The following is a 141,162-nucleotide window of genomic DNA, read 5'->3' as shown; positions in this document are numbered from 1 at the left end:
TTCGCGTGCTAACATTAAATCCTCACGGTTAGATGTAAAAGAAAATTCACTATTATAACTAATTTAACGCCTAACAATTATAGATATGGAAATAAATATGATCAACACATATTCTCAAAATTTTTAAATATATAATGGATCCGGATATTTAGGATTCCAAAAAAAAAATTGGATCATCTGAAAATTCAAAAATACCTGAAAACCGAAATAAGTACCTAAAATTACTCAAATACTAAATCCCCCTCTAAACATTTATTCGAAATATGACTAAGTGACCAAAAAATACACTTAAAATTTTGTCCGAATAACCAAAATATATTTTTAAATTTGAAATTTTCTTCAAACCCGAAACTATACCTAAAACCAAACCCCAAACTTTAAACAATATTCATAATACAGAAAACATATTCGAAATATCAAAATATACCTAATATATGCAAATTATTTTAGGTATTTTGGGTATCCAGTTGGGTCTCGAGCGACCCATACTCGAACCGAGAAATGATCCAGATTCGAACAGTGATCCACGGGTCCAAAAAAGTATCCAATATGTATTTTACCTGGACCCGGATATGAACGAAACATGTACTTTCAGATCAATTTTGGTTTGATTTGGTTTCTCGGGTCCAGATAATATGCCAGACCTGAAAATAGTTATATAAGAGTGTACATACAAAAATATTAAGTAAAATAATTCATAAATTATATAGTTTTTAAACATACTAAATTTTTCAATATAATACAACTTTGTAATATAAATATATATCAATTTCAAAATACTTATCCATATTAAACTTTGTTTATATTTCAAAAAAAAAACGTGATCTTTCCAAGTGCGGATCAATATCTAGTTACAATTAAAGAAATATATTCCTAACATCTACTTAACACTAATTATATACTGAGTATATTTGAATAATATAAAACACATTAATCAGTTGTTTCATTTCAAATCTTAACCAAAAAGAAAATCGGCATATCTTTATACAAGGTGTATATTATAATTATACCATAAGACCATCTCCAATGGGGGTTCTTCCCATTGGAACTCTTAAAAATATATTATGTATATATCTATGTATGTATATATTATATATGTATAAGTATTTATGGGGTTCATAATTTTTGTGGAACTCCATGCACAAAAATTCTTAAACTCCATTTTAAGAACTTTTGTGTATGGGGTTCACAAAAATTAGGAACCTCACAAATACTTATACATATATAATATATACATACATAGATATATACATAATACATTTTTAAGAGTTTCAATGGGAAGAACCTCCAATGGTGCTCTAATATCTAACCAAACATAACATAATCTAATTGTTCAAAAACAACAAAAGTTTCCACCAAAAATTATAAAATATCAGTGAATCATGAACTCTTAATTTAAACACAATTCTAAATATTCTTATTTACTCAACAAACAACGAAATATTACATCAACATGTATAAAATACATTTAAATAATGAAATTTTAAATTGAAAACATAAAACATGAATATAAAAAAAACAAAATTCCGCACATAGCACGAGTTAGAATCTAGTGTAATATTTAAATCATTATATAGTATTAAGTGTGTTTCTTCAGAATCTACAGTTATTAGGACTTGAGCTAAGTGGATCTCTTGGCTATCTACTAAGCAACCTCAAATCTCTCCCAACTTTGTGAGAATCCCCTATCTAATAATAACCTTTTTATTATTTAAAAGGAAATTAAAAAAGAACAGTTTGGGTTATTGGTTCTGGTGATAGTACAGTGATCTTAGTAAAAACAATCTCAAAGGAAATATACCTTATCAACTCCCACCCAACATTGCCGGTCTGTAAGTTCTGTTTTATTTCAATTGCTTGATACCCAAGAAATGGATAGTAATATGAACGTTAATACATAGACTTTTCTGAAACTCAAATGAAACATCTCGAAAGCATGTGATTTAAAATTTGTAATTATATCTGCTTTTATTTAGGGTTTATGAGGCTTATTAACTTATATCTGAAATGCAGTAATCTTGGACAGAACAAGCTCGATGGAGAACTTTCAGATATGTTTCAGAAACTGTCCAAACTCAGAAACTCTGTAGGTACAATTCCTTTAGTTATATTTTCCAACACAAAATGTTTACATAAATCATCAAAAACTTGAGAACTTACAAATATAAATGACAGGGATTTACATTTAATAAACTCTCTGGAAATTACCTCCGAGTTTTGCTAATCTCACAAGCCTCGAGAAACTGTACGCAGGAGAAAAAAAATCTTGTTTTAGGGTTTCTTATTTTATTTCTCAAATGCTAAGTTGATTGTGTGTTTCTCCCTGTGATTATACAAGACATGTGCAGGAGAATCGATTCACTGGCGACATAAACGTACTCAGGAACCTTGCCATTGATGACTTGTGAGAATGAAAGAAACTCACATTGTTTTTTTTTAAAATCCCAAAATTTAATAACATTCGTTGTCTTCTTACGTGTGATTAAAGGAACGTCGAAGACAACCAGTTTTAAAGGATGGATACCTAATGAACTTACAGAAATAGACAGTTCACTTCAAGTTAAATAGGTGACGTGCTACAGAATTTCAACATGGAAACATAACCTGTTTCACTCTTGTTTTGAAATTGATTCTGTTAAAAGGACTGGAGGCAACGACTGGTTGACAGAAACGGCTCCGCCACCACCACCGGGTGTTAAATACGGTCGTATAGATTCAGATTATGAGAATTTGAAAGGGATTGGATCAAAGGGACTAAAGCATTCAGTGTCATTGATGTCTTTCAACGATACTGAATTTGCCAACAAGCTCAACTCAAAACTAACCACTTCGACTACGGATTTCGAGCTCTCTGATGTGCAAACCGCAACATCCAACACCTCGAAAGTTACTCGGTGAAGGTTCAATAGTACGTTTACAGAGCCAAATATCCAGATGGACGTGTAAGTCTCTCACCTACCGTGTTTCACAAGTAACAAGAGAATCACACCCATTTAACATTTTTTTTTAATTCAGACTTTGGCGGTTAAGTAGACAGATTCAACATTATTTGATTCGGGTAAATCAGAAGGAATAACTCCAACGGTGATGAGCGTCTCAAAGATTCGGCATCAGAACATAGCAGAGCTCGTAGGTTATTGCTCAGAGCAAGGTCACATGTTAGTGTATTAGTACTTCAGGAACGGCTCACTACACGAGTTCCTTCATTTGTCAGATTGTTTCAGTAAACCTTTGACTTGGAACCCAAGAGTCAAAATTGCCTTGGGAACCGCTCGAGCCGTCGAGTACGTTCTTAAGTGCAAAAACAAACAAACGCATGTTTACCTTCTTTGATGCATCAGAACATAAAGTCTTCTAACATTATGCTAGACGCAGAACTCAACCCTCGTCGTCTCTCAGATTACGGCCTCTCCCAATTCTATCTCGTGAGTCATTAGATTAATTCTCTTTAAAAATATTTTATAAGTTGTTGAAGCGCTTGTAAGAATGGTTCAACGGTCAAGTATGAAACTTAAATATGATTTTTCATCATCGTATCGAGCCCACGACGAGTATCATTTCTAGAGAAGAAAAATAAAAGTAGCCAAAGACGAGAGATGTTTATAAATCTGATAAACACAAAAGGCGAAATAATTAATTATTTCACAAAAAAAGTTGTTTTCTTGAAAAAGCTAGAGTGAGAAAGAGAAAGGCGATTGAACAGCGATCTTCCGATCTGTAAATACCGGCTTTGCATGTCATTGTTAAAGCGACGGTATTCACGATCGATTGTTATTTTCCAGTAAAGCTATCAAGTTTCTTCTTCTCCAAAAGTGGTGCGGTTCTTTTAGGAGAAGGGTTAAGATTTTTTCACATGTGTTTGTCTGTGATCGAAGAGCATCGAATTCCCAGCAATCAATCGATTTCCAAAGATGTCAGCAGCTATGGACAAGGCGCTTATGGCCATGTCACTAGAAGAAGAGGAGGAAGACACTCCCTTTGTTATGCCGGATCTCCCTGAGTACAGATCAACGGAGCGAAACAAGAGGAGTTTAATCGGCAGGCTATTTAATCCTGCATGTCAGAAGATGCCCAAGCTCATCTTAGAAATGCCGAGAAAGTGGCAAAAACAGGGAAGGGTTCGTGGTTTGGCTCTGTCAAAGGAGCGATTCCAATTCATCTTTGATCATGAGCATGATCTTATTGAGGTCCTGGAGAAGGGAGTCCATACCCACAACGAATGGCCCATTGCAATAGAAAGGTGGTCGGAAAATCCCCCTCCTGACTCGCTTCAGTTTGTTCCCATTTGGATACAAATTAGAAATATACCACCGATTTACTACAATGAGCTCGCCATTGCAGCCCTGGGTGATATCGTGGGTCATGTGACGGAAGTAGCGTTTGACCCCACCAAACATCATTGTCAGGAGTTCGTACGAGTAAAGGTGATTTGATGTTTCGAAGCCGCTGCGCAAAGAGAAGATTATTGACATCTCGAAGACGGAAAAGGAAAAAAATTTCTTTCACTATGAAAGGATTCAAAAGCGATGTTACACTTGTCAGAGGATGACACATGATAAGGCTGTCTGCCCTCTTCAAGTCCAACGTCGTCAAGCTGAAGCTTTGTTGAGAAGATCAGGCCTTGTTGTCCCTAAAAAGAAAACTCAGCTGGTCTTGCAAGAAGAGGATCCTCTCTATGGTGTTCTGGAGGAAAGTCAAGTCGGTATCAATCCAAATACAGGACGACCCAGAATAGCTGAGGAGGTTCTAGAGGGGATGAGGCAATATCTACTCTTGGCCACTGATGAAGACCGGAAAATTAGGGAAGAAAGGGTGAAGTGCTCTGTTCGGGAAGCAGCAAAGGATCCGGTCTTACAGAAGTTGGCGTTGAGTTTGGAACCGATCCCTTCCGTAACGCGGGACCTTCTGAAGGGTAAAGGTCTAGTGTTTGATTACGAAGCTGAAAAAGGAACAGAACAGTGTAAGGATGACAGACCACAAGCGCCAAAACTTCTGGCTGCCTCGATGAAAGCTCATCAAGGTATGTCCTGGCGTCCTAAGCCGAAGCCTTTGATGACAGGCTCCTTATCAGAGGCGAAATCAACAAGCTCCTCCAATTCCCATGGTAGTTCAACGGGTTGCAGACTGGATTCAGTGGAGTCTAGTCTTCCCGGAACTACTTCGATTAATCTCAGAACTCGAAAGAGACCGGGTAAAAACAAACGTAAGACCAAAGTCCCACCAGCAATCGAAGACGACATCCAACTATCATTGAAGGATGGAGTGCTTATTGGTTGCATTGAGAAGAGGAAAGCTATGGATCAGATGGACAGAGTCTCCAAAGCTGCAAGCAAAGAACTGAAGAGGTTGTCCCGCATGAGGGACGGCCCACCGCGTAATGAGTCTACTCTCTTGGAATTGTCGAGGACTGGGACGGTCCCAGGACTTGACAATCCCTCGACTCATGGAAATACGTAAAAAATATTTCCCTGAGTTGCTTTTTTTAATGGAAACTATGCATCCGAGGAATGATCTTGTAGATATTCAAGTTTGGTTAGGCTACAACTCTGTACATACAGTTAATCCGGTGGGTAAAAGTGGAGGCTTGGCGGTTTTTTGGAAGTCCTCCAGTATTGTAAATATTCTCTCTTCTAATAAGAACTTAGTTGACCTCAGTGTACAGTTTGGGGATAAGCAGTTCTTTGTTTCCTGTGTATATGGCGATCTGAATGAAGGCAATAGGCGTTGGTTGTGGGAGAAATTATCACGTATTGGAATCAACAGGCAAGGCTCTTGGTGCATGCTTGGGGACTTCAACGCGGTTTGTAGTAACAGTGAAAAACTAGGAGGTCCTGCTCGTAGTGATTCTGTATTTGCAGATTTCAACTCTATGCTTAATATCTGTAAAATGAAAGAACCTCCTAGCTTTGGGGACCCTTTTACATGGAGTGGCAAAAGACGGAAGCTTTGGATTCATTGTAAATTGGATAGATGTTTTGGCAACAAGGATTGGTTCTCTATTTTCCCGGATGCTTCTCAGGTGTTCTTGGAAAAAAGAGGTTCTGATCACAGGCCGGTGTTGGTGAACTTGATCAAGTCCAATGAGCAGAGGAAAGGAAGATTTCGCTTTGATAAAACTCTGTTGAGAATTCCTAATATCAAAAATGTGGTTAGTACAGCTTGGCGAGGAAGCAGACGTAATTGTGATAACCCGCCCTTAGGGGTAAAATGGTCGAGATCGACAAAGTTGGAGTTTTGAGCCAAGCTTTTGGGAATCAAAGGATGAGGAGAAATGTTAAGTTTTGATCATTTCAAACTTAACATGGTTCAGAGAAAATAGAAGATTGGTCGAGCATCAATTGATGATCGAACCGCGGGCGATACGGACCAACCGAGAAGTTTCAAAGTACGGCGTGGTCGAAGAATTGATCGTGAGTGAACTAGGAGTCAGATAAGCTGCTCTACCATTTTTAGAAGTGACTTGGATTGATCAGACGGTCGTTTTGGAAGCATCACATTTTTGGAAGCACGACGGGATAGAAGCTCGACGTTTTCGAAGCCTGACGTGACTTAGCCACTAAGTTTTCCCCGAAACTTCGTATGAGCGGAATATTATTTCAGAGACATTATAAGTCGGAAGCAGGACGGAAATCAAGCAGGACGGGAAGCAAGCATGACGGGAAGCAAGCACGACGGGAAAACCCGAAGTCGGCCGAAAACCCTAATTTCGGTATCGTGGATTTTCGAGGAAGCCGGAGGCTCATGAGATATTTTTCTTCAAGTTCAGAATCCTTATGGAGTCTATTAATAATATTCAGAGCATCAGAACAGGAGCGGAAAAATATTCAAGATTGATCGCGGGTCGAAAATTCACCAGAAGGACCGAAACCGCACAAATGAACCGAGAAGCTCGAGGTGTCTCAATTCAAGTGATCAGGACGTGATGTCTATCCCCTAATCAGCTGAGTGTCAAGGCAAGCTCGAGGTGTCGCCGTGCATGAAGCCAAGACATGCAGCTTGACACACAGAAGCACGAGGTGCCGCGCAACCTCCGATCGAAGCATGCAGATCGACATGTGGTCACTGTGTGTCGCCGTGCATGTGATCCAGCCATCCTGAGAGACATCTGGTCGTCCAGGCAGGAGAGAGGTGTCATCCTGCATGAGTTTGATCCATGCTGACCGCCATGTGGAGCACGAGGTGCCGCGACGCATGCAACCGGAAGCATGCGAGACGACACACTGGCACTTGGGTGGTGAAACCTTACTGGTTGGTGTATACTATAAATACCCCACGACCCCTTGCCATTTCATTCATCCAGACCTTTCAAAATCAGTCTCAAACGTTGCTAGAGAGAGAGAGAGAGAAAGTAGAAAAAGAAAGCAAGAGGTTCCGATCTTTTTCGAGCATTTTAGAGAGTTTTCGAGATCAGTTTCTCTACTGATTTCGAGTGAGTGCCTTGGGAAGGCTCTGTCCAAATCAATTCGTCCAAGTCAGTCATATTCTCTGGTGATCAAGTGGAGGTGCTGTCCAAGGTTAGTTCAGATCTAGTGGTTCAGTTCAGTCGAAGTTCCGAAGCTCGATACTCTGCCAAAAGTCCGAAGAAATAGTCCAGCAGCTAGGGGAGGTTCTGCTCGAGTTGAGTTCTGTCCAGACCAGTACCAGGAGAGGTTCTGTCCAAGTCAAGATCAGTCCAGTCCAGTCCATTCAAGATGTGAAGGTTGGGTTTTGGCTAAGTCCTCTCCGATCAACCAGCTGCTTATCGGCAAAGAACACTGTGAGTTATAGTCAATTGTTTGCTAAGCTGTTTTCATGCAGGTTCCCGTTATTTGGAGGTTGGATCATGGCAGGAGGCCAGGTCTAAACTAAGTAACGGTTTGATTAGTTTATAGTTGATATTGATTGGTTGATAGCATGCCTAGTTATTGCTTGAGAATCGTAGTAGCATGCTAATGGTTAGGTTGATTGGTTAGTTAGCGATTGCTGAATGCTTAGATATTATCGTTAGGTTGTTAGATTGCTTGCTTGCTTGATTGTTGTTTGAGGTTAGTCATCTCTTGGTAAGGGAGTGACTAACCGGTTGATTTGATTATTGTTGATATTGTTATTTAGTTTATTATATGTTACTACTCGGGGTCCTAAGTCATATAGGCTGGACTCCTGGTACTATTGGTATGATGTTGAGTTGTGTTGATAGCTTGCCTGATCAGCAATGCTACGCGGCAAGGAAAGTTACGTAAGCATGTCCCTACGCGGCTTGGCAGAGAGGTTGCATAAAGCATGCTCTGTACGGGGAGGTTGCTAGAAAGCATGCTCCGTCATGTGGTATCCTTTGTGGGTATTACATGTTAGTTTGCGGCAAGGAAGGTTGCTAGAGTATGTCCCTACGCGGCTGGGCAGAGAGGTTGCATAAAGCATGCTCTGTACGGAGAGGTTGCTAGAAAGCATGCTTCGTCGTGTGACACCTTATCGGGGTTACATGTCAGTTTCATTGGATGTTCTAGCTCGCGTGCCTTTGTGGCTGTGAGTTAGGTGTTCCGTGGTTGAGAAAGTGAGAAGTACGGTTGTGTTATTAAGTATAGCCATAGTGAGGCATATATTTATTATTATGCTAATGGTGGATTATATTCCGCTGTTTATCTTATTTATGTTAGTCTCGAGTGATGATTATTATTGTGCTTGTGGTTGATTGATTTGCTTGCAGGTTTCCTGTTACTTGAAGTTAGATCCTGGCAGTAGGCCAAGTCTAACTTAGTAACCGGTTTATTAGATAGTAGTTGTGATTGTTGTTTGCTGTGTATTGTTTAGTGTAGGCCTGATGTTGGCATGTATGTGTCTGAAGGATTGCTTGTGAAGGGTGGTGGATATTACAGCTATGTGGTATCATTGGTTGGCCGATCATGTTCTTGTCTGATTGTTGGTCGACCGATTGATGATGCTTGTATAGTCTAGATGTCTAACACTACACGAGTATTGAACTCAGGCGTATACATGGTTAACTAGGGGATTATAGCTCACTGAGTAACATTAGGTTACTCATCCCTCTCCGTTGTCCTTTTTGCAGGTTTCTTTAGTAGGACGATCGGATAGCTTGGTGCTGGACGTTAGGACCGCCGGTGTAGATTTTCATGCCTTTTGTAAATGGTACCTTGTGGTTTGTGTTTAGTTGACTCGATTTGGCATTAGGCCGGGCGCCAGTCTTGAATTGTTTTGCTGTACGAATATTTCATTGAATCAATAAAGTAATTGTTTTATATGCGCTTCATGAGTACTCTGATATTTGACTAGTCCGGTCTAACACAACGTTAGGTCGTTGTACGGGTTGAAAAGCCTTAGGCCTCGATCTAACGGAAACCGTTAACTCTCGATACGGGTTGCAAAGCCTTATGTCTTGAGTTAGCGGGACGAGTTAGTGGATGAACTGGTCTAAGTCGTGGAGTAAATTTTGTGACTCTGACCGGATCGTCCCTAGCCCGTCACGTAGCGCTTCCGGACCACGGTGTTGGGTTGGACGGTCAGTCATGTTCTTGTTTGATTGTTGGCTGGCCGAATGGCCTTTCATCTCCAACCCTTGGCGTTGGTCGCTCCGTCGGTCATGTTCTTGTTTGATTGTTGGCCGGTGGTTCGACTTATGTCTAGGACGGTTCGGGGGTGTTACAGTGGTGGTATCAGAGCATGGTTACGTCCATGCTTCCAGAACTCATGATTTAATCGGTTTTCAAATATTTTATCGAGTCAAATGAGTCACAAAAGGCATTAGGGAAACCGGTCACGTCCAGCGATAGGATTTATTGTTTTAAGAATTAGGATTAGATAGTGGAGTCTAGAATTGCTAGGTTGCTTGCTAGCATTGCGGTTAGGTTGTGGTTAGTGTTTGTTGGGTTAGTTGTTGACTAACTTGTGTGTGAGTGTTCTTTAAGTTGCAGCTTGTAAGTGCGTTCGTTGATCGGCACTTTAATGGTGAAAACCTTAAAGTGAAAGGAGTTCAAGGCCAAAAACCCAAAGCCAAAGAGATAGAGTGAAGATGGTTCAGAGGACTGGACATTGGTAATGGACTGGACAGATGGAGAGAACCGAGACTTCGTTGGAAAAAGACTTCAGCAGTATCTGGGTAAAGGAAGATCGAAAAAAGGATTGAGTAATCAGGAGCAAGAATGATCTATCCGAAGGAAAGGATAGTATCATGGGAAATCAGTGCTATGGCAGAGGCAAAGCAAGATGACGATTCAGTGATCATTCAACTAAGGAGATATGAAGACGATTGTGAAGGACACTCAAGAAACTTTGGTGGACAGAGTATAGCGATATGGAGATTTCATTATGAAAGAAACATCAAGATAGAGCAAGTTCAGAACCAGAAGTCTGGGTGGGAACCAAAGAAACTGAAAGGGAGATTCCAAGGGCAAACCGATGAGAAGCACATCAAGTAATCAAGACCGCGAGACGAAGTGATCCAAGGAGAAATTCTCATTAAGGGAGAGCATGTTGTGAAGCTGAGCAGTTACACATCTAAGAATTCGAGGACGAATTCTATTAAGGGGGGGAGAATGTGATAACCCGCCCTTAGGGGTAAAATGGTCGAGATCGACAAAGTTGGAGTTTTGAGCCAAGCTTTTGGGAATCAAAGGATGAGGAGAAATGTTAAGTTTTGATCATTTCAAACTTAACATGGTTCAGAGAAAATAGAAGATTGGTCGAGCATCAATTGATGATCGAACCGCGGGCGATACGGACCAACCGAGAAGTTTCAAAGTACGGCGTGGTCGAAGAATTGATCGTGAGTGAACTAGGAGTCAGATAAGCTGCTCTACCATTTTTAGAAGTGACTTGGATTGATCAGACGGTCGTTTTGGAAGCATCACATTTTTGGAAGCACGACGGGATAGAAGCTCGACGTTTTCGAAGCCTGACGTGACTTAGCCACTAAGTTTTCCCCGAAACTTCGTATGAGCGGAATATTATTTCAGAGACATTATAAGTCGGAAGCAGGACGGAAATCAAGCAGGACGGGAAGCAAGCATGACGGGAAGCAAGCACGACGGGAAAACCCGAAGTCGGCCGAAAACCCTAATTTCGGTATCGTGGATTTTCGAGGAAGCCGGAGGCTCATGAGATATTTTTCTTCAAGTTCAGAATCCTTATGGAGTCTATTAATAATATTCAGAGCATCAGAACAGGAGCGGAAAAATATTCAAGATTGATCGCGGGTCGAAAATTCACCAGAAGGACCGAAACCGCACAAATGAACCGAGAAGCTCGAGGTGTCTCAATTCAAGTGATCAGGACGTGATGTCTATCCCCTAATCAGCTGAGTGTCAAGGCAAGCTCGAGGTGTCGCCGTGCATGAAGCCAAGACATGCAGCTTGACACACAGAAGCACGAGGTGCCGCGCAACCTCCGATCGAAGCATGCAGATCGACATGTGGTCACTGTGTGTCGCCGTGCATGTGATCCAGCCATCCTGAGAGACATCTGGTCGTCCAGGCAGGAGAGAGGTGTCATCCTGCATGAGTTTGATCCATGCTGACCGCCATGTGGAGCACGAGGTGCCGCGACGCATGCAACCGGAAGCATGCGAGACGACACACTGGCACTTGGGTGGTGAAACCTTACTGGTTGGTGTATACTATAAATACCCCACGACCCCTTGCCATTTCATTCATCCAGACCTTTCAAAATCAGTCTCAAACGTTGCTAGAGAGAGAGAGAGAGAAAGTAGAAAAAGAAAGCAAGAGGTTCCGATCTTTTTCGAGCATTTTAGAGAGTTTTCGAGATCAGTTTCTCTACTGATTTCGAGTGAGTGCCTTGGGAAGGCTCTGTCCAAATCAATTCGTCCAAGTCAGTCATATTCTCTGGTGATCAAGTGGAGGTGCTGTCCAAGGTTAGTTCAGATCTAGTGGTTCAGTTCAGTCGAAGTTCCGAAGCTCGATACTCTGCCAAAAGTCCGAAGAAATAGTCCAGCAGCTAGGGGAGGTTCTGCTCGAGTTGAGTTCTGTCCAGACCAGTACCAGGAGAGGTTCTGTCCAAGTCAAGATCAGTCCAGTCCAGTCCATTCAAGATGTGAAGGTTGGGTTTTGGCTAAGTCCTCTCCGATCAACCAGCTGCTTATCGGCAAAGAACACTGTGAGTTATAGTCAATTGTTTGCTAAGCTGTTTTCATGCAGGTTCCCGTTATTTGGAGGTTGGATCATGGCAGGAGGCCAGGTCTAAACTAAGTAACGGTTTGATTAGTTTATAGTTGATATTGATTGGTTGATAGCATGCCTAGTTATTGCTTGAGAATCGTAGTAGCATGCTAATGGTTAGGTTGATTGGTTAGTTAGCGATTGCTGAATGCTTAGATATTATCGTTAGGTTGTTAGATTGCTTGCTTGCTTGATTGTTGTTTGAGGTTAGTCATCTCTTGGTAAGGGAGTGACTAACCGGTTGATTTGATTATTGTTGATATTGTTATTTAGTTTATTATATGTTACTACTCGGGGTCCTAAGTCATATAGGCTGGACTCCTGGTACTATTGGTATGATGTTGAGTTGTGTTGATAGCTTGCCTGATCAGCAATGCTACGCGGCAAGGAAAGTTACGTAAGCATGTCCCTACGCGGCTTGGCAGAGAGGTTGCATAAAGCATGCTCTGTACGGGGAGGTTGCTAGAAAGCATGCTCCGTCATGTGGTATCCTTTGTGGGTATTACATGTTAGTTTGCGGCAAGGAAGGTTGCTAGAGTATGTCCCTACGCGGCTGGGCAGAGAGGTTGCATAAAGCATGCTCTGTACGGAGAGGTTGCTAGAAAGCATGCTTCGTCGTGTGACACCTTATCGGGGTTACATGTCAGTTTCATTGGATGTTCTAGCTCGCGTGCCTTTGTGGCTGTGAGTTAGGTGTTCCGTGGTTGAGAAAGTGAGAAGTACGGTTGTGTTATTAAGTATAGCCATAGTGAGGCATATATTTATTATTATGCTAATGGTGGATTATATTCCGCTGTTTATCTTATTTATGTTAGTCTCGAGTGATGATTATTATTGTGCTTGTGGTTGATTGATTTGCTTGCAGGTTTCCTGTTACTTGAAGTTAGATCCTGGCAGTAGGCCAAGTCTAACTTAGTAACCGGTTTATTAGATAGTAGTTGTGATTGTTGTTTGCTGTGTATTGTTTAGTGTAGGCCTGATGTTGGCATGTATGTGTCTGAAGGATTGCTTGTGAAGGGTGGTGGATATTACAGCTATGTGGTATCATTGGTTGGCCGATCATGTTCTTGTCTGATTGTTGGTCGACCGATTGATGATGCTTGTATAGTCTAGATGTCTAACACTACACGAGTATTGAACTCAGGCGTATACATGGTTAACTAGGGGATTATAGCTCACTGAGTAACATTAGATTACTCATCCCTCTCCGTTGTCCTTTTTGCAGGTTTCTTTAGTAGGACGATCGGATAGCTTGGTGCTGGACGTTAGGACCGCCGGTGTAGATTTTCATGCCTTTTGTAAATGGTACCTTGTGGTTTGTGTTTAGTTGACTCGATTTGGCATTAGGCCGGGCGCCAGTCTTGAATTGTTTTGCTGTACGAATATTTCATTGAATCAATAAAGTAATTGTTTTATATGCGCTTCATGAGTACTCTGATATTTGACTAGTCCGGTCTAACACAACGTTAGGTCGTTGTACGGGTTGAAAAGCCTTAGGCCTCGATCTAACGGAAACCGTTAACTCTCGATACGGGTTGCAAAGCCTTATGTCTTGAGTTAGCGGGACGAGTTAGTGGATGAACTGGTCTAAGTCGTGGAGTAAATTTTGTGACTCTGACCGGATCGTCCCTAGCCCGTCACGTAGCGCTTCCGGACCACGGTGTTGGGTTGGACGGTCAGTCATGTTCTTGTTTGATTGTTGGCTGGCCGAATGGCCTTTCATCTCCAACCCTTGGCGTTGGTCGCTCCGTCGGTCATGTTCTTGTTTGATTGTTGGCCGGTGGTTCGACTTATGTCTAGGACGGTTCGGGGGTGTTACAGTAATGGTGGCGATAAAGTGATGAAGCGTATCAGAAGATGTCGCCAAGACCTTTGTAAGTGGAAGAAAAACTTCAATCTTAATGCCAAGGAAAAGATTGTGCTTCTCCAAAATCAATTGGAAACTGAAGAATCCAATGAGTTTCCTAGCAGTGAACGGGTTCGGGCCCTCAAGAAGTGCTCCTCAAAGCGGTAGCTATGGCATTCCCAGTCTACGCAATGAGCTGTTTCAAATTGCCAAAAACAACCATATCGAATCTCACCAGTGCTATGGCTGACTTTTGGTGGCATACGGTGGAACACAAGAGGAAGATCCATTGGATGAGATGGGATAAGCTGTGCCTACCCCGTGAACTAGGTGGCCTGGGGTTCAAAAATCTGCAATGCTTCAATCAAGCATTACTGGCGAAGCAATGTTGGAGAATTCTGCAATCTCCAAACTCCTTGCTTGCTAGACTGTTGAAAAGCAGATATTTTGACTCAAGTTCTTTCCTTGAAGCAAAGATGGGCTCGCGACCGTCTTATGGCTGGAGGAGCCTTATGTTTGGAAGAGATTTACTCATGACAGGTCTGAGGAAAGAACTTGGGAATGGTAAATCCTTGAATGTTTGGACAGATCCATGGTGTGATTTTGGTGGAAGAAGGAACCCCTGGATGAAGAATCTGATCATTGATCTAGAGCTAAAGGTTAGTGATCTTATCGATCAAGAGACGGGTGCCTGGAAAAAAGCTTTGCTGGAGGAGAACTTCTTCCCAGCAGATGTGGCAATCATCCTAAGGAAGACACCGGTGGTAGCAGTTGATGACTTTTGGTGTTGGAAACATACTAAAAGTGGTGCTTATACGGTGCGATCGGGTAACTGGTTAGCTGTGCAGGACCTGTTATCAGAGGAGTTTCAGGAAGCCAGGATGCAACCATCCATCAATGGCCTTAAAGAAGCGGCTTGGAATGCTCTCACTACCCCCAAGATCAAAACGTTCATGTGGAGAGCTATATCAAGCATCCTACCGGTGGCAAATGAACTTCAGCATCGTGGCATGAAGGTTGACCCGGTTTGCCAACACTGTGGAATATATTTGGAAACCCCAAACCATGTGCTGTTCACGTGTGATGTGGCTCGACAAGTGTGGGCTTTGTCCAATTTCCCATCACCAATGAATGGCTTCCATGCTGATTCCATCTTTGTGAACTTCCACTATCTTTTCCAAATGAGCAAGAATATAAGAATTCCTAAGGAAATCTGGAAGGGCTATCCTTGGATACTTTGGTTCCTCTGGAAGAATCGAAACAAATTCTTGTTTGAAGGTTCAGAATTCAGAGCGGAAGATATCGTGGGTAAGGCCTATGATGAGGCTGCAGTATGGGAGGAAGCGCAAAAGCTAGACCAAGAGGGAGATAAACGAGAGACTCAACCTGCTAGACCTCAGGTTAAATCGTGGAGTAAACCGGAGAGGTTTTGGTTGAAATGCAATTATGGATATTCTTGGTCTCAACAGAGCAAAAGGCTTGGTGCGGCCTGGATTGTGAGAAACTACAAGGGTGATTCGCTGCTGCATAGTAGAAGAACATTTGTGAATGTTAGTGATCTGCAGGAAGTGCAGCGACTGGTTCTTTACTGGTCCCTTGAATTGATGGTTTCACATGGCATTGGCAAGGTTATTTTTGCAGGGGAGGATGCGACTTTACTGAAAGCATTACAACGTCCAAGAGCTTGGCCTTCCTTCCTATCAATGTACCATTCGGTTAAACCTCTGTTGGATTCTTTTAGAGGTTGGAAGTGTGTGATTGAATCTCGTTCCTCAAATAGAAGTGCCTTTGCAATAGCAAAGAGTGCCCATCAACCACAATGGGGACAATCGTATGTCTCTGGGGGTGCGCCGGATTGGTTGGGCAATCTCTTGTTGGCTGATAAAGGCTAAGTCTATTTGTTGTAGTAATCTGTAGTGATCAGGTGGTGATTTTTTGGTTAGTGATTTTAGGTGTTCTTTGTTTAGATTTTTTGGGATGAATCTGCTCTTTTTGTATATGCTCAGCAGTAAGTTATATATGCTCAGCAGTAGGTTGTTATTCTCCATCCTTTTGGATGTCTTAATACAATTTTCTCTCTTGAAGAAAAAAAAATTAACTATTTCACAAAATATTTTTTTGTTTACTTTTTTTCATAAACATGCATCTGAATACTTTAACATTTGTAGTGTTACAATTTGTTATTTTGTTCAAATGGATACTTTTTGAGTGGATACTTAACATACATCTGAATACCCCTTTTGTTTTGTCTTAAATATCATGTGAACATTTATTTAGGAAGCTGTAGATGTGGTTGATGAGTTAAGAAACGCAGCTTTACGATACTCAGCAAGTGCCCATAATGGGAAAGTGTTTCTGTAGGTAGCATAGTGTATCAAGCAATTCTTCATGAACACTCCTACTATCTCCTGCAAAATGCCATAACCATAAAATTATTCCAAATCTATAAACATAGATCATTTGAATCCAAAGAGGATGGTCTAACCTGTTGAGGGAAATCTCCATCTTCCATTTGCGAATTGATGATAAGCTTTGCGGCACGGTGAAGAGGTATTGGATCTCTCTCGGCCTAGTAAATAGAGGAAAGTTATTGATATGAAATTTTTTAAATACAAAATGAAATATTTTGAACCTGTCCAGCGTGAATGAGAGCCAGCATTGCCCAAGCTGTTTGCACAAGGTTGGTTTGTTTCCCTTCTGATGGTATGTATCTCTATCACACACACACACATGTTAAAACGATCAGCCCTTGTACGATAACTAACGTGAAATTCATGCAAGTACAAAGTACCTCTTCAGGACATGACAGATAGCTTTCACCCCAACCTCCATCATCTTTTTGTGTCCTGAGTAAGAACTCAACACCTTTACGCATAGCAAGACTATTTTCATATGTTTTACCAGCAGCTGCTAGGCCGCCTAGTGCAAACCATGTGGCGTAAATGAAACAAACACCCCAATTCCCATACCTATATCATGAATACAATATTAGGTTAGGGTTCTCTTGAACCATAATTCTTTACCATTTACGAATTGTTTTTAAAGTAACATACCATGAACCATCTGGCTTTTGTTCGTTTTCTAGGAATTGCACCGCTTTCTCGATGGACCTGCTTATCTCTTTTGTCCTGTGGTCTGGATAGAGTTGCTGGAAAATAACCAAAGCTTGTATAACAGACGAGGTGCACTCCACATACTCACGCTCGGCCACGAGATTAGCAAGAAATTCTGTGGGGTTGAGAAACTGAAACACCATTTACAAAGGTTTAATTTCCAAATTCCCAAAAAAAAAGTTTCAAACACCCTTGTGTGTTTCAAGCTCTTACTTCAATCCATTCATATGCACGGATAGGTTCCCATGCAGTCACACCTCCTTTCTCACTCTAAATTTAAATGAAGTCTTAGCTGCAAACTTAATAAGAGCCAGTAATCTTTTAGGACATTAGTCTTACAGATGTAAACTTACCTGAAAAGATAGCAAGAGATTAACAGAATCATATATCTGCTCGGGATCTATTTGCTGGCCAACAACCTCAGATGGCACGGTGGAGAGCAGCAGGCAGCACTACAAAACCAAAGAAGTACTTTGAGGCATAACTCTCTTGGAAGCCCAGTAAAACTTGTTATGCATCAGTGACTGGATTGGTTACCTTTAAAGCTTCAGCCGTACAATCTGAAACTTGCCATCCATGATCTCGATCAGATAAAGTCCATGCTCCTTTGGATATGTGGCGGTACATGCTCTTAAAGTCACCACACGGGTTTTCTCTAACCTGTATAAATTCTCTGATTTAGAAAAACACATTCAACTCTTATTTATAGAAATTCGAGCTACACTAATTATAATTATTAAACCTGAGATTTCTTAATATAATCATGTCCTTTCTTCAGTACATTGCCAGTTTCATCAAAAAGATCACTCGCAAGTATAGCTTGAACCGCAAACCCTGTATCCCAAAGTTGACTTCCAAAGCTCTGCATAAATTTATAATGTCAAAGACATTTCTATTGCTAGACAGAATATACAAAAAGAATCTGATTTTCACTCCTTTAGTCACCTGCATTTTCATTCCGTCTTCAGCGACCCACATGTAATCCGGAATTCTAGCAAGATGCTTCTTAAAGTAGTCTCCATCAGGGTCATCAATCCAACATGCAAGCATGCACAATACCTACAAAATAAAATAAAAAAAGGTTCAACTTAGTATCCATTCATACGTTATTAAGAGAGTGATATGCCTGATTTGTAGAAGGGGTCATTCACTAATTTACCTTCTCAACACATCCGATGGTGATATAACGGCTATTCTCATCTTCGTAATGTATGTGTTTCATAGCCAGCCGGCAAGCTTTTTCCCTCACAAGTTTGTTTAACGGCCAACGGGTAAGGAACGGCTCCACAAAGACGTAAAGAGCGTCCCAAACCAAATCTTGAACCAAAGGATGGGGAAAATACATGTCCTCCTGCGAGAAGAAGGAATAAAAATGTTTATGTTAACAATGACATAAAAAAAAAAATTGAAGATTAAAAACGGTCAAGCATACCTGTGCGTATAGACGCCGGGTTTTGTTCCAGTTGATAGTTTCGTAAGGTTGCAAAAGGAGTTCATCACGCAGTTGTTGAATAAGAGGTGTTATTGGACCAACAAACCTCTTTCCATATAGATACGACATTGGCATGTAAACCATCCGGCAATAGCACAAAGTTTTCGCTGTATTATATTTTGCGACATCAACACAAACATTTAAAAAAAAATGGATTTTAAGCTGATAAATTACTAAAATTTTGAAAATAGAAAACAAACCTAAGTGTATGGGAAGAAACGAAGGTAGCAACCATATCTCAGGAGGCATCGGATTGGTTCCAGACCAGTCATAGATTCCAAGAATCTACATATACCAAAATAAAAAAAAAATCAAACCCTGCAACATCTCTCGGGCATATGGTGTACAAGATTTTACCGATAGCCATATCTTTCCCCAAGAAGGAATATAAGTGACACCACCACGGTCAAGAATCCATTGTCTTGCCCGTTTACACGCGTTATCTCCTCCTCCATTGGGACCTTCTCCAAGAATACGCAAGCAAATGTAATTCAGCGCGGTGCAGAACATAATGCTCTTGCTCTCAATATGTAATCCCCATCCACCATCTTCGTTCTGAGAAGCAACAAATTATCAACATTAGCTCCTGTGGAAGATGATCACTAATCCAAACCGCTGCTTAGTGAAAGTACCTTACCTGATGACAATAGACATGACGAAGCATCTCCTTGCGATGCTCTTCATCGAATACCTTCTCGAGGTGTCCTGTGATATACAAACAAAACACCTGCAGCAGGATAATTTCCTCCGTTTCAATCGATTCCTCTTTTGTATCCAATAGAGAACCCTAATTCTAGCCCTAATATTTGTTCGCCGATAGACATAATCGGTAGGAATCGAAAGGAGGAAGGAACAGAGAAGAAACATACCAGCGGAGGGAGGAAGAAGAGAGGTCCGGTGATTTCTCCAGGCCAGTGACCGTCGGAGGCTTGCAGAGCCGAGAAGAACGAGAGTCCTCTACGTAACGCATCCGTTGCTTTCTCGTGAGTTATGGCTTCGTCGCCGTCGATCTTCACCGGCGGGATCACTTGCTCGAATCTCGCCTCTTTCAAAAACTGTGAGTTCAATCAACTCAAACACGGTATGAGTAATGGCAACTTGGCCCATTATCTTTTAGGGCCTAAACACGGTATAAGAAATAGCAATATTGGCCCACTGTCACTGGCTTTTTTTCCATTAGACCAAAGCTATAATAAGTAGGGAGCATTTTCCAAAGGGCAATTCTCCAAGATATAAAGTTTTAGAGAGGAAAATGATCAACATGTTTAATTTAAAAAGTAAAAAGACATCTCTATCTTAGATATATAAATACAAATAAATATATAAAAAATAGAAAAATAAAAAAAAATTATACTTTCAGATTATATATTTTCAAATTCGAAATCTTTTATAAATCCTTTTTTTGAAACTTTTTTTCCTGAATTTTCTTCTTTCAAATTTTCTTTTGAAATTCGAAAAATACTTTTTCAAACTATTTTAAAAATATTATTTCAAATTTTAATATTTATTTTATATTTTATAAAATTTTAGACCTAATCTCAAATCTCCACTCTTTAACTCTATACCCTAAGACATAAATTAGTTAATCCAAAAGATATAAGTCTATATTTACCTCTTTAATGAGATATTTTGGCCATTTTAATTCTTCGAATCTATATTTGTGACAAAAAAAAAACATTTTTAGTGCTATTTTGGGTATTTTCAAAAAATAATCGGTAACAAAACAACAGAACAAATTGGTTGAATATTGTACATTTTTATATACTAGGTGATTCTCATGTGCTCATGCACGGATAAGCATTTATAATATAAATAAATTATAATACTTTTTAAAAAAAAATATTTTAGTTTTATAATTAAATTGGTTTATAATATACATGTAGGAAAATAAGTAAAAATATATTTTGATTATTTAATGTTATTATCTTAATTAAAAATATGACAATGGTTTTAAAAGTTGGATAGGTTTAGTTATTGTACGTAAACTAAAATTTATATTTTCATTCTGAACTAAATCATAATTTCTTGTTTTTATATTTGAATAATTTTGTTAATTGTATTTAGTTAAAATTCTTTTACATATATATATTTATAAATTTATATATAATATATAATTTTATATATTTAATTTAGAAAACAAATATAAAAATTGAAGTGTTTCTTGGTTTGAGGTTGTACAACTGATAACCAATAAGTTTTAAAAATATATGGATCTGAATATTTATAAAATTAAGTTAATTTTATGTTCTTATATATAGATTTTAAGTCATTTTGTAGTTTACATGTATAACAACTAAAAATAAAACAATACTATAGTATTGACTCAATTAAACTTCTGATTTGGAGTATTAGAATTTAGATCAGTTTGATATGTTTAATGATCAATGATCAATTTCATGATCATTTAATATATTAATTATATTTCACGTGAAATTAGCTCATTTGTATATATATATATATATATATAATATTTTTTGTGAAATTTTATTTTTGAATTCACGTAATATATAGTCTGTAATTAAAAATTTTAAAGATATTTTCATTTTTTATATTTATATGATTTGTGATAAAATAATAAAAACGAAATTAAAATTGAAAATATGTTAAGAAAAAAGGAAATATAACAAAAACTCTTAATATTGGCATATATGAATAATATTTATAATTTATTAATTAACCATTCTTAAAATTAATGTGAGAGCGCCACATAGTAAACTGACTTCTCAAATAATATTATCTATACTATTAAAAATGAGTTTTAATAAATCTGCTTATAAAATTGTTTGGACTTTTTCATTAGACTTAAATTTATTGGTCATATTTATATGTTTGAAACAGTATTACCTCGATTATTACTCCTTCTCTAACAATACAATAGTAATAATTAATGTTGTTACCAAAGGTAGAGAGAATTAACTATGCATCCGTCGATAGTATTTATTGTACTTTCCATTTTATGTGATACAGTTCTTCTGAAAATCAATTTTCTTTCTCATCATAGTAATTGCTAATCAATTATGTTATACACTATATTTCTTACTCAAAATCTACTATCAATAATTAAAATGAATCTATCTTATTAAAACAAAAACATTCTGTTGGATCTAACATTTGTTTTGTAAGTTTTTAAATTAAATACATCTTTATACTTTATAGTTAAACATATATTAAATCACTAATGTTCCTTTCTTTATACTACTATCCATGTTCCCAAACAATATACTTATTTCTTTATACTACTATCAACATTTCCAAACAATATACTTATTTTTTTATACTACTATCAATGTTTCCAAACAATATATTTTTTATACTACTATCAATTTTCCAAATAATACAATAATTAATCTTAATTATTTTATATCTATCATTTTCTCTTTAAATTTTTGTAGGAACGTCATAATTTCATAAATTACAAAATAGTAAACTTTAAAATTTCGATTATAAGATTACAAATTATGAAACTATTACAATTTAAATCCAATTAGATTATATATCGGTCATCCATCAGTTCAATCGGTTAGTCTCGGGTTTTAGTGATTTTTTAATATGAATATTTTAGAAACATAAATTGAATTGTCAGATCTCCGAATTAACCGGTATAATCACAATCGGGTTGAATTTAAAAATACTGATTTAAATGCAAAAATATTTTAAATACATACTCTTTAAAAATTACCAAAATATTTGTTAAATTATTAGTGAAATTTTTCATCGTAAAATATTCCGCGCTTCAAAAGCGCGGGTCAAAATCTAGTTAGCATTATATCATTGAACATATTTTACTATGTCATCTTACATTATATAGTTTTAATTATTTAAAAAATCAAATTTGATATAAACATTTTTGTAAATCATATGTTAAACAATATATATATATATATATATATATATATATATATATATATATTAGAGAAGTTCCCTTAGATAGCAATTTTTAGTTTATTTTCACAAAATGGTCTTCCAAAGAGGAAATTGACCAAAACAGATTTTATTTTAGGGTAAATATGCATTTATAACATTTATGTTAACAAATCTAAGATTTAAGGTTTAGAGTTAAGGGGTAAGTTTAAGGGCGGGTTTCAAATTTCAAAAAATAAAAAATCAAAATCAAAATTTTCAAAATAAAAAATGGTTATTTTGTCATGTTATTTTAATATTTTATTTTTTAGGTCTATTTTGTGACAAAAATTTTAAAAAGGCTATTCGAGATAGGGATGGGCACTTCAGTTATTTTATCGGTCCGGTTCGGGTTCGGTTCGGTTTGGTTTATCGGTTCTAGAAATTTTTAAGTTGAAGTAAACCATACTTAGTTTGGTTCGGTTCGGTTTCGCTTTGGTTTGTGTTTCGGTTCGGTTTAATCAAATTTTCTTAGTTTAGATCTTTTAAGAGAAATCATGTTTTGAAACATCAACGCATGGTCGTGAAATCATCATGTTGGTGAAAATAAAAAATAAATTATGTGAACTAAATCTAATATAGAACTAAATCAATAATTTTTTTGTGTTTAAACGTAAAACCAGACATAAAACCAAAAATTAAAATGTAATCTACTTATTTTAGATTATTATCTTTGAACCTAATATAAATACTATAGGCAATAGAAGTGGCACTTCAGTTATTTTATGGATTCGGTTTAGGCTCGGTTTGGTTTGATTAATTTGGTTCTAGAATTTTTTTAACCGAAGTAAACCATAACTAGTTTGGTTCGGTTTTGACTCGGTTTGGTTCGGTTGGACTCGGTTCGGTTTGTTTTTTTTGCCCACTCCTAATTCGAGAGAATTGTCCTATATATTACGTTAACTTAATTTTTATAAAAAGTATTATAATAAAAAATTAAGAAACTTTAAAAACTATTAAAAACCCTACACATATGTTCCATTGAATTAGCTTAAAGAATCTACCAAGTAAATCTTAAACCATATCAATTTAACAAATGTAATTCTTATAAAGTATCACAAAATACAACGAATGAATAGGTTTTGGGTATTCGGGTCGGTTCCTTTCTATATGAGTTATTTTTAAAGGAAACTAAATTTTAAAAAATATAAAAATTGAATATTCTTATATTTTCACATTATTTTTAAAAACCAAGATATAGTATATATTGTTACAAAATATTTTTAACAAAAAGAGTACAATGTAGATATGCTATTTATGAACTTTGTCATCTTACACTGTATAGTTCCATATTTAATACAAACACTAGCAAACCATATCTAAAAGAAAACTTTATATATTTTGCGCTAAATTGTTTTATAAAAGTGTTTAAAATAATTTTTATTAAATATAGGCTTAAAAACTATTAAAATACCTTATAAATCTATACTATTAAATTAACCAAAATCTACTTAGTAAGTATTAAGTCTCACGAGTTCAACAATTATAATCTTATAAAATGCACATAAATATAATATGGGAAAGTAGGTCCTGGCATCGGGTCTTCTGGTTGGGTACAGATATGTTCCTTTTGGATTTAGGTTTTTCGGATTCTAACCATTTAGACATAATTAAGTATTTAAAAATTTCTGGTATAGATTCGGGTTAACTATTTTCGGATCCGGATCCATAATCAAATACCTGTAAAATAAATAATTTTTTGGTATGTAACAGCCCAAATTGATTTGGTTATTTTAGGACTCGAAATACCTAAAAACCTAAAATATTAAAACATAAAAATACACAAAACACAAACAAATACCTGAAAAATATTCAAATACTCAAAATAACCCAAAACGTTACCATAAATCTGACTTGATGAACTGAAAATACCCAAAAAAAATCCTAATACCCAATATTTTATTTTATTTTTTATAAAAAAAATTACCTGAAACTTGAAACTATAATCGGAAACCTGAATTTGAAAATTACAAAAATATTCATAATAACAAAAACACATTTCAGATATCAAAAATATATATGAAATACCAAATATACACATACTTTGGATACTGATCGGGTGCCGGGTAGGACCTCAAGTCAAACAGAAACCACAGGTTGAAAAAAAGAAATAAAATATGTACTTTGGCATTGACCCGGACCAAACCACATCTATATTTTTGGGTTGAATTTGGTTAGGTTTTTCGGGTTCGATAAAATGTTCAAACTTAAAAAGAATTATATAAGAGTGTACATACATAATCTTATATAAACTAATTCGTAAATTATATAATTTTAAACAAATGTCCTTCAATGTAATGATTTTATAACATAATAATGTACACCAATTCCAAATACTAATTCACAAACTTTGTTTATAATCTAATGGAGAATCCGTGCTTTTGAAACGTGGATCAAAATCTAGTAGTGACATTATAAGAAAAATAGTTTCCTTTTCTTTGTCAAAAATAATGTTTCCTTTTATGTGCAATACTACGATGCATCGGGTGACTTTGAAAATAATTCTATTTGAGACACAAATCCACATTCTCTATGATCATGTGGATGTGGTGGTGCCTCAAACCCAAAAAAGGAAAGAAAAAAATTTGGACAAAGGTGAATAAGTGATTGTGACGAAAAGGTAGGTAAGAAAATTATATCGATAGTCAAATTAGGGAACTCAGTGACGCTTCCGGTTGAATTTCAAAAGATCCCTCCTAAGTGTGGAGCTTGTGGAGAATACGGTCACCTTCGTTTGAGATGTCTACAACCTTTAAAGAAGACTGTTCAGGAGACAACCGACTTCCCAGCTTTCACTGGTGTAATAACTCATGCTCCAGCACCGGTGTTAGAGCCTGAGCCTGCGTTAGTCCCTTCTTCTCCCAAAGTCGCTCACTCTCTCTAGTCTGAAGCTCCTTTGCTACCTCCTATCCCAAAGCCTCCAGGACCAGCTCTCACGTCTCCGGAACTTAGCTCCCAAGGTAGGCGGACGATTGGAAGAACTAAAAGTTTACCTCTTATTTTGTCCTTGGAGGTGGATGGGTCTTCTTCTGGTTGGAAAGAAGTGGGGAAAAAACCAGAGGTTGCAAAAGGTAAGGACATCTCTCCTCAAGCTTCCGGGAATGGTACAATCTCCAACACTAAGCTCGCGGAGGAAGAGGAGTTAATCTCAGCTGCTCAGTGCATTCTTCGGAAAAGGCTAGATGCAATTGATTCCAAGGCTCCTGGTACTTCTACTGCCAATTCTAGGAAGCACCAAAGAAGAAAGATCCGACAGGAAATGTATGCGCTGTCAAGTTGTTCTGAAAATGACGACCGTTCTACTTCTTCTGCTTCTGTTTCTAAGCGTAAAGCAAGCAATTTTGGATCAGCTTTCGGTGGGCAAAGGCGTTCGCGCCCTGCTCATTCTAAGGAAGCTTAGTGCCCAGCACTGCCCCTTTTGAACTCTAAATGAAGAGTTTTTTTTGAAATGTTCGGGGATTAAACGGAAGAGACAGACAATCTTCAGTTATTGATTGGATTCGGCGTAACCAACCTCTTTTAGGTGGTTTTTTGGAAACACATGTGCAGCAGGAAAATCTACTTGGCGTTATGAATTCAGTGGTTCCCGGATGGCGTTTTGAAGGGAATCATTCTCCTGAAGCTGATAACGGTCGCATTGTGGTGTTGTGGGATCCTATTTTATCAGTTATAATATTTTTCTCTTCTCCTCAACTGGTCTTATGTGGTGTCTTCAATCCTCAAACCAGACAGTCTTATACGGTAGCTTTCATATATGCTCGTAATCTCAGAGAAGAAAGACTCGAGTTATGGGAGAAGATAAAAGAATTGGCTCAAACTAGAACACTCAGTAATTCTCCTTGGATTCTTCTCGGTGATTTCAATCAGGTATTATCTGCTGATGAGGTTTTCTCTAGTACTCCAACAGAGTTATGTGAGCAAGGAATTCAAGATTTTTCAGACTGTTTGGAGGAGACTGGGATTTTTGATCTAGCTTACAGAGGTTGTTTGTTCACGTGGTACAATAAGAGCGTCACGAATCCGAAGTCCAGGAAGTTAGATAGAGCATTAGTGAATGAGGCCTGGGTGGAAACGTATCCCGATTCCTATGCTTTCTTTGACTCCCCCGGCTCGTCTGATCATACACCATGCCTCATCCACTTAGCAAATCAGCTATCTCCGAGAAAGTGTCGGTTTGTGTATTTTGATATGTTTTCAACGCACCCGGAGTTTTAGCGGTTATTGAAAGAGGCGTGGACGGTTGCAATTCCTATCAGTTCTCCCATGAGTGCTCTATACCAGAAGCTTCGTGCTGCCAAGAGTTGTTGCAAAGCGCTCAATCGCAGCAGTTTCAGCAACATCCAACTCAGATCAAAAGAAGCTCGTCAGACTTTGGATCAGATCCAAGTAAGAGCTTTAACTGATCCATCACAGCAGTTATTCGAAGAGGAGGCAGAAGCTAGGAAATCTTGGATGTTCTTCGCTGCTGCTGAAGAGTCTTTCTTGCACCAGAAATCTCGAGTAAGATGGCTCACTGTTGGTGATTCAAATACGGGAGTGTTCCACAAGGCGGTCAGGGCTAATTTATCCAAAAATGTCATCCATTATTTGTTGGATCCAATGGGTAACAAGATCTACGACTCTGTCACCTTGAAAGCTATGACCTCTCACTTCTATGAAGCTCTCCTTGGCATAGCAAACGACTCTATTACACCATTCTCAGTAGAAGAAATCAGAGACATTCATCCCTTTCGTTGTCCTGACTTGCTCGCTGCGCAGCTGGTGTCTCTTCCGACTGAGACATAAATCAGAGAAACAATTTTTGCTCTTCCAAAAAACAAAGCTCCTGACCCTGATGGTTTTTCTGTGGAGTTCTTTGTTTCTTCTTGGGACTTGGTGGGCGGTGATCTAGTCTCAGCGGTTCGTGACTTTTTCGTTAATCCTTGCTTGTCCAGGCAGGTCAACGCAACTGTCATTGCTCTTCTACCGAAGGTAACAGGTGCAGCCAACCTCTCAGATTTCCGCCCCATTTTTTTGTGCAACACAGTGTACAAGGTTATTGCGAAAATTATTGGTGTTCGCCTCAAAAAGCTCACTCCTCTTGTAGTTCAACGTAATCAGGTCGGGTTCATCAAAGGAAGACTGTTGTGTGAAAATGTCCTATTAGCTTCAGAGCTGGTCTCGGATTTCAACACTCCGGGGAACACTACTAGAGGCTGTCTGCAGATAGATATTACAAAAGCCTATGATAATGTCGATTGGTCGTTCCTCCTGAATGTCTTGAAGGCCTTTAACCTGCCGGAAGTGTTCATTGGGTGGATTCAAGCCTGTATTACCTCGCCACACTATTCTGTCGCTTTCAATGGGGAGCTTGTTGGGTTTTTCCCCGGGAAAAAGGGTCTTCGTCAAGGTGACCCTATCTCGTCCTCCCTCTTTGTTATAGCAATGGATATTTTGTCCAAGAACCTGGACACTGCTGCTCAGAGTCGTCTTTTCAATCCGCATCGTAAGTGCCGGTATCCCTTGATTACTCATCTTTGTTTTGCGGACGACATACTTATATTCTTTGATGGCAATGCAGACTCAGTAGCCGCTATTATCAGTGTCCTCAACTCGTTTTATATGGGATCTGGGCTTGGTTTAAACTTAAAGACTGGTCTATTTCGTGATGGTAGGAATCACCAGGTTACTAAGGAGATAGCTGAAAGATTTGGTGTTTCCCCGGGAAATCTACATGTCCGGTATTTGGGTGTTCCGTTGATGCCCAATAGGCTTGGAAAGGCAGACTATCAACCATTGGTCGACAGGGTGAGGAAAAAGATAACTTCTTGGACTATACGAAACCTATCCTTTGCAGGAAGATTAACGCTGCTTCAATCGGTGTTATATGGCATGTTTAATTTCTGGGCATCAATTTATCAGCTTCCTAAGGGATGCATTAATGCTATAGAGAGGTTGTGCAATGCTTTTCTTTGGAGTGGAGGTCCAGACTCAGCTAGAGGAGCAAAAGTTTCATGGGAGTCCGTCTGCACCCCTAAATCCGCGGGTGGTCTCGGTCTGCGAAGATTGGAAGCTTCTAATGTGGTTTTCGGTTTGAAGCTTATCTGGTTACTATTTGCAGTAACTGGATCTCTCTGGGTAGCTTGGATCAAGGAGCACATTATAGCGGATGGGGATTTTTGGACAGCAAACTATGACCATTCGGGTTCGTCAAATTGGAGACAGTTGATGAAGTTGAGGTCTATTGCTCGTCCCTTTGTCTTTTGTCAGATTCAGTCAGGCTCTCAAGCTTTATTCTGGCATGACAATTGGTCCGGTTTGGGTCCACTGATTCATCTTTCGGGAGCCAACGGTCCGCGTGTCTTAGGCATTTCAATTACAGCTCGTGTTTCAGAAGCTATTTCGGGTGATTCTTGGCTCTTACCGAGGGGATGACATAGGATTACTCAGCTCATTCGAGCCTCTCTGCCCGTTCCTCCACCAGCTCTGCTACCGGATGTTCCTGACGTTTTCCTCTGGCGAAATAGCCCAGCCTCGGAGCCTGGTCAATTTGTCGCCTCGAAAACTTGGGAAACTCTTTATCCAGCAGCTGTGTATGTTCTTTGGCACAAGACAATTTGGTTTAAAACCAGAATCCCTAAACATGCTTTCTTGTCATGGGTGGCGATCCTCAACAGATTACCAACGAAAGATAGGTTGCAGCAGTGGGGTTTGAATATTTCTCCAACATGTCTGCTTTGTGATGTCTCAGATGAGAGCCGTGATCACATCTTCTTTGCTTGTCCTTATTCCCAAGAAGTCTGGACTACATTCTTCACAGCTCCGGTTTTTTCTCCTCCATCTGGTTTCGAGGCCATTATAGCTTGGTTACCTTCTGCAGCAGGTAATCCTCAGCTCAAAGATATATGTTGCCTCCTTGTTCAAGCTATATTATATCTGCTGTGGAGAGAGAGGAATCTCAGATTGCATACATCAACAAGTAAGCCATCTTTTACTCTGGTCAGAGAGGTTAAGGTTCTTATGAAAGCAAAGTTGCTTGGATTGGATCGGTTAAAGAGCTCCTCTATAGTTCGGATTTTGCAGCAGTCTTCAACACGTCCGGCAACATATCTTTATCTCTGGTTTCACCATTTCGACCGTTAGCACTATGGATTATCATCAGCGCCAAGTTTATCATCTCTGCTTCACATGTGTTTCTTAATATTTCATAGCCTCCTTTCATTTTGTCTTCTCGTTTATTAAGCTGTTTCAACTTTGTATTCAAAACAGTATTCCACTTGGGGAAGAATAAAGAAAAAAAATAATTAAAAAAAAAAAGTTATGTCGATATGTATTACAACCTATTAAGATTTCGGAGTACCTTTTTTTCATGGTAAACATATAATTATAAAGTTGAGAAAAGTATAAACTTACTTGCATTCGCCAGAAGAGATCACTGCAGCCTTTAACACGAGAGCGGTTGACCAAGAAATTCCGCCGAGCTTCTTCCACGGCGGCTCGTTCCTCCGGTGTGCCGGCTTTGGGATCGAACTCCCATGTTTGACGTCCAACAAAGTTGTTGGTGCTGGTCAAGTAAGGGTCTTTCCCATTTCCCTCTCCTATTTTTAACTTCCACATAACGACTATGATCCTGTGTATACGTACACGTCCATATAGATATACTCACTCAGTTCAGAATTTCATTCAAACAATCGTATGATGCCTTGTTCAAAAAAAAATCATATGATGCTATATAGGGTGCGTAGTGTGTATAAACATATATACACTTTTTAGTTTTTACAAACATGTTACTATAGCACTATATATATATTTACATGCACATGTATTAAACATAATATACATATGTTTCATATATATGAATGTGAAGAACATGCACATATATATTTGTAGATAATGTCATTTAAATCTCTGTATTGAAAGAGCCCTCGCGTATCTAAATAGAGAAGATGAGAGAGATGAGAGAGATTACTTGTGATGGGGTTTGCCTTTACGGTCGATTATTAGATTGGAGTTTGGACGAGGTTCATGTGCGTATGTTTATATAGGTAGTCAATGTCGACGCACTCACTAATAGTTTAATATGGGATTGTTAGTTATAGAATTCATTAGTTACTTTATTAATTAATCTTAGTATTTGTTTCCTATCACAAAATATTAAATAACAATAGGTCATTACCATAATTCATAACACAGAGGCTCTGATTGGTAATTTCTGGCATAAATGGGAGTAATATAAAAAGTGGAAATGAGCAGAAAAGAATAAATGGAACAGAGAGGAAAAAGAAAAAAAATGTTGTTGCGCTCACTATGTCTGGCGAAACGTTGAGTGTGTGTTTTTCACTTTTGAAACAGTAATAAAAGTAAATGGGAGGAAATGTCTTTCCACTTGATTGGTAATTTTTAGGAGTAACTTGGAGTAATAATGTTTTCACCATTATGCTTTGCGCCAGAAGTGCTATACAGTCACACCCAGAGAGGATACAAGGTCAGGATACATTTGTGGAATACAATGTCACCAAGTTACAAACCCTTGTGGACTTCGTAACCAATCATTCACTGTAAATCATTTAGCTCCCAGAAAAAAATCAAAACTCACATACTCCCAAAAATCACATTTAATAAATGGAATGACCCACCTGTTTAGGTCATGCACGTCAACATATAAAGGATGTGAAACAAGATTTATGGAATTGGGTATCGTCTTCTTTATATAAAAATTTTAAAGAACCAATCTAAAATTGTAGAGATGGTTATAAAGAATATGATTGAAATTTATTATGTTAATTATAAATTTAATTAATTATACTCACTAATATCACTAATACATACTATTTGTCATTTAAATGGAGTAATAGACGCAAAATTCTCAACCACAGAACAGATATCTATGTAGTGGTTCTGTGGATACATGGTTAGTATAAGCCAAACAAATCAACATAGTTCTGTAAATATTGAAAAAGAGATGAAACTTCCACTGTTTTCGTTCTTAGGATCCACCAACAATTATAACCATGTTCCTTTGGCTATCGCGCGACTTACGACATGCGACCAGTCGCAAGTTGTAGGCTGTTGTTCTTTTTGATGTCGCGTAATATGCAACCTGCAATTTGTCGCAAATCATGGATAGTTGTTCATTTTGATGTCGCGCGATTGATCGCACGACCACTCGAAGGTCTGATTCAAGTCACCCGAAAAACATAGACTAAAAGTTAAGAAAATTTTGATTGTACGACTGGTCACATGTCACGCGACACATAAACGAACATAATTTTAGTTGGGGGTCGCAGGTTTAGTCGCAGGTCACAAGTTGCAGGTCGCGTGATACGTAAACAAATATAATTTTAGTTCCTAGACGCGACACGTAAATGAACAGGGCGGGCCTATATCTATATCAAATAATTCATAATTCATAAATAAAAAATCATAAATCGGATTAAAAGTTGATATAAGATACATGAGCATTTATATAATTTCTTCAGTAGACCATAATCCAAAATTTAATATCATATGCCAAAACACACAAATTATACATCACACATTTCTAAAACCAAATATCAAATTTTCTTAGAAGAAAAATCATAATCGAAAATTTCCAATCTATACTATTAAAGCAGAATCTCTAATAGGATTCTGCCCTTAGTTTTCAAGGATAATTACAATACCATGCCATTATATATTTTCTATAAAAAATCATTTATTTAAGGAAATATTCTAACTATATCACCTACTTAAATGCAAAATATTCTCCCATGATTCTTTAGTATTGATCAACATAATGTTTTGTCATATTTTCACGAGTTAGAAACGTTTTTGTCGATATATTAATGTACCATGCACAAAAAAAATTAGTTTAATATATTTCGGTTCACTAAATGTAGATGAATATTTTTGCATTATTATAAAATTATTATACATGATTAAAAACTATACGTATTTGTAGTATATAGACATCATTCATATACAATTTGATAAGCTGAAACTATGGAAGCATAATTTAACATTTTTAAGAATATATTTTTCTATTCTTATATTACATGGTAGTTACTAATAAAAAAATAAATTAGATATACAAATTAAATAAAAATTATGTATAAAACTTACAAAATTAGAAAATGTATATAAAATTATAAGTTTCATTAAATACTATCGATTCACCTAAAACCAATGTTTTTAAACCCAATCCGGACACTAAATCGGATGACTTTCCAGGTTCCCGGGTCATCGGATTGAACGCGGGTGAACCACAAGTAAATAAATAGATAAATTTTATTATATAGTGATATATTAGCTATGAAAATAAATATATAGAAACGTAAATTAAGTATTTTCTAATATTTTATAAAACATAAAATAATATTTTAGATATGTATATATTTTCTGTTTAAAAACCATTTAGAAAATATTTAACTTTAGTTTCTTTTTTTTATTTGACATAAAAATATCAAAAATAGTTTAGATTATTTTTTAAAAATTGTAACAAGTTAAGATTTATGAAATTTAACAAAAAGTATCAAGACTTAAAAATTTATATATATATATATATATATATATATATATGTCTAATGTGAATAATAAAATTAAACTTCAAATCCAAAATCTACCAAAAGTAAAACATTATTAATAAATTGTCAATAAAAAAACTAAAAAACCTAATTTATTAATTAAAAATTATACAGAATAGATTTAAAAAAATATTTTTAAAAGTAATTAAAAACCGAAAAAGTAAAATTGTCTATTGGTTCAACCAGTGGTTCAACCGGTAACCGTGTTTTAGGTTTTAGCAGTTTTTAGCGGGTTTTATTGGTTTTTAAATTTTGGCTTTTTATTAAATCTGAACCAGATATATCATGGATCATCGGGTTTACCGGTTCAACCGTGGGTCTGGGTCGGGTTTCAAAACACCGATAATGAGATAAACTGAGTTTTTTAGATCAAGAGTTTTTGGAAACTTAAAAGACAGATCAATTTTTAGTCGGTTGATATTAAACTGATTGGTGGGCCTGAGATATTTTAACAAATATTTATACTCCCTCTGTTTAAATATAATTTGTTTATTTCAATATATTAATAATTTTTATTATATTAGGTAATTTTATTGGATATAATGTAATCAATCAAATAATATATATATATATATATTTATTGTTGGTTTAAATACATCAAATAAATACACCTAATTTATTTTTCAAATACAACTTTTTACAAACAAAAAAATAACTTTCTTAATATTTGTGCATTCAACTAAAACTATTTACATTAAAACACAGGAGTAGTAGATTGTAAGTAAAAAAGAACTGAGACAATTTCGTTAAAAATTTGGATCTGAAGAAAATATATACAAATGCTTACAAAACCTAAAATGAGTCTTTATTTCATTATATTTACATAGGATCATATTTCTGTTTAAACCTTTATATATATAATTGTTTTGCATAGTAATTTTAACAAATATTGTTTGCTCAAAAAATATATTCAATCGTTTCGAAAAAAAATTAATTAGCTCGAAATCATTGGATATGTCAAAAAATACCAAAGTAGCCACATCTACACACATGATATAAACAATTACTTATTAATTAGATTGGAATAATTGGATATGTCTAAGAATTGATAATTTACTAAAAAAACACAATGCTAATAACTGACTATGATTAGAATATTAATAATTAAAATGTTCTATTAAATAATTTAAAATATGCATAACATAACTTTCATTCCATTACCTAGAAAAAAATTGTTCGAAATATTTAAATTTATTCGAGTTACTCGATATTGTATCCAACAAAATCCTAAATGTGATTTTCATCTGAATTATCCAAAATTAGCCAAAAATAGAAACGAATTGAACCCAAATTTTATCAAGTTCCTAATGTTGTTATCCGAACCGAACCAAAAACCAAAATAATCAAACTGAAACTAAACCCAAATTCATAAATAACTAAACGGATCATATATTTCTTGAACCATATAGACGAAATCACAACCAAATTGGCATAAATCGAGAAAAAACTTGAAACTGAACCGAAAATCGAACACTAATGACTAAACATATTAGTAAACTGAAGGGTTAGTAAAATTTTCAATAGAAAATAGTCCCGCGCTTTTAAAGCGCGGGTCAAAATCTAGTAACTCTTATTCCCTTGTCATCAAACGAAACCAAATATTTTGAAAAGCTAAAAACTCATAAGTACTTATAAATGGAGATTTTATTTAATCAAAATATAAATTTATATGATAACATTGATCATCACCCTACCTTTCGATAATTGGAAGCAACTAAAAACTAGAAAAGAGATAAAAATTACTTTCCCTTTAATAGTATGATAAAGTAAAAGAAATGAATTGAGTGTCTTATTATTTAGGGCATCTCCAACTCAACTTCATTTTTTACTCTAAAATGGAGTGAAAGTGAATATGGAGTAACAAATGCTCCAACCCAACTCTATATCTCACTCCATTTTGAAGTTTATTCTATAAATGGAGTAATCTATTTTTTGTTTGTTCATGACTCTATTATAGAGTGAAAAATGGAGTAGGGTTAGAATAATTTTACTTCATATTCACTTTTTCTATATTTTGGAGGAAAAATGGAGTTTTACGATTACAAATATTTTATGTATAAACAAAATAATATCAATCTGGAGTTATAAGAAAGGATTACAAGATGTAATAAACAAAAATACAGTATTAGTTTCTATTGATATCTTGATTGACATTGCTAAGTAAACAAACACTTTTTTGAACGACATTATGTTGTTGATTTTGCGGGAGAATGTAGAAAGTGGAGACAACTCAAATAAATGAACTTCGTCGTTGATTTTTTGTTACTGTTGTTTTAACGTACGACTCACGATTATTGGAACCTTTTTGGCTAGATGCAGTTAGAAGATAAAAACAGTTGTTCTTATAAAAAGAAGAAATTATACGTGTTTTAGGACTTGTTTTCATGTACCATGCGTTAAAAATTGTACTTTCGTTTTGATTCAAAAGACAATATGATACTGCATGTGCAGTTTCAAAAAAATATATATATATATATAATACTGCATGTGTACTTTTATTTCGTTGGTCTCATCGACCATGTGGTTAAACTTGGTCGAGGAATCGAGGTAGTAATTTAATCATTAGTTGGTTTTCAACCATATGTATATAAATCCCAACGGTTAATACACATTTCACGATTACAAAAATTGTTTTGAAAACTTAGTTTGAACTTCTTTATAACAAAATCTAATACAAATATCAAATGCGGACTCTTAGCATGGAAGAGATTGTGAAAGTAAGGTCATGAACTTCCGATTCAAAATAAAAATCTAATACAAGTACATTGTATAATTTCAAGCAAACCAAAAAAGTACATTGTATAAACATGCATCAATCAGCATTTAATCACGACTGTTGGCAGGTCTAACCATAACGCTACGTGTACTGTGCTAGATGTGGAGTAATGGATAGATGTCATCATCTTAGGTCGTTGATATGAGAGGACATGGTTCGCCTACATAATGTGGTGCCGCACATGATCGTTAGGCTCTTAATGTAGTTACTTGAAAAATCACGAGTCGTGACAAAAAAAGAAGAAGACAAAATCATGAGTAGCGAGAGTGAAAGAGAACTACCTTAATTTGCCTTGCCACTCTGGCAAATCAAACGCTTACACACGGCAACATGTATAATGGGTCCCATGAAAAGAGCTTTGATCTATACCAGTCCATGGTCCTTGATGTGACTCGTATGTAGTAAGAAGCATGTCGAAACTCATTATATATTTTTCTTTGGCTCATCGACTCTATTTTTTTTTGTTTTAAAATAGAATTTTATTGCAATAGCATCTAAATATATTATAGAATATTCTGCTTTTAAAATAAAAATACAATTGACCATGAGAGGTGGTGTGCCACCGATGGTCTCTAGCTCGAGCTCTTTGTACGGCATTTTATATGTCATCGACATATTAAATGTGTTTAAAGTGACTGTTTAACTCTTTAAATGATACAAACAGAAATCTCTGCAATTGGTGTAAATGTTTTAGCTACACCATATAAATAATTCAAATTTTTGAAAATTTGAAGTTTTGGTTCAAAACCTTAATATTTATGATATCCCTTATATATTAATCGAGCATCATTACAACCTTTGAGTCACATGTTATCACCAGAATAATTTTCAGAATCTTAAAAAATATGTTGTTCCATCTAAATATATATTATATTTTTTATTAAATTAATCATAAAATTAATTAAAAAGTGTACAATTACTATTTTCTTTTCTTTTTTTAGATAAAAGTTACAGAATTACCGAATATGATTGATATATATATAATTAATGTTTTTAATAACAAAGATTTGATAACAATTTGTATTTCCTCCATCATTTTTAAAATTTTTATATTATTAAAATAAATTAAACAATCTAATTAACTATAAAATTAAAATTTTAGATTTTTCGTAAATGTTATATTTTGAATTTAAAAAACAACTATAAATTACTAAAACTGTTAAAATTTTTATTTGTTAAAAAAATATGATCAGTGGTTTAACATTTTTATTTAACAAAATACACATGATCTAAAAACCATATGAGTAAACAATCTCATTTAATAGATATTTAAAATAATATATATATAAACTACATACCATATAAGAATACATAAATATTTTAATTTCAAAATTTGCAATGAATTTTCAAGAAAAATTATAAAGTATAAACTTATTAAAATTCCCACATTAAAATTTTTGTCATCAATGATTTTTTTTTAAATGTTATAAAAAGAGACGAATGATCATAAAACCGTGATTATAAAGTCTCATTTAATAAATAACTATATTAAAATATACTATATATCTATGTTAGTATCATTTAAATTTAATTATATACAAAATAGATAAATATGATTATTTAGATTTATATATCATAAAATGATAATAAATAAAAAAGAGTGATTTTATTTAATAATTAATGTTTTTCAATTATTCAATATATTTGTTATTACATAATGTAAAAGAACGTAAAATAAGTAATAGTATATAAAATAATTTGTATATACAACATGTATTTTGCATAATATTCGGCATGCATATATTTGCCAACTATTATTAAAATGAAAAAATGTATAATAGAGTTTATAATCACCAAATATAATTATTTTTATAAATTCATTCCGTACATGGCGCAAGTTATCACTTATCCCTTATATATTAATTAAGGGGCACTACAACCTTTGAGTGTAGACACGTGTCATCATTAGAATAATTTTTAGAATCCCTAGAAAAATATGTTGGTCTATCTAAATATATATTATATTTTTCATTAAATTAATCATAAACATAATTAAATGTGTACAATTACTATTTTTTTCCTTAAATAAAAACTATATATATATATATATATATATATATATATATATGACAATTTGATGATTTTGATAACAAAGATTTGATAACAATTTGTACCTCCTCCATCATTTTTTAATTATATATTATTAAAATAAATTAAACAATCAAATTAACTATAAAATTAAAATTTTAGAATTTTTTTTTGTTTTTATATTTTGAATTAAAAACAACTATAAATTATTAAAACTGTTAAAGTTCTTATGTTAAAAAAATTATGATTAATGGTTTAACATTTTTATTTAACAAAATACACAAGATCTTAAAACCATATGAGCAAAAAATCTCATTTAATAGATATTTAAAATTATATATATATATACACCATATAAGATTACATAGATATTTTAATTTATAAATTTGCAATGAATTTTCAAGAACATTTATAAAGTATAAACTTATTAAAATTCCACACTAAAATTTTTGTTGTCAATGATTTAAAAAATTTGTTAAAAAGATATAATAATCATAAAACCGTGATTATAAATTTTCATTTAATAGATATTCATATTAAAATATACTATATATAAATGTTAGTATCATTTAAATTTAATTTTATTCAAAATAGATAAATATGATTATTTAGATTTACATATTATAAAATGATAGTAAATAAACAAGAGTGGTTTGTCTGATTTATGTGTTTACATCAATTTAGTTATGTATTTAATAATTAAATGTTTTTCAATTATTTAATATATTTATTATTATATAATATAAAAGACATGGTATACAAAATAAATTGTAATACAACATGTATTTTGCATAATATTCGACATCTTCACCAAACGTAATTATTTTTATAAATTCATTATGTAAGATGACGTAGGTTATCATCTAGTTACATATGAAACTACATAATAACCATCAAACACATAGATGATACCCCTCATGTTGCAATATTTCAATTGAATTTGCGTTACTTTTTTTATAAAGCATTCATAAATCACGTTATTTTATTTTGTATTTAATTACAAATAATACCCCTCATGTTGCAACATTTCAATTGAATTTGAATTACTTTTTTATAAAGCATTCATAAATCACGTTATTTTATTTTATATTAAATTCCAAATATTCATAATATACTATTAAATTCCAAATATACTTTTACAAAAAAAAATTAAATTCCAAATATTTTAAAACCGACAATGGGCCTAAATACCATATTCACGAATAAATAACACAAAATTGTGGTCGAATGGTTGCTTGACACGTGAGTATCAACAGGGATAATCTCTTTCACAAAAATCCATCTAGAGGCTAGTGTGCTATCTTCAAATCTAGAGTAATTTCAAAAAGTAGATATGTATTTAAAGCCCTCGTTATTAAATTTTCTATTCAACATATTAAATTTAGTTGCAGATGTAATATAATTAACTGTAAATTATTGATCATTAAACCATAGAAAAAGTATATCCCAAATTGATCGGTAATTTTATTTTTCATAAATATGTATATAACTGTATCCAAAGGTCATGTTCCCAACCGAACATTTGAAATCCACCATTTAATTATTACAAAGTTACAACGATACTTATCCTAGGGCTTTAAATACATATCTACTTTTTGAAATTACTCTAGATTTCAAGATAGCACACTAGTCTCTAGATGGATTTTGTGAAAGAGATAGATTCCCTTCTTACTGATACTGACGTGTCAAGCAACAATTCAACCACAATTTTATGTTATTTATTGGTGAAAATGGTATTTAGGCCCACTGTCGGTTTACAATATTTGGAATCTAATAAAAAATAAAAAAAATTCTAATAAATATAATTTAATCTCTAAAGATTCAAATTTGAAAATAATACTTTAGATATTGGCTGAAAACTAATACAGATTATCGATTTTTATTTTAAAATAGGTCTTACAATTTCTATATAGTCTTTTACAGAGGGTTTAATCTCTCTATCTGTTTTTCTATGTTAATAACAATAAAAAACTCTAAAAAACTAAAAAAAAACACCTTATGGTTTCAGGACCGAACATATATAATCCTTACTAGCTTTTGACCCGCACGCCCGTGCGGGTGTATTTTTGTTTAAATATATAGTTTACATATTTTAATACTATAAATATATAAATTTTCCATATTACATATATTAATATGTAGCATGTCGACACATAACATTTTATTGTATTTAAATTTAATATATTATATTTTTTATATATCTTCTAAATTATTTTTATTTTTATTTTTATATATATTCTATCGTCTGATTCGATCAGCTTTGGAAAAATCGCACTTAATGCTCGGATTGGCTATCACACTGTTAGAATGCCGACCCTTCCGACTAATCATTTGTTACAGTCCATCTTGTTAACTACCTAAGCCAAATCTCAAATCCAGATTAACCAAACATTGATAATTTAGTTTCCAAGAGAAATTTCGAAATTATTATAGTTGAGTAAATAACCAAATTATTTTTTTCCTAATGCAAATTTATATTGGTTTGAAAATACTGAAATGAAGATTTAAAAACTTTCAGGACTGACCAATAAACTATTTCTCTAGACACATTGAACAACACGTCAATCATGCCACTTCTAGCACACAGAAACATGAACTAAATACCAGATATATATAAAAAAAACAGAGATAAAGTATTAATCAAGATAGAGAAATGGTAGTAGACCTGAGTACGTGACATGTACTTTCAGGATCCCAAGCTTTTTAAAATCTTCATGAGAAATCGGCCACCTAATATTATAACAAATAGAATGCACAGTTAAATATGGGTTTGAAGGTTCATAGTAGCACTCACCTAATCTTCTAGGTATCCCTCCAGGCATCAGTTGCTGCCTATTATAATCAACAATAATCTTTTGACCATCAATAAATAAATGATGAGCAGCCTGTAAAAAACCACCACGAAGAGCATTCCTTTCCTGCAACTAAACTCCACTGCTGAAACAGAAAAAATATATTTCAAACAGGTTTAAAGAACAAAAAAAAGTTTGCATCAATGTAGAGCCAAATACCACCTTTCCTGCAACTAAACTCCAGTGCTGAAACAGAAAAAATATATTTCAAACAGGTTTAAAGAACAAAAAAAAGTATGCATCACTGTAGTACCTAGCATGGCGCATCTCCTTCTCAGTCTCATACTCCACAAAAGCATATCCTCGTGAAGCACCCGTCACTAAACAAAACGTAACTACATGATGTATAATCACCACAATTATGCTAAAACAATATGTGTAGAAACCAACAGAAGTAAGATCATAAAGCAGAGCAATTGCAAAGCCTTTACCAATGCTTCTGACCAACCGCAAGCTCTTAAATTTGCCGTATTTATTCATAACCTGTAAAGAAAACCTTTATGATCACTCGTGCAACGAAATAGTGTACTCCACGTATACAAAACATACTCTTACCTCACGCTACTTTGGATCAACAGAGTAAACATCTTCAAAACCCCAAATCACATACAAAGAAATCAACTTTTGCGACTCCAGAGACAAAAAGAGCAAAATATAGAGAGAGAACAATAGAGAGACAGAGAGATAGAGTTTACATAGGCCGGCGCAGAGCTCGACGAAAGCCATTATCATGTGGGGGAACGTCGGCGTTATAAGTGGGGGTGGGGGCAACGTCCTAGGTTTAAGCAGGTTTAGTAAAACTACCGTGTTTTAATTCCAATGGCATTAGATTGTAATATTTGAGGAAAATTTAGGGCTAAATACTATTTGTACTTCCCCTTTAATAGTTTAGATGTTTGCTTTTGCCTACGGTGGATCAAACTGAACAAACACTTGCGGATGTCTTGGGACTTCTAATTATTATAAAAGAAACTTTGAAATATAATCTGTCTAATAAAACTAAAGAAAAACTGAAAATATAAAAACTTTACATTTGAAAGAAAAAATGAACCCAATGTTAGTGGTCAGATAGTAACATGGCGTTACAGCATTGGTAAACAAGTAGAGTTCGAATCCGATTACATTTAGATATCCCTAACACGTTGTCACCGTTGGTTTAATACTCCATTACTGGAAAACGGTTTACCGTTCTTTATATATCCGAAAAATAAAAATTTTCTTAAAGCATTTTATATTCGACGAAGAAAATATATGAGAGGTTACTTGCTTCAGAAGGCTAGTATACAACTACAAACTTTTTTGAAACACATGCAACTACAAACTAATTTTTTTCCTTTAAGGCTGGCTTTACAGCGCCCACACATGTAAATAATTTTTGAGATAATTGGATTGTATGCCTCTAAGTGAGTCCTTAATTAGAGCTTTGCATCTGATTTGATAGTAATATTTTTCTGTTGGTTTTATCCCTACATCATGCATACTAACATGTCAATAGGTGTGTAAGATCCTCTCAAACTCTCTGCTATTATACTGTGGGTTGCAGCAAAATTCATTTTTTCAAGGAGCATTCTCAATTTAATAATTAATTATTTAAAAATTAATAAAGATATCGATAGTTTTTGTTGTCGAGAAATCAAAAGCATCCAAACCATCAACATTAATTATATTCTTTCTCTTTTTTTATCTCAAGATGAGTTTAAAAATTCAGAGAGATTTATCACAAAATAAAAATTTATAAGTAGCTATTTTTCTCCTCGTTTCAGTGATTTGTTTTTGTTCATAGTGTCAACGAACAAGGCAAAACTCGATTTACAGCATATACGGTAAACCGAATCCCGCTCGTGTTATAATTTCTCAGAATTATCTTTCAACCCCACAAGCTCTTTTTCTTCTTATTCCTTAGTTTCTTTTGTTTTTTGTTTTTTGTTTTTTTTCTAAATCTTTAAATCTCTTTTAAATTGAGTCATGTTTGGCGGTGTAGATGAAAAATGTTTAGATCCAGAATCAGAGTAGTTGATGAAGTTTCTTTCTACAATTAGGAAGCTTTTAAAAAGTGAAGAAGAAGACAGAGATGATGCAAGTGAATTTGTGATCCTATTGTTAAGTATAGATAACATTTATGTTAGCTAACATTTTTTCTAGTGCCCAATATTATTTATATTTAGTGGGTCTTCAGTTTTTAGGTAATGTTCAAGATAAATATTTTATAAGGTGTTATTATAAGACTTGCCAACTAATAATATGTTGTTAAGTGTTACAAACTATATGACATTTGTAGATATATTGCTGGCTAGATGCTACATGGTTTGCTAGGTATTACATTTTGCTTGGTACATATTTTATTAGCTGATACATTATTTTTTACCCGGTTCATGTTGTTGTAGTAGATAATTGTTTTTATATTATGCATGTTATTGTTTCTCATAAAACTCTATACATACTTATGACCTGCTAACAAGCATGTAGAACGTACTCTCGTGTTATATGAGTTTGTGAACATGACTTAGACACTTTAGATCATCTATTGTGGTGTTTATGGTCGTAATCTCACTTTTGATATATATATATATATATATATGTTTTTATATATCAAAATCATATGGAAATTTGAGCTATCTTTGATGTTGTAGATGAAAGTTGTGTCGGATCTGAGAAGGATCGGCTGCTAAACTCTCTTCCCATGATTGAGAAGTTGCTGAAGATCGAAAATGAATCAAGAGTGTTGTTTGTTGATACATATAACATTTATGTTAGCAATCATTTTACTTGTTACCCAATATTATTTTGAGAAATTAGGGCGTATATACACCATTTCTCCCATAATTTGCGAACTACCCATTTTCTATGGAATGAACTGTGCATTTTATTTTAATACCATAATAACCCTATCACCCTACTCGTCTAAACAATCTTAGGTCAGATTTTATGTCAGAGCTAGTTCTTTCTTTTTGGAACTAGAAAGAAGAGAGAGAGAGGAAAAAGTGAAAAGACAAAATTAGTGGATCTAGTCCAACCAAAGAGACGCCGCTTTGCACAACCAAGATTTCTGGCTGCTTCTAATCGGTAAGTAAGATCCCTAATATTGCCTAACTTATAAAGTTCAATTTGACTAATTTGCTAAACGATATATCTCTCTCAATCCTTGATAATGATGAGAGTGAAGAAGAAGACAGACTGAGGTGGAGTTTCGATATGGATAGATCATATTGTTCGACTTCACGACAGAGCCGATCCACTCGAGTCTCCTCAATTCGACAAGTCAAATACAGAGAAACGATTCACTTAAATCGTGAGTATCTTACTGATTTCTTACGCTATTATTTGTTTCTTTGTGATTTCTTCTTGTTTTGTTCTAATAATATCCTCTCCAAACACTAACTCAAATAATTGTTTATGATTTTTTCGGGAGATGGCGAAGAAACAGCAGCCTCGGGTCTTTAGTGCATGTCTGAGTGATGAGAGTGAAGAAGATGACAAATATCTGTTTTTTTTTTGTTTTTTTGCGAGGTTAGGATCTAGTATCTTTCATGGAACTTAACTTATTGTTTTCCACCTAACATAATACGTACTCAACTTTATATTATAAAATATTTGTTAAGCTAGTTGATTAAATTTCTAATGAAATCGATTTCAAATTAGTAAAGATAAACTAAAAACTACTAACAGTCGTGAACAACATTTTAGGATCCATGAAAAAAAAATTCTAGCATTTTGTTAGGATTCAACATGTCATATGACCCTAACATAATGCTTAAAACCTAAGGATAGTAGTATCATCTAAAAGTATGTCTATGTAGTTTCTAACTTTTTACATTTCTGTTAATTGTATTGTTAAAGATGTTTCTAAAATTTTGTGGATGCTAACAATATTTATTTCTCTTACATATTTTACTTGGTGTATCCATCTTAGGTGGAGGTTATGTCAATAATTGATGACTTGAAAAAAAAAACAGTTTTTGGTTGGGAGGATGGTGTTGACAACGAACTTGTTTGGATTGCTTCTCTCTTCGAAGTGACAGCCGCATGAAGAAAAATTTAAACCTCATTGCCAATCTGATTTAGTGTTGCATTAGGTCTAGATGTTGTCAATGATCCAAAATACCTAGTTTGCTAGTAGATACATGGTTTGTTAGTTGATAAATTATTTGAGACATGATTTGTTAGTTGATACATGATTTGTTATCTAATATATTATATATGTTTATGTAAGTCATTTTTTTAGACACCAACAAAGGAATAATCACAGTTATGTATATTATTGATTCTTTTAAAAATTTACTCAAAATTATACTTTACCATAAAACATGTACTTAAAACAACAATATATTATTAGCTCATACATGTTAAGTTAGTTGTTATAAATTATGTTGCCGCTAACTGATAAATGTTATAAAATAGTTTTTGCTAGTTGTTACATGTTTCGTTAGCGGCTACTAAGCATTCCCATACTCAATCCAAACTCATATTTCTCTATGACAGCTAACATTGCAATTGCACTCTAATTTAATAAATAGGTACTAACACTATAATTATCTGTTATGTGATAATGATAGAAGTAAATATGTATCAGAAGTACAAGATTCTAAACATGATTTATCTTTTTGATAACCTTTGCAATCAATCAAAATCTACATTTTCTTATGACATCTAACAACTTCTATCGTCTCTAACATTGTCTCTAACATTTGTTGTAATATTTTGACACCATATCTTATTGTATCCCCTAAGTTAAAGTGTTATACAATATCTGAAAAATTCAACACCAGGGCAATACAATGATAACTGTTAAAATATTTTGGAAACGGAACATAATGTAGTAGTTTTTACTTTATAACATATAATTACGTATACGTAACACACTTAACAACTTGCTTTTTCCACATATTCAATCTCTTGAGCTCTTACTGGTATCTCAGAATAATAGATCATTGTTTCCTTTTTTTCGCCTCACTACTATTCAATGTCTACGGCGAGTATACTTGATACATGAAATCATTTAATCTCTTCAAAAATACTAAAATAAAAAGATGATTATTTGAGAATAATCATCAAAACACATAGATAAAAATGGATAATAAATCTGTAATTGGAAATTTAAGAAGGAAAAAGAGATGGTGACCATGGAGGAGAACGTGTGAGAGAGAGAGATGATGAAAAAATAAATTATTAAAAATAGAAATTGTGTAGTTGATAATTAATTACCTATCGTAGACTGAACAGAAAACTACACTCATCTACTTAGCAACGTGGCGTAGAGTGAAGGGCAGAACAGGAAAAGAGAGACACAATTGCTACAGTGATTTGGAGTTTTAGGCTCGTGAGGGTATTTAGCTAATATTAGTTCTGATTGTGTATATCCAGCCAATTATCTCTATTATTTTTGTTTATTGGTGTATCTTTTGTTTTCTATTGCCATTTGAGATAAATAGTTTGTTAGTTGTTATTATTTAATTGTCGCTAATTGATAATATGTGGTAAAGTGTTATAAGTTATGTCTTGTTAGTATATATATAGTTGGTTAAATGATACATGGCTTGTTAGGTGTTATATTTTGCTTGGTACTTGATTTATTAGTGAATATATTATTTGTTAGTTGATAAATGTTTTCTTAATAGATACATTATTTTTTTATTATGTATGTTATTGATTCTTTTTAACATGTTACACATAATCATGATTAGCTAACAAAGCATGTTGTATGGTTTGTTAACTGATATATGATTTGTTGAATATACATCTTTATTTTTGGTTTTATAGATGATAAATGGATTGATACATGTTTTGTGAGTTAAGACGTTTTCTGATAAATAATTCGTTATCTGATAAATGAATTGTTATCTGGTACATGTTTTCTTAGCAATCATTGTTAGCAGGTAATAAAATATAGTATTTGCTAACTAAAAATATACCAGCTAACACATATGTTATCAAAAGCGGATTCTTCTTGAACTTCTGATACACTACCGCATGAATTATGGTAGAAGAGAAATGCCACAACACAAAATCACTATTAAAATGATTGGAAATTGAAATAAATTAAGATTTGAAACATAAAAGAATAAGAACAATGTTCACGGGAGAGAATTTTACGAAAAGAAATGACACTATTAATTCGTTGTATGGTTTGTTAACTGATATATGATTTGTTGAACAAGCAGCTTCATTTTTGGTTTTGTAGATGATAAATGGATTCATACATGTTTTGTGAGTTACTACATTTTCTGATAAATTGTTCGTTATTTGATAAATGATTTATTATCTGGTACATGTTTTCTTAGTAATCAACTGTTAACAGGTGATAAAATATAGTATATGCTAACTAAAAAAATATCAGCTAACACATATGTTATCATGAGATGGTTATTCTTGAACTTCTAATACACTACTGCGTGAATTATGGTTGAAGAGAAATGCTACAACACAGAATCACTATTAATATGATTGGAAATTGAAAGAAAATTATGAATTGAAACATAAAAGGATAAGAACAATGTCCAGCGGATGGGATAAAACCGCCGCAACTTGTCATATCAGAGTGTTTAGTGTTGAATCTTTCAGTGAGTTTAACGTGACTAATCATAAACAAATAAATGTATTTACCATATTTTCTTTCTTCATAGAATCGCTACCATGGATCTTCGATCTCTGTTTTATATTTTGTAGATCTTCACCAAATTTTTTGAATCTTTGTAAAATCTTAGTAAAAAATCATCTTTTTTAATTTTAGTATAAGACAATGAAAACTAAAGTTTTGAATTTGATTTTTTTTTCTAAAACCTTGATTGAGAAACGAAAGAGATGAGAATGGAGAAAGAAAACAAATTGATTTAAAAAATAGAAAAAAACATGTGGAGGAGAACCTTTTACCTTACCCATAGCTTCCACTCTGTCGCACACCATCCAGAGTAATTTTGTGGTTTAAATTCAACTAGCTAAGAACCTAGTCTAATGAACAGAACACTGACAAAACTCTGAGCATATCGTCGCTTGTCAGAAATCTCTGTTCCACGCCGTTTGCCGTGTCCAAGACTTGAGGGATAATGAGTCTTATTTTGTTGTAAAGTGTGGGCATTAAACCCTTTATGTCAATCATGATCCTCATCTCTAATTTGGACCTCCATTATGTATATTCTCCTAATTTGCCCATAACTTTTTTGTTATTTAAAATATATTTATCCGTTTTTAAATAAGTGTTACTTTGACATTTTTAAAACAAATTAAGAAAGTGACAGAAATATATATAAATTGTTATTAATTACATTTCTTTGACTAATAGTATTTGAGATAAATAAAATTATTTATAAAATTAATGCAGTTTGTAATTAATTTTCAGTGGAAAGTAAATATAATTTACATTGAAACTGTAAAGTGGTACTTTTTATTTAACAAGAAAAAAAATTAGAATGACACTTATTATGAACTAGAGGGAGTATTATATTAATACTTAATATGAATCCGTGCGTTGCAGCGTGTTTTATTTGATGTTTTAATTTAATAAAGAATATAAATAATAAATCATTTTATTATATTTTATGATTTTTTGTATATATTGTGTGAAATTTATTTAATAATTAAAACTCGTTTTCAGACAAAAATTCAAGTTAACTAGGTGTTTAACTGCACCATGTGCAGTAATTGTTTTTTTAAATATTTAAATTTTTATTAATATTTAAATTTTCTCTTTCTTATCAATATTTTAATATAAACTTGATTTAACAAAAAACATTAAAATTAAGATAAAAACAATTTTGTTTATTTTAAATTATATTTAAGAATATGCATGTATATATTTAAAATTATAATCTTAGGTAGATTTTTCTATCTATTTATTTTAGTTAAATATATTAAATAAACACGTAAAATTGCATAATTGTCAAAAATTAAAATTAAACAATATTTATAAAATATGTAGATATATATAAGAAACTAATGATTTTACGATTTAATTTGATTTTATGATTTAATTTTTATAATTTTCTAAAAAAATGTATATATTTTTGAAATATTTTTAATTTAAATGATATTTCGAAATTTGAAATACCATAATTGAATATATTTATTTTAATGATGATTTATGAGTTATTATCATATTCTAAAAAATCCAAAATATAAATCGACAATAAATGTAATATATGAGATATTAACATATTTTAAAAAATTTACCAAAAATATAAATTTACATTAAATATAATTATCCATGTCATATTAATCTATCTGTAGATATATATATATAAGAAACTAATGATTTATGATTTAATTGATTTTATGATTTAATTTTTATAATTTTCTAAAAATATGAATATGTTTTTGAAATATTTTTAATTTAAATGATATTTCGAAATTTGAAATGCCATAGTTGAATATATTTATTTTAATGATGATTTATGAGTTATTACCATATTCTAAAAAATCCAAAAATATAAATCGACAATAAATGTAATATATGAGATATTACCATATTTTAAAAAATTTACCAAAAATATAAATTTACATTAAATATAATTGTCCATGTCATATTAATCTATCTGTAGATTTTGTTTTTTTGTCGGCCCCCATCTTTAAGATCAAGTGGTAGGCGGGCATGAGTCGTTCCGAAGAGACGCTCTATCTGTAGATATATATAAGAAACTAATGATTTTACGATTTAATTGATTTTATGATTTAATTTTTATAATTTTCTAAAAATATGTATATGTTTTTGAAATATTTTTAATTTAAATGATATTTCGAAATTTGAAATGCCATAGTTGAATATATTTATTTTAATGATGATTTATGAGTTATTACCATATTCTAAAAAAATCCAAAAATATAAATCGACAATAAATGTAATATATGAAATATTACCATATTTTAAAAAGTTTACCAAAAATATAAATTTACATTAAATATAATTGTCCATGTCATATTAATCTATAAGACATGTCATCAATTTTAGTAGTCATGTCATATTATTTTTGTGAAAATGATTGTAGAGAAGACATGTGGCAAAATCACTTCTCAAATATAGACTAGGAGATATTTATATTTTATAATTGTGGTGCATAGATGAATTGTTATCAACCTTGTACCTAGGGGTAGAGAAAATACTATACTTAAAAGTGTAAGTTGAATTCAATTCGAAATAAGAATTAGAATGCAATAAAAACTTGAAAGCTGAATAACGCCAATCGAGTCAATGAGAACATTATACACTTTCTTATGTACTAAGTTGATGTTTTATTAAAAAAGGAAAACATTCTATTTTATAAATATTCTTTTTACTTACAATCAAAAATAAAAATACTATCAATACTCTTTTACATTCTTGTTTAGGAATTTAGAAAAAGAAAAATTACTGTCATACATACTATTTACGGTTATCTTCTCTCAGAAAAGGTAACTATCAATTAATTATTTCTATTTACTAATAAAAAAATAAAATTACTATTTTTACCATTTGTATTAATATTATTTTGAAAATTATGTTTTTTAGTTAAATAACTTTTAGTATCATGTTCATCATCAAATTCTCTCTTAAAAATATTATCAAATAAATTTTCACAATTTTCCTTTGCTTAGGACTTAAAGAAATTGATATAAATCTCTTTTATTTAGGATTTAAATTTTCAGTGAAAACAATTATAAAATATTCTCTTATAGTTTCCAAGGTCTTATAAAAGGAAATTGATATTACATAATCTCTTATAATTATATTTTGTCTAGGATTTAGAAAAATAAAATTACTATCAAATAATTATTTCAAGTTAATATTAAATATTTTTCAGAGTTACCATTTCCAAATTTCGTTTTTTTCAATATCACTAATATTTTTACAGTTTTCTTGTTAATTAAATAATTTTTTAAAGAAATATTTAAATAATTTCTCTAGAAAATTAATATTTTTGTAATTTTTCTTTGTTAAGTAAATAATTTTTAGTATCATGTTTATCATTAAATTTTTAAAAGTAAAAGTTACTATTAAATAATTTTTTCAATTTTGGTCAGGATTTAAAAATAAAAATTAAAAATAATTATTCGTTGGTTAAAAATTTATAAGAAAATTATATTTTACATGTCTCTTCTATTTAAGATTTTAGGATAAAATATTTTTTTTACATAATGTTAAGTTTTTTGACACATTCACAATCTAATTTTATTGACACATGGTCAGAATCATATCAGGTGAAATGTTTGAAGTTATTTTTGGTTTATAATTTTTAAAACCAAAATTATCTATTAAAAAGGAAAGTCTTTATTTATAAGAAAATAATATTTCTTTTACTATTTTATCTTATTAGATTTAAAAAACCAAAGTTACCTATTTTATAATTAGTTTTTCTATAAGATTTTTTAAAAGAAACCTTAAAAGACTATTTTTGTAATGAGAATATTCTCTTTCTAAAAATCTCTTTTAAAAGTTCTAATTAAAAGATAATTGTATCATAATTTATTGACATATGTTGCAATCATGTTAATTATTAATTTGAAAAATCAATTTTTATATAATAAGATCTGCTTAAACCGGAATAGGTTAAGTGATTACATTAAAAAAAAATTAATCCAAAAACCGAATCAAAGTAAATCGCAGTAACTCGGTCCAAATCCACCGCCACCTTCTCGGACCCTGCTTGCCTCCTTCAACAACGGGTATCTCGAGCTCTCCCGGCCAGATGTAACCACTACTTCCGGCAACCACACAAAGACGTCCATCATGGCTGAGCAACTAGACGTCCATCACTCTCTTTAAGGATCGCCTCTCTTCAACTCATCCTCTCTACTTTCTGACGATATCTCTTCAACTGCATGACCTCCATCGGTTGTGACGATTCACTGCCATTAGTTTGAGCTGGGTTTCTATTTTGTAATGGATTTAAAATATGTACTGGGTCAAGGCCCAAAAACTGTCTGATAGGCCTCTTATCATATATATATATATATATATTAAAACCTTTTTTTCAAAAAAAAAAAACCACACAAAGACGTAGGGGAGCGCAACCTGTAAGCCCAACACCATCTGAGGCCCAAGTGGAGAAGATGAAAGCCCAAGCCTCAGCAGAGGTTCAACGGTCGTCTTCCTCGTCTAAAGTAAAGAGACAAAAGAGGAGTACGGAAGCAAAGACGTTGAACCTCCTCAACAGATTTGATCCTCTACAAAATATCACAGCAGGATGACTCTACTTTACAGCTGTGACCTTATCACTTTGTTATCAATCTAGATTGTTCTCAAGACTCTTTATAAGAGCGTTGTAATCACTCTGTTATTACTCAAGGAAAATACATTTTGAAAGCTTAAAGCTTATCTCTTTTCTTACTCTTCATATGGTATCAGAGCCATAGATACCTTAACAGGTCAATCATGGCGGATCCTCAAAACCCTTACCCTTTTCCCACCCATGTTCATATCCTTCACTCTGTTACGCTCAAGCTCACCGATTCCAACTATCTTCTCTGAAAAACTCAGTTTGAGTTCCTTCTCTCGAGTCAGAAACTCATCGGCTTCGTCACCGGTGCAATCCAGCCTCCTCCTGCAACGAGAACGGAAGTCGTCAATGAAGTTCAGACAGATGTTCCAAATCCTATGTTTGACTCTTGGTTCTGTACTGACCAGCTCGTGAAATCCTGGCTGTTTGGTACCTTGTCGGAGGAAGTGCTAGGTCATGTTCACAGTCTTCCTACAGCTCGCGAAGTGTGGGTCTCTCTGGCTGAAAACTACAACAAGAGTTCTCTAGCAAGGGAGTTCACTCTTCGTCGTAGTCTTCAACTCTTAACGAGTAAAGGGAAGACTCTTGCTGTCTACAGTCGTGAGTTCAAGACCCTGTGTGACTCCTTGAGTTCCATAGGGAAACCGGTGGAAGAATCCATGAAGATTTTCGGCTTTCTCAATGGCTTAGGCCGTGAGTATTACTCCATTACAACGGTTATCCAAAGCTCACTCACCAAATTTCCTCAGCCATCATTTAACGATGTGGTTTCAGAGGTTCAGGGTTTTGAGTCCAAGCTCAAGTCATACGATGACAACACAACTGTCACTCCTCACATGGCGTTTGCAGCACACACTCCTGGCTCTAACCAAGCTTACAGACCTGAAGTTCCCACCTACAATCCTAACTATCGTGGTCGTGGGAGATCTAACTACAGAGGTAGAGGAGGTTACTCTTCTCGAGGCAGAGGCTTTGCGCAACATCAGTCTACTCCAAACAACTCTGGGAAAAGGCCCACTTGTCAAATCTGTGGGAAAGTAGGGCATGTTGCTCCGAGATGCCACAACCGCTTCAACAACAATTACCAAGGGCCAGAAGCGTACAATACTCTCCGTGTTGCTGATGAGAAGATTGGTACCATTGATTCTGGCGCCTCTGCTCATGTCACCTCCTCCGCACAGAATCTTCAGGTGTCTCATCCATATGCAGGTCAGGATGTGGTCATGGTTGGTGATGGTGCCTTCCTACCTATCACACATGTTGGTAATGCGGTTATCACTACTCCTTCAGGTAATATTAATCTCAACGAAGTCTTAGTATGTCCTGATATAAAGAAATTCCTCTTATCAGTCTCTAAGCTTTGTGAAGACTTCCCGTGTGGTGTCTACTTTGATTTAAAGAATGTATATGTGATTGATATACTTAAGCAGAAGGTGATAGCCAAAGGTCCCAGAAGTAATGGTCTATATCAGTTGAAGAGTAGCAGTTTTGAAGTCTTTTATTCAAATCGTCAAGTTTCTGCATCAGAAGAAGTTTGGCATCATCGGTTAGGACATTCAAGCGTGGGTATTCTTCAACAACTTCGCAGCAGCAAGGCTATTTCTATGAATAAGAGCAAACAGCTTCATGTGGGTCAGCCATGTCAGATGGGAAAGAGTAGCAAGCTGCAGTTTTTTTCTTCTAGTTCTGTAGTATCTGAGCCTCTTGGTTGTATTCACTGTGACTTATGGGGACCCTCTCCTATAGTCTCTAATCAGGGGTTCAAGTTTTATGTGGTCTTTGTAGATGAGTTCTCTCGGTTTTGTTGGTTCTATCCTATGAATAATAAAGCTGAGTTTACTTCTATATTTTTGGATTTCAAAAGCTCGTAGAGAACCAGTACAATACCAAAATAAAGATACTACAGACTGATGGTGGTGGAGAATTCATGAGCCGTCAACTCAAGGATCATCTTGTTAGCAGTGGGATTCATCATAGGATATCTTGTCCATATACTCCCCAGCAAAATGGGATTGCTGAACGAAAACACAGGCATCTCATTGAGTTGGGCCTGGCAATGATGTTCCAAAGCTATCTTCCTCTCCACTTTTGGGTTGAAGCGTTCTACACTGCCTCGTATATAAGTAATCTTCTGCCAGCAGCCTCAAGAAACAATAAGAGTCCTTCAGAGCTTCTGCTTGGTCAGAAACCAGACTACTCCCACCTCAGAGTATTAGGCTCATCTTGCTATCCATGTCTCAGACCGGTAACTGATCACAAGTTCGAGCCTCGCTCCCTCCTCTGTGTATTTCTTGGTTACAGTTCTCAGTATAAAGGGTACCGATGTTTGTATCCTCCTACAGGAAAAGTGTATATCTCTAGGCATGTCATCTTTGATGAGTCTTGCTTCCTCTTTAAGGATCAGTATAAGAAGTATGTGCCTCGTTATGAAACTTCTCTATTAAGAGCTTGGCAAATGGCGACTGATCAAGTGCAAGCACCGGTAGAAGAACAAATCTCTCGTATCTTGCCTTTACCTGTGGTGCATCAACCGGCTCCAGCAGCTCCTCTTGTGCCTGTTATACCGCCTCCAATACCTGACAACCCACCGGCTGTGGTTCCCCCTCCAGTGGTGGAAGCTCAACCTCAAGTGAATGCTCACCCTATGACCACCAGAGCTAAGTCTGGGATTCAGAAACCCAACACTCGATATGTTTTGGCGGCATCACGATATGACATCAAGAAGCCACACAACATTAGAGAAGCAATGGCGCATCCTGAGTGGAATGGAGCGGTGATGGAAGAAATCACCAACGTTTATATGTTGCATACATGGGCGTTGGTCCCTCAAATTGATGACATGAATGTGATTACAAGTGGCTGTGTCTATTCCACTAAGCTCAACCCAGATGGAACAGTGAAGAAGCGAAGAGTGAGATTGGTAGCCAAGGGTTATCAACAGGAAGAAGGCCTAGATTATTTGGAGACCTTTAGTCTTGTTGTTCGCACGGCTACTATCAGATTGCTGCTGAATATTGTTCTTGCAAGAGGCTGGTCTGTTAAACAACTTGATGTGTCGAGTGCTTTTCTGCATGGAGACTTGGTGGAACCTGTTTATATGTATCAGCCGGATGGGTTTGTGGATGAAGCAAGACCAAAAATCATGTCTGTCGATTGACAAAAGCCCTGTATGGACTTAAGCAGGCACCAAGGGCGTGGTTTGACACCTTTAGCAGCTTTCTCCTTGACTTTGGCTTCCGATTAAGTAGGTCTGATCCCTCGCTCTTCACCTACTATAAAGACAAGAAGAATCTGGTGCTACTTCTCTATGTAGACGACATATTATTGACTGGGAGTGATGATCAGCTACTGCCGGACCTTATTCAAGCTCTGAACACACGCTTTGCTATGAAGGATATGGGAACTCCAAGCAAATTTCTTGGGATTGAAATGCAGCCATACAAAGATGGAGTATTCCTTCATCAACAAGAGTACGCTCTCGACATCTTACATCAAGCAATGATGTCAGATTATAACCCTATGCCAACCCCTTTGCCTACTCGTATTGAAGATACTCCATCTCCTATGTTCCCTGAACCAACCTACTATCGGAGCCTAGCAGGCAAGCTTCAATACCTTACTATCACAAGACCGGATCTTCAATATGCGGTCAATGTCATATGTCAGAGGATGCGTGCTCCTACTACCTCAGACTTTGGCCTCCTCAAACGGATTTTGAGATATATTAAAGGAACTGTGAATTATGGTCTTCACATCAAGAAGGACACAGCTCTTGAGCTGTCAGCCTTCTGTGACAGTGACTGGGCTGGATGCAAAACCTCTAGGCGTTCAACCACTGGGTTATGTACACTGCTTGGACCTAATCTCATATCCTGGTCAGCAAGCACCAGCCGACAGTGTCTCGCTCATCTATAGAGGCTGAATACAGAGCTCTGAGCTCCACGTCGCAGGAGATCACCTGGCTGTCGCATCTCCTTCATGATCTGCAGCTCCCGCAAACGCAAGCTACTAAACTGTATTGTGACAATTTCTCTGATGTGTATCTGAGCACGAATCCAGCTATTCACTCTAGATCAAAGTACTTCGATACGGATTATCACTACATAAGAGAACATGTAGCGTTGGGCAATGTCGAGACACATCACATACCAGCAGAGAAGCAGCTTGCGGATATCTTTACTAAGTCCTTGGCAAGACGACCTTACACTGAGCTTCGCGGCAAACTTGGAGTTGGAATTCTCCCTATCTCAAGTTTGAGGGGAATGTAAGCCCAACACCATCTGAGGCCCAAGTGGAGAAAATGAAAGCCCAAGCCTCAGCAGAGGTTCAACGGTCGTCTTCCTCGTCTAAAGTAAAGAGACAAAAGAGGAGTACGGAAGCAGAGACGTTGAACCTCCTCAAGAGATTTGATCCTCTACAAAATATCACAGCAGGATGACTCTACTTTACAGCTGTGACCTTATCACTTTGTTACCAATCTAGATTGTTCTCAAGACTCTTTATAAGAGCGTTATAATCACTCTGTTATTACTCAAGGAAAATACATTTTGAAAGCTTAAAGCTTATTTCTTTTCTTACTCTTCATACAACCCATAGCTTTTTTTTTTGCGTTTTCCTTTCCAACCAAATGTGACAAAGAAGATAATTGAATCAAAAGCTCTACTTATTTGTTTTTGGGGTCACATTTTCTCTATGTATGCTGAAAACAAGTTTAGAAAATACAGTGTTACAAAAAAAAAGTTTGAAAAATACAGTAAACCCATGTCCAATATTATTATAGGACTATGTTGAACACATAAACTTTCAAAGGACTGGTTTCACAATCAATCTGTTCTCCACCTTTATCTAAAGAAAGCCTCTTCAACTGGCTGGTCGAAGTTCAAACATTTTAAAATTCATTTCTTGATCTTTACAAAAAATTGTAAGTCTTGTATACCTTTTTAATCAAATAAAATTCAATAACGAGTAACACTTCATAGACTCTCTCTCTCTCTCTCTCTCTCTCTCTCTCTCTCTCTCTCTCTTCTCTCTCTCTCTCTCTCTCTCTCTCTCTCTCTCTCTCTCTCTCTCTCTCTCTCTCTCTCTCTCTCTCTCTCTCTCTCTCTCTCTCTCTCTCTCTCTCTCTCTCAAGATAGCCTATAAATTTGCAGCACTATCATACTAATGACATTATTTGAAAAAGGAGAACGTTAAATTTACATACTAATCCAGAAACGGTTTCTGGCCCTTTTTGTCCGAAACAGAAAACTGTATGCGAAGATGATAACTTCATTAATACTCTGAAAACTGCCAGAAAGCAAAAAGTACTCGCTTCTTTACGTTTTGATAAACATGATTTCTGTGAAAATCATCGATCAATCAAGAGAGTGATTAGTTGACTAATTGCCGAAAGATCCCCATCGACTTTGTATTAACCAAAAATGGGCAACACTATAGGAACCGACATCGGTGGTTTTATTGGCAACGTATTCACAGCACCCTTCAAAGCCACACTTGGAAGATCCTGTCTGTAAGACTTTTCTTTTAACGTTTGGATGTTGTCTGAATAAAGACCGAAGTGTTCTGATTCGGTTGATGATTTTTCATTATTATTACCATTTACAGAAATGTATGCTCGGGGCCATGGGATCTTTCGTGTTTCATAGAACACTTCTGTCTTCCTGATATTGCCAAGCTCGTCCTTATCTCAGGCCTCTGTGTCATAAGTAAGACTTTTCTCCTTCTTCTATATTCTTAATTAGTAACTACTATATAATGCCGGATTAACCCGAATGAAACATTTGCTTTGGCCTCTAAAGTTTATAGAACAAATTATAAATATGTCCGAACTTGTAGAATTTTTTAATTAAGATTTACTTCAGAAAAAATTTGGCTTCCGAAATTTTTTATTCAACTTTCCTTTTTCAGATGAAGCTATGTTTGTTATTTGTTGCAGTTTTGATGTTCATCACCCTCTTGTTCAAGCTTGGGATCTGCCAATGTGTAGTTAAAAGCATATGCAAAATGTGTTGTGCCGCTTGTGCAATGTACTGGTTCGCCATCGGAGAGATGATTCGTTGCTTGTGGCACAGTTTGACGAACACTAAACGTGTATACCGCAGAAAACGTCTCCGTGACATAGAAGCCGCGAGTTACGATTATCCAAGCGATAACGAGCCAAGTTCACCAGACAGCACTAGGCCGAAGCAGAGAAGAAGAAAAAGAAGAAGAAGACAAGTAAGCAAACACAACCATAACCGTGGCAGCAGCAGCCGTCGCCTAGTAAGACTAAAGAGTAGACAAATGTCTATACGAGTTGGAGGCAAATCAAGAAGAGTGAGAAGTGGTAGAAAGATGAAATCCAGTAGAGTGAGAATTAAGAAGATCGTCAAAGACAAAGATGTGGTCGATTAAAATGTCTATACTATTGTCAGTAAACTCAAAACATAAACATCTCATTTTATTCAGATGAAATGAACACACAAAACCATTATTAGTCCATGTGCCTCAATTCATAATCGTAACCTGCCTTTCTCTCCCTATCTATATGTATATGTGCAACAAGAAAAAAACAGGACCATGGCAAGAGTTAGAGTTATGGTCGCGAGCATTTTGATGAGCAAGTGAAATTTCATATGAATACTTAGGGCTGGGAAAAAAACCGAACCGAACAATCAAACCGGAACCGAATAGAAATATCTGAATCGAAATCGAACCGAGAACTTTCAAATACCCAAACCTACATTTCTATATCTGAAATAACCGAACCGAACCGAGAACCGAACGGGTACCCGAATATATAAAAATATTAATTATATATACATATAACATAACTAAATATATATTTATAACTAATTTTTTTAAAAAGAATCCAAAAATATTTGAAGATAATTACATTATTATAAAATATCCGAACTACCCAAACTATCCAAAAGTATCAGGATAATTTTATTTGAAATATCCAAAGTAATTCAAAATATTCAAACTATTTATCTAAATCATCATAATTATTTGATATTTTATTTTAAATAACCAATATTTTATCTGAACTACCAAAATTATCCGAACCTGAACCGGAACCAAATGAGAACCAAAAATTATTTCGGGTATTTTTCGGTTCCTAGTTTTATTATCCGAACCGAACTCGAAACTATCCGAACCGAACTCAAAACTATCTGAACCGAACTAAAAATAGGTCAAGTACCTAGTGGATCCTCTATCCCCCTATCTGAATTATCCGAAAGCCGAGATACCCGAACCAAACCGAACCAAACCGATACGTTAAATGTCAGGCCTATGAATACTAATTAGAATCAAATTATCCCATATTAATGGGCCTAGCTCAAATTACATTTGCAGGGCGCCACGGCCCATAAAGAGAATCCATCTGCAAAAAAAAAATAAGAACCACCACTTTTTACTTACTAACGTTATCATACTTCCTCACCGGTCCGATCACGACGGAGCTCACTCACTCGACTCCGGCGAACGTGTTTCGTCCGTATTTTGTACATATCCTCTACTAACCATCACTTAGAGTCTTATTAGCGAATTTGGTAGCAGAGGAGGAGGAGGATGTTGATGACACTAGCGGCGTCTAACGCCGTCTCGTTCAACTCAAAGCTTATCTTGTTTCGAATTCGCTGCTCCGATTCTAACCCTAAACGTGGCTTTGGCTCTAAAAAGGTTGTAGATTCTTATAAAGTCTTTTTTTTCCTTAAGAATCATTTTGTATTTTATTTGATTAAAAAAATGTGAAATTTCATCACAGGAAGAGAGAGATCCATCACTACAGAAAAGGTATAGTTTAAAGCATTTGTAGTTTCATGTTCTGTTATATTTCATGTCGGCTTCTCCCATTTGCTGCTGCTGCAGGAAATCATCTTCTAAACAGTCCGTCTCTGCTCCCAGAAGTAAGTGTATATGTAATGTAGTTAACATATGTTGCAGCAGCTACTTCAGTAATAAACTTCAACCCCTCACCTTAGTGATTATTTAATTCCTCTGAACGCATTTTCTTGCAGAGGCACCTGGTCTGAATTCTCAGTTTGAAGGAAAACCTCGTCGATCTTTCGATGATGTAGACTTTGAGGAACGCCTGGAAACCATTAGAAGGTGTGTGTGTATGTCTTATGATTATAGCATGCAGATGAGATAGGTGTTGGAGTAATAATAATAGTTCACTTCACTTTCCCACGTGCTCTTTCTTTGTCTCTGCCGTTTTGATGCATCAGGTCAGCTCTTGAGAAGAAAAAGACTGAAGTAGTTAACGAGTTCGGTCCAATAGACTATGATGCACCAGTTCAGTCTGATCAGAAAACAATTGGTCTCGGTACCAAGGTACACACACACAACTTATATCTTCCAAGTGTGCTCTTGTCCTTTTTCATAAAAATCGCTTGAGGTCTTATACACAAAAATCTCGTTGCGCTATGACAGGTTGGAGTTGGCATAGCTGTTGTTGTCTTTGGTTTAGTTTTTGCTCTTGGAGACTTTCTCCCCACAGGAAGGTGTGTTCTTTTTTTAGTGGCTTTCTGTTCATATGACTACTAAGATACGTTTATCTGATCATTGTTTTACTAAACGCTCTTTGTTATTTGCTTACCATCTACTCCAGTATGTGTGTGTGTAGCACCGTATGTTTTGAGGATCATTTAGCTTAGTTTTCAGTTATTCACCAAGTCATGTTTTTTTCACTTTTCAGTGATAGTCCAACGGAGAAGACCTCCGTGGTTAAAAATAAAATTTCAGAAGAGGAGAAAACCACGCTTCAGGTTAGTATAAAGATGTTCGATGAATTTTATTCATATGATCAAATGAAGCAAGCGACGCACGTGAACATCTTGAAACTTTTTTTATTTTATTTTCGCAGCAAAGGCTCAAAGAGTTTGAAACAACTCTCGATGGCACTCCTAATGATCAAACTGCTCTAGAGGTGAGTAGTGAAAAGACAATGTGTATGTTTTTTTGCATAAGATTGGATTTCTTCTTCCTGAGCATTTAGCCATCCATCTCCCTGTACACGAGACAGGGCTTCCTCTTCTAAACAATTTGTAACGGTACAAATTTTATTAAAATTGGATGGTTGTGCAGGGCGCAGCTGTGACACTGACTAATCTAGGAGAGTATTCGCGGGCTGCTACGCTTCTTGAGAAATTGGCTAAGGTTTGTTTCTCCTATTTTATCTTATGTCATGTCATTCGTTGCGTAAGAACATGCTGATATGAGACTTTTAGCTAATAGTTGTTGGGATTCTTTCTCTGCAGGAGAGACCAACGGACCCTGATGTCTTTCGATTGCTTGGAGAGGTAAATTATGAACTCAAGAACTATGAAGGCAGTATCGCTGCTTACAAAATCTCTGAAAAGGTAAATTATGAACTTAAGAACTTATATAGATTCTATTACCATGATTTCCTTAACTGTAATGTTCTAACTTTTTTTTTTTACCTGTGTAACCTAGGTTTCTAAAGGCATTGATCTTGAAGTCACACGAGGCCTCATGAACGCGTATTTAGCTGCTAAGAAACCAGACGAGGTAAATCTTCTTCTACCAGATCCATGTTACCTCTTTTTTTTTGTCTCAGGAACCTAATAGTAAGTTAAGTCTTAACTTCTCAGCTGATCCATTTCATGATTCTCAGGCTGTCAAATTTCTTCTGGATACTCGCGAACGTCTGAATACAAGGAAAACTAGCACGGCAGACAGTGTTACCGCTGAAAATGAACCAGATCTAGACCCAATTCAGGCAAGTTGATTTCTTGGTAATTGACTCTTTAGCATATATGTCTAGTCATGACCATACCAGTCAACACAACTCCCCTGTAACCATTTTGCCATACTTTGCGTTGATGATATTTAGACACATCTGTGTATTCTATAAGGCTTTTCTGTTTTGTTTGTTACTTGGGAAGAAACATGTTACCATAACCGTTATCATAGTCATAATGATCTATTCATTCTAGGTTCAGTTTTGTGACGTGTACTTATTTGAAACGTTGGGGCAATGTATGCTTAGGTTGAGTTGCTTCTTGGAAAAGCTTATTCAGACTGGGGACATATCAGCGACGCTATAGCTGTTTATGACCGGCTTATCTCTGAACATCCTGAAGACTTCCGAGGTTACTTGGCTAAGGTAAATTGTTATCGTTCTGCCTGAGTACGTCACGCAATACACATACCTATAAACTCCATGTGAACTGGTGTTGTAGGGAATTATATTGAAAGAAAATGGAAGCAGAGGAGATGCAGAGAGAATGTTCATCCAGGTGAACTCATTAAACCTTTTTTCTTTCCAATACAAAGCCCAAATGGTTGAAAGATGTATCACACAAAGCTCTTTAACTGTTGAATGTATAGGCACGGTTTTTTGCACCAGACAAAGCCAAGGCCTTTGTGGATAGATACTCCAAACTGTGATCAGTAGCCGATTTTGTATATATTTACGCACATGGGCTTGACTCTTTTTTTTTGCAAACCTAAGTTTACAGTCAAAATTGTAAGGAAAGAATATTCCAAGGTGTGTCAGATTCATCTGTGAAACTTACCTCTGAGAAAGATGGGTGAATAAGAGTACACCGCAAATATTCTCAACATGAAGCTGTAGAAGTGAGAATTACAGGAACTGTCATCTTAATTAATAAAAGGAACCAGAAGCGCTACATCATATTGTTCCAACTGACCTAGGCATTGAAGCTACAAACCGCAAGAGATCCATCTTGCTGTTGATTCTTTGGCTGAAGCGGAACTGTTTCCTGTTGGTTCAAGACATGGAGAAACTTGGCAATGTTTGGTTGGAAGTACCAATGCAGATGTAGATGCAACAAAGGAAATTTAAAAATGACGCTTCCACTTTTGGATATCAAGACTTTTTGGTCTGCGCAGTTTATACAGTTTCTTTCCCATATCTTGTGTATGAACCAGTCTTAATTATATTTCACATACTATTGCAGCACCAAGGGCTTCAGCACGGTGTAAATGTAGCTGTTAGAAGAAAGGTAATAAGGTGCTAGAAATCGTCACAATAGGACAGTGACAAGAAAAAATACAAAATAATGATATTATGAGCAAGTAAAAAGTATCCTCAATAGGTTTCAGAACATTTGGAGATGGTAATAATAACTTATTGAACCGAGAGAGGTACATCAAATCAAATAGATGACTCACTTTGGCTGTGTACCTTATTAAACATAATATTTATAAACAAAAACAACAAATTAAACAAATTACACAGCACAGCCGGAGAATCATATGGACGTTCACAGAGCTATACTCGACCGAAAAACACCGACCACTATGATAGTTGTTGGCTCAAAAACACGAGAAGACAACCCAACTCGGAGGACTGTTTTAGACTTGTGGAGAGACTGACGACAGCTTACCGAGTTTCATCCTCCAAGGCACGGAATCCAGCAGTGAGATCCTCGTACAGTTTCTTGAATTTAGCCACGAGAGCAGCCTCACCTTCTGCTGGATCTTCGAACTTCTGTGACCTGTTTATTTCCCATAGATTGATTGACAACTTCACTATCGGACACATTTAACCAGAGCTATATAATGATTGGTTCGTAGGAGAAATCGAAGTTTGCTTACACTAAACGGTAGAAAAGATCTCCCAAGCGATGCTTGATGAGAGTGTATGTAATCTTTTGACCATCCATTCCCGCTGCTCTTTCAACCGCCTGTTATCACCCCCAACAACAACATTTCAGACCCAGTTAAGATTTACAGGATTTTATCGTGTAGCCGAACACTTAACAAAGTATCTTATTACCTGATTGGCTAGGTTGTAGAAATGGATAATGTTACGCATCATCCACACAGACTTGTAGAAAGGGCAGAATTTGTCATATCTGCCAAAGATTCATACAAAAAAATCAAGAGTAAATACTCCGCTGAGAGAGAAGTAAAGCACAACGAAGGGACACAGATCTTACGGTGAAAAAAAAAAAAAAAAAAAAAAAAAATCTTACGGTGTGAAAGCGTTTTGAGCAAGGTAGTCTTCCCTCAATAGCTTAGCGGTTTCCAAGGTGATTTTGTCACCTTCTGCTAGCGCATCTTTTCCCACAAGCTGCACACAAAGTGCAATGCACGGGTCAAAATAAGTTTCCTTCAGAGCAAAAATTATCTGCTATGAGACCAAAATTCATTATAGGTTACGTGACACGTACCTGGACAATTTCATTAAGATCATCTTCCCTCTGCAACACCTCTCTGGCCTTTGTCCTGATGTTGATGAAATCCGGATCGAACTTCTCATAGAAAGATTCCAATGCCTGAGAAAACCAAGCAGCTTTTTTATATATACAAGATCTTCGAGATAGTCCACCAAGACAGGTTTGAAGAAAAAAGATCAAAGCCTACCGTTGAATACTTTGAGTAGGAAATCAGCCAATTAACAGAAGGAAAATGCTTTCTCTGGGCAAGCTTTTTGTCCAAACCCCAGAAGACCTGCAGATTTAAAAAAAAACAATCAAAATGGGAGAGTAAGTACTACAGAGTAGAGAAAAGGATGCTAATATACACAAAAATCAACGGCAGATTTAGAACCAAACACCATCTGGTTCATCTGGCGCAACATATCTGATTGTGTACATACACAATGGAAGATAGGGAAAGAGCCATAAACAAGATAATCACCTGCACGATGCTAAGGGTTGCAGAAGTCACAGGATCTGAAAAGTCTCCACCAGGAGGTGAAACAGCACCAACAATTGTCACACTTCCATCACGCTCTGGTCCACCAAGACATTTGACTTTACCCGCACGTTCATAGAAAGATGCTAAACGTGCTGCAAGATAGGCAGGATATCCACTGTCGGCAGGCATTTCAGCCTAGTAAACAACGCAGAATAGGTGTCAAGAAACTGCGAAAAGGAGTAGCAGGACAACACGAAAATCCATACAGAAAAAGTGAGAAGCAAGAGAATACCAGCCGCCCTGAAATTTCTCTCAATGCTTCTGCCCAACGGGAAGTTGAGTCTGCCATCATACTAACATTGTAGCCCATATCTCTAAAATATTCAGCGATGGTGATTCCTGGAGTTCACGGTATTAAAAAATGAGGGTCGTGATAGAAATGATTTGTAAAATACTATTAGACCTACAAGCCTGAGAATTACCTGTGTAAATTGAGGCTTCACGAGCTGCCACAGGCATGTTAGAGGTGTTGGCAACCAGTGTAGTACGTTTCATGACAGATTCCTCACGACCATCAGGCAACGTCATTGTCAATTGTGGGAAGTCCATAAGAACCTAATTTATGACATATTCCTCACCACCATCAGACCAAATTTCTGATGCGTGTGACCAATATGCATATTCAGAATGAGAAGAGGTATACCTCAGCCATTTCATTTCCTCTCTCTCCACAGCCAACGTAAACGACAGCATCAGAGTTGGAGTACTATGTATATAAGAACAAATTAGTTCTGGAAACTCGATATAGGCAGGAATTAAGTGTAACAAAACCCAAGTGTCACAGTCACAGCCTACCTTGGAAAGTGCCTGACTGATAACAGTTTTCCCACAGCCAAAAGCACCAGGAATGGCACAGGTTCCACCAAGAACAGAGGGGAAAAGGGCATCAAGAACACGCTGACAACAGGGAGAAGAAAAGTATCAGCAAAACACGTCTTCGAACGACTATGATCACTGTCTTAAAATTAATAAAGTATATACCTGCCCCGTAAGTAGAGGAGTATCGGCAGCAAGTTTGGATGCAACTGGCCTAGGCGTACGTACAGGCCAGCTCTGAAAAATTAGCAGCCAAACAAATTTTATAAAGCGACCAAATAGCTAACATCTTGCGCTTGCAAATAGGAAGGTCAAAGATACGCTCAAACCTGAAGCATGGTGTACGATTTCTTAACCCCCTGGAATTCAAGCTCTAGCACTGTATCCTGTGATATGAAAAACGCCGTTGAACAACCATGAGCAGAGAATCTTTTTCCAACAAAGTGGTTATCAATAGATCAAGTCAAACATTGGAAGAGAATGAGTCTTGAGTGTATTCATTATATCTTTTGAGAGAAAGCTAAATTCAAACCTTAATGGAATATTGACCAGCTGGAGCAATGTAAGTGATCTTCCCCATGGCATCGGGAGGAAGGGCAACACGGTGTGTCATCAGAGTGTTCTCGAAGACGGTCTGTATTCCAAAGTTATGTTTGACTATCAGAAAAAAGAAACTATTTCCAGTGCAAAAAATGGAAACCCCACGCTAACTAGGTGAAATACACTCCCTTGCCAAGATTAGATTAAGGAGGAGGCCAATAAACTTACAGCATACAAGTCACCACCAGTTATTGTGTCTCCCTCGACTGTAATCAAGTCAATTCAATCGACATCAAGAAAAAGATCATATGAACACTTGCAGAGAGAAATAAAACACATTACCAAATTCATTAGGCTGGAACTCCCAAAGACAATCTTTGTCAAGAGCAGGAACAGACACACCACGAGGGATGTACACATCACCAGATCTCTTCGCAATAGTCTTCAAAGGCCTCTGGTGATATCCAAAACAAATGAAACAAAAGAATTGTGAGAAGCCACAATCTGGAGTTTGTAATGTTATAAAGAAAGACACAAGACCGAAACTGAACCTGAATTCCATCGAAGATGTTTCCCAATATTCCTGGTCCAAGTTCCACAGAAAGAGGCTGAAAATTCAGGAAAGAGTACGTATTAGTTGCATACAAAACAAACTAAAGAAACAAAACAAAAAAAGAAAAAAGAACTCACAAACCTTGTGGGTTCGAAGAACAGGATCATTAACAGTCAATCCAGCTGTTTCCTCGTAAACTGAAGTTGCCAAACATGAGTTAAAAACATCTCTTCCTATAGAACGCTAGATCCCAAGTCTTTGATTAGATAAGAAGATGAGCTAACAAACCTTGGATGGTGGCGGAATCTCCTTCAAGACGGATGATTTCTCCAATCAAATTATCATGCCCAACACGCACCAACTCATACATAGCCGCACCAGCCATACCATCAGCAACAACGACGGGCCCTGAAACCTGCATCGCAAGTTGTATATCCCACCAATCACATATCACGAGTAAAATGTCAAACCACTGAGAAGTATTAGATCAGACCAGCTAATAAATTGGCATACGAGTTACTGAACAGAGACCTAATCAACAGATTCAAAGGTTCATAATCTAACCAAAATGATATCAGAGCGGTGAAGCGTGATCATACCTTGCGAACGTAGCCATACTCGCTCTCCTTCTCATCGTCCTCGAAGGTTGTGAGCTTTCCTCCGTAAAACGCCGGCATTTTCGTATCAATCAGAGATTCACCTCCTATAAAACGCCGAGATCAGATCAAATACACACCGATCAGTAATGGTCGGGGCGGCCAAAACCTCTGATCAAGATCGGCGATCGAGAGAGAGAGAGAGAGAGAGAGATGCAGATACTAACCAGGAACAGGAAGAGTGGTCACAAGAAGAGAGAGGGGAAGCACGTATAGATATTTAAGGGAGTTGTAGAAGATGATGATGATGATCTGATTTGACAAACATAATGTGGTGATCATCTACGTGACGGCGCACATTACGCTTGTGGAATCGACTGTGTGACTGCTAGCCACGTGACACGTTTATGTATATGGCCAAATAATTGGGACCGTTTGTTTACGGGCTTTCTAATATTTATGTATAGCCCGGCCCAATAAGTGTGGGTCCGTTAATAATGTTAGGACACACATTGCTTGAGAATCTGTGTCTGATCAAGCCAGTAAAAAAAAAACAGTTTATTTTCTTTCTGGGAAAAAAAAAAGTCTCTCTCTGGGGAAATCTGGGAGTTGAATAAAGTTTAGGGGGGAGAGAGATGGGAGAAGTAGGGAAGGCGATGGGATTGCTGATTAGTGGAACGCTAGTGTATTACCACTGCGCATATCGCAACGCGACTATTCTCTCTCTATTCGCCGATGTACTCATCGTTCTCTTGTGCTCACTCGCCATCCTCGGTCTCCTTTTTCGCCAACTCAATGTCTCGTACGTAATCATGCTCACCACAAAAAGTTCTCGACTTTAATTCTGTTTTGTCGGTATTTGGGTTCTGTTCTTCGGTCTCTTATTTTGTCGGAACTACGTTATGCGGTTAATCCACAGTTGTTAATCAACACTGTATATGCATATACCTAGTTTGATTTGCTTTCGATTGGTTTGTTGAATCAGCGATGGTTCTCTGTGATTGATGCATGAGTCTTAGTTTCATGGTCTCTCTCTCAATGATCCTATGATCTTCTGTCTTCTTTCAACCACACGTGGTTTACTTATTCTATAAAACTCTTTTTTTTCTTCTCGAAAGGGTTCCAGTGGATCCACTAGAGTGGCAAATATCACAGGACACAGCAAGTAACATCGTTGCCCGCTTAGCTAATACTGTTGGAGCAGCAGAGGCCGTTCTGAGGGTTGCAGCAACGGGACACGACAAGCGGCTTTTTGTCAAGGCATAGTGTTTCCTTCCTTCGTTTTACCAACTCACCACCATATCTCCAGATGTTTTTCTTTTATCTAAATGAATTAGCATCAATCATGTGATTCATTGTGTTTTTTATGCTTAAGATGTTTCGTGTTGATATATTTTTTTTCTTTTAGGTCGTAATCTGCTTATACTTCTTGTCAGCTCTGGGACGGCTCATATCAGGTGTAACCGTTGCTTATGCAGGTAACAAAGCAGTCACATTTTTACCTCCGGCTTGTACTAAATCTCACTTTAACGTAGAAGTGCGTGTTGGTACTTGATGAGGAATTAGCCATGTTTTTTTTTTTGAATAAACTCTTGTGTTAGTTAGACTGTAGATGCAAGTGTCCGGCTGACACAAATTGGCACAAAAAAATCATGTCTGAAAGGAAACATTAGTAGAAGAATAAGTGAGACAAAATGCCCCATTCAGTTGATTACTTCTTCTACCTTGAAACAGGACTATGCATTTTCTGTCTCTCCATGCTCTGTCAGAGTTCTCAACCTCTTGGAAACTGTGTACTGAAACTAGCAAACGGCGAGGTTTTAGAACAAGAAGCACCTTCTGATACATAATGTGTCTAGCCTTTTGTTTTTTTTTTAGTCCTTTTTTTAATCATGCCTACATGTTCATATCTTCAGAATAGTTTCCCTTGTGTGCACCATTCTTGGTGAAAAATTGTAATGATATTGTTTCAAGAATAAGTGTTGTGTCAATGTGAACTAAACCAATTCCAATCTATACATTCACATGATTTCAACAAATTGTTATAACTTGAAAAGGGGAAGATTATATTTAATAACAGAGGGCTGAGCTACAGCAACGTCTTCACAGCCGCTCTTGGTGGTTCAAATCTGTTCCACAACGATCACTTCAGGTCATTTCTTGAAGTTAGTGATGACCTACGTGAGTTGTTAGCGGTTGGAACGATGGTTAACTTTTACCTTTTATTAGACGAGGTCAAAGATCCGCAATTGGATGATTCCATGAGCAAAAGCTCAATGATCTCAGTGTCTCCTTTTGCGGAACTAAGGAATTATGGTTTTGTCGTTGAAGCTCCTCAGTGATGATGATTCCTTTTGGTTGGTGGTTTTATGAGTGTGATATGGAGTAGGATGATGATCATGATGGAAGGTGGATTAATTTTCTATGACTTAGTTTGTGGTATGGTTTGTAATTGTCAAGCTCTTCTTGTTATTCTTTTTCCGACCAAACTTATGTACTACAATACAATAGCCTTATAAAGTAGAGAAGATAGTTTGATTCAACCAAGCTTGGAAAAGTTTCAACTATAGTTAAACGAGTCTTAACCCTACTGATAATGATACAATATTTTGAGAGAGATTACAACTCCATGTGCCGAAACACACATTTTTACCATTATGAGGGGAGGACAGCCAGTAAAATATAAGCCTTTTATAACTTTGATGTTATTTTGGATGAATGAGATCTTCTTTTCACTCTCCAATCCATCATGCCCCGCTTGCGTAAAGACGGGTCCATTCCTTAGCTGCACAGATGATAGTTCGCAAGGATGATGATGTGAGATACCAACACAGGGTAGTAGTAACTAGATGGTTTAAAATCTACATTTACCTGTCTCCACAGCTTCGGCCTCATTAGTTTTCCAATGCTTAGCAATGTTCTCAGACAATGGATCATCAGGGTTTGGTGCACTTAGAAGGGCTTGGATACTTTTTCAGGACAAGACATCAGTAGAATAAGAAAACCCTATGGGTTTGTGGCAGGAGGAGAGAATGTAATGTAATTAACTGATAAGTACCTTAGGAGAACTGTTCGTATTTGGAGAGCAGGGCTCCATTTGTCTTTCAGAATATCAAGACAGATTCTTCCAAGCTGTACATGCATATACACAGGTTTAGGCACATGTATATTGTTTCGTGAATGGTAAAAGGAAAAACAGAGGAAGGAGTTATATCAAGACCTTATCAATGTTAGGATGGTATATCTTGGTGAGAAACCTAACCTGTTCCAAATCAAAATCATCAAAAGAGCCTTCCAGAGTATTCAAGTATAGATAAATACAAAACCCAATTTTAATTCAAAAATCTAAAGTTAAAGAACTGAATGTACCTATATGAACAAAGAAACAAATGACAAGAAGTGCAAAGTCTGTCATAACCGAACCAGATGCACTCCTCCCAAAGATTACAGATAACCCAATAGACAAGCTTACTTACTAACTAGGGTGGGTCTTATAAACTGGCATTAACAACTCACCATCTGATGAGAAGAAGTATGCATAACTTGATAACAAGATTGAATTTTTCTAACGAAGGAGCATTACCTTGGGAGCTGACATGGGGTATTCTTCAGGCAAAAAGAGCTCCAACTTAAAAACCCCTCCTAGGAAATGAAATGAAGTTTCAAAAACTAAACTTTCAATAATGACTAATGGGTAGACTTAATCCAAAGGAAGGCTAAAAGAGTGCAAGGACCATTAAAAAAACCAAGGATGAACAAGGTGTAAAACAATTTACCTTCATAAGGGGATTGTGAAGGACCAAGAACCATAACGTTGAAGTACCTCATGTTATCCTCAGATGGCGATGCACTTATACCGGGAGCTACAAACACAATCAAAATAACATTTTTAACTTACCCTTAACAACAAAACTCAAACTTCCACACTTTACCCGGTTCACTGAGCAGACGTTGAGTTTCCTATCAGATGCCAATTTTGAAATTAAGAGTTACAGAGATTCGTCTAATGAGATCAGAAACTAAAATTGGGGGGAAACGAACCTTTATGATTCTTCTCGGTAGATTACCGTTGGCCATTAACTCGCGCTGGTGAGTTGGATCGATCAGAGTTCGGGTTTTTTCTTTTGAGAGAGAGAGATGATCGAGAACACTTCGGCTCGTCTTCTTCGATTCTGACGTGCTGCTATGACTTCTCTAGCTATAGTTTATTGTATATTTACCCAAAACTTTGGTTTTATTACGAATATAGCCTACATTTTTATTTGTTAGATCCCAACCGCCAACAACGCTATCGTTTTTCCGTACGGCCATCTACTTATGTTTATTACATGATAGTTTACCTCGATAGTTTCGTTGTCTATCTCTGATAGGCCTGACAAGACAATACCTCTTGTGTTTAAATAATTTCGACTTTACTTAAAAGCTTTCTTTTATTACACGTAATCCCATCTAGTTTTCTATTTTCATATATACCCTCTCATCTTAATTAACCCCCACTAGTTTCATTCATTGCACAAGATACACTCTCATATACCTTTCTGTCGGTGTACACCCATTAGTTATTGCATATGTACCCACAGTATTATTTTTATGATCACACATTCTGTATCAATCTTATATAAGTGTATGTATCACATGTATATTCTCGCACTGGGATCAGATTTGAAAGCGTTCGCATAGAGGTTGGAACCTCAAGGTAGCGTAGCAATCCTTACCGGGTAAGCAACAAAGAATGCAGTCCATTAGTTATAAAGCCCATGGGGGTAATGGCCCTGGCTTCTTATAACCAGGCTGAACAAATGAATATTTATTTCCTTTTCTATTACTTTTTAAATATGTTTGATACAAGTTGGCAAATGGACCACAAAAATAATCGCAAAAAGTTCAGCCGTCGAATAAGACTTATCGGGGGCCACACACACCTGGCAAGCCGCCGGGTATTGGGACACACATGGTGAGCCGGTCTAGATCATAATTAACACCTTCCACTTTCTTTAGATTCTGTATAAAGTAAACAGGTGGCAGATTAATTTTTTTTTTTCTTATCATCCGGAGGTTCTGGGTCAAATCCCATAATCCCCCAGATCCAAGATCCGGCCGGCGCTAATGCCATTTTAACGTAAAGCATTCCTCCTATGGTGGATTAAACCCAGGAGCACAACAGCACCAACGCCTACGTTTAAACTAACTTGGCTGCCACATCCATGGTAAAATAAATACGTGGAGATGGGGCGTCGAAGCAAAATTGCTAAACGTAGTATCAAAATTCTAGACCACTAGGACCAGAACCTTAATTATGTGTTTATAAGATTAATCTTACAAACACATAACTAAAAAAATATTGTTCATCTCCGTATAATAGTTGGGCATTCGGCTTATACAATTTTCCGAATTGATTTATTTGGTTTTTCAGTTTTTTCAGTTTTAAAAACTGACACAAGTAAATTGAACTAAATTCTGGTTTGGTTCCAAAATTAAGTTATTAGATTCAGTTTTGGGTGTTACTATTCATTCTGAATTACACCAAAATCGGTTTATATATCAGTTTATTAGGTAAATTGTCAGTAGACAAAAAGACAAATTAGGTATGTAAAATGGTTAATTTTTGTTTATTTAGTTTTTGGGTTTTCTTGTTATGTCCCAAGCCGCTCGGTTCTAGCCAATTCGATTAAATTTTTAAAATTCTCCGATCAGATTATATTTCCAACCATAAATTAATCGAAAATTGTAAATTTTGGTTTAGTCAGTTTGTTTTGCTCTTGTTCCTACAAAATGTACAGTATAATTCCTTAATCAGTTTCATAAAATTACATGTTCTAAAGAAAAATTTTGTTTCAAAAAAGTTTATTTTGTACATTTTTAATACATGTCTTATTAATTTATTGTAAACTTCAAAAAATTAATAGCATTTATTAGATTTTTATTGGCTTAAAATTATAAGAAAAATAATCAGAAAAAAATATATATAAATGAAATTAAATATGTTTTTATTAATGTGTGAAAAGTCTAAAATATATAATATTTAGAAACGGATGGAGTATATAATACATGGAACTCTCTGTAGTCTATACTATTATTTATGAAGTGATTTTGCTTACTTGTCATGTTCTCCATGATTTTAGCTAATTTTATTTATTTCTCATATTTTTATTAAGTTTAAGCTAAATTATCATTGATGTATTATTTGTTTTGAGCTGAGTCACTAAATCATTAATTTAAAATAATAGCCTTGATGAATATTCTATATAAATAAAAACGAATTTTATTTTATTAATATTAAATTTATATGTTATATTAGCTTTTATTATTTGTCATATTTTTATTAGGTTTTAGACTTTTAGATAGGTTATTAATTTATTATTAGTTTCTAACTACTCACTAGTTTATTTTAATGATTGCATGTATTTGAATATCGAGTTCAGTATATCCTGAGTTAATAAATATATCAATCAATTCCAGAGAGACGATAAACTCGACCACGAGCATCCTTCGCTGTGGGTCATAATTAAAAAGGGGCTGGTCCTAGTCAAAAGCGTTATTTATTTCTTTGTAACAAATAACATTACACAGCTCCCGTACCTTTTCGAAATTGATTTTCAAAACCAACAAAACTAATAGTATAATAATATTGACTGGCTTTGTAAAAGAAAACATGCCATATTTTTAGCTGTCACAAAATACATTTGATAAACAAATATCCAATTCTTTTATTCAAGAAAATATAAAGGTTTGTATAAAATCAATAAATACTAGATTTTGATCTGCGATTGAAAGCGCGGATTTTTTTGGATTGTAAATAAAAATTTTGAATTATTTTGAAATTGTTGTATATTTTTATGTTACAAAGTCATATTATATCGAAGAAGAGAATCTATTTAAAATTATATATTTTATGAATTAGTTTATTTAAAATTTTGTATGTATATCGTTATGTAACTCTTTTAAACATGAACATTTTATCAAATAATATTCATACAAACATTTTATAGAAAACATTTGTAATATAAAGAATGGTTTATACTTCCAGGTTATAGGTCGAAGGTTATATGGTTCAGAAAAAAAAAAGAGTTTATACCAAACTTACATATTTAAAAGGTTATATGTTGAAGGTTGTGATTATAGCATCTAATGTCAATAAATGGTAATAGGTTTTGTTTAAATGTGGGAGGATTTTATTTGATTGCTATAAAGAGGGATAGTTACAATATTTAGTCATATTAGTTATGTATAATAGGTTAGACAAAAAAATAAAAGGGGTGCAACAACTTTGTATAAATAAATTTTTTTAAAATGTTTTTCTTTTAATAGTATAGATGTAGATTACTACTTGCTGAAACACAACTACAGTTAATGTCCCGTCTGTTTGTTAACTAGCTCTGACTGAATTACATCTGATAAATCTTTTTTTTTTTGAAACTGGCTTCTACATCTGATAAATCTTTGACATCATGACACCTTAACTCGGATCTTGTTCATTGTCAATCGTGCACGGGTTAGCATTGACTGGTAAAATATTTACTCCCTTGAATTAATGTATGAAGCAAAACCATCAAAATATTTAATATAGCAAAACAAAGACCAAAAAGTCGTCGAAAATACTATTTTAAACATTTTAAAATTAATAACACATAAAGATCGACGTCCTTTGCTTCTATAAATAGAAAACTCATTCTATATCCCTTAAACACACCAAGATCCATTAAACACACCTTAAAAAAAATGAAATTCTCAATAACACCAGCAGCTCTCTGCTTAACTCTCTCCATCTTCTTGATCGGAGCACAAGCCAAAGTCCCCGTCGACGAGCAGTTCCACGTAGTCAACGAAGGAGGCTACACCGACTACAGTCCCATCGAATACAACCCCGACGTACGTGGCTTCCAACCTTTCAACGACAACTTCCGTCTCTGTTTCTACAACACAACCCCAAACGCATACACTCTCGCTCTCAGAATCGGAAACAGAGCTCAAGAATCCACTCTCCGATGGGTCTGGGAAGCTAACAGAGGTTCACCGGTCAAAGAAAACGCGACGTTGACTTTCGGCGAAGACGGAAACCTCGTCCTCGCCGAAGCCGATGGTCGCATGGTGTGGCAAACCAACACCGCTAACAAAGGTGCCGTGGGGATCAAGATCTTGGAGAATGGCAATATGGTAATATACGACAAAAACGGAAAGTTTATATGGCAGAGTTTTGATTCTCCGACAGACACTCTTCTTGTTGGACAATCGCTTAAACTCAATGGTCGGAACAAACTTGTAAGCAGACGGTCTCCATCTGTTAACACAAACGGACCATACAGTCTCGTGATGGAAGCCAAGAAGCTTGTCTTGTACTACACGACAAACAAAACTCCTAAACCTATCGCTTATTACAGCTACGAGTTCTTCTCCAAGATCACTCAACTACAGTCCATGACGTTCCAAGCCGTGGAAGATTCCGACACCACGTGGGGTTTACACATGGAAGGCGTCGACTCTGGTTCTAAATTCAACGTCTCCACCTTCCTCTCGCGCCCGAAGCACAATGCCACGTTGAGTTTCATTCGTTTAGAATCAGACGGAAACGTTAGAGTTTGGAGTTATAGTACCGCAGCGACTGCGACCGCTTGGGACGTGACTTACACGGCGTTTACTAACGACGATACTGACGGTAACGACGAGTGTAGGATCCCTGAGCATTGTTTGGACTTTGGCTTGTGCAAGAAAGGTCAGTGTAACGCTTGTCCTAGCGACAAAGGGCTTCTTGGATGGGACGAGACTTGTAAGACTCCGAGTCTAGCAAGTTGCGATCCCAAGACGTTTCATTATTTCAAGATCGAAGGAGCTGATAGTTTCATGACTAAGTATAACGGTGGCTCGTCGGCTACGGAGAAAGCGTGTGGAGAGAAGTGTACGAGAGATTGTAAGTGTTTAGGGTTCTTCTACAACAGGAAGAGTTCAAGGTGTTGGTTGGGTTATGAGCTCAAGACATTGACTAGAACCGGAGATTCTTCGCTTGTTGCTTATGTCAAGGCTCCTAATGCTAACAAGAAGTGAGTTCTTTGAGGTGTGTGGAAGTCATTTGAGATTATGTTGTGTTGTTTTCGTTTAATAAGGTCAACTTTGGTTTGTTTATCATTTTATAAACTACATTGTAATAAAGTGAAGTGAATGAAGTTTATGAATAAATTTGAGATATACATGTATGTATATTTGAAATGCTTGTCAGTAACGCACGATCCCACGTGCAAGCAAACATTATTTGGCATGATTTCATTTACAAAAGGATTAAATAAGGATAAAAAATAAACAATAATTGTAGAATGGAAATTTGACCGGAAAAAAAAATTGTAGAATGGAAAAAATAATTATTTAGCAGTCTGTAAACAAAGCCACCGGGATAGCCAGTTCCAGAAATATACATAGGTGCAGTATGTGGATTTTGACAAGGAATCATTCGTTACTGGTTGAGGTTAAACTTTGACAATGATGATTATAAATTTTGTATTTAAATCTTGTTGAATGACGTCAATATGATGAAATATTGGCCATTTGAGCTGCCGTTGATCATATATAAGTGTGAGACATTGATACATGCACCTGAGCCTGGACTATGCATGTAAGGTTTTTAGTAGTTTTCCTACTTCATCTCCAGGCTCTCTGCATTTAGGGATGGTTTGGTTAAAGCTTGATGTGGCTCTAGAGAACCTTAATCTCAAGCTCCACAGTTTAGCGACCTTGAAAGTCTAAGAGACATTAATGAATTTGATCCAAGGTTGCAATAATCTTACTAGTTCAGTTAGGAAATTAAACAGTCCGATAAGAAAACTTTACTGTGCAAATGAGAATATTCTAAAATTCTCAACATAAACCTTATCCAAATCATAAATAAGCCATTGGCCCCTTGTACTGTACATCACCAATTTGCTTGGTTTGTATCAAGTCAAAATTTGCAACTAGGACTATTCAAACGAATACACCCAACGTTCTAACTTAAGAACTCTATATATACCATCACAAGCTAATTCTTCTGAATATCAGCTCACCTCGCTACTACTAAACTCTTAGAAAAACAAAGAGGAATGAAGCTACAATTATATATCTTGCTAGCCACGGCACTTACCATTGCCACTGTTTCAGTGGTTATAGCCCAAGTCCCTCCCGAGAAACAATTCAGAGTCCTCAACGAACCATCCTACGCCCCATACATCATGGAGTACAATGCTGATTACCGTTTCCTCAGTTCAGAGAACCAGAGCTTCTTTACCAACCCTTTCCAGCTCATGTTTTACAATACCACCCCTAGCGCCTACGTGTTAGCTCTCCGAGTCGGAACCAGGCGTGACTTGGACTACCCACGTTGGATCTGGGACGCAAACCGGAACAACCCGGTCGGAGATAACTCTACTCTCTCGCTCGGGCGCGATGGAAACCTCGCGCTCGCTGAGTTAGACGGCCAAGTAAAGTGGCAGACCAACACGGCCAACAAAGGCGTCACCGGGTTACAGATCCTGCCCAACGGAAACATGGTGCTACACGACAAAAACGGCAAGTTCGTTTGGCAGAGTTTCGACCATCCGACCGATACGCTTCTTGTAGGCCAGTCGCTAAGACTTAACGGAGTTAACAAACTCGTCAGTCGTACATCCGATATGGACGGCTCGGATGGACCGTACAGCATGGTGCTTAGCAACAAAGGTGATTTAACCATGTACGTTAACAAAACTGGACAGCCGTTAGCTTACGGTGGATGGCCGTACGAGGACTACCGCGGCACGGTCACGTTCGCCGTTAGAAGAGAGTTCGATAACTTAACGGAGCCGTCAGCTTACGAGCTCCTCCTAGAGCCAGCTCCACAACCAAACCCTGGTAATAACCGCAGGTTACTCCAATCCCGGCCCTCAGATATCCTAAGCAAAATTAACTACAACGGAACTATCTCGTATCTAAGACTCGGTTCAGACGGGAGCCTCAAGGCCTTCTCCTACTTTCAGCCGGCTACGTATATGGAATGGGAAGAGAGTTTTGCCTTCTTCTCCAGGAACTTCGTCCGTCCATGTGGCTTGCCGTCGTTCTGCGGCGAGTTTGGGTATTGCAGCCGAGGAATGTGCGTTGGGTGCCCTACACCGAAAGGTTTGTTCGCTTGGAGCGAGACATGCTCGGCACCAAAAACGACTGGGTTTTGCGGCGGGAGAAACAAGGGTAAAACGGTAAACTATTTTAAAATAGTCAGTGTTGAGCACTTTAATGGTCCGTATGTTAACGATGGACAAGGGCCAGCTTCTGTAAACGAATGCAAGGCGAAATGCGATCGTGATTGCAAGTGTTTGGGTTACTTTTACAAGGAGAAGGACAAGAAATGTTTGGTCGCTCCTCTTCTTGGTACGCTCATTAAAGTCGCCAACACCTCTTCTATTGCTTATATCAAATATTAGTTTGTTCTCAGCGTTGTTAATTCACCAAGAACAACGTGAGTTTGTAATATTTCACCGTTTAATGATGTGCAAGTTTTCTTTTTAAGCATTTGGTTATATTTACCATCTGTACTTATTCCATCGATAATCAGAGTTTTTAATTACTCAAGTTAATATGAACTATTTGTTTCTTCTTATTTTATGATGACATTTGAAGTGTTGAATTTCGTAAGACATTAATCATATTTAGGAGTCAAATCTGCAGTATCATTCTATATTGGCTTTCTTCTTAGTTTATGATGACATTGAAGTGTTGAAGTTTGTAAAAGAATTATATTTTACTACAGTTATATAGTTACTCTTTTTTCCTTTAGCACCCAAATATGAAAATAATAATGAAAAGAGAAATCTGAAACATGAAAACTTTTATTTTTCCGGAATAATACTTTTTTCTCTTTTAATAGACATCCAAGACAACACTAAACATTGCCGAGAAGAGAGGTATAGAGAAGCTGGTTCCATATATCTGGGACTCCAGGGATGCACCAATGGCTACAGTCGTTTAAGCTACTGCCTCCACCGGCATAGATCGAAGGGTGACCATCCTTTCTCATCTCCGTCATAGCCGTCACGTCTAGGAGACTCACCGGTTTAGCCATCCCTCGGATCACACTTTTCACTATATCCTCCCCTTCGTTTGTGTGGGGGTAATTTGATCCTTTCACTGGCTCCGTCTCTCCCAAGCAACTCTTCCCAGGTTCACCCCATTCAGTCCCACTTCAAATTAAGCATGGCAAAAGAACACAATAAGTATCTCAATAAACTAATTAGTTAATTAATGATTATTAGAGAGATAGCTATATAGACTAACTTTTGATGAACAGGAGAAACGCCTTGATAGAAAACCCTAGTTTTTGAAGGATCAATGTTCTGATCAACCCACTTAGCCCAAGTTGTTAAAGCAATCTTGAAAGCTTCCATTCTATTCATCTCTTTCACTATCTTGTCTCCCACTTGAAAATAGCCCCAGCTACATCATATTATCATCATTAGATTAAGATATATGATGTGATTAACTGAATACAAGATCGTTGTTTAGTTAGTGTTTACGTCTTAGCACGACCTCTGTGACCCCACCAGTGGAAAGTGTTGAAGATAACAACATCTGAACCCAACCACATGTTTCCGGTACTGATCGAATCCAGCTTCAATATCAATCCTCTTGTTTTGTCCCCTACCACATCCACCAGGAACCCATTCTTCAGGAAATTTACAGATATTCCATATTCCTATAAGAAATTTTATGTAATAATAAATTAATTGTTCTAGTTAACCAAATCCAATAACCAGGAATAAACCGGTTGAATTACGTACCGGAATGGTAAACGTAGAGAAGAGCTTATCGAGCTTGAAATTATAAGTAACGTTATGAACGGCCGCGTGAAGCATGCAACTTAGCGACAACCACATATTGTTGCTTAGTGAATCTCCCACAAACAGTATTTTCTTCCCTTTGAATCTCGTCAGGAAATCTAGTCCGTTGAAACTACCACGTAATATTTCCGCAAATACCCAAACGTAAATCAGATTTCAAAAGAAAAAAAAGTCAGATTTCATCCCTATAAAGTTATTTAGAATTCACAAAATAACAACTCTCTTAACTACAAATCAGTGTTCTAAAAATTATCTCGAATATATATGTCTTTTACAACTCGAATACGCACATATGTATTTTTGTCGAAAATGGATCATAAACCAAACGATTTTCTAAAATGATTTTTATAGACGGCGTTTTAACATCTATTTAGTCAATAATCTCCTATCATGATCATCGTCTATAGGTTTTTCAGAAATTAAAAGTATCATTTGATAATATAACTGAAAGTGATTATCACCTTGGGATGTCGCATCCGGTCGGTTTCCACCGGTACTGGAGGTACTTATTGTCCGGCCGACCAAACTTTTCGCAATCTAGTCCGATAAACGGACAAGACGATGTTCCATAAAGAGGACCAGAAGATTTGTCATAAATCCAAGCCCCTTCGTAAATGTTACACTTTGATGTCCCATTCTGGTAACCAGTTGCGTTGTGATTAGCATTAGCTTTTACATTGCGATCTGATATGTCAACAAGAAAAACAAGAAGAAGGAGAAGTATGACCTGATGGAAATCCATTTTCTTTCTCATTTTTTTTCTAATTAGAAGAAACAATGTAACATGATATTAGTATATAACTAGTTCTCCTACGCGCATGGTGTGGCTACTACATAAATAGCCAAATATCTTTTCTTTTGGGTACAAAATATCTATGATTTGGGTAAGTAATAACCTTTTGTTGAATACTTTATTCTGAAAATTTTGAAGTTTAAAATATGAAATATACGAGATTTATTGCCATAGGGGAATATCAGTCAATACGATAAATTGGAAGAGTAGGCATATTTTTTTTTGAGCAACAAGTAGGCATATATCACTACAAGAAAAAGAGTTATTCTTGGGTTCACCCCTAGAGTGAACATAGAGGTTCATCCAACCAATAGAAATCACTCATTTCACAATTGATATCTTTTAAATAAGGAAACAAAATATTGTCAAGTTATTTTATGTTTTAAAATAAATAAAATAAAAACAAATATAAATAATAGTAGTTACAAAAAGTAATTTAAAAAATATATTTTAACATTTTCAAAGAATAAAATAAACCCTAAACCCTAAATCATAAACCCTAAACCCTTGGATATACCCTAAACCCTTGGGTATACCCTAAACCCTTGGGTATATGCTAAACCCTTGGATAATCTTAAACTCTAAATCCTAAACTCTAGTATATGCAAAAAAATATAAATATTTTAACGCCGTCATCGAAATATTAAACCCTAAATCCTAAACTCTAATATCCTAAACTTTTTTTTAGGATTAAGAATTTGGTATTTTTAAGATTTAATGTTTAATGTTTTTAATTTAAATTTTAGAGTTTAGGCTTAGTGTTTTGATGACGGACTTAAAATATTTTTAATTTTTTTGCATATATTACTATTTTTATTTATTTTTAACATTTTTATTTTAAAAACATAATATAACTTGATAATATTTTGTTTCCTTATTTAAAAGATATCAATTGTGAAATGAGTGATTCCTATTGGTTGGGTGAACCTCTAGGTTCACTCTAGGGGTGAACCCAAGAATAAGTCCAAGAAAAATGAACAATACTTAGGTTCACCCCTGGGGTGAACTTATAAATTCACATCTTTCCTTATTTCAATCAAATTGCTATAAACATTAATATCACATTATATATAAATTATAAATTACAAAAAAGTAAATTTTAAATCATAAACTCTAAATTCAAATTCTAAATCCAAATTTTAGATTTTAAATTTTAAACCAAACCCTAAACCCTAAATCCAAACCTATACCCTAAACCCAAACTATATACCCTAAATCCTAAATCTAAATTTAAATTCTAGACCCTAAACCAAAACCATAAACCCTAAACCCAAACTCTAAACCCTAAACCCAAACTCTAAACCCTAAATCCTAAACCTTAAACCCAAACTGTAAACCATAAACCCGAACTCTATACACTAAAATGTATTTGAAAATACATTTGATGATCATTAACCCAAAGGTATTTGAAAAATTTGGGTTTATGATTTACATTTTGGGTTTAAGGTTTAGGATTTAGCGTTTAGAGTTTGGGTTTAGGGTTTAGAGTTTGGGTTTAGGGTTTATGGTTTGAGTTTAGGGTTTAGGATTTAAATTTAGATTTAAGATTTAGGGTATAGGTTTGGGTTTAGGGTATAGGTTTGGGTTTATGGTATGGTTTAAAATTAAAAATCTAATATTTGGGTTTAGGGTTCGAATTTAGAGTTTATGATTTAAAGTTTATTTTTTTGTAATTTATAATTTATTTATTTATGTGACATTAATATTTATGGCAATATAATTGAAATAAGGAAAGATGTGAATTCATAAGTTCACCTCAGGGGTGAACCCAAGTATTGTTCAGAAAAAGTAGTATTGATAGCACATTATCATAGCATTGTTTTTCGAACTGCTATGAAAAATCAAAAAGAAAATTGAGTTTGTATCATGATTAGAAGAAACAATGTAACATGATATTAGTATTTAACTAGTGCTCGTACGCGCATGGTGTGGCTACTACATAAATAGCCAAATATCTTTTCTTTTGGGTACAAAATATCTATGATTTGGGTAAGTAATAACCTTTTGTTGAATACTTTATGCTGAAATTTTTGAAGTTTAAAATATGAAATATACGAGATTTATTGCCATAGGGGAATATCAGTCAATACGATAAATTGGAAGAGTAGGCATATTTTTTTTGAGCAACAAGTAGGCATATATCACTACAAGAAAAAGTAGTATTGATAGCACATTATGATAGCATTGTTTTTCGAACTGTTATGAAAAATCAAAAAGAAAATTGAGTTTGTATCGATAGCAGTTTATTAATGCTATCATGTAAAATTAGTGAGCGGAAATAAAAGATTATTAATACTGCCAATATTAAAGTGGAAATTAGAAACTTGGCAAAATATAATTTTTTATATTTTTCGATAGCATATTATGATAGCATTGTTTTGAGACCTGCTATGAAAAAATCAATCTTCAATCTTTAGAGTCTCATACACTAAACATGTTTTAAACCCCAAACTCTAAACACATAAACCTTTAAACTCTAATCTTTCATACCATAACCTGAAACTATAAACTTAAACACAAAGTTGTTTCTTTTGATCTTAATCTTTGCCTTTCAAAACACAACCCTTAAATCTTTAATTAAATTCTATACCCTAAACTCTATACATAAACCTTATACTCCAAATCATAAATATACACTAACATATTGTATTCAATACTCCTACTGTTCATACTCTAGTTAAAATATTAAATTAAATTCAAAATTGAGTTATTTTCAAAGTTTGATATAAAAGTCTTAAAATCAACCCTTAAAATTACACTTCAAATTCTATGTCTAAATTTTACATCCAAATATCAATCTACTATTTTCAAACTTAAACACCAAACCTTAATACAAACTATCAATTTGTTTTCTTAAAAAACTCAAATCTTACCCTTACTCTAAACCCCATATATTTATTCATAAATTAAACTTCAAAATCTAATATTATCTACTTAAATCTTAAAAAATATACCTACACTCAAATTTTCAAAGTAATACAAAATTATAACAAAAACAATTTTTTACTCAAAACACTCTAACATAAATATTAATCTTAAATTTTGTTCAATAGTATAACTACTTTATAGTTGTACACAATTTATTCTACTTTAAATTAAGCACCAAAACTCTATTTCTTAAACCCTTAGCTTCATTTATTTTATTCTAACTCTGAATTTTAATTTCAAATTTAAACTTAAAGACAATGCTATATATCTTAAACCCTAAACTCTATTTTATACCTAAATATCAATATCAAAGTTTAACTAAAGTTATAAATTTAAATCTAAAAATTTTATATTGTAAATTATAAAATTTTGATGTTTTCTCAAAATGTTTTTTTTTGTTTACGAAACTATATTATAATTATTTTATATATTAAAACACAAAATAGAATAGGGAACAATAGCATTAAAAAAGAAAATGAAATAGCTTTAAAAATCTGATTGGTGAGCATAAATTGACCAATCAAATAGAAGGGTGAGGATAGCTAATATTGACCATTGATTTAATTTTTTTGAACGGTCCAGATTCATTGTGCTTCTTCCCTCTCGCTCTCTCTCTCGTCTCTTTTCAGATTCACAAAAAAAAACATTGTGTTTCATCTTCCTTCTTTCTCTCTATCTCTCTCTGGTATCTTCAATTATTTGAAACGTGAAAACTCATCTGTCACCACCAACCCTCATCCATCTCCTTTTCTCTCCCTGGAGCCATTATGCTCATCACAACCCACCACCACCGTCGCCGTCATCCTGGTCTGGAGCACGCCCCATAGTCACCGGCATCAAGTCTCTCCCGGTCGTCGTCTCGAGCTCACTCTGTTGTCACCGTCTCGAGCTCGCTCCGTCGTCAAAGGTGGGGCCGGAGGAGGAAGGAGGCGGGCAGTTCACGAAAGGATCCGGCTGGAGGCGTAAGGGCTCAAGGCGGCTGGAGCCACCACCACAGGTCACCTCTCACTGTCTCTCACTCTCTTTCTCTGTGGTTTGATTTTTTTATCTGTTGTTCTTGTTACAGGAAGGTGGACAAGGAAGAAGAGTAGGAGGGTAGCAGAAGCAGTGGGTCGTTAGTTGGAGTCTAGCGAGAGAGAAGAGATGAGCTAGAGTTTGTTCAGAGACGAGGGAGGAGAGATAGATGAGAAGCACCAGAGGATTAGCTGATGGTGGTGGAGGAGAAGAGCTTGACGGTGAAGACGATGAAGTAGAAGAAGAAGAAGAAATCGTTGACGGCGTAGAGTCTATTCTGTAGGGTTAATTTTTTTTAAGGTTAAGTTTTAGATTTAGATTTCTAAACCGATATTATTTGTAAACCAAGATTTACTTAATAAACCAATTTTAATATCAAACCAGTTATTATGTTAAAAATCGATTATATATTTTTATTATATTAAATTTAATTAATAATTTTAAAATATAAATAAAAATAATAAAAACCTGTAATAGCAAATAGTAAAAACAACGCTATCATAGCTTTCCGATGTAATAGCTTTAGAAAACTGCTATCGTAGACGGAAAACCTATTATAGCTGGGGTAGACATACCGGTTCATAATACGCTATCTATGATATATGATAGCGGTTTTTTCCTGCTATCAATACTATTTTTTTTTGTAGTGTATTTCTCAAAAAATGGTGTAGGCTTATCTCTTAGTTAACGAAAACTGCAACTGTATAGTCAAAGCTTAATTTCAAACTATTCAGTCTTTCGGATATACTCAAATCTAGGTTGGATTGGGACAACAACTAAACAAACTTTCATATAGGGTATATAATTTCTTTTCATATGGTTAATTGGGAATTTTAACTTACTTAGAGAAACTGATGACAAACAAAAACTTACTTCGAGAAATCTATTAAAACAGTAGAGCATTTCTAATGAAAAAAATCTTCATAGTTACTTAGACAAAGTATAAATATATGTTTGTACGTTAATAATATAAAATTATTTAAAGTAATAATTTAAATGATATAATAATTTAAATAAATTTTAAAAATTAGATTTTATTTTTACATTTATTAATAAATAATTAAAATGAATTATTTCTAATTGATGAAAATAACAACATCATTTAAAAATTGATATGATTATTAGCATCATTTTTAGTGACCGATAGATATTGACATCATTTATACTAATTGATGAAAGTATTTAATATTTTTACATCATTATTAGTGAAATGATGTAAATTATTTACATCACAATTTTCAAAGTCATTTACTTAATTGGTGAAAAATTATTTTACACCATTTATAGTTGATACACAAATACAAAACAAGTGATGTTAGATAACTTTTTTTTTGATAATGTCCAGGACAAAAACATTTAGTTGTTGAGTATTTAGAAACATGGAAAACAAGACAGCTGCAACAGAGCAGGGAGCTAGGGTGGTAATAGGCAATGGAGAAAACACTAAAGTCTTTCAAGACTTATGGATCGATCAGCAACCGGCCAGGAGAGCCAAAATGGTGAGATGGAACAGAGAAAACTCGAGGTATGGCCCTTTCCCACAACCTGAAAGTTCGAGATTTGCTGATAAATCAAGGAAAATAATGGAATCTGGAAGTATTGAACCAAATCTTCCCAGAGAAAGAAGTGCACAGAATCATGAAGATTCGAACCTGAGGACATAACAGTAAAGATGTCTACATTTGGGACTACAACAAGGCAGGTGCATATACTGTGAAGTCAGACTGTTGGGTTCAGATGAATATACTTAACAGATTATCATCAGTAGAAGAAGATCAACCAATCTTAGATCACCTCTACCATCTGGCCTGGAGCACTGACACGAGTGACGAGCCCAAAGATCCACCACTTCCTATGGCGATGCATAGGTAACTCGGTTCAGTCGTAGGGAATATGGTGCGCAAGCATATATCAAAAGATGCAGGATGCCTCAGATGTGGTAATGAATCAGAAACGGTCAATCATGTGCTATTTCAGTGCCCATTTGCTAGACTGATGTGGGTTCTCTCTCCAATACCAGCACTTCCTAAAGGTATTATGATGCAGTCCATATATTCCTATGTATATCATGTGCTAAATATCCAGAAAAGCATACCCGAGAGATGATGTACCAAGCAGACATAGTCCCATGGCTGTTGTGGCATCTTTGGAAAAACAGAAATGAGTTGCTATTCAAAGGAAAGGAATATGAGGCTGGGAGTCTTTTAAAGAAAGCTCAAGAGGACTCTGAGGAATGGCAGAGAAGGAAAGTGGTGGAAGTAATAGAGGCGAAAAGAATTGAGGCAAAAAAATGGAGAGTAAACGTGTTGGATTGTTAACTGGATAATATCCATTTCTCAGTTGTATTCACGTGAATTGCCCGAAGCTTTGTTTCTTCGTGTACATGCATGTGATGGTTATCGCTCATCATATGTACACGCTTTCTGTCAGCCACATTCCTCTGTATTACAAAAAGAAAGAGCCTTAAAGAGTACCAAGAAGAAGCAAAAGAAGCTAGCCCATGCCAGAAAATGAAATATGTAGCCGTTTTATAAACAGAGATTGAGGCTGCTATTCACCTGCAAACCCCTATTGGACGAATGGTGATGATATGAAACATAATCTGACTAGATCCATCTAAACCTGGTTTTAGGTTAGCTGGTTACCCGAGTGGATCGGGAACACAAAGGGGAAAGAATACAGCCACAAGGGTAACAAATAAACGAATATTCAAAGCGTGTTTCAATTTGAGCCTTATATTCTGGGAAAATAAATTATATTTTAATTGAAGGGACATACTGAGACTGGTTTGGTTGGACCGGTTTTCCAATTACCTGGTGCTTGAGTTTCCAAGAGTAAGCTCGAGATCATCTGAGCCACTCTCTACGTGTATCCTCTCTCCTTCCCATGCTTTCACTAACCCGTTTGTGTTACTACCAAACACAAACTCTGGAGGAGTCGCAGCTTCAGACATTGGAACATCTGATGTCTGATCAGCACCAGGAGTAATAATAGCCGGTGAACAAGTCCCGCTTTGACCTGGTGTCCACATCCTTGATCCACCTCTCCCTGCTGCCTCTTTGAATCCAAAAGGGGTTTGTGAGACGAGGCTGAACGTTGGTGAAGCTGGAACGCTCTGCGCGAGTTCAATCCCTGAGAACCATTCAGATTCAGGTATGGTCTGCCTTGTGGGACTGGGCGGTGTTGAAGAGACAAAGAAAGGGTTCATGGTCAGGGTACTAGCTGTGGGAGAGCTAAAAGGAGGGGTAACAGGAGCGCTTATGGAGCCTCCAGGGATGTAGAGGTAGTTAGGGAGTCTTGATGATGAAGAAGCTGATGAGGATGACGTTGTTGTTGAGAGGTGTTTTAGCCATGGCATGAGTGATTGGTGGCCATCTCCAAAGGTGAGATTAGCGAAAGAAGAAGAAGATGGGCTCATGAAGTTAGAGGAGCCTGGACTAGGGTTGTAAGAAGCACACGTGCTTGGCTGATAGGAAGAGCAAGGACTCGCGGTTGCTGAACCGCCACCTATGTCCATACGCTCTATTGGTCTACTACATCCCTGAAAAACAGATCAAACACAACTGATCAGAAGGAGATCATAAAGTTAATTACTGTGTTAAATGTCTTAATGATAAAACCTAGAAATGAACTGAACTAGTAGTTTTGATTGTGTCAGTGTCAAAACAGCGAGTTAGTTGCTTTGCACGTCAGCTAGGTCTAAATAGTTCAGTATAGACTTGAGCCACGGAGGCACCTGACCCCATAGATTATCTGTCATTGGACTCGGATTCTTAGAAACCTGAGTATAAACTTGAGACAGTTAAGCAAAAGTGCCCACATGCTTTTCCAAGAAAATCTACAGATCAGAACGGTACACTTTGAACTCTGTGCACTGTGAATTTTTATATATATTTTCTAGAGAATAGACTCGTCTGTTCCCAACATTAATCATACAAGTGAAAGTGTGACATAGAGAGAATCTACTTTCAAATAAACGCATTATAAGAAGTCACATAGAAAGAATCAAAACGTTTGACTAAACGATCCTCCAACGCTAGCTTACCCGAAGCGAGGTACACGTTAGCAACCCTACCTACTACCGAGCTAGAAGCCTAGAAATTCACGGGAAGGTAGGCTCGCCCTCTCCGGCGCATGTTAGTTTTCGATGTCTTAACATATTCATTCATGTTCCGACAAGACAAAAGTAAGATCCAAACCTTGCGGTAAGTAGTGCCATCGGGTTCGACGGTCCAGCCAGCCTCGTTGCAAAGTGCTTTAAGCACTTCATTGTTGTCACAATGCTTGGGAAGCTCGTAGTTCCCGTACATTCTCAACCCGGTGAAGATCTTCGCCGCTATTGCTCTCCTCCGTCTCTCTCTCCTCTTGTTGTTCTCTCTCTCCCTCCATGTCGGCATTCTCGTCCCTGACGTCATCACTCTCTTTTCCTCCCCTACTAAACTCCGTTTCTTGGCAGATCAAAGAGACAATTCTCTTCTCAGATCTGGCAAGAAAGTAGCAAAGACCGTAATAGAACAACCAGATTGTACTAGCGTGCCTAAACAATCTTCGATCACCTCAAAAGTTCAAGAAGCTTAAGCTAATCAAGAACTCTCGTGCTAGAGAAGAAGATGTTGAATATATTCATACTGATATTAGCTTTAGACTACCCAATTTACCCAAGATTTGACCCTATATTAACTAAAGGACCACTACATGATTATCACGTAGGAGCCTAGCACGTGGGAGCATATATCTCTACACGCGACTATGCCGTGATTTTTACCAAATTGTCACACGTGGAACTGCGTTACCACGTGCGAGAGCTAACATTTACACTCAGAACGTGCCCTGATTCACGATAATTCAACGAACCGCTTCGGAAGTTTCCTTTTCCACGCGATGGTGCGTCACCGGCGTGACCATGTAGGGCCCATTATACTGTTATTGACTTATTTCTGCATATGCGTGGGAACCACTCGCCGCACCGGTGGCTCAATAGCCTCACGTGGCCGCCGCATTTGTGCGTCTCTTATCAGAACCTTTCTCGCTGTTCAAACTGGTCGTTTCAAAGCTGTTTCTGTCCAAGTGTCAATGATTCAGGAATTGAGAGAGAGAGGCAGAACTTGCCATATCATACTTTTTTTTTGGTGAGGAACCTATTCGGCAAAGTTTTCGATCATAGAACTGTGAGTGTAATATGTCTCGTGGTGACCACACATGGAAGCAGATTTTGAGAAGCTAAAGTATTAATTTGGATCGAAACAATCTTAAAATACTATGTTTATAGAGCTGTGCGTGATTATGCAGATATAAACATCTACTAGATTTTGACCCGCGCTTTTGAAGCGCGGAATATTTTACGATGAAAAATTTCACTAATAATTTAACAAATATTTTGGTAAATTTTAAAGAGTGTGTATTTAAAATATTTTTTCATTTAAATCAGTATTTTTAAATTCAACCCGATTGTGATTATACCGGTTAATCCGGAGATCTGACAATTCAATTTATGTTTTTAAAATATTCATACTAAAAAATCACTAAAATCCGAGACTAACCGATTGAACTGATGGATGACCGATATGTAATCTAATTGGATTTAAATTGTAATAGCTTCATAATTTGTAATCTTATAATCGGAATTTTAAAGTTAACTATTTTGCAATTTATGATAGTGAACTTTAAAATTATGACGTTTCTACAAAATTTTAAAGAGAAAATGATAGATATAAAATAACTAAGATTAATTATTGTATTATTTGGAAACATTGATAGTAGTATAAAAATATATTGTTTGAAAACATTGATATTAGTATAAAGAAATAAATATATTGTTTGGAAACATTGATAGTAGTATAAAGAAATAAATATATTGTTTGAAACATGGATAGTAGTATAAAAAAAGAAACATAAAGTGATTTGATGTATGTTTAACTATATAGTATAAATGTGTATTTAATTTAAAAACTTACAAAATAAATGTTAGGTCCAACAGAATGTTTCTGTTTTAATAAGATAGATTAAAATACTATGTTTATAGAGCTGTGCGTGATTATGTAGATATAAACATCTACTAGATTTTGATCCGCGCTTTTGAAGCGCGGAATATTTTACGATGAAAAATTTCACTAATAATTTAACAAATATTTTGGTAAATTTTAAAGAGTGTGTATTTAAAATATTTTTTCATTTAAATCAGTATTTTTAAATTCAACCCGATTGTGATTATATCGGTTAATCCGGAGATCTGACAATTCAATTTATGTTTTTAAAATATTCATACTAAAAAATCACTAAAATCCGAGACTAACCGATTGAACTGATGGATGACCGATATGTAATCTAATTGGATTTAAATTGTAATAGCTTCATAATTTGTAATCTTATAATCGGAATTTTAAAGTTAACTATTTTGCAATTTATGATAGTGAACTTTAAAATTATGACGTTTCTACAAAATTTTAAAGAGAAAATGATAGATATAAAATAACTAAGATTAATTATTGTATTATTTGGAAACATTGATAGTAGTATAAAAATATATTGTTTGAAAACATTGATATTAGTATAAAGAAATAAATATATTGTTTGGAAACATTGATAGTAGTATAAAGAAATAAATATATTGTTTGGAAACATAGAAAGTAGTATAAAAAAAGAAACATAAAGTGATTTAATGTATGTTTAACTATATAGTATAAATGTGTATTTAATTTAAAAACTTACAAAATAAATGTTAGGTCCAACAGAATGTTTCTGTTTTAATAAGATAGATGTTTACCTAGGGGTGTGGGCATTTTACCAGATAACCGAACCGTATCCGAACCTGAAAACTCGAACCAAAATCCAAACCAAAATAACAAAATACTGTGAATGGATATTACTTTTGTAGGGGACAAAGTAAAAATTGAACTTAAATTCATATGGACTGTAGAATAATTTTTCTTTTTTTTTTGTGAATTATACAGAGGTATTCTGGTCTCACAGAAGTGGTCCAGACTAGTCACGTGTTGCCACATGTCGGTCTTCTGTCCCTAACGATATCGAAATGTTAATTCTCTAGTGACCGGGATTCGAACCCAGGTGACGGAACTCACAGCTGTGAACCCTTTACCAACTGAGCTAGAAGCCCCGATTCAATAGAAATAAATTTTACACAAATAAGTTTTGAATAATCAACAAAAATACAAAAAAGAATCTGAATTTCATAGGAGGCAGCTGCCCCCCTTCCACTCTCTCTCCCTCCGTCACTAAATCCGAATAGATATTCGAAGATAACCGAATGTATATTTATCCTTAGATTTATAGTTTACATCTTTCATTTTATTTAAAATATTTATACTGATGTTACACATATTTTAAGATCATATAATATATATATATATATATATATATATAACGAAGAAAATGATTTTACACTCAATTAAAATGAATATCAACAAAAGTTACATCCAAATTCTAAAAACAATAATCAAACTAATGTCTATTTATTTTTGAAATGTTACCTATAAATCTATTAATCATTCAATCTATTAAAAAATAAAAAATCAGTTAATCGAAAGCTAAATTTTTAAATACAAGAACTTTAGAAAATAAAAAATATAATTTTTTCTTTAAAGACTAAATATCTGAACACGTTCCAAAATAACCGGATCCGAACTAAAAATATCCAAACCCGACCTGGAGTACAAAAATATCTGAACGGATTCTACACCCATATACCAAAATAGTATTTTGAAAATACCCGAAATATCCGATCCGAATTCGAACAGGTATTCAAACTAAAATATAGATGATTCATTTTAATAAATGATGATTCATAGATGATTCATTTTAATAAATGATTATTATAGATGATTATAATAAAATATAGATAATTATCTTATGTGCTATATATATTGCCTGTTTAATATTACTAAACCAAATATAATATAAATATATATAATTTAGTATTACTAAAATAAATATAACATAAATTTAACTATGATATTATCGTTAGAATTCTTTTAACTATTCTCAACATAATGATAAATTACAACTAAATTACTAAAATTATTTATTAAAATTAATAATTAAACATAAAATATGATTAAACATAAAATTATAAGAATTATGACAAATCAGAAAACTTAGAATAATATATATAGCTACATAGAGTTGGTAATAGAGTCCGCATAAATAATAAAATAGATTCCACATTGTAATAGATGGTTTTCCTTATGATAGCACTTATATATTATTATGATAAGATAGAGTCAGTTATTATATTTGATAGTCAGCCACTTACGGATGATGAAATAATGAAACAACAATATGAAATCTTGATGCACCAAATAAATCTCTTATATCAGTTAATATTTAATACTAATCCTAAACATACACCAAAAATAAGCCTCTACTCAAAAAACACCAAAAATAAGAATCAACCAACATATATCAAAAAGTTAAATAGTTATAAATAAGATGATGTATCGTTAATAAAATATTATAGTATTGTGATTGTCTTAAATAACATGGTTAATTGAAAATAAGAAAAATAAGCAAAACTATTAATTATAATTATTAAGCACTAGGTATTTTGCCAGTACATGCAAGCATAATCGTTTTACTAAATTAACATATGTATTATGATTTGAACATCATGATAACTTATTTTTTATATTCTTAATTATTTTAGTTTTCTTCGATTTTATTTTGGTATACGTCACCTAACAACACAAAGGAAAGCTATAAACTATGAGAGCATAATTACATATAAAATATTCTACACAATAAAGTAAAGTAAGAATGTGTTGATCTTTCTTAATCTACTTTGTATTTTTAAATCAGAAACATGTATCAAATTATCATAACAAAACACTAAAACACATAAAATCCAAGTAAGAAAAGAATAAATAAAAAGTAAACAAAAAACTAAAGTTCGATGATAATTTAAAAGAATTTTTTTTTTAAAACGAATTGAGATAATGACAATATTTCATTGGTTTACTTGATCAATACATACTTTGATTTATCTTAATATTTCATAAGTTTACTTTTAATAAAAGAAAAATAGATAATGATAGTTTTATTATTGAAGTTAATTTATGGTTAATTATATAATGATAAATCTAATTATTCATTAAAATATATCTATTTTAGCCATTTGAAAACTAAAACATTAAAAACATGTTCATAACATGATTGCATAGACAACTCTATAAACTTAATATCAAAGCATATTTTTCTTATAGATTAAATAATAGTAAAACATACACGTGAAATAACTACCAAAATAATTCAGAATACCTAATTCATAATTTGAAACCCCATGTAATAAAACTGATTTGTTCATAGTCCTTCAAACTCAAAGAAAGAAGAAAAACATAGAAATCCAACAAAAAGAAAACAAATATAAAAATACATAAATATAGATGTCAAAAACTATAATCGAGACAACTTGGAATGAATGAGAAAAATGAAACTATAGAGTTTAAAATATCTTACATCATATGAAAATAATAATTGGTCCTAACTATAACTGTAATTCCAATTAGAAGTTTGAAATATTTATATTATTTAAATTAATAAATTAATGATTTAAGCAAAAAACTAATAAGAATCTTGTGAAAGTTAAAATAACTATAATCATAATTCCAATTAGAATTTTTTAAATATTTATACTATTTAAATTAATAAATTAATTAGAAATTTTGAAATATTTCTATTATCTAAATTAATAAATTGATGATTTAATCTAAAAACTAATGAGAATATGACAAACAAATAAAATTAGCTAAAATAATGGAGAATGTGACAAATCAGCAAAATCATTTCATAAATAATAGTATAATAGATAGATATGAAAGATAAACAAAATTATCTAAAACTATAGAGAATATAACAAATAAGGAAAATTACAAAAGTATGACAATTAAAAAAGCCATTTCATAAATAATAGTATAGATAGATATAACAATAATTATTAATCATATAACAAATAAGTAAAATTATCTGAAACTATGGAAAACATAATAAATAAGCAAAATTGCCTAAAACTATGGAGAATATGACAACTAAGCAAAATCAATTCATAAACAATGGCATGACATGGTTTGTATGAAACCGTAGAAGAGCAGAAGCCAAAGTCGCCGTCATGGTTACGTCTCCTTGGGTTTTAACCATCGGTGTCTCAACCATGAATGTCCCAGAGCCTCCGGATCTCGGTCCGGTCGGCACACAAGCCAACAAGCGATCCAAGACCTTGACTGAACCCGAAGAAAACTCATCATGTCCGATCCCATCTGATCTAATCATAGAGATACTCTCGAGGCTTCCAGCTAAGTCTATAGCGAGATTTCGCTGCGTAAAGAAACAATGGTCTTCCCTTATCCGTCTCCCTTACTTCACGGAGCTGTTCTTGACCAAATCTTTGACTCGCCCACAGCTCTTGTTCGCCTGCGAGAAAGACGACCACGTGTTCTTCTTCTCCTCCTCCTCGCCACAGCCTCAAGGCTCGTCTCTTTTAACGACCAGTTACTATGGTATTAAAGTTCCGGGCCACTGTTATTCGTTTGATATAAAGTTTAGTTGTATCAAAGGTTTGGCCCTTCTCAGATTTAAACGCGTTTTAAACGAACATGAACACGTGTCGGTGATATGTAACCCTAGTACCGGACAATCATTGATCTTACCCAAAGTGAAAACAAGGAGGAGGATTGGAGTGAGAAGCTATCTTGGGTATGATCCGGTTGAGAGACAGCACAAGGTGTTGTCCATGACTTGGTTATTTTATCGAAGTCAATGGTTGGTCTGTGAGGAGCATCAGGTCCTGACACTAGGAGTAAAAGAGCCGTCATGGAGAAAAATTGAATGTTCCATAACTTATACTAGTAGTCATAAGTACCACCACGTATGTATCGATGGTGTTCTGTATTATCCAGCGCGGAGGTCTACAGGGGACTTCATCATCGTTTGTTTTGATGTTCGGTCGGAGAAGTTCAGTTTTGTTAAATACACAGTCAGTTACGCTCACGTTTTTGAAAGTGCAGTTTGGAAAAACTATAATGGTAAGTTAGCTTCACTTTGGCCTAAAACTATTAATGGAAGCTGTAGTAGTATTAGGTTGCGAGTTCTTGAAGATGCTGAGAAGGAGGAATGGTCGCACAATACATACACTTTGCCTGATCTGTGGAGGAATATAGTTGGAAAGGAACTTGTAAGATTTGTTGGAGTGACTCGGACAAAGGAGATTGTCTTTTTGTCATCAGATTTTCAGTTTCTTTTGTACTTCGATACCGAGAGGGACACAGTCGTAAGAGTTGGGATCAAAGGAATGGAAGCGGTTAAGGATCATCGTATTTTCATGTTTCAAGACCATGTAGAGGATGTGAAGCTTATGGAAGTGTTTTAGTTATTGGTGAGGCTATTTTTTAATCTGTTCTTTTTTTGTAATTTATATTTACTTATATCTATTCCTATGTGAGTTGTTCAAAAAAAAAAAAAAAATCTATTCCTATGTGAATGGTGTCATCTTTAAACTTGCTTGGAGAATTTTCATGATCGATAAGAAACTCAGATTTTACTGTTATAGGCTGCTTCCATCAGCTCACGCAGGTTATTTCGGTCCTGTTCGTTTACCTGTTGGGCAGTTCGCATGTCGTTAGGTCGTGCAACACATAAACGAACATAATTTTAGTGGCAGGTCGGGCAATATATAGTGTTGCACTTGTAATGAACTTGAAGCAATTGAATGAAGAATGTAGAGGAGTTTCTTAGCAGCTGCGTTAATATGTTAAGTGTAGAGATTTTGAATCAGGTTTAAAATGCATAGTCGGTATAAGATCTCAATATTTAATAAGAACAATTTTTTTTTCTTGATTCATCCTAGGACAGCTTTTGTAGTGTGCAGTGTATCTTCTTCTATAGATTGAAAACTTGAGGTTAAGGAGCTAGCTCGTTTGGTCATATCAAACGATGAGATGATTCATTTCCGTTTTGTAAATTCCCTTAAAACTTTTTTTTTTCTTCACACTGGCAAGATTTATTATTGATCAGAGAAATTTCCTGCAACATAAAAAACGAATGTGAAAACATATTAAAACAGTGAACAATTCAATCCTTATTTTGTGAATCACTGATGACCGCCTTAGCCAAAGTTCATTTTACAGCCTTGTTACTCCACGAGGCATGTCCTACTGTTATCCACACTAGCTTGATAGCTGAAAGTAGAGAAACCGAGTTCATTTTACAGCCTTATCGTAGTGCCAAGGAATGAGTTTGATAGATGAAAGTAGAGAAACCATAAGTTTGACTGCTCATAACTAAATTGCACGGTCGGTTAGGTTCATATAGAGACTTGAGTTGCTCATGAATTGAAAGCTGGATACTACTTATGTTTTATTTTTTGTCATTACTTTGTCATTGCAGGTAAGCTTGGGAAGTATCGTGGCGATTTTGATGCAGCAGTTTATACTCCAGAATTGGGCCAAGTAAAACCTGTAACAGTGGTCATGGGCGTCTCAGTGGGGCTAGATTGCTATGTATGTGAACAGTTGTGTAAAATTGTAAATACACTATGGCTATGCTATGTAACAATAGTGGAACCCTTGTCTAACACTTAGCAATAATACCATGTCTCGTTTAACTGAATTCTCCTTTGAGAGATTCTCCAGTAGATTAGAGAAAATTGTATTCTTTTTTTTTTTTTTCCCAAATGAGTTTTCATTGATACTTTAATAAAATACAAAGAAAGAATACTTATGCTGGCGGAAAACATGAATTTCCCCAGAAACTAAGCCCACAAGAGGGGAACAACAGTCTAAGAAACAGACCACTAATAACCAACAGAAACATTAAGCTATAAACTGGAATCCTTCGACTAAACCAAGACCTAACAAGACAAAACAGACTTAGTTATCTTACGATCAGCCGGTAGTCTTGCCAATCTGAAGGCAAGAGAGCTGGAACCATAGAAGTACTTCATGAAGAGCAGGACCCATCATCTGAACCTTCCCGTTCACGATGACCACAAACAAGACGAAACCAAGACGAAAACCATGGAGAACCAACACCCGGGAGAACTCACTACTCAACTACACCTTCATCCGGACGCCTTAAAACCTCAACCTCATTCTAAAGCTTCACCACAAGAAGCCACAGAGGAAACCAGAGACAAAAGACAACCAGGAGATACACTTATTCAAGGGACAGGAGGAGGACTCTTCTGAAACTGGGAGATGGAATGGTTACCTGAGACCCACACTTTACTCAACAACCCTTCAGCTGCTCTTCAAAAGCCACTACTGTTCTGCTACACCGTTGCTAGAACAAAGACAAACTAATCCAATTTCTGAACTCCATAACAGATTAGTCGATATCAAACGCAGAAGACTAGCTAAGAAACTGCAAACTAAACGAAACTTCAATAACGAGCAACTACAAGGGAGGAAGAGAATCCGAGACCAACTAGAGGATAAAAACCACATACCAGAAGAAACAGGGGATACAAACTCTTTAAGCACAACACCAGCATCAAGACGAGTAGATCTAGGAATTGAAGGAGAAGCAAACTCTGATGCCGTCGAGAAACGACCAGCACACGTCTTTATCATCTAGAAAAGAAACGCCTTTAGCCGTCGGACTCTGAAGCCGAACTTCACGCGCCACCACACACCTCCAATCTGGTACCTTCACTCCCATCAACCTGGTCGGATTCTCACCACACCTTCACAAAACAACAAGAGCACATCACGGTAGAACAAGCAAATCCGATTCCGGTGCTGTGAGAGCCACCGGAGTCGACCACCGGAGAAAATTGTATTCTCTTTATGATTTTATCAGTAATTGAAGAAAATGCAAATAAATTTAATTAATTTCTGAAACTGTGACAAAAGACAAACAATAAAATAACAAGAGTTTGTTGACAGTGATTCTCTCAAAAACATTCCTTCTTGTCTCTCTTTCTTTTTTCTGTAATATTTTTTGCATTACATAAATGTTTTTGGTGACTAGTTTTAGTGTAGGGGGTCTAGAGAGAAATCATAAGCATTGACTGTTATGTAAGTTGCAGTTGTTTGAACCGTCTCCGCTGCCTAGGAGATGAACCGGTATAAGGAGTTGAAGAAGATATGTCCGGAACAAACACTGAGTGGTGGTTAAAATGTCTAGGCCAGTTTAGACCAGAAGCTGTTGGTGGAGAGTGAATCTGTGGAACCGCCCATGATGTCTCACCTCCTCCCAAACAGTTGTTATTGTTATCTTCTTCTCCATCTTTGTCTCCAGACCGCATCATGGAAGAACTGTCTGAATCTCCTCGTCTACTAGTATCCCCCTGCAAGAGACCGATTTGTCATAATGAGAAACAGAAAAAAAGGATGAAATGATTAGAATAATTTGTATACCTTAGATGATCCGTGATTCTCCATGTATTCATAGCTCTGATCAAAGTCGGTTAAACCGAAAATCTCATCTATTTGCCACTGAGGGATGCTTCCAATAGCTGATCCACTGCTTCCAATAGGAAGCTTTGTCGAAATGTGATCACTCACTTTAGTTTCCGGTAACATTACCTGATGATGATCTAAGTTCATCTTCTGAGGCTCAGATGTAGGTTTCATCTCGTTGGTTTTATCATCATTGGATGGTGTAGAAGGACCTGTGCCCGTAGCAGATTCAAGACCAACTCTGATTCCAGTCAGAAGAAACCGCTGGTGAGCTGAAACGTAAGGATTCACAGTGTGGATTGAAACATCACATTTCCTACATAGCAAAGCTCGATCTTGCAGACAAAAGAAGAATCCAGTAGCTTCCTGTCAAATACAAAATAAACTAAGAAACTGCCTCTCTAAAACCTAAAAAGGTTCAGACTTTTCAAAGAAAATACAATCATTGAATCATTACAAGGCTTTCTCATACCTAAAAATAAAAAGATTGAAACTTTGAGATCAAAGAGAGAGAGGAGTCAGACCTGACAAATGTCGCATTTGGGTATGGAAGAGGAAGAGACAGAGAGAGGGACTCTCTGGTGTTTACCTGCGAGTTTATTGGCGGCGTGAACTTTCTGATCGCAAGCCAAACACAACGCGGCTTCATCGGCGCAACACAGCACCGCCGCTTCCGCCGCCTCGCAAACGTTACACTGAATCTTCATCCTTTAAATACCAAAAATCTTCGATAACGATTCACGGTCTCGAGAAAACAGAACTTCTCTTTTCGTTTCTTTGATTTGTTTTTTCTATTTTTTTAATCCACTTGAAAGGATTAATGTCGGAGGATTCAGTTTTTGTCTCCTCAAGGCTTTTGTCCGAAAGGAGAAATTTTTTGATAATATTTTCTGGTCAAACTGGATATATTTATAAATTTTCTGCTAGCCAAATTACAAATCTGTTCATTTGGATTCTAGATAAGTCGTTTGGGAATAAAATCATTTAAATTAATTAAATAATAAATAGTGGCGGTAGGAGGATTTGTATTTCAAAAAAAAAAGAGGGTCTCTGTGCATTGCATACAAAGTGGTGGGGTCGAATTGAAAATATTTTATAGGCTGATGAGTGAACAATGCGTATACACGTTAAGTGTCTTAATTGCATGAAGGCAATCTCTGCTGTGTCAAGCTGTTTATTAGCAAAAGACTGTACAGCTTTCGGTCCCAAACCAAAGGCTGCGCCAAGCGTAACCAGTGAGCTCGTCTCTCTATCACTTGAATTGTCTTTTTTTTGTTTCTCTTTGGTAAAAATGTTAAGAAAATTATAAGAAAACATCAACTATCACTTGAATTGTCGTGAACTTCATGCTCAAAAGATATTTTGTTTGAAAATGATGAGGTCGATAAAATACATAATATTATGTAAACTGATCCAAGCTATTTAACCCAAAATTGAGCATAAAAAGGAAAATTATTGGTATAGAAATTAAGAGATATTCACATTACATAGCTTAATTTCAGTAGTTTTTTTTTCTGAACAAAAATAAAGAAGATGAAAGTGATACAACTATACAAGCAGAATAATATCAGTCTGCCACTTCATTTTGACCATTATCAGGAAGAATCTTTTTAATTTATTTTACTTATAAAACTTTGTCCCGGTTCATGCATTCTACGATCTACATGATAGCGAAATGTTTTATAGGAAAATATCCCATCATATGATATCAAGATTATATTAATACACGTATGATTAACAAGAAAAACATCGATCAATCATTAAGAAGGTCCCATTTGAAAAAGATCTTTCACCAAAATTAACAATTTGCACGGATAAAGAAAAAAATCTAGATGATATTGATATTATTTTCTATTTATTCAAGAGGATCAGATACATCCACGTTCGTGGTTCGAGAAAGATAGCTACTCCTATTTAAACTTCTCAAAGCACCAACGATTCAAGAATGAACGAATCTTTCGGACCAAAAGAACCTTTACCATGTATCTATTATACACAACTAGGTCGAAAGTCTCTCTCAATGTATCAACTCTTAACTTTATTAACAGACCTACCAAATCTAGTACCTTGATCTTAACTGACTAAAGCCTTGAGACAAGAAAACGTCTGAAAGAAAGAAGATGTCGAGCGACCTCCATAGTCACTCACTCACTCTGATTCTTCAAGAGGCTCGATGCTTGATAAACGTCAAAACGTCAACCGTTTAGGGCCCAACTAATATTCTACCTAAATGGCGTAACTGCAAATTCGGCCCAACTGAAATTATAAAAAACGGACCAGTTACCCAGATACTATAATACTATATTATGAAAATAATAAAATGAATAATAACTAAAAAGCAAGAAAAATAAATATTTTATTCTTCCCGAATTTGATAATGTTTGCTATATAATTTCTGAAACATGAATAAAAAGAAACCATATGTAAAAATATTCATTGTAAATTTTTAGAAATGAAGATGAATTCACTATTTGCATTTCTTTGTCACTATTTAGAAACATAGATTTCTTTTTTCTTTTTGTTCAAAACCCATAGATTTCAAGTGGTAGTACTTTTGCATAGGATTACTACTGGCTCTTGGTGTCAAAAATCTACTTCTGCACTTCTACGTTTTACATTTTTTTGTAGTTAATTTGAAAGATGTTTTAGAATTTTATGTTTCTTGTCTGATCATTTTAGGTTTGAAAATTGAAATTTCATTAAAATATTAAAAGTCAGATCATTTGTGTATTCAAATACTTGAGAAGTTTGAATACATATTAAAAATGTAACTATATATATAAATTTAGATTTGGGTTCATATTAAGTCTGATAGTGGATACCGTTGAACTTATACAAACTCTTAAGCTGAGAAATATTCATTCAGTAGTACTAGAAAATTATACATCACTTGGGTCATCCCATCAAGTAAATAAAAAAAAAGCACACTGCTTTCTTGAATCACACGCTACTTTTTATTCATTTGCCCTTTCTTCCTCCACAAGTCACCAAACATTTTCATCCCTGAACCTTTCCTCTTCCCACTTCCTGACCCATCCTCCCAATCATCAGGAATTCCAGGTGATCCCACAAACCTCCCTTCAAAATGCTGCTCCATCGACCCACACCTCTCTGAGAATCGACCATTCATCTCAACTCCTCCAGACAGAACCGCAGCTGCAGCATCTGCTGCTTTCCTCCACTGCTCGGTTTGCACTTTCAGCTTCTCCATCTCAGCTTCTAGACTCTCTTTTGCTTCTTCCACGGTTTCAAGCTGCTTCTTTAGCTGCGCCGTGTTCTCATTACTTTCTTCCAGTTCTTCCCTAATCTGACACACTTTCAAAGCTAGCTCATCTTCTTTAGCCTTTGCACAGGACATGTCTGAATCTGTCTTCTTCAACTGATCCTTCAAGCTCTCGTTTTCCTTGTTGAGTGATACCTTTTCAATCTCCATGTCGTACAGTCTAGCTTTCAACATGTTGATTTGGTGTTCCTCATCATCAACTTCTTTTGTTTTCTCAACAGGAAGAACCTCGAAGACATCAGTCTCTTGATGTCCATCTCCAGGAGTGTCATCTCTCTCCAGAGCATTAGGGTTTGGTTTCTTAAACCTCTTCTTTTGAAGCTCTTCTTGAACACGTTTCTTGGCAGCTTCAGCTTTAGACAACTGCTCTTTGAGCAATCTCAACTCATCTTGAGCTTGTCCTAGCTGTGAGTCCAAGCCAGAGATGCGACTTCCAAGCTTCTTCTGAGTCAACGGGTCACTGTGAGGTCCACCACTCCTCGGAGATCGACGGTCAAGACCTAGCTTTGTACTCCGGTCTGTAATTGGACGGTGGAGATGCTGCGGAGCAGAGGAAACGGTTGATGATAACCTCAGCCTTGGAGATTGCCTCTGAGGCAACTCTGAACTTCCTCTAACACTACTCATATCACAAGAAGGTACAATAAAGGTTGGAAGTTAACTCATGCAAGATTAGAAACTAACAGCAACAATGATTTCAAATATAATTCCAAAATAAGAAAGTTTCTTGGAGAAGTGAAGTTAAAACTAGTTACCTTGGTTTTGGCATCATGATTTTCAAGTTGTAGAGTATCCAAGGTTTATAATCTGATGAAAATTAAAGCATTCCTCAGAATAAAGCAGATATACTTCTTTTTTTTTTTGTGAAACGCAGATATACATTTTACATATGAACTTCTTCTTTGTTTTTTTACTTGGACGTACGACTCACATATAAGAATGTGTGAGCAACGCGCCACCAAGTGCGAGTGGCTCTGTTAAAGAAGACTTCACTATCGAAGTCAAACAGAGAAGTGTGTGCACAGTAAATAAAAGTAAAGTCATTACTTTTTCTTTCACTCAAACGCATTACAAGATTCAATAGAGAAGTTGCTATGTTCCATTTCTCATACACAGAAAAAAATATATACATGAGGTAGTCAAAACGTTGAAGCTAACCTTTGAAGAAGATGAGGAGAATGTAGAAAGATGACTAGTTGCAAGTGAACACGAGGGAGTGACTAGGGGGTTAATAAGAAGACGAAATGTTTTGAATGTTCAGGTTTGATTGCTTTGGTTAATAAGAACAAGAACACACAGACAAGAAAGCTCCAAAATGTGGAGAAAAGGGGAAAGGTCGTATAGCTTTTGTTGTTATTGTTCTGACTTCTGAGAGTGAGAGTGAAGGAGAGAGAGGGAGTGGGGATTTATTTCGAGGCACTTCTCTCAATCCAAGAACAAGAGAGACGTTTGAAGATTTTGAAATAAAGCTAATCCATTGGTGGTTGCACAAAAGAAAAAGACCATTGGTGATGAAAAGGAAAGGACCAAAGTGTAAATGTGTAATCTTCCTGTCTTGGAGAGCTAGGTCCCACATTTACACTGTAATCATAATGTCTTTTTACTTTTATTACATTATGATTCCGCATCTTTTACATGATTGATTTTGAGTGACACAAACATTGACATATGAAGTATCTTATGCAAAATAATTATATTAAATGATAATTGTAACAATGTTATGACATCTAATAATTAGGAGCTGAATTTGAAACCATTGTTTATGTCTACTTTTCTAATAATTTTCTTATGTAACAAGTAAGAAATGGTGGCACTAGTTTCTTATAAATTTATGCTACATTTTATGTGTGTATTTATCAAATAGGTCTGACATTGTTTTTCTTTTTGTCGGTTTCCACAAAGTTCAAACTCTTTTTTTCTATATCTATTTTTAATAAAAATATACATTCCAACGTTCTCTTTTTAAAATTGTTTGTTATATAACATCATAAACCAATATTTGAAGAATAAAATAGTGCACTTTCAAGTTCCCACAAAATAGTAGAGTTTGAAGATTTATATATTAAGTTTTAGCAATTTGCATAAACACAGTATAAACGTGAAGAAGACCATAAATAATGTTTAAAAGACAAAACCCCATAAAATGCATTCAAATATGTTAGAAGATAGAACCATATGACTATCGATTGACTATATTTCAAGTATGAGTAAACCACTGTTTAAACAATATAAAGTAAAATTAATAGTAAAGCCCTTTTAAAAAAAGAAGTAAAAGTTAATATATTTTAAAACTATTAAACAAATATACAAGTAAATTCTGTGTTACTATGAATTGTGAGAGTAACAAGCAACCAACCAGTAAGGCAGTAACAACCACCTTTAACTTTTGTTTAATATGATTATGATGTTGGTTTCGAGTACGTAATTGATTAGTTTTTCTTTTGAACTGATTTTATGCATTAAATAAAAGTAAGTAGCAAAAGTGAATACAAGACCCACTCTAATAACTAGCCCTTTTAAGAAACCCAATAAAACCCCTCAGCCCACAGGTAGTAAAGAACTTTCAAAAAGAAGAAAAAATAGCAGCCCATTCAGAGGCCCGAGAGAAGGAATGATAACTGTCCAATCTAACATTCGACGAGATCAGGCAGAAGGAATGATCGTAAACCAGAAGCAGCAACTGAAAAGCCAGGCAGTTACGGGAAGAGAAGGAACCAATATTGCAGCAGCTCGCTTGCAATGATGTTGTTTAGAGGGCGCGCAAAGCAGAGATTCTGTTCTTGATGGTGGCTTTGACTTCAATGATCCGATCATTCCTTTCCAACCACAAGTAGTTCACCGTGGCTTGCCACGTGAGAGTCGAGAGGTACCTGTGCTTGTTGGAGATCGATTGAGACAGGAGAGAGTGAGTGATTGTCTCCCAAGAGTTGGAGATGGAGTTGATGGTGAAGCCCGAGGGGAAGTGATTCCAGACAGCGCTCGAGTAGGGGCATAAGAAGTAGGTGTGGTCTCTCGATTCATTCATATATTGGCAGAGGAGAATGTAATTGGTTAGTTGATAGTCATAAATCACGATCCCTTGATTATCTTTATGATTAACAAACCATAATGACTCTAGTGACATATATACATGTCGACAAAAAAAACCTAAAAGGGTTAACATAACCTCCTTAACAGCAGAAATTATGTTTAACATAATCTCGCCATTGGAGACTAATCTAAAGGTACATGCTTTAAACTGGCTCACCATAAAAGGTGAATCTTTTTAATCCGCATAAGGTAAATCTTTGCTTTTTTCTCTCTACACGATTCTTTCTTTGCGCGTAACGCTCTCCTTCATATACGACGTCGTCGCTTTCAGTTTTTGGTTTGTTGCTATAAAATGATTAGAATATACGAAACCTTATGAAGGCGGTTTTGTCTTAAGCACCGAGTTCGAGTCGCAATAATATCATCTCTCTTTTATACTTTTTTTTAAAATCTGTTATATACTTTTTGTTTATCTGGGATATTCGGCAGATTGAAAATCAACCAAAAGTGGATGCACATTATGGCTAGTGAGTCACTTACACCACAAAATAATGATAAAATGTTGTTTTGTATAGAAAATTGTCAAAAAAATTAGTAGCTCAATTGGTAAAACATGATGACTGATCTCCCCCCCCCTCCCGTCCCCCAAAACCATTTTTTGGTCTGGTTTCCACCAGTATCACCTTAAATGTCTTTGGCCTCAGTCAGATTTATTCCTGGGTTTCTGAACCCAATCGACCAATCTTCGGAGACATGTTTATCGGTGCCAGATTGATTTAGTTGCTTATAACAAAAAAATATTTTTGCCGTTTGACCACATGGATCATTTTTTGGTGCAAATGGATGGATAATTACCCGCTTGTTTAATCTGTTATATGTTTATATGTATATATGTACAAAAAGGTATGAGACAAAAAAAATCGTGTGTGTGTATTTGGGTTGGTGAAAGATAAATGGTTCAATCAACACAAATTGGCTAGGGTCAGTTAGAGAGGCTCAACCAAGGGGTTTTGTTGCTATTTGCCTCCGCCATTTATGCACTTACACTAAACTTTTTTTCATACATTTAAACACAGGATTACTTCACATTATTTGGTTGTTGTGAACTATACATCATATTGGTTTTTTCTAAAATGTAAAAGAAAAATTGTCCATAGAATATTATGGTGCCGTGTTTTAAAAAAAAAATTCACGGTTTCTAGACATGCAAGTGTACGAAAGCCTTCTTTCAAGTACATCAAACTAAAGCAACTCTTTAGCACAAAAAAGTACGCTCTATAAGCCCTTTCAGAACTCGGAGAAATGGGTCGTTCTATAATGCAATTCATGCATTTCCCAAAAATATAATCTTCGGAATCTCAGGGTGTGACGATCCACTCAAGGAGATGATTATTCAGCCAATCAATCACGACATATTATCTTAGTGGATGAAAGCAATATTTTTTTTATTCGAGAACAAACCGAAGATTATATCGCTGTAAAATAAAGATTTAATCACTAATGTATAGAGTTTAAGCTAATGAGTAATGACTCAATAGTCTCAATTCTCTGACCATAGTTTAAAGAATTCCTCCACAGGAGGCATCTCCTTGAAAAATCTGTCAAACTCACTCGTCGTCCCCGCTCCTCCTCCGCCGCCATTGCTCCGTCTGGAATCTTGGCTTGTTTTACCACGGACTTCGGAAGTGGATGGAGACTCGAAAGGACCGGGGGCTACGATGGCATCCTTACCGGTGAGTTCTTGAACAACAGTCTTGAAGCTACGGGCATCTGTCTCAACGTATTGTGTGTTAATGAACACTACTTTCATTGGCTCCGGTTTCACTTTCCCTCTTCCAGACATTATTAAAGAAATCAATCTAAAGACGAAAAAAAATAAAACAAGATCGTTTGAGAGTTTTAGTGTTGATGATGATGAATGATCTTAGTATGCAGATTTGATCAAAAAAAAGAGAAGATCTTAGTATGCAGATTTAGAGCTCCCAGATGTTTGTAATTTTATATGCCTACTTGTGTGTGTATATATAGAGAAACACGAATCATAAATTCATAATCATATGATATACCGTCGTGGGCACTGAAGTGGTTCAGTTCACTAAGTCAAATTTCATATTATTATTTCTAAAACATTTAATATATTGTCCTACATGAAATAATAGATGATGACCTAGAATTTTATTTTCCGACGACCAGGGTTTTATCGTCTAATATATGTCATTTTATCTGTAGTTGTGGTCGTTGAAATTCCAAATTATTTTATTGGTCGAACGATGTCGATGTCTAACTATATATATATATATATATTTTTTTTTTGTCTAACTATATATGGTTCGTTCTAGAGATGCTTACCTTATTTTGACTAACAAGTGCGTACCTTGATGTGATGATTGAAGGATTTTGAACAATACTTACGGTCACCTCAATCAAAACACTATGTAGATTAATAAACAAAAATTATTAAATACATTTTCTAAAAATAAAAAAACTTTTTAATATAAAATAATATCAATTTTAACGACATTAATATTGTTTGTTAGCTACATGATTTTCGTAAACTTCATCGGTGACATTTCCCCGGTGGATTTTAACAACAACACTAATTAAGAAATAACTATCCAATCATTTTGAAGAAAGAACGCTAAACATGATTATGAAAAAGTAAAGAATAACAATACTTTTTATACATGCATAGTGATCTTTTTCTCCTATCAAACTGGATGTATATAACATAAATGACATAGAACAAATTTGTGAACTAGTTAACACTTGTCCTTTTAAAAAACAAAGAATAGAACCTTTAAATGAATTTTTATTTCAATTGTTAGAATTTGTAAATTTGGAAATGCATGTGATGATGGCATGTAATTCCTCAAATGATTTAAGACATAATAGTGATAATATACATATATATATATACCATGACTTCTCCAAAGTCCAAACTACATAAACTATCGTTATGTTGTCACAAAAAGAAAACTAAAAATTGCTATACAGTCATTCTATTTCTACCATTGATGCGATCAATCATAATCACATGGCTTCCAAATTTACATATATACGAACTCTTTGATCGTTGAGACATGTTGACCGTTAACACAATCCAGCAGCCTTCACGGACCAAACATTAGATTTTCATATAACGATATAACTATATTCTTCTTATTTTTGTCGACTCATTATAACTATCGACAAATATTAAATGTACCAAAAAATTACTACATTTCTTTCATCGGGTCAAGCACACCTTCTTTGATGAAATCCTATCCACATCATGCGAAATGGAGCCTAAAGAATTTACAGAAAACTTAGAAAGTATTTGCACGTGTGTAGAATTTGCACGTCCCAAACACTATTTTGCTGTAACAAAATAAAATCTTATTTGGTTATGTTTCTAGAAAATATTGACGTGGGACCTTTTTGCAAGTGGTAAAGAATGTGTCTCAAATGATATACTTTTCTTTTTATAAATAATATTAATGTTTCACTTTCACATTCAGGAACAAGAGAAAACAGTATATGAAACAAACATACGAGGTAATGTTTTTGCATAGAATTCTACTGGATCGAAATGATCCAAAATAACTATTACTATGAGGTAATTTAATGAAACTTTTTTTTCTTGAACATTGGTAAGTTTAATTTTTAAGAAGGAAATTTTAATAATATTCATCTTGTGTTTATGAATTCATAACTTGATAGCTCAACCATACTTTTAGTCATCATTATTTTCTTATTTTAATTTGTAAATGAGGAAAAATTCCACAATGATGCAAGAAGTCAAGGATAGTTACATACGATGTTTCGTGGAGAGTTTCAAACTTCAGGAGGGACCCCGGCCAGCTCCTCCATTTTTTTTTTTTTTTAAAATATTTTAGCTCCACCATTCGTTGCCCATTCCTGTCTGACTCATATAGTCATATTCTTTCCGCATATTATTTCCACAAACCAATTACCGTTTTACGCTTGTATTTATTACAATGTTGGTTATGAGTGATTCTAACCATGCAAAAAATTAATCCAAAATATTCTCTGTATATAAAAATATAAGGATTGTCGTTTAATCTGTTCACATTACATTTACCACATAGTAGTTTTACAGTGATTTGAAAACGAATACGATGACATGTCACGTACAGAAAACTTCTCACCAAACTCTAAATAAATACATTTATACTATATATTAGTTTACGTTTTGTCAATATTCTACGGGTTATATAAAATTTTACATAGAAATAAAATTTACAAAAATTACTATTGTCTAGGTTTATTCTATTTTTATTTAATTTATTTTAATAGAATATTATTTTTCATGTGTTATTTTGAACAAAATATCTTTTAATATTAATTACGGAATTTTCATATATTTATCAACCACCTTATACATTTTTACATACACATACATGTAAGAATGTACACGAATCAGATATCCAAAATTTTGGTGGGTATTCATGATCCAATCTTTTTCATCCAAATAATAAATTATCCGATTCAATTCGATTCGTAGACATTAGGGTATACGGTGTCTCGGATATCTGGAAAAGTTATATTTTTAACTGTTTTCAATACGTAAAAATAAATAAAGTAATTAAAAACAAATAATAAAAATCTAAAATAATATAAAATAATAAAATTTTATTACAAAAATAAAAAACTTATTTAAATTTTTGAATACTAATACCTAATTTAATAAATTTAGTAAATAAAAATATTGTAAAACTTATATAGAATATATTATTTATATAACTTGTCTATATAATTCATTAAATATATGTATATATAAGCATATAACGGATCAAATCGAATATCCGTTTTTAAAATTATTAATATTTGTGATTTGCTTTATTTTTAAGATATTGCATATTAGTATTTGCTTTTCTTCGTAGAGTTACGGATATCCATATTTTTTGTTCAAATCGTAAAGGATAACAAATCAAATCAAAATTTACGGATATTTTTCCCAGTCCTACATACATGTGCACATTGACGTGAGCAACTATATAACTATATATTCACTATAAGTGAGGATTCTAATTCTCTTGGAAGCTGAATTTTTTTTTAATGTTTCCATTCACCATCGACCAAATTGTAATGAAATGATTGGTCTTAATATTTTTTTATTTTTCTTCAATTATAATGTAAATTTGATTTGATTTTGCATGCATTTAGAAATTATAATATGAAACCATTAGTTTGACATCATGACTGTCTAAAATTCATATTACATGAAACCAAACAAATAATAATAGTTTTTGGTTATCACTGAAAATTCTAAAATCTCAAGCATTTTAACCGAATAAACAGAACAAATATTGATTTAGAATGATTTTTTATATTTAATAGATTAAAAAAAAAAGACTAACCTAAAACTGAAACGATATCCGGATTAAACAAATCTAATATCTTATTATCTTAAGAAATAATGAAATTAATAATCTCATTAGGATAAGACCTGCGTCTTGCGCATGGTGAATTTATATGAAAACTATTTAAGAAATATTGTATGAAAAAAAATTATATTCTTGATCAGATTAATTTTTGGCCCTTAAACAATTTTTAAAATTTTCTGTTAATTGCATAATTTGTTTACTAATGAACTGATTATATTTTTAAAAATATTTTTGGTCAAAAAACCAATTATCACATAAGAACCTAACATTTAGGACGAAAAATTTCATGCCTACTATTTGGTAACAATTAAACTATGTCAGTTCGATTTTAAAAATTATTATGTATAGTGGACCTATATAAAGGGTTCAAGGAGATTAATAAAGATCATCTTTCAGAAATTAATCTTACTAGAGTCGGTCCGGACTACGCCCGGATTTTTTGTTCAAATTTTAGTTTCTATTATATATTTTGTATGTTTATATAAGTAGTTAGGTAACTATAAAATTATTTTCAATTATTTATTTTTCTGTATATGAATTTCAAAAATTTTAGTATTTAAATTTTTGATATTTTTTTTTATTGGAAATTATATATAAGGTGAGAACCAAAATGAAAAATTGATTGAATTTTATTTATGTGTTTAATTGGTTGGACTGAAGGAATGTTTCATTTCATTTAATTTTCTATAAACTATTTTCCAATTATTCTTGTAGTAATTTAATTGACTCTCCCTTTAAGTCCAAAGTCCTTTGAAAAAATATTTTCTTTTAAAACACCGTTTTAAAAATTGTAATATTTTTATACATTCTTACAACCCAACTAATCCGGCTCATGATCTGAATATTTGTTTATCTCTAACTTATAAGTTTTGATGTAAGACTTTATTAAATGTACAACTAATTATAATTTTATTCTAATTTTAGAACCATTTCATTCACAACTTTTACATGTGCCTTTTCAAAAAAAATCGTTCCACTTCGTCCTAACTCTGGTAGCGTTAGCGACGTGATGATCAAGTAACAGACCAAGAAGTAAAGAGCGAAAGAGTTGAGACCAAGTAATTAGGTAAAGCGATCAATAAGTCTTTTGAAAGGGCGGATCAGAATCTAGATTCTGAAGACCCGAATGTTCTCAAATATTTTTAAAAAATAGTTTCATTTAAAATAAAAAATCATATAAACTTTTTAAAATACACAAAACAGATTTTATCAATACATAACGGGTCTAGGACAAAAAACAATAGTTTAAAAATATTAAACTTTTTATTTAAATTAAAATACTAAAAATAAAATCACTGTGAAATAATTCACAAGTTTAACAGCAGGTTAATAAACAAAAATCATAATACGGGTCAGAATTATTTGGAATCTTCAAAATTTTGGTCATATTTAAAATAACAAAAATAATTCATACAATAATTTTAGATAGATTTCATAAAATTCTTAACAAAATATAATTTATCAAGGATAAAAATATTCATGACATAAAATTAATTTTTCAACAAAAAATATACCCGCCTTCTGAAGGGCGGGTCAGAATCTAGTAGTTATTTAAGACTATTGCCATGTTTTTTTGAACCTGCAACATAACTTGCAAAAAAAAAAACTAAGACAATACCAAAAGATTATAAACTAAGATGGTGTGGTGTGTGACAACATACACTTACCATTAACCTCCCAACAAAAACGTCAAGAAACTATGCTCGAAACCATGAGAAGTCATCATCAAATGTACAATAGGAATGAAACCCAGAGTAAAATCTGCTACTATCAAACGCCAAGTCATTGATAAATGGAGACAGAATGTTACTGTCACTCTGAAACTGAGTAGACAAATCTCTTTCTTCATTTTCGTGTAAACCATGGGGTTGAAGTACTTCTACTGAGGCCTCAAACCCGTTGTTGTGAGATGGGTTCATTTCTATAAGATCTTCTTCCTGATTATTCACAAACACTGCAGAGGGATTATAGAAGTTTTAACTTGACCCAGACTGCAACTCCTGGTTAGGGTTTGGTCCGTAAACCGTTCCTCTATAGGCATCATAGCTTGTCCACTAACAGGGAGAAGATAAGTACAGTTGCTATCAAACTCTGGAACCACCAACACCAGACCGTTCTCCTCTGGTCCTAAGGCTATGTTTGGTTCCAAAACACCTTCTTCATGTCAGGTATAACATTTCTCTGTTCAGCTTCTGATCTGCTTCTTGGTCTTTTCCTTCTCCTGTGTTTCTGCTTTATCTTGCTCTTACTGGCTGCGAGTTGGCTGTTAATGAATCCGAAGCCTCCTCTGTCCCATCAACATCATTGTCACTGTTCACCACAGTTTTGTTAGTATCACCACTCCGGTGTGCTCGGTTACATTAGATGCTCCATTGTCACTACTAAGCTGCTGAATAAGACACTCCTCTTGGTTCAAAACTGCGCTCTCCTTAGCCGTCATCTTGTCCTGCAAACACTTAGACTGGCGAACATGCCTCTTAATCTTCGCAACATGAGGCAACAAATGGTCAATCACAGCCGTCAAAAATCCAACTTTCCACATCTTGAGATCATGCGGCTTCCTGTAAGGAGGGGGACTCTGGGTTTTGCCCAGACCAAGCTTCACCCACCACTCTTCTCCCTGTCGGCCACCAAGGAGGAGGAGTCACTCTCTCCAACGGATACTTCCTCTGCGGAAAATCACAAAGCTGCATCAAAGAAGACAATAAAGACCCCAAAGTACGTAGCATTGTGAAGATCCTGCAGAACAAACTGCAAGTCTAAACACTCCTCTACGTACTTAGCAATCGCAGCTGGTCCGTTCTTGTCGAACTTCACCTTCTCCTTCCACCAGGCTCTTACATTGTTAGAGTAGCCGCTCACCGGCTTCCCCCTTTTCGGGTATGATGCCGTCCACGAACCCGCGGACTTTGCAAACTTCCATTAGCTTCATCATATGCTTGACTGTACCGTCTTGAGCTCGAGACATCTTCTTCCTCTGCGTTTGGGAACGGGTTTTGTTGGTACGTTCTTTGATTCTTTTGAGGCGTACATGATCCTTCCACATACGTCTCTCGAGGTCTTCTACGTCAATGTATCTATCGCTCACGTCAACCTCGGCTACGTTGTCGCTAGCTAAGTCATTAGGCTCATTCTCCATCCTATCACAATACATAAACAACAAAGCTTTGACTTTAAGAAACATAAACAAAAAAAAAGACCAACGCATATATTCGCTGTTCCAGTAGTTTCGAATGAGAATGAACACAAAACTAACACTTTGATTCAACCCACAAAACAAAATCATCCCTGACTATTGAAATTTGAAAACTTTTTTTGAAAAATTTGAAAACAAAATCATCCCTAACTAGGGTTACGAAAGCAAAGAGAGGAGACAGTGGCAAAAACACATCGACACCATTCACAAAATGGGCTCACCATACTGTCCGACAAACAAAACGGCCCAATTTACATACCAAACAAAAAGCCCAAATGAAATGTCTCAGTAAATGACGTGGATGAGGAGCTGTAATCCTATTGGTCAAATTTCCTGTCCTAGCTGGACATAGCAAGAAGCCTGCTTTTAGTATAGTTTTGATTAGAGAGACTAAGGTTAAAGGAGGCTTAGCTAATTATTAATTCTCTGTCCTGACTTGGTTAAGTCACAGCTCCGGTTATGATATCTCGAACACAGACACAGGCTCGTATCATAGAGAGAAACAGAGGATACGGAGGATGAAGCAGAAGAGGTTGATGCTGATAAAGTGAGAAGCACAAGCTTACGTGAGACTGAGATAGACGCTGATGAAGATAGAGAGTCTTGAATTGGAGTTTGTACTTAGTAGGGCACTGTGAGCAAAACCCATTTTTAGATAGATTCTTTCTGCTTAGACCCTTTGTTTCTCTTTTCTTTGTTATTGAACTAGTTTGAGATATGACGTCGCCTGGTTTGTGTTGTGTATGGAGAGTTTATGACATTTGTATTTTAGATTCTGTTCGTACCCACATAAATCTAAAGAAATACATACTAGTTTGACCAAGTTATTTTTTAAACTTGAAGCATATATACATCTAATATGTTACTCATGTAGCTTTAGTGGAATCAGTGATCTTATTATCCGATGTTACAATAACGTTATTTCTTACATAAACGTAAGAGAACATGATTAAGAAGAAAAAAAAGAAAATGACAACATTGACAAGCCACTTCATGAGTACAAGCAAAAGGTCTTTGTGGAGTTGGTTCATAACCAGTTTTAATGGAAACCAATGTTTTATGATGATTGATATACAACTCAATCAACATCGGACGTAGACACTTTGCCATGCAACTGCATATCGACAATATCTTGTCTTGGAAGTGTCTCCTCAGTTTGTGAGTTTGTTGATGCAAGAAGAGAAGTGGCTTTTCTGTTTCTCCGGAAGACAAGATAAGCTATGGACGCTAAGTAGATAGCAATGCCTGAGAACCCAAGAATTCCACAAAAGATGACAAGGCCAAGCTTCATGTGACTATGGATAAGAAGTTTAATGAAACTGCTTACTAGATAATATATGTTTATTCCCATGATTAAACCACCAATTACCCAAGTCAAAGCTGAAACCTGTTAGAAAAAATAAGTAACATATCAAGTTCAAGGGAGATGAGAGTTTAGTGAAAATGTGTGTTGATAGCTTACATACCGCCATTGGGTTTACGTATGAACCCATCTTGATTTTGCAGCTAGTGAATTTGAGAAGAGGAACTAACGCAAACGGTAGCTCAAAGGATAAGATCATCTGTTTAAAGTTTTGTTCAGTCAATGATTTGATATGTGGTAGTAAGTCATATAGTTTATGAGTAGAGATGGGAATAGTTGTGTTACCGAGGCAATGATGATTAACTTTCCGGCTCCAGCTGAACCACCAATGAGAGCAACGACTAGACTAGGTATGATAGCCAAGCATCTTGTTAGGAAGTTTCTGAGCCATGGCTCGAGTCTTAGGTCAAGAAACCCTTGCATTACGTATTGTCCAGCGTAAGTTCCTGTTATTGTTGAGCTCTGCCCGGAAGCAAGAAGTGCTATGGCGAATAGCTTTGAGCTCCATTTACCTACAACATTCTGTTTCAAAACAGAGGAAACAAAATAAACATCAAATGTTCTGACAGAAACAAAAGCCGTGGCAAGCAAGCAACTTACCCGTAGCAGAAACGAGGCTTTGTTTAAGTCCAAATCCTCGCATTTAGCTCGGTCCTCAGGGCTTAAGTCCGAAGCGTTACAAACAGCACCACTTACTGATATCACAGAGACATTTATAAGAAAGGCCACCGTTAGAGCCAATCCGCTTTCTATCAAATAGAACCTACAAGCCTCCTTGATGCCAGTAGCTGAACGTGGGATCTTTCTTGAGAGAACCAAAGCAGAGTGGAGGAAGAGGTTGTGCCTGTGGAAAATAGACGGTGGCATAAATAAAAGTTTTTATGAAGATGGGTGAAGAGAAAGAAAGTGAGCTTACGGCATAACCATTGCCCCAAGCAAAGAGATTGCAAGACCAGTTGCTCCATTTCCTTTGAGTTGTGGAACAAAGAGACCATGCAGGACTTCTCTTGGGTCTGGCTTCGAATAGTGGAGCTCAACAAAGAAGCATATAGCAATCGTGAACACTAGAAATGCAATCAAGAACTCTAGCTTTCTCACCTGTAAACAATCATCTCATCAGGGTTGAACATACACATAGCACCGTGAAATAAATATGATACTCAAAAGGCGTACCCCATATTGCTGAAGTGCTAGAAGCATCAGTGTACTTAAGCCAGTCAGGAGAACACCAATCCAAACCGGTATGTGGAAGAGCATATTCAGAGCAAAAGCTGTTCCGATTACTATAAAATGAGACCAGTGATGGCAATTAGCACTTGCAGAGATATTCTATTAGAGAAATGAAGTAAAGAGTAAAGAAAGTTGGTGCCTTCAGGGATGTCACAAGCGACTACTGCAATTTCAGCAACAACCCATAACAAAAAGTTTGGAACTTTGGAGTATTCAGCTCTACAATGCTCAGCTAAATGTTTTCCTGTGACCATATAAGCCAAATTAAGCAAACTTAATTTATAGAACTTAAAACCAACAAAAAGTTTGGAACTTAAAACCAAAGAGTGACTCGAAAGAGTGTTAACCTGTGACAACACCAAGATTTGCAGCCAGAGATTGAATCACCAAAGCAGCACAAGAAGCCACCAATATGATCCAAAGTAACTGTTTATTATAAAGAAATCAATATTTTTATCAAAAAATCGAAACTATGAGGGAGCAGGCTGTCTTTGGACATAGAGAAGTAAAACATTAGCATATAATACATAAACTTAAAAGAAGTTATTTAAAATATTTACTAAATTAGTTATAATAACCCGACTCAAAACCGGCACAATACGTATACCTCATACTTGTATTGTGCTCCGGATTGCAGATCAGTCTCAACTGCAAAAAAAAAAAAAATTATTGATCATCTATAATCTATTCTATTAATTCTTCAACATGTTCAATTGATAGTAAATTATGTCCAATTTAAAATTTCAATAATACATACATTTTAAATATAACTATATTGATATATATATATTGATATTGTGGATATAACCATCTTTAACTTCCCCCAATAATCGGCTTTTCCACTTTTGTAACTGCTTCCATATATTTTATTTAATCAAACAAAAGCTAAAATTAAATAAACATGCAAATGGTGCAAGATACGAACATTCCAAGAATCATTTTTTTCTCTTCGATTTGTTACTTAACAAAAACGACCATATATAATTTTTGAAATCTTGAAGACTTTTTTTTAGTAATAATTTTTCTTTTTAAAAGCTTTTACACAAATATAATAAGAAAACACAAATATGCTTACAAAAAACACAAATATAATTATAAATAAAGACACAAATATAAAATTAAAATTAAATTTCTATAAAATATATTATAAAACAGAATATACTCGCCCTCTCAGAAACAAAAAATATACCAGATATTTTAAGTGCGGATATATTTTTTCTTTTACATTTAAAAAAAATATATTTATATTTGTGTTTTTAGTTGTATTTGTGTTTTTCTTTGCATAATATTTCTCTTAAAAAATTAATAAGAGATTTTAATAATTGTGTTAAAATAGTTGGACCACACTTATATCAATAGGTCATGTTCTTATTTTAATAGTATTGACTAGATTTTGATCCGTCTTTAAAGGGCGGGTATATTTTCTGTCTTATATTTTTATAAATTTAAAATTTGTGTTTTTCATTATATAATATTTTTTAAAATTATTAATAAAAGATTTTAATAATTGTATTAAAATAGTTGGATCGCATATATATCAATAGGTCATGTTCCTGTTTTTTATCAAAACGGGTATATTTTAAATTGAACTCAACTAATATCAATTGGACATGTTCCAAATTTAATAGTATTGATTAAAACATCTTATTAATCATTAAAAGAAATACTATACAATAAAAAACATAAATATAACTAAAATACATATATTAAAATTATTTTTTTAAATGTAAAACAAAACATATACCTGCCAGGGTATACTTAAAATGATATAGTTATACTTAAAATGATATAGCAAAGTGAATCTGCTCTATGATCTTACAGTTTCCAGGGTCGATATATGCGATTGAAACAAGAAAGCCAGGGCCTAAGTAAGCAAAGAAATTCTTCCAGCTCTTCTTCTGCAAATATATTTAAAAAGAAAGGAATTGATTTTTTAAAACAAACTCTTTAAATATATACAAATCAAGATCCTCTCCTTGTGTGTTCATGTCTCATATGTTGTTTTTTTTTTTGCTAAAATTTGGAGTCTCATATGTTGTTGACTCTAACAGCTATTTCTTGACTCGGAAACTGTGCACTGGAACTGACTTAGTTCGGTTAAATAGTAATATTACAACAACACATGTGAGTTTTGTGAAAGATTTGAAAAACAAAAACCGTGTTTTCAAGACCAGGTACTTGGTGATTGAGCTGTGATTATGGACATCATTACATTCAAGGGAGCTATTATTATTAATTTTAACCGGGGCTTCTAGCTCAGTTGGTAAATGATTCACATCTGTGAGTTCCGCCACCTGGGTTCGAATCCCGGCCACTGGGAAATTTACATTTCGGCATCGCCAGGGACAGAAGACCAACATATGGTAACACGTGACTAGTCTGGACCAATTCTGTGGGGGCATTGATACCTCTGTATAATTAAAAAAAAAAAACCAAACCTCAGGGACAATAATCTGATTAGGGTCAGAGTTATCGATAAGTGGAGCGGTGGAGAAGCTTCTGGTGCCACCGTTACTCGAAATGAACTGAGGACATTCAGATGCTGAAGCTGCCATGGTTGTCTCTCTTCTTAGTAATCTCTTTGTTAATGGTTTTGACTATCAGAACGCGAGAAACTATAAATAGAGAATGATGGGTTTAATTAGTGAATAATTTAAGTGTGTGAAACAAAAAAACTAGGAATCTCAGGAACAAAAGAGAGTAAAGACGTCTGGAAAAGAAAAGAAAAAGTGTGAGAGATCTCTAAACTAAAAAGGAGAGTACTTTAAAGGTTGTCACTGTCAAGACTGGAGTTTAGTTTTGTTTTTTTTTTACTGGAGTTTAGTTTTGTTAGTCCTCGAAGTGCATTGAAGTCTATTTATATCTTTATTTTTGTGTGTTTTTCTCAATTTTGTTATAATCCAATCCAACAAAATCACATGAAATTTTACAGAATAAATATATTTTAACACTGATTTATTATGGTATTAAAATTGTAAGAAGTATTAAATAAATAATTATATAGTTGATGATTCTATCTACATTATAAGGATTCACTTCATTGAAACCAAGAGACTGAAAAAATTTTAACAATAATTTAAGATTAAATTGTACAAATAATTAAGAATTTTGTAGATAACTTAAAGAAATTAACTAGATAAGTGTTGATATCCGATCAAGGGTCTTAAATATAGGAGTTGACTAGAGACATAAGTATAAAACTAGATTCTGACCCGCCCTTAAAAGGGCGGGTATATTTTTGTTTTAATTTTTTTGAGAAATTTAATTTTTAATTTTATGCTTTTATAATTATATTTGTAATTAATATTAATTTAATTTAATATAATTTTGGTGACTATATTAAATATGTCAAATGCATAACTATACACTTATGACATATGCATTTCAAAAATTATTTTAAACTTTATTTCTAAAGTTTACAAAATATTATATTTTTTAGTAGTTACCAAAAATAATTTGTCAAGACTATTCATTAAAAAACCTGACCCGGAATCGATCCGAAAATTAAATTCTAATATTCAGTATTTTGAAACCCGACTCGGATCCAAGATTGAACCGATAAACTCGGTGATTCAAGATAAATCCGGTTTGAGTTTTGTAAAAAATAATATTTTAAAAGTCAAAAATCACTAAGATTTGGAACACAGTTACGTGAACTACTGGTTGAACAAATAGATAACTTCTACTTTTTATTTTAGTTTTTAATTATGTTTTTAAAATCTGTGTATAACTTTTAGTAAAGAAATTAGGTTTTTAAATTTTGTCATCAACCATTTATTAATAATATTTTAATTTTGTTAGAAATAGAATATATTTTGTATAATGTATTGTTGGTATATTTTGAGGTTTTTCTATTTTGTGGGTGCATTGGCATTTATAAATTATATATGCACGTTCTTTCATTTGGTTGATGCCTAATCTAATCGTGGATGGGGTAAATTATATATTTAGTTGTTGTATTTTTAATGTAGGTTCCGACTAATATTAGTTGAATTAGTTAGTATATAATTAGGGGAGATAAATATAACTATAGGCATGTTATTAGGTAGCTATGGTTTTTTTTTTATCCTTGATTTTTAGTTTTTAAAGCAAACTGATGGCACAAAAAATAGTATGCCAAAAAAAATTAAGGGCAAATCCATAAAAGAGATCCTGATTTGATTATATTGATTAGTATACCTATTGTCATTGTTTTAATATAAAAAACCAAGTTAGTAGTATAAAAATATATTTTGTGATTTAAAGTTAGAAAAGTACGTTTATTTAAGCTCATATGCTTCTTTAATTTCAGAATTGAAAATGTAAAGGAGCAATATGAGAGATCAAAACTTTGTCCTTTATAAAAGGTAAATTACTAATCGTAAACACATTAATTATTAGAATTAAGGTATACTTTAGAAAATCATACCTCTCTATCGGCCAATTCTTACAATTTAGAAATCGTAGAAGACATACTACTATGCCCTCTTCTGTTTCTTGGCAAGATATGTGAAAATTATCTGCAAACTTTCCCCATATGCAGCAAGCTAGCTTTCCTTTGATCACTTTATATATAAAGACATTTAAAATATCAGTATATGATTAAAAATATACGTATATGTACTCACAAATGAAAAAAAAAATATCAGTCGAACATAATTAACTTATAAACTGACGAAATGTCCCTACGTGTAATCTCAAGCTTCTTTTCGTTTTTGCCTCCGGTACATTGAATCGTTTCAAGGTCAGCCAAATCTATGACTTGGCTTATTACATCTGAAAACAAATGGATTATGATTAGTGTCTATACTATTGAAAATACTAAAGCAAAATATATCTATACTATTAAAAACAGATACCAATCAGAAAGAAAGATTTAAGTGTTCCACTTTGTATGGTTTAAATCCACCAGATTAAGAAACATATCTTCATTGCGGAAATAGAATCTGTGATGGTAATGTTTTAGACAAAAGACATTTTTGTAGGTATGATTTGTTGATCTGAACAAACCAGAGGCTGGATTTAGAGAAAAATTATCAATGTTTCGCCAAACTCCAACTGAACCTTCATGATCAACTCAACCATGTAAGTCTTCTTACATGAAGCATTGATTTTTGTTCCCTTCAAAAATAAATTTAATTGTGAAATTGTTTAGTAAATAATCGACAGCATATCAAAAAAGTTTAGAATTATAAAAAAATCGAAACTAAAACTTACATGAGCATCAGCTAGGATTAATTCCAATGATTAATTCCAATGATTCTCCAAAAATAGCAGTGAACTGTCTTTCAAAACTGCTTGTTGCATGTTGTTTGAGACATTTTTCACGATTTTGCTTGATTCAAGATTTGTGTGACTGAAGTTAATAACAGGAGGATAGAAGAGCATAATAGGTTACAGAAAATTTATGGAAGGTATTTTGTTTAAAAAATTTTGTTACAAAAGGACAATTCAAAAAAATATGCCATATTATCTTTTATAAATTTGATATAAATATGTAAAGAAAATCAATTTGGAATTAAACGAATCAGTTTAAAATTTTGATGCTAAATTCTCGCCTCAAATATATATAGTTTAGTAAATATATAATTTAATATCTCCGGTGTTTTTAAAATTAGATTAGTTTATGTTAAGTTTATTGCTTGAAATAAATTTGTAGACCACGAAACTAAAACAGTTTCTGTTATTGATTTACAAAATCATTTTATATAATATCTTCTTAACAAAATACAATATATCCCAAGAATATATTTCGACTATTCTTTTTAACACGAAATCTATACTATTAAATATAATTAAAGTAATTTAATCAAAGTAATTTAATCAAAGAAAAAGCTTTTTATTGTTTGTTGAATACGCACAAACCTTTTTTTAGGTATATACTGTTGAATTATCATCTTTCTGGAGTTGGGATCCTTTGCTTCATCATTTGTGACTGAAATTTTCTCCTTTGGTAAACAAAAACAAAACAATTTCACCATCAAATCATGTACAGGGATTAACTAAACTCTAAAAAAGAAAGGTCGTTAACAAAATTAGAATCATTAAATTTTACAAAAACAAAGGATACTGAGACTTGCAGAGTAGCCATCATGATATTTGATTGGATTTTGGCTTAAAGACATCGTCTATGATCTGAAGCAGCATGTTTATTTGACTCACTATTTTGACTCTTTTCAGTCAATTAAAACAAACGCTGGTTCACATCTTTTTCGTTGCTTGAATACTGGAAAGACACTGAGTAAGCATCGTTGCCGCAGGAACTCCATTTCACGATCTGCCCAATTAACTTACAACTGTTCTCGTCAAAAATAATTCTCTCGTGTAGTTGTCTAGATTGAGGGAGAGTGGGAGAGATTTAAGATAACCAAAATACGCTAAATATTTTTCTAACAAATTAAAGCAGAAATTCTTTAAGAAAACAAAAGCATTAAATAAAAAAGCATATGATTAAATTAAATCAGTGGCAAAAAATGGTAAATATTGTTGAAACAGGAGGGCACCTAAAAAAAGGGCCTTCTGTTTTAATAGTATTGATAACTTGATGGTGGGTCCAAGCTGGAAGCTACGTATATGTGTAACCATAACGATTAGAGGATCTCAGCGATTCGATCAAGGTGGGTCCCAGACACTTTCATTGTAGTTCCATAGTTCTCTGTAAAAGTGTAATTGGATGGCTTTCATTTCATGTAATTAACAATTATGTTTCTATTGTTGTTAACTTAGGACGACATTTTATACGCTTGATTAGATTTTTTATTCAATTCGATCTGAAAAATCTCAATATCGAAAAATATTCAAAGCAAAGAAAATATTTAAAAAATTAATATTCGTTAAAAACGAAGCAAATCACAAATGCTAAAAATCAGAGTCGGATATCCGATCCGTTCTACTTTATACAATATATGTATATATACAATTAAATAAAGTAGTTTAAATGTATAATTTTGTATAACTATTACCTTAACATATCTTTATTTTCATTTTATAAAATTACTTATAGAAGTATTAAATTAAGAAAGGAATATAATATATTTATAAAAACTATAATTCTTCTAAAATCTTATGTGTTCTAAAAACGAAGTAAATCATAAATACTAAAAATCAGAGTCGGATATCCGATCCTTCTACTTTATACAATATATGTATATATACAATTAAATAAAGAAGTTTAAACGTATAATTTTATATAACTATTACCTTAACATATCTTTAGCACGATGTGCTAGGAAACAAATGTTTTTTGTCGTGCACATGGATACAGAGCTACCAGTTTGGTTTACAGATCCACATGAGTCCGTACAAGTCGACGACAAAAAAAAACTATTTATAAAAAATATAATTCTTCTAAAATCTTATGTTTTATAAGAACATCTAATTAATTTTTTAAAAATTATGAATATTGTTTCACTAATCTTTATTTTATATTTTATGTTATATTAAAGATATTTTTAGAAGACAAAATGCACGGTTTTTCTAAATCTGTTTGTATTGAATAAAGTGGATGTTCATAAATATCCATAAATATTCGTAAATATCTGTAGATTTTCCGGATATCTAGAAAACCGGATATCTGTAAAATACGAAACAAATCTCAGATACATAAAATTACGGTAGTATTCGATCCACGCCCACTCCTTGTTGTTATTGGAACCATTTTTACAATATACTTCTGAAAGCATAAAATAATGCATCTGGTTGGTAGATTTGGAGTAAATTTGCTTAAAATTTAAAGGTGCAAAATAGAGTAAACTAAAATGGTGAAAATCAAAAAGTAAAAAGCAAAAAAAGGTGGTACTGTTCTAGTAAAAACTGAGAACTAATTGGTGAATTATTATTAGTGTGTATATCTCTTTCTATGAATACATTTACTTAATTGGTGAATTATTATTAGTGAAACACATAATAAATAAATTGTTGGAGTAAAAAGTTGCACTAGAACTAGAATACTATACAAACAAGTCCTCATCACGGAGAAACCCTATGACACACCGGCCGCCACAAATTCGGGGCTTCCCGATGTGCAAGACATCGATGTTCAATCGAAGAGGAGTCTCGGACCCCATGTCTTTTCAACAGGATCGGTCATGAGCCAAGCATTAGTTTTAAGTTTCCAAAATTTTTGAAAATAAAATGCACAGGCAAAAGCCTCAAAAAAACTTTTAGGCCCCTGAATTCCAGAAAAAAAAATTAGATGAAATCTTCAAAATATTGACTAGCTCTAAAATCTCAGGACCAGGCTTCACCCACGGCTGCTTCTTCCTTTGTGTATTGTTTTATCCTAGAAAAAATAATTAATATGTTTGTTTAACCTTTTTATGTTGGTTTAGTTTATTTCGTACTTGGTAAATATTTGTAAATATTTGTATTTTGATGACATAATACATAAACTGCAATTTTTTTAAAAGATCAAATATAATCCGGTCTACCATATAATCTTTTTTTTTTTGTCGACCATTTTACAGACTTATGTGGACTCTGTAAACCAAACTGGGTGCTCCGTATCCATATGGACAGTAAACGACGTTTGTTGCCTCACACTGCGTGCTAAGCTATCCGCCTTTTTATTTTGCGTCCGTGGTATGGATAATCTCTGAGCTGTTGAAACTTCTCTTCAGACTCTTGATGTCTTCTAAGTAACTCGCAAAAGCCGGCCATTCTTCTGGTTCCGAAACCATCTTCACCAATTGAGAACAATCCGTTGCAAATGTAACGTTATATTGCCGTAAATTCCTCATGTACTCCATCGCCCAAATAAGGGCTTCGACTTCGGCATGTAACGGAGATTGACTAGCCCTCGTATTCCTAGCTCCCAGTAACCCTTCAAAACCCTCTAAAGTACTGTACCATCCTTGTCCTGAAAAAGTATCCTCTGCTTTCCATGATCCATCCGTGAAACACCATCGTCCCGATCTAGTCGATAGTACTACGTCAGTCGTATGTGTAACCTGATTCTGGGGCTGAGCTATTTCCTGCTGAGCTTCCTTCCAGTGCAAAGATTCGGTCATAGCTCGTCGAAGAGTCTCTTGCGGGTCCGTGTCCAAATTACTAAATACCTTACTATTCCGTCCTTTCCATATATACCAAAGTATCCACGCATAATGGTGCTCCTCTAATGTTGGTTTAACCCTCCAAAATAAATAATCCATATTCACAAATAACCATATAATCATATAATACAATTTACATTATCTAACTTTAGCATTTTATTTTATCAAGTAAATGTATATTGATCTAATGTATATATTCTGCATTTAAAAATATTTATTTGATAAATGAAATTTAAGTATTATTTTAATTATTCCTTTATGAATACAAATATAAATATTTGAGTTGTAATAAATAAAAATATAATAAAAATTGGCCTAATTTAAAATCTTGTTTTTGTCAACACCTAATTTGAAGTCTATCCAATCAAGATACTAAAGTCTTCTACCTCAATTACGAGTTTTTAGCTATATACATGGAAGTTGACTTAGGGGGGTGTATTGAATTGTGGATTTTAATAATTTGATTGGATTTGAGAAAAACTAGAGTTTGTAGAGATTTGGACTAAAATATCATTTATATGGGTGGGATTTAGAAAAAGAAAAAAAGATTTGGGTGAGATTTTTTCTTAAATTTCAGAGTGCTTTAGATCATTTGATATTTTTCTAATCTATTTTGTTCAGTTATTTAGGAAAGTGATATTCAAATGGTTGCTGGTTTATTATTCCTTCTACATCATCGATCACATGGACAAAATCATTATCCTTGCAATACCGGTAAATCTTGAGTATCTGAATACAAGTTCATACATGAACTAATGAAACAGAACACTTCCATTAACGACACAATGCTCCCTGCAAAATTATGACCCAATCCAAGTGAAAGATTTTGGAGGTAAGTAGGTTCCGTAAAGGAAAACACCAGGCTATCAAAACCCAAACTACTTCGGTTCAATGAAGAGACGCAACTACTATCATATTTATTTCCCAGCTGCAGCAAATGGAGAGAAAATAACAGCCTTGCATTCACTTTTACAACATAAACCAATGAAGAACTGCATATTGCAGTAGGGGGTTGCTCCAAAGCGATAGAATTACCACTGGAGACTTCAAGAGTAGAGACAAAAGCGCCCAAAACACATAGGAATGAAGCCGCAAACACCTTGAAACATTGACTACTTCTCAAACAGCACAGCAAGTGAAAGAAACTTTGGACATCTATCAACACATAAAGCATATCAATCGCAGTGAACAAAGCTTCATAATACTAGCATAAGGGACTGCATACTGCAGTAAGTGGGCCATTGAAAGACTCAAACGCAAGCACCATCGAACTTGAAAGAGTTACCGAACAAGCAGACAATCAATAAAAGAGAGATTGATGCACATATCTTATCCTCAGTTTTGCAAGCCTCTCACCACCCCATGTTACTGATCTTATATACATATATATATATATATTATATATATATATATATACCTATCTAATCCTAATTAGAAAAGTAAACAAAAAGAAGCCTATTATATTTATTTATTCTTCTAAAGTATATCCCATAAAGCTTTTGAGAGTTGAAGCAGAGAAGTCTTTCTCTGTTCAATCAAAACACATATCAAATCTATTACTTTAGCTAGCATATTTGGAGCAAGTATTCTCACATAATACTTCCTAAAGGTTTTGAGAGTTGAAACAACGTGCTTGAGAATCATTATAAGGAACGACGAATGCGGCGGAAGCTTCATCGTCACTGTCGTGTCCTTGAGAAAAAAGTGTGGAGACGTCGTCGAGATTCAGGTCAACAGAGAGGTACACAGAGCAAAACTTTCGGATGTAAACACTTGTTTGGGAGAGATTGTGGTGGTCGTAGCGTTTGAGATATAGATCATCGATTTCTTTGGCCAATTTTTTTATATTGTTTTGGGTTTTGTCAAATAACAGGTATAGAGGTGTGATTTGTATTACGCTAGTTTTGACTAAAAATCATAGAAAATATTTGCTTCAAATCCTTTTATTAGTTTTTCTTTTCAGAATTGTTTGTGTTTCAATAACAGTTGATTTGATTTAGTTTTTATAAACTGTTAATTGAATAACAGTGGATTGCAATTGATTTGAGGTGACTTTAGATAAATGCCATATTCAATAATACAAGATTTGGAAAAAAATTAGAAATCATTAATTGAATAACAGAAGATTTTAAAACAAAACCAAAACACTTTAAAATCCACAATTCAATACACCCCCTTAGTTATAGATGCATTATTATCTTATTCATGCCATGGTGCAGTTATTGTAATCCATGTATACGTACCTATCTTATCCACGGTGCATTTTTTTTTAAACGAAAATGGTTAAATCCGGATCTATTAAAGACACAGACCTAACCTTCGGGTGGAGGTAAAGCCCACAGATAGATCTTCTCCTGGATATTTAAATGGGCCGAAAACAATAGTCCATATCCGCGTGGTCGGTGGGGTTTGAACCCGAATTTACCGTACTGAGTTTTTTAATTCCTTCAAACGCCACTATACTACCACCACCGAATTTGATGCACTGAAAAATATATACCAGTGTAGAAGCATATATATGAAATGATCGCGCCAACCAATATACGCATCGAACATATTTAGAGAATCTACCAGTGTACATATATGTATACTAGGTGTTTTCCTGCACCATGTGCAGTAAAAAAAAATTAAAATATTTTCTAACAGATAAATATAAATTATATTTATTTTTTATTAATATTATAAATTTTCTTTTTCTTATTAATATTTTAATTTAAATTGATTTAACTTAACATTAAAATTAAGATAAAAAAAATTTGTTTATTTTGAAATATATTTAAGAATGTGCATGTATATATTTAAAATTATAATCTTAGATTTTTCAATCTATTTATTTTAATTAAATATGTAAAATTGCATAATTGTCAAAAATTAAAATTAAACAATATTTATAAAATCTGTAGATATATATATAAGAAACTAATGATTTTACGATTTAATTTGATTTTATGATTTAATTTTTATAATTTTCTAAAAATATGTATATATTTTTGAAATATTTTTAATTTAAATGATATTTCAAAATTTGAAATGCCATAATTGAATATATTTACTTTAATGATGATTTATAAGTTATTACCATATTTTTAAAAAGTCCAAAAATATAAATCGACAATAAATGTAATACATGAGTTATTACCATATTTAAAAAGTTTACCAAAAATATAAATTAACATTAAATATAATTGTCCATGTCATACTAATCTATAAGACATGTCATCAATTTTAGTAGCCATGTCATATTATTTTTGTGAAAATGATTGTAGAAGACATGTGGCAAAATTTCTTCTCAAATATAGTCTAGGGGATGAAAATTTCATAATTTTCAAAAATTAAAATTAAAAAATATTTATAAAATCTGTAGATATATATAAGAAACTAATGATTTTACCATTTAATTTGATTTTATGATTTAATTTTTGTAATTTTCTAAAAATATGTATATATTTTTGAAATATTTTTAATTTAAATGATATTTCGAAATTTGAAATGCCATAATTGAATATATTTATTTTAATGATGATTTATGAGTTATTACCATATTTTTAAAAAGTCCAAAAATATAAATCGAAAATAAATGTAATACATGAGTTATTACCATATTTAAAAAGTTTACCAAAAATATAAATTAACATTAAGTATAATTGTCCATGTCTCTATTAATCTATAAGACATGTCATCAATTTTAGTAGTCATGTCATATTATTTTTGTGAAAATTATTGTAGAAGACATGTGGCAAAATTACTTCTCAAATAAAGTCTAGGGGATGAAAATTTCGTAATTTTCAAAAATTAAAATTAAAAAATATTTATAAAATCTGTAGATATATATAAGAAACTAATGATTTTACGATTTAATTTGATTTTATGATTTAATTTTTGTAATTTTCTAAAAATATGTATATATTTTTGAAATATTTTTAATTTAAATGATATTTCGAAATTTGAAATGCCATAATTGAATATATTTATTTTAATGATGATTTATGAGTTATTACCATATTTTTAAAAAGTCCAAAAATATAAATCGAAAATAAATGTAATATATGAGTTATTACCATATTTTAAAAAGTTTACCAAAAATATAAATTAACATTAAGTATAATTTTCTATGTCATATTAATCTATAAGACATGTCATCAATTTTATTAGTAATGTCATATTATTTTTGTGAGAATGTAGAAAAGACATGTGGCAAAAATTGTCAATGTCATATTAATCTATAATACATGTCATCAATCTTAGTAGCCATGTCATATTATTTTTGTGAGAATGATTGTAGAGAAGACATGTGGCAAAATCACTTCTCAAATATAGTCTAGGGGATATGTGTATTATACATGATTTCATATATATACTATTGATGTATATTATATATTGATTGGGAGAATCTACCAGTGTAGAAGCATATAGTATTGATGTATTATATAAATATATTGATTTCGAGATTCTACGGGTTAGATATATATGAAATGATGGCGACGGTAATGTGGCAAGATGCATGCAGTTACTAGATAAAGATGGGGATTTTTTTACTGGTATGCATGAGTTATAGTCTTATAGAGATGGGACTGGATAAATGCGTTGTTGTTAAATATGGGATTTGAATTATGACTTTGAGTTTGGACTCTTAGACCTGAGTGGCAAAGTAGATGATAAAGTAGTAGCAGTAGATCTGGGCATCCGGGTTTTTGGATCGGGTCTTATCGCATCCGAATTTTTCGAGTCTTGAAAATTTAGACTCATAAGTACATATAATTTTTTGAATCGGTTCTGAGTCGGGTCTTGTCGGGTCCGGATCGATTCGAGTCTATAATTCCAACACCTATAAAATGCCTGTAATTTTCGGGTATATATTAGGTCCGGATCGGATTAGGGTATTTAGGATCTCAAAAAGACATAACATACACAAACTCACTCAAATTTAGTCAATATTTGTCATATATATCTAAAATTTTATTAATAACTTAAATTAAACTATTAATAATTAACATAAAACATTTTTAAATTCTAAATTTAAAAAAATTATATTAGTTAAAAATGTTACAAAATAATAATAAATATTGTTAACAAAAGATATTTCAACTAAATCATAAAATAATATATATAAAATAGAACACAAAAAATCATAGTTTTGGATATACATGTTTTTAAGTCGGTACAAATCGATTCTTATCGGGTCGGGTCTATTGGGGTCGGTTCTTTTTGGGTCCTGATCTATTCGGGTCGGTTTTTTCGGATCTGAGTCTATTCGAGTAAAATAAATTTAGACCCAAAAGATACTTGTAAATTTGCAGGTCGGGTTCAGGTCGGGTATTTTTGGGCAAGTTCCGGTTCAGATTTTCGAGTCCAGGTTAAAATGCCCAGGCCTAAGTAGCAGTATGCTATAAAAGCAGTATGCTGAGAAGCTGTATACTTTTGCTAAATTATTTAATAATTGATTGGTAGAGCAGTATGAACATGCTATTTAAAATTATTATAAAATTAGAATATAATATATAATATATTTATATTAATATATAAAAAGATATAATTTATTTATTTTATTTACTAATTTCAAAATTATGTTTATATCGAAAATATTATTTTAAAAATAAAATTTACAATTAAAATGTCCATTTTAAAAATAATACTTTACATTTAAAATATAATTTAATTTAATTATATTTTAAATGTGAAATATTATTTTCAAAAGAATATTTATATTGTAAATTTATTTTAGAAATCAAATTTTCATTTTTGGGACATAAAAATTATGATATTATTAAGTAAATGAATGAATTAATTATATATCTTTTTAAATTTATAATATAAATGCAAATACTCTTCTAAATGTTTTTCTAAATGCCTTACTAACAAATATTGACTGAATAATGTAGAAGATAACACTAATGCTAATGCTAATGCTCTACCAATAAAGATCTTAGTGAGATGTGAGAGTGTATGGGTTTGATTCAAACAACTAATAGATATAAAATGTGCTTTACATACATTAAACAAAGTAGCGAGATCAAGTTGTGGAAAAAAGACAGGATTGAAGTATCTGAGAGAGGATCGACGAGATTTTGAGTCTCAGAGTATCTGATTTAGTAACTTCTGACCTGAAATGGAATACAAGAAGAATTGAAGAACTATTACCTGAGCTTTCAACCGCAATCCAGTGCTTGCAACCAAGTCAAGAGGGAGTGGAGGACGCCTTCATCTGGCAACCATTAAAATCCGGTATTTACACAACCAAATCTGGATATACCACTCATCCATGACTTCTAGATTCACAGACCCCTCACTAGCACGATTGACTGGTACAAAGACATCTGGACCCCCAAGTGCTCCCCAAAGCTTAAATTTTTACAATGGTCAATCCTCCAAAAGGCTCTGCCTATAGGAGAGAACCTCCAGAGAATGGGAAATCAATGCATCAGTTACCTGTCCACGATGCGGAAATCAAGAATCAGTGACACACCTATTCTTCTCATGTCCTTATGCACAAAAAGTCTGAAGTTTCATACATGTATCCAATGCAGCTCACCTAGCTACAGTACAAGACTTTGAATCAGCAGTGACTGAATCTCGCCGTATGCCATGCCTCCCGCCCTCAGGTATTCCAATTAATATCCTCCCTTGGGTATGCTGGAAATTTTGAATCTCGAGAAACAATCTTGTCATCGGAAATAAAGCCTTCCCAAAGGAAGAAGTGGCTCTTAGAACATCCCCGCCTCACGGGATTGGATCGCCACACAAGACAATAAAAATATGGATCAGTCTACTTCAACTCATGCTATTCCAGCCCCCACTCAAGTAGCAAGGCACCTGGAGGATACCCGATGTTTCACAGACGCCTCCTGGAATTAATGGAGAAACCCTCCGATCAGGTTCGGTCTGGATCTTCTTCATACAGACAGCAACGATCTGTAGTGTCTCAGAGTTTCAGGAACATGTTGGCTCCCCTCTCATCGCAGAAGCTCTTGCCTGCAGATCAAGTCTCAGACATGCAATTGCCATCGGGATCGAAAGCCTCTCAGTCTTCTTGGACAACAAGACGCTCATTACCACCATCAATAGCAAGTTTGCTCACAAAGAGATCTTTGGTATCGTAGCGGATATCAGACCCCCCGCAGCTTTGTTTTCATCTATCTCATTCTCTTTCGTCTCTAGATCAAAGAACTTGGATGATGACTTCTTGACGAAGTCGGCTTTCCGTATTCCCTTTTGTTTATGTTATTGGGCATGTATTGAACTATAACCTCAACCTGTAATTGGCCGTGTTTATTGGGTCGAACCCTTTTTATTTTTAATGCATAATCAGTTGATTAAAAAAACAAAGCATAACAAACTTGTGGTTTTTAATTTATGCAGGTATAAATATTTTTTTTCAGGAATGCAGAATATTAACGAACAATGCATAAAAAGCTTACGGTATTGTATACATGCATATTCATACAATACATTTTTATACCAGCATTTTTTCAATTCATTTCGTTACGTAACTTTAATACTGTTTTTTATTCAAATTTTAAACCTTTCTATTTCTATAATTTTATAGCCTTGCTTACAAAATTCATCATTTTAGCAGGTTTCTTTTGAAGTTTTGTTTTTCTATCATGAACTGTGATTTTAATTTATATTAGTTATGGATTATGTTTCAACTTTAATCATATTTTATAATATCTCAACTTTTTTAAATAGTAGGATATAATATAAATCATAATATGTCCTCCAAACTACAAAATATACAACAGACGTATAACAAAATTTAACAAATGATAATATAAAATAGAAAATTCTACATTAAAGATATTAATTTCTTTTCATATTTTGGGATTTTTATATGGACACAATGTGTGGACCAAACACCTGGTAAAAATTAGAGTTTTTTACATGCTGGGGCAGTTTACAAATTTTATTTACATACTAAGACACTTTATGCTACCGAAGCAGTTTTTTGCAACTAGAACCAAACTATTACAACTAAAGTCATCTATCTAACTAAAGTGATCCCACCATCTTCTTAAATTGATTATTTTCTTCTTTTTTTTGAAACAGACGAACAAAAATTAAAAATTAAAAAACTTCTTCTTCCCATTTCACTTTTGGATATCTCAATCCATCGTGCATCATGTCATCTATGTTGCAGTTTCTCTTCATGGTACTTTCTGGTCTTCCTTCGTCATCGTTGACAAACTCGAGCGGAAGCCGCCACGGTTTTGTCTTCTCCTTTGCAGCGAAACCATTAGAACATCTTCCTCCCCCACGTTGTTCTCTGCAACAATTGTCAAATCTAAATAAAACTCACTATTTTTGAAATCTGAAGTTGAAAAACTTTTTATAAATGACAAAACTACGATCTTGAAGTGTAATCTACAATTAAAGTGTAAAATCATGGAAAATTGTGAAAAAGAAATCAATGGCGGCCGCAAAAATTATTGCAGAAAACCCTAAAAAATTTGGGAAAGACGAAGAGATATTTACCAAAATGCCACTTATTAAAAAATTGAAAATAAACAAGACATATGCACGTTCATGGGTGTACACATGGATAATAACGTGTATGTACACTATTATATATGGTATTGTGCAGCTAGTAGTGATGGAAACACGCTCTCATATTTAACAGAAAACAATAATTTTCATACATCATTTGAGCAATTTCTCCATGGTTCCTTTATTTGTTTGCTTCATTATCTTTGTACATAGTGAGATAAGACTTGTGTAAGTATTCTACGAAAACAACTGAAAAATCACATTGACCAAGATATTCTCGACGCAAGAGATAAAAAAAATCCAACAATCTCTTTCAATATGAAAGCATGTTTTAAACTTATAATTTGTTCAAGTTTCTACACGTGTACACGTCAGAAAGTGTATACACATGTCGTTTGTTATTATTGCTCAAAAAAAAATGGTGTTACATGTGAGTGTCTATGCATCCGTGTACACGTGGACACAATTATTCAAGTGAATCATTGTACATGACATTAACATTTGTATGTACACATGAACATCATTTGATTGTACATCATTTGGTTGTACACATGAACATCATTTGGTTGTATACATTTTGATGGTGTACACATATATACACTGATGGATACATTACGTAAGGTGGACAATCGTGGTCGTGTACACATGTGTAGATTTGTGGTTATGTATATGTGTACAACTATGGTTATGTACAAGATTATATATTATTTATGTACACATATGTTCGAAACATGATTATTGCACATGTGTACATTGTTTATCCAAATGTACATGAATGTTCGATATTTCGCATCTATACCATTTTACTTGTACATGATACACAAATTGAATGATATTTCATGATTTTAATGTCATTGTACATGTGGATGATAAAAAAATCATCAGATATTATTGTAGAGCGTGTACATGTGATTTTATTATCCACATGTACAATGACATTAAAATCATGAAATATCACTCAATTTGTGTATCATGTACAAGTAAACATATCTACATGTACATTATACTATGGTGCAACATTCAATTAGACATTTTACGAATGGAACCAAAATAATGAAAGTCAAAAATGGACATTGAAACTGGTGTACATAAAAGTTAAAGGTTAACATTGAAGCTGGTGTACATTATACTATTACTCTATTTTTTCTCTGTTTGTAATGTTGAATTCTTAACCTAACAAAACAAAAGTTTGGAAGTTTGAGAGGAAAATAAAACAAATTCTTCACAAATAAAAATATTGAATCAAAAATAAATAATACATAAGATGAGGGACCAGATTTTCAAAAATGCCAAAGTTGGCCATTGTTGCTATCGAGCTTTTCGCATGTGGTGGCTGTGACAAAAAAAAATAGGGCACGGCGACGACAATTCGGGAGATTCAGAACCAGTGCCACAGTTTTGATCAGTCTCGTCTTAGTGTTTGAGTGAGAGATATATCCATTGAAAGAGAGCTTTTATACATCATGATTATACCACCATCAAAAGTATAGCTTCACATATCTCAAAAGATAGATTAGATAATAAAGATACTGATTATAAACATATTTTCTGGAAAAAAATATTCTGAAAAAACAACCATCATTTTACAAAAGGAAAAATAAACTCGAAAAAAAGAAACCAAAAAGAAATGAGGAAGAAGAAAAACATGGGATCCACTTTGTCTTCTCTCTTAATTAAAAATGTATATTATACTACTTGGTTAGTGTAATGAATATTTATTTAGTTAGATTTTAGCTGAAAAAGTAGATTTGGTTAAGAAAAATTATCTTAGTAATGGAAACTGTTTTTTTTTTTAATAAAAACTTAAAACTGTCCTTGGACGTAATATTTTCTAAATATTAAGTACACACACATAAAACAATTTATAGGAGAGAAAAGATAATGCAGAAGTGTGGACTAGAGGTAGCCATTTAAGATTTGTAGTGCATAGGATAGACACAGAGAAGAATACAGTGTTTCAGTTTTGGTATCTTACAGTTTTGAGACTAAACGTGCCTGAGGAGCATCCCAATGTGTAACTATGTGGTACCTATGATCTCCGCGGTACAATACACCTTTTAGTTTAGGAAAATTTACTTTTTTAAAATAAATTCATATTTATATTAAAAAAATAAGTCATGTTTTTGAGACTAGTATAAATACGGATCTAAGAATTATAAGATTATTTATTTACGTAATAATAATATATCTTTACTTCAATATGTTTTGTTCTTTTGCTCTCTTCTAAATTGATTCACATTTGTTCACAACACCCATATTTAAGAAGTCAAGAGGCGAGAATGAATAGTGAGTTCTTGTTGTGAATGAATAATGAGTTCTTGTATCACAACAAGAACACCAAACACCAGAACCCTTCATGAGCTGGCTTAGAAACCTGAGAACACCAGAATCCTTCATAGCTATGATTGGTGTTGTCCTTATCTTTTATGTTGCATAAGATATTAGATGCGATATAAATACACTTGTACTAAGTCTAACGTGCGTATATGTGTATCTGAGAGATAACATAAACAAGAAGGTGTGAACTTTTTTTTTTTTTTGAAGAAGAAGGTGTGAACTTAGTTTAGTGGAAACACGAAATAAAACAAAAACTCATAACTCAATTTTAAAAAGCATTGATTCTTAATTTCTTATATGCGCAATAAAAACAGTATTGGGTTGTCAATTATCGAGCACTAATTATTGTTTATTACAAAAAAGATACTGGGAGACAACATACTATGGGGCCGTGAGACGAAATTTAGTTTACTGTTCCAGTTATTTACAACTCGATTTATATGACAAAAGAGCCCAGCCCAAGCGAATCTATAACAACTTTAATGACGTAAGTAATTGCCTAAGCATTCAATGATATAAAGAAAATCTACAGATTCTACGCACACCCCGAACCATCTCGAATCGAATAACTCAGTCAACGTACGTTACCTCCTACCTTCCACACCTAGTTTCTTGAAATTTTTGCTCATTTTCTTAATTCTAATTCATATTCACTAAATATTTATTTTCTATCCAACTAATTTGGAAGATGAACACATTTTTAGATAATTTTATTTTAATAAACTCTTAAACAAATAATTAATTTCAAAAATAAGTAATCCAATAGATTAGTTGGTTACAAAAAAAAAAACTATTCTCTCCATTTCTGAAAATAAGATTTTTTAGATTTTATTTTTGTTTTTCAAAAATAAATTTTCCTTATTTTTAAGGTACTTTTGAAAAATATTAATTGTGAATATTTGAATTGATTAAATTTGATTGATAGATAATTATTGAAAAATGTTATAAAAAATAAATAGTAAACTAAAATATAAATACTTATTAAATTTTTAATAAACATGAAGATATTAGAAGTAGTATTTTGTTCATCGCCAAAGAATTAAAATTGAAATACTTGGGGCGTGCATGTCTTATGGGCCTTCCCATTATGAAATGAAAATCTCCGACCGACCAAAAAGTATTTCACCACATCACTTCTGAAAGATTTGTGACATAAAAATATAGGAAGCAAAATCCAATTTTTTGTACCCTTATCTGTCTTTATAAACAAGGTAGCCCTCACACTCTCCACAACAGTAAAACAAATATCTCTCTTCTGTGAGCTTTGAGTGATCGCTAAATACAACAAATGGCGAACGAGGTGATCCTTCTTGATTTCTGGCCTAGCATGTACGGCATGAGGACAAGGATCGCTTTGAGGGAGAAAGGTGTGGAGTTCGAGTACAGGGACGAGAATCTGAGGGAAAAGAGCCCTCTGCTTCTCCAGATGAACCCGGTCCACAAGAAGATTCCGGTTCTCATCCACAACGGTAAACCGGTCTGCGAATCAGCCATCCAGGTTCAGTACATCGACGAGGTCTGGTCTCACAAGAACCCTATCCTCCCTTCTGATCCTTACCAGAGAGCTCAGGCTAGGTTCTGGGTTGATTTCATCGACAAGAAGGTAATCAAGATCCTCTGTTTTTGTTAGATTGAGTTCAAAGTTTGGATCTTTAGATGGGTATGTTGTTAAAGTTTGGATCTTTATGCCTAAATTTGAAGATTCATGATCTTGAACCAGATGGGTTGTTGTTAAAGTTGATGCTTCATAATCAAGATCCTCTGTTTTTATTTTGTTTGATTGAGATCAAAGTTTGGATCTTTAGATGAGTTATTGTTAAAGTGTTGATCTTTGATGTCCCTTAAGAGTTTGATGCTTCATGAGCTTTATCTTTGAGCTTTTGTTTGGGTGATCAGATGTACGAGGCACAGAGGAAGGTGTATGCTTCCAAGGGCGAGGAACAAGAGGCAGGCAAGAAGGAGTTCATTGAGATACTCAAGACTCTTGAATCCGAGCTTGGAGACAAGCCTTACTTTGGTGGGGATGACTTTGGCTATGTGGACATTGGATTGATTGGATTCTACTCCTGGTTCCCTGGGTATGAGAAGTTTGGTAACCTCAACTTCGAAGCAGAGTGTCCGAAACTGATTGCTTGGGCTAAGAGGTGTATGCAGAGGGAGAGTGTGGCCAAGTCCTTGCCTGATTTTGAGAAGGTTACTGAGTTTATGGGTATGCTCAGGAAGAAGTTTGGGGTTGAGTAGATCCGTTTGTTTGTCGTTTGGTTCCTATCTATGTTCAGTTTCGTTCTGTTTTACTTTAGTTTGATGATCATGTCTTCTTAAATAATGCCCAGAGCTATGGATGATGGATGTGGAGAGAATTGTATGTTCTTGTTTGTTTGCATCTTAAGCGTGGAATAAATGATGTTTTTGTAACTTGAGATTTTATGATTAAAAATGAGCTTTGCATCGGCGAGGATTGATCCTCATCGAGGGCGTACAGTAACAAATGTGATATGTTTGTAACGGCTTTAGGTACCGTATTTCTAATTTCACTCCGTGCTTTAATTGGTGGATAGCTTAATGAATAATGAATGGAAAAAAAGTTGAATAAAATTCAATTTTGAAGAAATGAATTGGAAAAAATAAATGAATGAAAAGGAACAAACGTATCAAAACTAGAGAGAGAAAATATTTGTTCATTAGTTCCTCTTATCAAAACTAGAGAGAGAAAATATTTGTTCATTAGTTCCTCTTTATATGAGGAAAATGGAGGTATGGAGGTATGTAGTGGGGTCTATGTCTTATTAGTTTGACCAAAAATACCAACTGAACTGTATCAATCCTGAGTAATAACAAATTCATTATTTCTTTTTTTCATAAAACATGGTTACCAATTACAACTTCCATTTTCTATGAAGTTTGGAATAATTTTCATAATTTAATTCCATTTCCAACTCCACCGTATAACAAAAATATGGTTAATTTAAAAGTGGAATAATGACTTTATTTTTATATTCACTATTTTGTTTCTAAATGAGAAATAAAGTAGGACTCCTTAGGGTTGGGTCGGACAGAAAAATTGAATCCAAAAACCCAAACCAAATTTGTTTGGATTCGGAAAAGCAGTACCAAACTTACTAAATATCTGAACGAATTTAAAAATTTGGTACATAGAGAAACGAAATATTTTAAGTATCTGAATATATTTCAATTAAACTTATAGATTTGAATAAATTAGCTGTTCTTATATTTAATATCTAAAAACTTAAATTCTTTCAAAAATACCTTTTTAAGTTTTGGTGACAAAAACAGTCTCAAAGAAAAAATGATCAAAAGAAGTATCATTAAAGAGACAAAGAATTCTCATACCTATATATATAAAAAGTTTATTGTTTCTAGTTATATGTTTTCAAATTCTATTTTTTTATAAATTTTCTTTTTTCAATTTTTTTTTAAATTCGATTCTCGTATACGCTTGGAGACCTTCACTTCAACTAAGCCAGTGACCAATGAAATCAGGGGTTTTTGCTTTTTGAAATTATTTTTCAAATTTTTATTTTTAAACTTTTGATATTAATTTTTTATTTAAAAAAAAAATAAACCGCACCTATTAACAATATATCCTAAGATCTAGATTAACTAACCTTAGAAGTATAAATGTATATTTACCGCTTTAATAAAATATTTGATCATATTGATCTTTAGAACTTATATTTGTGACAGGAACTTTTTAGGGTTATTTAAGGGTATTTCTGAAAAATTATCCAAAATGTATAAAATATTTTGAAATTGCCCAAAATATTATTAAAATAATAAAAAGTAAATATCTAAAATAACTAAACAATATTTAAACCAAAATACTTAAAATATATTGATTTTTCATCCAAATATTCAAAGGCAATTCTTTTAAATAGTCATTTTTATTTTCTTTTACCAATATAGCTCTAAAAGAAAAATGACCAAAATAACTCATTTTTATTTTTCAATATTTATATTTTTATATTTTTATTTTAAAATTTAGAAACCTCACACTCAAAATTTCATCCCTAAACTCTAAAGCTAAGTCTAAATTAGTTATCCCTAGGTGTATAAATTTATATTTACTCTTTAATGAAACCTCTTTTGGTCATATTTCTATTTAAGAGCTATTTTTGTGAAAATAAACTAAAGCGCTTATACAATGGAATTTCTCAATATTCAATCCAAACCATTTTTAATCACAAATTTATACGTAATGTATTTTTATATTGAGAAATTTAATTATATATAAATTTCAAAATTTTAAATAATTTAACGGATTATCCGAATCCGAACCGAATCCGCAAAAATAAAGAATTATTTTAAAGTATAGATATTTTTAAAAAACTTATAATCAATATTTTAAAATAAAATAAATGACAATAATCATTTAGTATTTTTTTATTTCAAAATAAAATAAAATATAAAGTTCTATGATTTTTTATTTTTTACAATATAAAAATGATTAACAATAATTTAGTGATTTCTTACTTGAAAATAATATAAATTATTATAAATATGTAAAATATATAAATAATACATTATATTTATGTTTATTTACAAATTTGAACTGATTAATAATAATATTTGAGACAAATTTGAACTGATTAATAATAATAACTGAATTATACTATTCAATGAAACATAATAAAATATGTATATAAAATATTTGATGTGATGGATAGTGTTACAGAAAATTTGGTGTAACACTATTCATTATAAAGTAAATTTGGTGAGATTGTGTCATTTTTGGTGTTCTATTAGTGATGAAATTACAC

The 141,162-nt window shown here is 34.2% G+C and overlaps 17 protein-coding genes, 3 long non-coding RNA genes and 3 pseudogenes across 23 annotated transcripts; 11 read left to right on the top strand and 12 right to left on the bottom strand.

Moving 5' to 3' along the window:
- The window catches only part of LOC108815472 (protein STRUBBELIG-RECEPTOR FAMILY 5-like), a 5,353-nt pseudogene extending 1,916 nt beyond the window's left edge, over nt 1-3,437 (top strand).
- A 474-nt stretch (nt 3,438-3,911) lies between these two features.
- Nucleotides 3,912-5,457, top strand: LOC108815471 (uncharacterized; annotated as a pseudogene).
- Nucleotides 5,458-14,180: 8,723 nt separating this feature from the next.
- Nucleotides 14,181-15,902, top strand: LOC108836684 (uncharacterized). The gene has a single exon (XM_018609806.1). The coding sequence runs from the start codon at nt 14,181-14,183 to the stop codon at nt 15,900-15,902; it is 1,722 nt and encodes a 573-aa protein (XP_018465308.1).
- A 367-nt stretch (nt 15,903-16,269) lies between these two features.
- On the bottom strand, nt 16,270-30,550 carry LOC108814775 (beta-amyrin synthase 1). The gene is made up of 18 exons (XM_056991117.1): nt 30,464-30,550; nt 29,908-30,124; nt 19,485-19,670; nt 19,253-19,342; nt 18,973-19,170; nt 18,816-18,900; nt 18,556-18,722; nt 18,283-18,474; nt 18,069-18,182; nt 17,866-17,985; nt 17,661-17,783; nt 17,477-17,575; nt 17,337-17,393; nt 17,064-17,254; nt 16,802-16,979; nt 16,643-16,723; nt 16,496-16,579; nt 16,270-16,418 (listed from the first exon to the last, which is right to left on the bottom strand). The coding sequence occupies exons 2-18, from the start codon at nt 30,109-30,111 to the stop codon at nt 16,284-16,286; spliced, it is 2,304 nt and encodes a 767-aa protein (XP_056847097.1). The 5' UTR covers nt 30,112-30,124; nt 30,464-30,550; the 3' UTR covers nt 16,270-16,283.
- A 26,459-nt stretch (nt 30,551-57,009) lies between these two features.
- Nucleotides 57,010-58,377, top strand: LOC108816713 (uncharacterized). Its single transcript, XM_018589281.2, has 3 exons — nt 57,010-57,404; nt 57,500-57,600; nt 57,831-58,377. Exons 1-3 carry the CDS (start codon nt 57,316-57,318, stop codon nt 58,286-58,288), a joined length of 648 nt encoding a protein of 215 aa, XP_018444783.1. The 5' UTR covers nt 57,010-57,315; the 3' UTR covers nt 58,289-58,377.
- Nucleotides 58,378-59,281: 904 nt separating this feature from the next.
- LOC108817573 (uncharacterized) lies at nt 59,282-62,469 on the top strand. Its single transcript, XM_018590301.2, has 15 exons — nt 59,282-59,560; nt 59,646-59,674; nt 59,750-59,787; nt 59,899-59,989; nt 60,109-60,214; nt 60,314-60,384; nt 60,579-60,648; nt 60,747-60,809; nt 60,968-61,039; nt 61,141-61,242; nt 61,337-61,411; nt 61,518-61,622; nt 61,893-62,009; nt 62,086-62,142; nt 62,234-62,469. Exons 1-15 carry the CDS (start codon nt 59,450-59,452, stop codon nt 62,291-62,293), a joined length of 1,167 nt encoding a protein of 388 aa, XP_018445803.1. The 5' UTR covers nt 59,282-59,449; the 3' UTR covers nt 62,294-62,469.
- Nucleotides 62,470-62,915: 446 nt separating this feature from the next.
- Nucleotides 62,916-67,445, bottom strand: LOC108817572 (V-type proton ATPase catalytic subunit A-like). The gene is made up of 21 exons (XM_056990585.1): nt 67,306-67,445; nt 67,082-67,185; nt 66,771-66,897; nt 66,624-66,679; nt 66,481-66,537; nt 66,272-66,383; nt 66,158-66,195; nt 65,922-66,023; nt 65,719-65,775; nt 65,555-65,626; nt 65,369-65,470; nt 65,217-65,279; nt 64,996-65,128; nt 64,806-64,912; nt 64,514-64,708; nt 64,238-64,324; nt 64,045-64,149; nt 63,847-63,944; nt 63,648-63,726; nt 63,467-63,555; nt 62,916-63,366 (listed from the first exon to the last, which is right to left on the bottom strand). The coding sequence occupies exons 1-21, from the start codon at nt 67,418-67,420 to the stop codon at nt 63,252-63,254; spliced, it is 2,013 nt and encodes a 670-aa protein (XP_056846565.1). The 5' UTR covers nt 67,421-67,445; the 3' UTR covers nt 62,916-63,251.
- Nucleotides 67,446-67,601: 156 nt separating this feature from the next.
- LOC108815041 (reticulon-like protein B22) lies at nt 67,602-69,094 on the top strand. Of its 2 annotated transcripts, none has more exons than XM_018587700.2 (4): nt 67,602-67,880; nt 68,197-68,338; nt 68,487-68,556; nt 68,813-69,094. In XM_018587700.2, exons 1-4 carry the CDS (start codon nt 67,714-67,716, stop codon nt 68,926-68,928), a joined length of 495 nt encoding a protein of 164 aa, XP_018443202.2. In that variant the 5' UTR covers nt 67,602-67,713; the 3' UTR covers nt 68,929-69,094. The 2 variants fall into 2 exon arrangements, with proteins under 2 accessions (XP_018443202.2, XP_056846564.1); XM_056990584.1 differs by lacking the exon at nt 68,813-69,094 and adding an exon at nt 68,684-68,766 and having other exon boundaries at nt 67,613-67,880.
- Nucleotides 69,095-69,599: 505 nt separating this feature from the next.
- LOC108814920 (ubiquitin-conjugating enzyme E2 36-like) lies at nt 69,600-71,279 on the bottom strand. Of its 2 annotated transcripts, XM_018587572.2 has the most exons (8): nt 71,120-71,279; nt 71,011-71,038; nt 70,855-70,941; nt 70,662-70,720; nt 70,299-70,340; nt 70,137-70,210; nt 69,950-70,047; nt 69,600-69,863 (listed from the first exon to the last, which is right to left on the bottom strand). In XM_018587572.2, exons 1-8 carry the CDS (start codon nt 71,153-71,155, stop codon nt 69,826-69,828), a joined length of 462 nt encoding a protein of 153 aa, XP_018443074.1. In that variant the 5' UTR covers nt 71,156-71,279; the 3' UTR covers nt 69,600-69,825. The 2 variants fall into 2 exon arrangements, with proteins under 2 accessions (XP_018443074.1, XP_018443075.1); XM_018587573.2 differs by lacking the exon at nt 71,011-71,038 and having other exon boundaries at nt 71,120-71,278.
- Nucleotides 71,280-74,748: 3,469 nt separating this feature from the next.
- LOC108814716 (EP1-like glycoprotein 3) lies at nt 74,749-76,272 on the top strand. Its single transcript, XM_018587340.2, has one exon. It carries the CDS (start codon nt 74,798-74,800, stop codon nt 76,115-76,117), a length of 1,320 nt encoding a protein of 439 aa, XP_018442842.1. The 5' UTR covers nt 74,749-74,797; the 3' UTR covers nt 76,118-76,272.
- Nucleotides 76,273-77,085: 813 nt separating this feature from the next.
- On the top strand, nt 77,086-78,671 carry LOC108815808 (EP1-like glycoprotein 1). The gene has a single exon (XM_018588306.2). The coding sequence runs from the start codon at nt 77,143-77,145 to the stop codon at nt 78,493-78,495; it is 1,353 nt and encodes a 450-aa protein (XP_018443808.1). The 5' UTR covers nt 77,086-77,142; the 3' UTR covers nt 78,496-78,671.
- A 169-nt stretch (nt 78,672-78,840) lies between these two features.
- LOC108816727 (protein trichome birefringence-like 42) lies at nt 78,841-80,895 on the bottom strand. The gene is made up of 5 exons (XM_018589293.2): nt 80,370-80,895; nt 79,849-80,020; nt 79,585-79,763; nt 79,346-79,504; nt 78,841-79,251 (listed from the first exon to the last, which is right to left on the bottom strand). The coding sequence occupies exons 1-5, from the start codon at nt 80,660-80,662 to the stop codon at nt 78,954-78,956; spliced, it is 1,101 nt and encodes a 366-aa protein (XP_018444795.2). The 5' UTR covers nt 80,663-80,895; the 3' UTR covers nt 78,841-78,953.
- A 3,116-nt stretch (nt 80,896-84,011) lies between these two features.
- Nucleotides 84,012-85,023, top strand: LOC108814744 (uncharacterized). The gene is made up of 2 exons (XR_008936632.1): nt 84,012-84,626; nt 84,696-85,023. It is a non-coding gene; the product is annotated as an uncharacterized LOC108814744 (long non-coding RNA).
- A 2,209-nt stretch (nt 85,024-87,232) lies between these two features.
- LOC108814641 (BES1/BZR1 homolog protein 4) lies at nt 87,233-89,322 on the bottom strand. Its single transcript, XM_018587256.2, has 2 exons — nt 88,843-89,322; nt 87,233-88,184 (listed from the first exon to the last, which is right to left on the bottom strand). Exons 1-2 carry the CDS (start codon nt 89,056-89,058, stop codon nt 87,453-87,455), a joined length of 948 nt encoding a protein of 315 aa, XP_018442758.1. The 5' UTR covers nt 89,059-89,322; the 3' UTR covers nt 87,233-87,452.
- A 5,240-nt stretch (nt 89,323-94,562) lies between these two features.
- LOC108815468 (putative F-box protein At2g19630) lies at nt 94,563-96,098 on the top strand. The gene has a single exon (XM_056990298.1). It carries the CDS (start codon nt 94,761-94,763, stop codon nt 96,015-96,017), a length of 1,257 nt encoding a protein of 418 aa, XP_056846278.1. The 5' UTR covers nt 94,563-94,760; the 3' UTR covers nt 96,018-96,098.
- Nucleotides 96,099-98,455: 2,357 nt separating this feature from the next.
- Nucleotides 98,456-99,956, bottom strand: LOC108814376 (B-box zinc finger protein 22). 2 transcript variants are annotated; one of them, XM_018586932.2, is made up of 3 exons: nt 99,638-99,956; nt 99,007-99,414; nt 98,456-98,936 (listed from the first exon to the last, which is right to left on the bottom strand). In XM_018586932.2, exons 1-3 carry the CDS (start codon nt 99,695-99,697, stop codon nt 98,661-98,663), a joined length of 744 nt encoding a protein of 247 aa, XP_018442434.1. In that variant the 5' UTR covers nt 99,698-99,956; the 3' UTR covers nt 98,456-98,660. The 2 variants fall into 2 exon arrangements, with proteins under 2 accessions (XP_018442434.1, XP_018442433.1); XM_018586931.2 differs by having other exon boundaries at nt 99,573-99,955.
- A 1,856-nt stretch (nt 99,957-101,812) lies between these two features.
- On the bottom strand, nt 101,813-103,822 carry LOC108814585 (interactor of constitutive active ROPs 4). Its single transcript, XM_018587185.2, has 3 exons — nt 103,490-103,822; nt 103,087-103,138; nt 101,813-102,950 (listed from the first exon to the last, which is right to left on the bottom strand). Exons 2-3 carry the CDS (start codon nt 103,101-103,103, stop codon nt 101,996-101,998), a joined length of 972 nt encoding a protein of 323 aa, XP_018442687.1. The 5' UTR covers nt 103,104-103,138; nt 103,490-103,822; the 3' UTR covers nt 101,813-101,995.
- A 2,967-nt stretch (nt 103,823-106,789) lies between these two features.
- LOC108816664 (VQ motif-containing protein 10) lies at nt 106,790-107,339 on the bottom strand. The gene has a single exon (XM_018589229.2). It carries the CDS (start codon nt 107,202-107,204, stop codon nt 106,902-106,904), a length of 303 nt encoding a protein of 100 aa, XP_018444731.1. The 5' UTR covers nt 107,205-107,339; the 3' UTR covers nt 106,790-106,901.
- Nucleotides 107,340-112,391: 5,052 nt separating this feature from the next.
- Nucleotides 112,392-114,113, bottom strand: LOC108816319 (ETHYLENE INSENSITIVE 3-like 3 protein; annotated as a pseudogene).
- A 706-nt stretch (nt 114,114-114,819) lies between these two features.
- LOC108816363 (metal transporter Nramp1) lies at nt 114,820-119,292 on the bottom strand. The gene is made up of 11 exons (XM_018588935.2): nt 118,976-119,292; nt 118,357-118,435; nt 117,145-117,185; nt 116,885-116,963; nt 116,677-116,781; nt 116,481-116,590; nt 116,224-116,405; nt 115,908-116,151; nt 115,593-115,829; nt 115,411-115,506; nt 114,820-115,331 (listed from the first exon to the last, which is right to left on the bottom strand). The coding sequence occupies exons 1-11, from the start codon at nt 119,090-119,092 to the stop codon at nt 115,023-115,025; spliced, it is 1,599 nt and encodes a 532-aa protein (XP_018444437.1). The 5' UTR covers nt 119,093-119,292; the 3' UTR covers nt 114,820-115,022.
- A 7,138-nt stretch (nt 119,293-126,430) lies between these two features.
- On the bottom strand, nt 126,431-128,198 carry LOC130497711 (uncharacterized). Its single transcript, XR_008936721.1, has 2 exons — nt 127,160-128,198; nt 126,431-126,721 (listed from the first exon to the last, which is right to left on the bottom strand). It is a non-coding gene; the product is annotated as an uncharacterized LOC130497711 (long non-coding RNA).
- Nucleotides 128,199-131,514: 3,316 nt separating this feature from the next.
- LOC108816601 (uncharacterized) lies at nt 131,515-132,815 on the bottom strand. Its single transcript, XR_001943886.2, has 2 exons — nt 132,076-132,815; nt 131,515-131,992 (listed from the first exon to the last, which is right to left on the bottom strand). It is a non-coding gene; the product is annotated as an uncharacterized LOC108816601 (long non-coding RNA).
- Nucleotides 132,816-137,584: 4,769 nt separating this feature from the next.
- Nucleotides 137,585-138,799, top strand: LOC108818334 (glutathione S-transferase U19). The gene is made up of 2 exons (XM_018591283.2): nt 137,585-137,987; nt 138,281-138,799. Exons 1-2 carry the CDS (start codon nt 137,673-137,675, stop codon nt 138,623-138,625), a joined length of 660 nt encoding a protein of 219 aa, XP_018446785.1. The 5' UTR covers nt 137,585-137,672; the 3' UTR covers nt 138,626-138,799.
- The last annotated feature ends 2,363 nt before the right edge of the window (nt 138,800-141,162 follow it).

The sequence above is a fragment of the Raphanus sativus genome, chromosome 7 (assembly GCF_000801105.2).
Source record: "Raphanus sativus cultivar WK10039 chromosome 7, ASM80110v3, whole genome shotgun sequence".
Classification (NCBI taxonomy): domain Eukaryota; kingdom Viridiplantae; phylum Streptophyta; class Magnoliopsida; order Brassicales; family Brassicaceae; genus Raphanus; species Raphanus sativus.
Note: the sequence above shows the minus strand (reverse complement) of the source record. Positions and strands in the feature narration are given on the sequence as shown.

Excerpts from the sequence above, each read along its gene's own strand:
- LOC108814641 (XM_018587256.2), bottom strand. The coding sequence starts at position 89,058 with ATGACGTCAGGGACGAGAATGCCGACATGGAGGGAGAGAGAGAACAAC. Across the intron at positions 88,185-88,842 it reads ATGGCACTACTTACCGCAAG|GGATGTAGTAGACCAATAGA; the intron begins GTTTGGATCTTA and ends TCTGTTTTTCAG.
- LOC108817572 (XM_056990585.1), bottom strand. The coding sequence starts at position 67,420 with ATGATCACCACATTATGTTTGTCAAATCAGATCATCATCATCATCTTC. Across the intron at positions 66,898-67,081 it reads AGTATGGCTACGTTCGCAAG|GTTTCAGGGCCCGTCGTTGT; the intron begins GTATGATCACGC and ends CTTGCGATGCAG. Across the intron at positions 63,945-64,044 it reads ATCTTAATGAAATTGTCCAG|CTTGTGGGAAAAGATGCGCT; the intron begins GTACGTGTCACG and ends CTTTGTGTGCAG.
- LOC108814716 (XM_018587340.2), top strand. The coding sequence starts at position 74,798 with ATGAAATTCTCAATAACACCAGCAGCTCTCTGCTTAACTCTCTCCATC.
- LOC108815468 (XM_056990298.1), top strand. The coding sequence starts at position 94,761 with ATGGTTACGTCTCCTTGGGTTTTAACCATCGGTGTCTCAACCATGAAT.
- LOC108816713 (XM_018589281.2), top strand. The coding sequence starts at position 57,316 with ATGGGCAACACTATAGGAACCGACATCGGTGGTTTTATTGGCAACGTA. Across the intron at positions 57,405-57,499 it reads ACACTTGGAAGATCCTGTCT|AAATGTATGCTCGGGGCCAT; the intron begins GTAAGACTTTTC and ends TACCATTTACAG. Across the intron at positions 57,601-57,830 it reads CTCAGGCCTCTGTGTCATAA|TTTTGATGTTCATCACCCTC; the intron begins GTAAGACTTTTC and ends TATTTGTTGCAG.
- LOC108815808 (XM_018588306.2), top strand. The coding sequence starts at position 77,143 with ATGAAGCTACAATTATATATCTTGCTAGCCACGGCACTTACCATTGCC.
- LOC108814775 (XM_056991117.1), bottom strand. The coding sequence starts at position 30,111 with ATGTGGAAGTTAAAAATAGGAGAGGGAAATGGGAAAGACCCTTACTTG. Across the intron at positions 18,475-18,555 it reads CCCGGCGTCTATACGCACAG|GAGGACATGTATTTTCCCCA; the intron begins GTATGCTTGACC and ends TTCTTCTCGCAG. Across the intron at positions 16,980-17,063 it reads CAAAAGCCAGATGGTTCATG|GTATGGGAATTGGGGTGTTT; the intron begins GTATGTTACTTT and ends TTCATGATATAG.
- LOC108814920 (XM_018587572.2), bottom strand. The coding sequence starts at position 71,155 with ATGGCCAACGGTAATCTACCGAGAAGAATCATAAAG. Across the intron at positions 70,721-70,854 it reads TTCACAATCCCCTTATGAAG|GAGGGGTTTTTAAGTTGGAG; the intron begins GTAAATTGTTTT and ends TTCATTTCCTAG. Across the intron at positions 70,341-70,661 it reads ACCCCATGTCAGCTCCCAAG|GTTAGGTTTCTCACCAAGAT; the intron begins GTAATGCTCCTT and ends GATTTGGAACAG.
- LOC108816727 (XM_018589293.2), bottom strand. The coding sequence starts at position 80,662 with ATGAGAAAGAAAATGGATTTCCATCAGGTCATACTTCTCCTTCTTCTT. Across the intron at positions 79,764-79,848 it reads TCTCTACGTTTACCATTCCG|GAATATGGAATATCTGTAAA; the intron begins GTACGTAATTCA and ends AATTTCTTATAG. Across the intron at positions 79,505-79,584 it reads CACAGAGGTCGTGCTAAGAC|CTGGGGCTATTTTCAAGTGG; the intron begins GTAAACACTAAC and ends AATATGATGTAG.
- LOC108816664 (XM_018589229.2), bottom strand. The coding sequence starts at position 107,204 with ATGTCTGGAAGAGGGAAAGTGAAACCGGAGCCAATGAAAGTAGTGTTC.
- LOC108814376 (XM_018586931.2), bottom strand. The coding sequence starts at position 99,755 with ATGAAGATTCAGTGTAACGTTTGCGAGGCGGCGGAAGCGGCGGTGCTG. Across the intron at positions 99,415-99,572 it reads CCAAATGCGACATTTGTCAG|GAAGCTACTGGATTCTTCTT; the intron begins GTCTGACTCCTC and ends TGTATTTGACAG. Across the intron at positions 98,937-99,006 it reads AGAATCACGGATCATCTAAG|GGGGATACTAGTAGACGAGG; the intron begins GTATACAAATTA and ends GGTCTCTTGCAG.
- LOC108815041 (XM_018587700.2), top strand. The coding sequence starts at position 67,714 with ATGGGAGAAGTAGGGAAGGCGATGGGATTGCTGATTAGTGGAACGCTA. Across the intron at positions 67,881-68,196 it reads TTTCGCCAACTCAATGTCTC|GGTTCCAGTGGATCCACTAG; the intron begins GTACGTAATCAT and ends TCTTCTCGAAAG. Across the intron at positions 68,557-68,812 it reads TGTAACCGTTGCTTATGCAG|GACTATGCATTTTCTGTCTC; the intron begins GTAACAAAGCAG and ends ACCTTGAAACAG.
- LOC108817573 (XM_018590301.2), top strand. The coding sequence starts at position 59,450 with ATGTTGATGACACTAGCGGCGTCTAACGCCGTCTCGTTCAACTCAAAG. Across the intron at positions 59,675-59,749 it reads GATCCATCACTACAGAAAAG|GAAATCATCTTCTAAACAGT; the intron begins GTATAGTTTAAA and ends CTGCTGCTGCAG. Across the intron at positions 59,990-60,108 it reads CGCCTGGAAACCATTAGAAG|GTCAGCTCTTGAGAAGAAAA; the intron begins GTGTGTGTGTAT and ends TTGATGCATCAG.
- LOC108818334 (XM_018591283.2), top strand. The coding sequence starts at position 137,673 with ATGGCGAACGAGGTGATCCTTCTTGATTTCTGGCCTAGCATGTACGGC. Across the intron at positions 137,988-138,280 it reads TTGATTTCATCGACAAGAAG|ATGTACGAGGCACAGAGGAA; the intron begins GTAATCAAGATC and ends TTGGGTGATCAG.
- LOC108816363 (XM_018588935.2), bottom strand. The coding sequence starts at position 119,092 with ATGGCAGCTTCAGCATCTGAATGTCCTCAGTTCATTTCGAGTAACGGT. Across the intron at positions 116,152-116,223 it reads CTTGGGGCAATGGTTATGCC|GCACAACCTCTTCCTCCACT; the intron begins GTAAGCTCACTT and ends TATTTTCCACAG. Across the intron at positions 115,830-115,907 it reads AAGCCTCGTTTCTGCTACGG|AATGTTGTAGGTAAATGGAG; the intron begins GTAAGTTGCTTG and ends GTTTTGAAACAG.
- LOC108836684 (XM_018609806.1), top strand. The coding sequence starts at position 14,181 with ATGGCATTCCCAGTCTACGCAATGAGCTGTTTCAAATTGCCAAAAACA.